Below are 144,179 nucleotides of genomic sequence, written 5' to 3' on the forward strand. Positions count from 1 at the left end.
TATAAGAAAATATGTTTATAAGCAGCATTGCATGAAATTACAGTGAGGTGGTAGCCAAATGCTGCTGAAAGGAATATTTGCTTGTTTATCAGTCAGTTCTTTAATGCCAGGGAACATTTTAAAAATACCTGGGTTAACATTTACGTGCATATGTAAATCAGCTTTTATAGGAATTAAGATTAAAAGTCAGGTGCTGTAAATAAAATGCAGCTGAGTAACTATTCAACAGCAAGTGTGACTACCTCTGGTGTTTCAGCAGTTCACTGCTTAACACAATACCAAAACGGAAAGACATCAGCAATTAGAGAAGCAGTTGTTGCTGCCTATCTATCTTTGAAGGGTTACAGGGCCATTTGCAAACTATTTGAGACTATCATCTAACACAGAGAACAAATATTCATGCATCAGGGTATTTGAACTCCTCCTTGAGGTAAAGGACGTCTATACCTGGAGATTCTTTCCAGATCTCCAAAAATAGGCTTGGTGACCAGGGGCAGCTTGGTGGAGCCTACATGGCACTGGGAAAATGTTTACTATTGTGCTGAGAATGCAGACACTTCTCACTTTGATCACACAAGAACCATGCGAACTCTTAATAGCATCCCTGGAACCCAGTATTCCTGCATTATATAGCCTTTAACCATGCATCACAATTGAAAATACAGTATTCCCCCTAAAACATACCTGTAATCTTCACAATACTTATTTTGGCCAACTCAATCCATTTTTAATTCATCCTTTATGGGCACACAATTCCCTGATGACAAATCTTAGCTTCAATGTTTGTCGCAAACTAAAAAAGTATTTCATATCTTTGTGAACAGCAAACACTTCCTGGAGGCCTGAGGGAACTCAGCAGAGCATCTGATTATGGCAACAAATTCTCATATGTAAAGTAAACACAGGACTCTGATGAAATGTACTCGTAATACTTTTTCTTGGATGATTTAAGTGAAAAAAAACATTTGTGTTTTATTTATAAGCCTTTAAAGTTTCTTATGAAGCTGTAAGCTACACTCACCGGCCACATTATCAGGTACACCTGTCCAACTGCTCGTTAATGCAAATTTCTAATCAGCCAATCACATGGCAGCAACTCAATGCATTTAGGCATGTAGACATGGCCAAGACAATCTGCTGCAGTTCAAACTGAGCATCAGAATGGGGAAGAAAGGTGATTTAAGTGACTATGAACGTGGCATGGTTGCTGGTGCCAGACGGGCTGGTTTGAGTATTTCAGAAACTGCTGATCTACTGGGATTTTCACGCACTACCATCTCTAGGGTTTACAGAGCATGGTCCGAAAAAGAGAAAATATCCAGTGAGCGGCAGTTCTGTGGGCGCAAATGCCTTGTTGATGCCAGAGGTCAGAGGAGAATGGCCAGACTGGTTTGAGCTGATAGAAAGGCAACAGTAGCTCAAATAACCACTCGTTACAACCAAGGCATGCAGAAGAGCATCTCTGAACGTGCAACACGTCGAACCTTGAGGCGGATGGGCTTCAGCAGCAGAAGACCACACCGGGTGCCACTCCTGTGAGCTAAGAACAGGAAACTGAGGCTACAATTCCCACAGGCTCACCAAAATTGGACAATAGAAGATTGGAAAAACGTTGCCTGGTCTGATGAGTCTCGATTTCTGCTGCGACATTCGGCTAGCAGGGTCAGAATTTGGCGTCAACAACATGAAAGCATGGATCCATCCTGCCTTGCATTAGCGGTTCTGGTTGGTGGTGGTGGTGTAATGGAGTGGGGGATATTTTCTTGGCACACTTTGGGCCCATTAGTACCAACTGAGCATCGTGTCAACGCCACAGCCTACCTGAGTATTGTTGCTGACCATGTCCATCCCTTTATGACCACAGAGTACCCATCTTCTGATGGTTACTTCCAGCAGGATAACGCGCCATGTCATAAAGCATGAATCATGAATCATCTCAGACTGAACCTCCACAGTCACCAGATCTCAATCCAATAGAACATCTTTGGGATGGGGTGGAATGGGAGATTCACATAATGGATGTGCAGCCGACAAATCTGCAGCATCTGGGTGATGCTATCATGTCAATATGGACCATACTCTGTGAGGAATGTTTCCAGTACCTTGTTGAATCTATGCCATGAAGGATTAAGGCAGTTCTGAAGGCAAAAGGGGTCCAACCCGGTACTAGCAAGGTGTACCTAATAAAGTGGCCGGTGAGTGTATAGACCCCAAAGATAGTAGTTATGTATTCATCTTTATTGTAATCACATAAATGAAACACATATAGAAGGTTGGAAATCCTCTAAAAACAGAATATTATTTTTATTTATTTATGCATTTCTTTTCCTTGCACTGGGAATGACTGCGAGTGATTTAGCTGCTGTAGACACCGACCCAGAGGGTTGTCTTTTCGCAGTTGTCAGCAGTAATGACTGATCCTTTTAACATTTCAGAGGTGATGCCGTTCTTAGTGTTCATCCCTGTTTAACTTGTTATTTATAGACCATGTCAGCCCTGTAATAAACAGAAAGCATAAAACTGAAGCTAATGTGCTGCTAATGAAATCTAGATATGGACGACTTTATGAATGAAATAATTTAGAGGACTCTGATGGTGTCGATGCAGGCCACTAGCTCAGGAAGGGTTGACTCTGATGTATTCTTCAAGGTGCACGTGTGAAGCAATGTGGTCAAGATAAAGTCAAAGGAACCTTAGAGCACATTTACTAACTGTTTCTCTGCATGTTGAAAAGTGATTGAATAAACAGCATTCAGTCACTTTTTCAGCCAAAGGTGGAACCTACAAACGCTTCTATGGTCTGAGAAATGCATTGGAAACAACTGATCTTGTATCCTTGGATTTTACTTTACAGCTTTTTATTCCAACATTGTTGTGAAAAAACAAGTAGCTTTCACATTGATGAAGTGCAATGTTCAAATATTGGATAAATGGTGTTTAAGTTGCAAGGAATATGCAATGCAAATGAAGAAGGTAGCTGGTTACAAAACAATTCAAAGTACCTTTTATACACTGCCCAAAAAAATAAAGGGAACACTTAAACAACACAATATAACTCCAAGTAAATCAAACTTCTGTGAAATCAAACTGTCCACTTAGGAAGCAACACTGATTGACAATCAATTTCACATCCTGTTGTGCAAATGGAATAGACAACAGGGGGAAATCTTTGGCGATTAGCAAGACACACTCAATAAAGGAGTGGTTCTGCAGGTGGGGACTACAGACCACTTCTCAGTACCTATGCTTTCTGGCTGATGCTTTGGTCACTTTTGAATGTTGGTGGTGCTTTCACACTTGTGGTAGCAAGAGACGGACTCTACAAGTGGCTCAGGTAGTGCAGCTCATCCAGGATGGCACACCAATGCGAGCTGTGGCAAGAAGGTTTGCTGTATCTGTCAGCGTAGTGTCCAGACCCTAGAGGCACTACCAGGAGACAGGCCAGTACACCAGGAGATGTGGAGGAGGCCGTAGGAGGGCAACAACCCAGCAGCAGGACCACTACCTCCGCCTTTGTGTAAGGAGGAACAGGAGGAGCACTGCCAGAGCCCTGCAAAATGACCTCCAGCAGGCCACAAATGTGCATGTGTCTGCACAAACGGTTAGAAACCGACTCCATGAGAATGGTATGAGGGCCCGACGTCCACAAATGGGGGTTGTGCTCACAGCCCAACACCGTGCAGGACGCTTGGCATTTGCCAGAGAACACCAGGACTGGCAAATTTGCCTGTGGCGCCCTGTGTTCTTCACAGATGAAAGCAGGTTCACACTGAGCACATGTGACAGACGTGACAGAGTCTGGAGACACCATGGAGAGCGATCTGCTGCCTGCAACATCCTTCAGCATGACCGGTTTGGCAGTGGGTCAGTAATGGTGTGGGGTGGCATTTCTTTCTGGGTCCATGTGCTCGCCAGAGGTAGTCTGACTCTCATTAGGTCCCGAGATGAGATCCTCAGACCCCTTGTGAGACCATATGCTGGTGCAGTTGGCCCTGGGTTCCTCCTAATGCAGGACAATGCTAGACCTCATGTGGCTGAAGTGTGTCAGCAGTTCCTTCAAGATGAAGACATTGAAGCTATGGACTGGCCCGCCCGTTCTCCAGACCTGAATCCGATTGAGCACATCTGGGACATCATGTCTCGCTCCATCCACCAACGTCACGTTGCACCACAGACTGTCCAGGAGTTGGCGGATGCTTTAGGTCTGGGAGGAGATCCCTCAGGAGACCATCCGCCGTCTCATCAGGAGCATGACCAGGCGTTGTAGGGAGGTCATATAGGCACGTGGAGGCCACACACAATACTGAGCCTCATTTTGACTTGTTTTAAGGACATTACATCAAAGTTGGATCAGCCTGTAGTGTGTTTTTCCACTTTATTTTTGTGTGTGACTTCAAATCCAGGCCTCCATTGGTTAATAAATTTGATTTCCATTGATGATTTTTGTGTGATGTTGTTGTCAGCACATTCAACTTAGTACAAAACAAAGTATTCAATGAGAATATTTCATTAATTCAGATCTAGGATGTGTTATTTGAGTGTTCCCTTTATTTTTTTGAGCAGTGTTTATACAGCACCCTCTATATTTATTGCTACCCCAGGTAAAGATGTGCAAAAAACTTTAGAATCGATTAATCTTTTGTTGATGTAACAAATTATACACTGAAGATGTTTGAAAAATCCAACCTTTAATTTAAGTACATTTATTCAGTTGGTATAAACACTGAAAAATAACAACAGCCCTGCAGGCCACACTTATTAAACCGCTGGCCAACAGGACAGTGTTTAGTTTTCATCGAAACCATGTCATGGAGAATACAGGGTTATGTTTGAGCATTTTTCTTTTCACAATCTCAAACCTTTCCACAGTCCTGGGTTCTCTCTTATGTTTACCCTACAGACTTTCTATGAGATTTAGGTCAGGGTACTGTGATGGCCAAAACTGAAGGTTGATTTTGCACCTGAATCAGTTTGGTGTTGATCTGGCTATATGTTTTGATAATTTTCCTACCACCATCCTACTTATCTATTTACTTGTTTGAAACAGTCCCAGTTTTGAACCTTTAAAATATCGCTGCGATTAGATTTAGGCCAGTAGCCATTTTTGACCTATAACATATATCAGCACATACCAGCTGAACTTAACTGGCAAGTTGTCTTGTCTTTCCAATTTTGAAGAGTGGCTAAAGGAATTTGGCATCCTAGACACACTGATTAACATAAAGTACAGTTTTCTGTATTTTCTGGGAACTGTTAGATGTGCCAATAAGTGTGGCATCGAGCTGCTTGTTGTAGTTGACTGCAATCTGCAACAGGTGCCACTAGATGTCGCTGAATCAGACAGACTAAGTTGAGCATCTTTGTGTCAAAGACAGCAATCATTAAAAAAAGGGATAGCGGGGAAATACAAAATTTAAAGCATTGGAAATTATGGTAAGAATTTTTGGGGTCTATGTTTTTCTTCAGTTTTCATTAATACAATAAAGATATAAACTTGTCTGTATGTAGTGTGTTCAGATGTTGGTAAGAGACATGTATTTTCCATCATATTCTGAAATAACCTACTTACGTATCTGAGCTGCTCTCCGTGAGGTGATGCTTTTCACTTGTGCGTATGCTTGTGCAGACATGCGTACAATTATGTGTCCACGCGTGTGTGAGATAGCACATGTAAATCTCCTGCTACCCCCATCTTATTGCTTTCTTCAGCTTCTCAGGGAGAAATCCCCTTGATTCAGCACAGTCCCCGAGGCTAGAGCCCATACACAACAGATGTTCCTCTGAAAAGGCCATGAATGTTTAATCATTTGTGTTATTGATGCTGCCTTTTTGTTTGTTAGAAAGTGTGAGTGACTAGTATGGTCTTATGTGTCTATTTTTACATGCTATACATCTATCTGTGCATGTGTAGCAAAGGAACAGACGTTTCTTTAATCTACTGTATTTTTCCCTTTCTTTTTTGAGGATGGGATGTCTTTTCCTTGTATCGCCTGTAATGTACAAAGAAGTATATTAAAAATGTTACTTCATATGACTATGGAAAGTTGTGAGTCAAACATCACCTCAGTACTCTCTCAGAAAACATTTCAACCTCTCTTTTTCTCTTTTGTCAAACTGAGAGTTAAATTCCACATTTGGACAAATAGACAGGACCACAGCTCTAAACTGTGATTTGTTAGACTTAAAGCTGCTGTTTTAGTGTTTGAGCTGACAGCCAGATTTGATCATAATTAGACAGCATGCCGAGGGCTTTGATTGGCACGGTAATTGGATTGTCATTGGGGCTGAAAAGCTATTATCTTTGGATCATGCCCCATGAAATTTGTTGGAAAAACTTCTGTGGCCATCATTAAGTCAGCCATCTTGGGGGCCTTCACAAATGAGCTTATTTTAATGGCAGAGAAAAAGGCAGAAGAAGAAAAGAAGAGAGGGGAAAAAAGAAAAGAAAAAAGTACCTGTGCACCACTGGGACCCTTAGATCCTCTGAATCGCAGCAAAGACAATCTGAGCTCCATTGATTAATGATATTAGCATAGCAGGTAGCGCTAAGTCAAAAAGTGGCGTGCTGGGTTATTGCCCATCTCTCTTGCCCACTCGCTAGTAACAGGATTAGGAGGGGGGTGGGGTTGAAGGAGGGCGACAAGTGAAGGAATGTAATAATGTAAGTGGCGTGAGCTTGGAAGAAGTGAGTGAGAGTGGTGCAATGAGAGGCAAACGAGAAACTGCAGGATAGCTTAAATTTGCAGTTGTTTATGTGAAGTATCAGCTACAATCCTGATTTCAGAGAAATAACCAATAACATGAGGTGATGAAAATCAGAATTAGGGATGTGAGATGATTTCAAAACTAGTGGGCATTAAAGTTAATGTAGCCATCTTCAACAAATAGCTCACTGAACTGCAGTACAAACAAACAGAAGTCCTGCATTGAAGTCAACTGAGTTATTGTTTCTCTTCTCAGTTTTTCTAATCTCTTAGGGCCAAATGCTTAGGAAATGTACACACAGAAAACAGCATACATACCCAAACTTATCTTTGTACAACAAGTTAAAAGGGGAAAATGCTTTAAATGGTCATATTTCTTTCAAATGTACATCAGCCAGACATAAAATATGCTGCAGAATCATGCTGTGGAAAAGTTATAATAACAGACTATAAAACCCTTTTTGTCTGAAGACAGCTTAAGCACTAACAAATTACTGCTTACTTGGTACAAAAGAAACTTGATGTTTTTGCAAAAATGACCATAAACCACAAAAATTGAGCAACACACAAAAATATACCAAATCTAAACCAGTAGAAGGGGAAGAAAAACAACATGGACCATTATTAAAGATTCCCTGGATCAACATGTAAATAATTCATTGCACTTAGGATGCACGACGTAAAAGTACTACACTGCATCCCTCCAAGTAAATCCCTCAGCTGATTTTGATCTTCTCCTCTAAGAGGTAAACATTTGTCAAACCAGTCAATTGTCCATCTATTGGGGTCTGGTTAAACCGTGTGGAAAAAATGACAGCATTTTTTATATTTATCATATCATATCATATCATATCATATCATATCGCAAACATCCAGTAGTGACCAGAGCAGTAGATAACTGCAGCCTAACTCTAGCTAATTAAGAAAAAATTACAGACACCTTTATCTTTGGCTTTCTTGCTAAAAAGTAGATACTGATCTAATTGAAGAACGTTTACCCAATAAAGACTTCTTTTTCATCTTCTCATGGTGATTTTCAGAGGTACAAAAAGCTTAAAAATGGCAGTTCTACAATGTTTTCCCAGAAACACTGACAATAAATGTATTTGAATGCAGCACTAGGTAATGCATTAGGATGCATATAATTTCTCCAAAGATTCGGGGCTTGTGTGTCTCCTTGTTTGTATTTTAGTAGCGTACTACCACTGGCCTATGATATGGATTCACACACACTTATCGGCTTGTTTTGCATATGTATGTGCTGGGTTTATGCAAGATAGTAAATATAGCTTTACATCATATCTGAAAGGTGTAATGCACCAAGGAAATGTTTTGTCTTCCTGATGGCAGATCTTTCCATTTTCTCTCTTTTTTATTGTGTCTGTGGGTAAAAGTTTTCATGCAGGCACTGTTGATCAGAGCCTATCAAGTAGCATCTGATTTGCATTCAGTGGACGCATCATTATTCACAACATTGGATGTCCACAAAAACACATTAGACCTCTGTTTTGATGCCGAGTGGCGTTGGTCACGACCGCCCAGACATCATTTGTGCGCCCAAATAGTCAGATGTAAATTGATATGTAAGAAAATGCCCCATTAACTTTTTCATTAATGGTTATAATGCATTCTGAGTGACATCCGCAGGGCGGTGCGCCTCTTTGAGCATGGCCATGCACACATGTGCCACGCACATAACAACACAGCCACAAACAGCAAAAATAAATAAATAAATAAAATAAAATAAGACATGCAACCAAACACATAAATGTAGAGACATAATTTGTATTGAAAACCTGGATTACACGAAGGGGGAATAAACAAGACATCCAGCTGTTAGCAAACTTTATGTACAAGTGCATCTAATACCAACTGAGTATCATTCAAAAGTGAATTTATTTCAGTTTCAAAAGTTAAACTGATATAGATTCATCACCCTCCGTGTGATATATTTTTAGTCTTGGTCTCTGTTTATTTTGATGATCATACATTACAGCTGATAAAAACCCAAAATTCAGTTTCTCAGAAAATTTTAATATTTTAAAAGACCAATTAAAAAGTATTTTTAATACAAAGAAGTTATGTTATGAAATGTACAATCACAGGAAGGACTTCTGACTTGACCGTCACTGATGCATTTTACAAGGAGGGTGGAAGCTGGCTGTCCACAAAATGTTGTATCCAAGCATATTAATGGGAATGTGAGTGGAAAGAAAAAGTGAGTTAAAAATATGACTTTGACTTTTTTAATTGAATTGCTGAAATAATTTAACATTTTAATAATATTTCAATTTATTTAGATGCATTTTTAAGTTCCAAAAAAGAAAAGAATCAGATCGATTAAGCCTCTTAGTTTTAAGATAAACTGAATTTTCCTCACTTCAATTCTGGAGATTTGGACACAGCTGGCTTGCTGAACACCTCAGACCTTGTGTTGGGTTTTTTGCTGCTATTTTACATTGGTGTTGGAGATGTATGACTTTAAGTGTTAAATGACTTACATTTACTGCACTTATCCTGTGTTGTAAAATATAGTTGGTTGGATATTTTACCTCTCAGTACAGTTTATTCTTTCTCACACTATGTACTTAACAAGCGCATAATAAATTGCATGTATTTACTGCTCTAGTCGATACTGAGTTTGTACTCTATCTCTCTCTCTCTTTCTCTCTCACACACACACACACAAGTCGCTACTTTTATCTTCAGAGATGTATATCTGTGCTCTATTTCCTTTGTCCTTCATGTGTACAATATTTGATTGGAAAGGCCAACTCAAAACTTTTAGTTATGAACTTCATAACATTGGCCTTTATGGAAGAGTGACAAAAAGAAAACCAATGCTGAAAGAAAGCCGTAAAAGGTCACGTTTAAAGTTTGACACCACCCATGTAGAGGACAAACCAAACTTGCATTAAGGTGCTCTGGTTGGATAAGACCAAAATTCAGCTCATGTTGCTGGACATTTTTCATCTTACCTGTGCACTATTGCATAATAATATTTTAACTGTGTAGGAAAGCCCAATATTGTAATAATAAGACAAATCTTAAGTTATATTTTAAAGAATCCATAATCAGGAAAACGTTAATGTTGTTCTTGGTAAAGACTGGATAAGAAAATGCATGAATGTAAGTTGCCATTTATCTTCTTTTCCATCTCTAATACCTGGGACCTAAATTTTATATTTATTTTACCATCTGCACAAGTGGTCACAATGCATCCATACAAACACACCGACACTCTTACCAGAGTTAATATGTCAATTTTTTGGTCAGTACTTCCGGCACTTATTCCTAAATGTTTGCAGGGTCTTGAAGGTAAAGAATTACCGGTGACTGTGCATTCAAATGATTTACATTCACGCAGACATACAAATGCAGGTTGCTAGGCTGCAAAACCATAGCAACATTTAGGATCAAGGCAAGTATGAGATTTCAGTTTTCTCTGCAGTGTGTGTTTCTGATCACATTGAAGCATGGAGGCTGTAGATAACTTCACACAATAGGTAAGTTGGCCACGGACCAGAAGACAGGAAAAAACGGTGCAGATACAGCAGAGGAGCTCGCTTCACAGTCGGATCCATGATCGCTTTATGTGTTAGATTTTCTGTTCTGGCAATTTTCATGAGAAAAATAGTTTAGCTGAATGGGGAGAGAGCTTTGATCTTTTTTGGCTTATATTTGGCTTATATTAACTTGATTGGTAAAAAAAAAAATCACCGGGGAAACAACAAAAAAGAATTACTAAAATTACTATTATTAAAAGAAAAATTGTTTGTTTAAGAGCTTAACACTATGTTCATTTAGTCACATGTATTCGCTTATGGCATTTTTACATATTTTTTTCTTTTTTAAATTCATATTTGTTTTTAATTGTGAGAGCAGCTTTAGATAAAAAAGCTACCATATGTATCTTACTTTTAGTAATATGGTGGCTTGATATTTTATTCAATTCACGTATTCCCCTATTTCCATTTCCTGTAAAAGTTACTGCTGAGGACCGAAGACATTAACAGAAAAGTGCAACATATAATGTGGACATTTAAAGCGTAAGCTGAGATATGAGAGATGTATTAATGGTGGGGAAATTATTGTGCTTTCAATTATGGCACAGTGCCTTCCAGAGATGTTTGTGCGATTTGGCTGCGGCTGTCACGGTGGGGGTTTCTCTTTCTGTGACTGATGAGCAGCCTAATCTGCTAATGCTAAACTCACCAAACGAGGTGGAGGTGGGTTCGAGCGGCTGGTTTATCTGACGAGCCGAACGGCTCGACTCGCCGCTCTCTAACGATGGCCAATAAAATTAAAGAGCCGGTGCGTGCCCGGGTGGCAGAGGAAGACGAGGGAGGAAATTAGAGACAGATAAACAAATAGAATCATAAAAAGGCAGGGTGCTGTAGAAGTGGTAATTCAGTGGGAGTTCATTAGGGGAGAGATGGGGGAATGAGGAGCGCGGGGCTAAACTGTGGATGACATTACCTCTAATGTGGCTCCCCTGCAGAGTTTCTGATAGGGTGGCCGTTCTTGGTGAAAATAGGCTTTTTAGCATGACGCTAGGCTCGCAAAAACAAACTCCGGCTAAATAGGATTTTTTTCCTAAGCATTGTACTATTTTAGTTCGGAAACCGTTTCCAAATGGGTTTTCAAATGTGTTCAGGCTCACAGCCAAGTCGAAGCACCACGGACAAATGAGTTTTGTAGTGCAGTAAATTTCTATAGTGCCACAATGTTTTGCTGCATGGTCCCTAAAGCTACCATTTTCAACTAAAAAACAGACCACCTATCAGTTACATTGCATCAGTTTTCAGTTATACTGTCCTATATGAGACATCAATTCTTCTGAATAGAGTACAGTTATTCCTTTTTATAGACAAATAAACATGACATCAATTACTAATAATGTTAGTAACGTGATTTACAGGATCTCTTAATTTTTTTTTTACTTTTTCTTACATTAAAACCCCAAACTTTAACATATTTTATTAGGAGTGCATAATGGTGAAGTGGAAAGAAAATGAGACATAGTTTTCTAAAATAAAAAAATCTGCTTCTCCTTTGTATTTCCTTTTACTCTGATACTCCTAAAGCTTAGACATATGAACACCTTGAACTGTACTGAAAGGGAAAACAGTTCATTATACATACCATTCCTAAATTGGCATATGGTGGTGGCAGCATCATGCTGTGAGCATCCTTTTCTTCACTAGGTACAGGGAACCTGGTCAGAGCTAATGGGCAGATGGAAGGAGCAGAATACAGATGAAGCTTGGAAGTAAACTTGAAAGAGGCAGCGAAAAACTTGAGACTAGGGTGAAGGTTCACCTTACAGCAGGACAACAGCTCCAGATACATCCAGAGCTACAAAGGTATTAGAACAGATCAAAGCATATTTAGATGTTAAAATGTTCCCAACTTAAATTTAAGCATATTTAGAGAAATACCCCAAAATACCTGCAGCTATATCTGAAGCAGTATTTACTCAGGGGGCAAATGCACACCACACTTTTCAGATTTTCATCTCTTGAAAATGTTAGTCATTTTTTTTCCATTTTTTATTGTGCTTCCAAGTTGTTAAGTCTGATTGTTAGGTGTCATGATTTGTAGCTTTTTGAGTTTTGTTTCAGATCTTGCTCATGATTGTTTTTATTTTCTAGGTGGTGCTTTATTAGTTCTTTCCATACATTTAGTGTATTATTTCTCATTCTTGTATATTGTTCATCAGAATCAGAATCGACTTTTTTGCCAAGTTTGTACAGACAGACAAGGAATTTGACTTTTGATACTTTGCTCTCAGGTTGTATTTCAAGTTTATGTTGTGTTACATTTGTAAGATCTCATTTGATTACATAGTTTCTTTGCATCTCTGTTCAGTTCATTTCTGTTTTAGTTACTACTCACCGCTGCAGTCAGCCCCTAAAAGGCTTCATTTGGTCTACTTGCTCCATGCCTATCAGTCTCCTTGTTTTCACCTGTGCCATGCTCTATTTTTAAGCTTATGTGCTGTTTATTTCTTGCTGGAGTATCCTGTTTGCACGTCAAGTCAAATATGGACCCAGCAGACAACCAGAAGAAGGATGTGTTCGACCACTGGATCCTGCAGGAGATGGAGGAGACACTAAGGAACTCGCCTGATGATTTGAAGGGGTTGCCTTCTCTACTGCTGCTAGAGAAGATGGAATGGGAGGTACCACAGCGCTGAGGATGCCAAGGGGGCTGCTCCTACCTTCAGCCTCAGCTCCAGCTTTCTACACCACCTGTGTTAGCATCTCCTGCTGCTCCCCCCGCTGTGTGCCACAGACACCAACCCCATAAAGCCACATTTGTTCCTGTCCCCAAGGGTCCGGTCTCCACTCTGTTTCCGGGGGATCTGGCCAATACCTCAGCTCCTCCTCCAAGCACCGGAGCCTGCACCATGTCTGCAGAGAATAGCTGAGCCTGTGACAGTGCAGTTGAGCTCCCTGTCGCAGCGAAGCCCACATCCTCGTTTTCTGCAGCTACGCTATCTATCCTGCCTCCTAGAACCTTGGCTCCTACGGACAAATTAGAGGAGCAATTCAGGACGTTTGTTTACAGGATAAAGCTGTTTAGAGAGCCTGTTCATCTCCATCTTTTTCTATGTGAAGTTGAACGAGATGGAGCATAACTATGAGGCAGCAGTAATGAGATGTTACTGTTGGCCATCATCTTCCTCACCATGTCTCCAGAGCGCTGCAGCTGAGCCCACTATAAGTCTCCAGAGCTCTGCAGCTGAGCCCGCTTCATGTCCCCAGGGCGCTGCTGATGGGCCTGTTCCTATGTTCTCAGCCCACGGAACTTAGGGTTAGCGCAACGCCTCGGTTCCTGCCTCTGAGGGTCCACCTGACACCTCAGCTGTAGTCATCGAGGGTCTGGCCAGCACCTTGGCTCAACTCATTGAGGGTCTAGCCAACACTTTGGTCCACGCAACTGAGGGTCCAGCCAAAGTCCCCACTCATGCCTCCACGGAGTCCTTGGAGGGAGTAGAGAACGACCTACCTTTTGTTTCTGCTCAAGAGTCCTGCAACGAGGGGTTTGAGGACAAACCACCTCGCGTTCCTGCTCAAGAGTCCTGTGACGAGGGGGTCCAGGTGACCTTATTCTCGTCCATGCCTACAGAGCCTCATCAAGGGTTCTCCAGCTGTCCAGCCTTCAGGGTCTCACTGTGGTTCTAAGCCCTCAAAAATCAGCAACCCTTTTATATCTGGGACATAAAGGAAAAGGAGGACTGATTTGGCTGAGCAAGAACATAGAACAGCAGTCCATAGAAGGTGCCCTACAGAAGATCCCACTATCTCTCTGATTGGGCCTATTGTCAATACATTCTAATCCTTCACAGTACAACATTTTTACATTGTCTACCCCACTTTACTTACATGAAAACATTGAAAGGGACACCAAAAATGCAATAACTATGCCAGGCCTTTATGTGGTGCTCCAGTGTACTGCAGAAATGCATTATAAACAAAAGAGAGAATGGAGTGTTTGCACATCAGGTTATGGCATTGGCGTTTTCATTGGAAGCTCATTGGTTATCTACACAGAAATACAAGGGTGGCTTTTTGAGATTTATTTTTTGCTCTGGAACTCATTTCTATAGCAGCTCAGGATATACTGTACAATACGATAACCCTACTAGATTAGCCAATTCATACTGATTCAAGGACATTTTTTCATTTGACGCTATTGCAACTGGGGGGAATTCTGACTGTTTTCAGAAAGCAAGATCTTATGAGTCTGTTCTCCTGATGGCTCCTCAGAATTAATTGTTTTGCTGAAATTAATTTATTACTCAAAATAATGTAAATTAGGTTTTAAAATCAGTTCCTGGTGTAAAAAAAACATACATTACATAGAATGTTTAATATCCATAGACTTTACCATTTGCACGGAATAGAATGCAACGAGTACAAAACTTCTAAAACTTCTAAAAAGGTTATTTGTAGAACCAGCTCAACAAAAAAGTTTACCTCTAGATACTCAACCCTCTGCCTTTGATTTATTTAACTGAAATGCATCCAAATCATACTGCATGGCTTGTGGTCCCTCATTCTCTCACCTGTCCAGCATATTGTCTCATAGCGACTGTCTCTCTTTCTCGCCTCTCCTTCCCTCTGGTTTCACTCTGTGTGTGTGTGGTGTGTGTGTGTGTGTGTGTGTGTGTGTGTGTGTGTGTGTGTGTGTGTGTGTGTAAACACAGAAACAGATCAAGTGTGGCCTTTAACAGAAAAATGGGTAAAAAAACTTGAACTTTCTTTCTTTTAGTTTCGTTCACGATTCTTTAGGAGGAGAACCATTACAAGTTAGCCAAAAAACATTTTAGGATCTCATCACTCTGCTCTTATTCCTAAACAAATGCCTTACGGTTGAGCAGGTGGGTAAACTACAGTGCTGGTCAGTGCACAGTTTTCTACTTAGATTTGCCTAGTTGTTCTCCAATATATTTGGTTTTTTTTGTTTCTTTATTTAGATTCTTTACTTCTATTAAGTTGTTTCATTGTTATAAGTGGTTTTATAAAAGTGTTAAAACTTTTTCTTTGAGCCCAGTTAATGCGCACAAGTTTACAATTTCTTGTTTATGGACAGTTAAGACCCATGTACCTTGATGGTTTGTTGTCATATTACTAACCTACTGCAGATAAAAATCTTCCAGATCATCTCTGAAGGTGATCTGAGTCAAGTTTAATGAGAGACTCTTCAAGCCATTAATAAAGTATTCACACCTGTACAGATCCAATCAGATTATCAAGGATGGATTTTTGAACCAGGTCTGAATTGCTACAAACTGAAACCAACACATTTGCCACCAATACAAAGCTCCCCTTCATAACAAAATGATCAAGTTTCCTTTTTAAAGTTTGTTGCATCTGCTAAGTAGCATAGCTATTTTGTCTGAACTCCTCACTACATTGAACTCCGCTGCAATTTTTTGGAACCACAATCATGGAAGACTGTGAATATACTCAGAAAAAAAGACCACCTCAAAATTAATACATAAAACATGAACCATTCTGTACATAAAGCAAAAAGAAACAGTGCCTGCTTGTATAATGAAAGATCTCAACATTCCATTTCCTACCTTATCAATAGTTGCCAAAGGGATTACGAGTGAAAGACGGGTTCTTAGCAGCCCAAGTATTATCTGTCGCTGTTATCAACTGTCTACCGCTGCATGTCTTTGTGAGACGTCAATTTGTCTGTAAACAAATTTGTTTTGCTCTTAGCATTCTGCTGGTTTTGTTGTCTGTTAGTGCGTATTTAGCAGATGAAACGTGTTGTTGTGACATCCATGATGGAATACATATGTCGCCGAGGGCCATTTTCCCTCCCCCTCTTGCCATAGCTACAGAAGCAACTGAATGTAATAGGCTTTTCCAGAGGTAGTGTGTTTCTTGTAGCTCTGTTTCTGTATACTTAATATTTTTTTAAATTGGCACCTCTTCTCTTCCTCTCTCCTTTCTTCCACTTCTTCTCCTCTTCCTGACTGTAATCCAGCCCTGTAAAGCAGATGTAATTGCTCAGACAGAGCCGGCATTTAGAACACTGCTGATGTAAATGCCGCTGCGTGGCAGAGGCTGGCTTAATGAACAGCAGGGCTCGCAGCCCTCTGGCAGCACTTAAACTTTAAAAACATCTATTACTGAATGGTGAGGGAGAAAAAAACAAAGTGGCCATTGCTGACCCTTCTCTCATCCCTTTTTCTTTGTTTATATCTCAAAAGATGAGTGTGAGGGGTTGGACGAGGAAGGTTTCGCCATGCTTTTTAAATTTCAGTGTTGGTCCATTATTCTGTGATACCTCAGATGAACTGTTGTCTAAACCCTAATCTTCTGATATACTGCAGCCACTACAATTATTGGCATACCTGTAAGGGTTAGGGGAAAAAAAAACTTTAAAATAAATTAATATTTTATTGCAGTGCCATGATGCAACACTGAACTTTGTAGAAAAACCCAGCCTTTAATTTGGGCATTTTTAGTAGGGAAAAAAATTCATATTAAGATATAATTATGTTACTTAAAGTCACTAGTGCCATATTTACCAGCACTACGGTTTGTAATCATATTCAGACTTTTTCAAGTCTTTACCAGATATACAGGTCCTTCTCAAAATATTAGCATATTGTGATAAAGTTCATTATTTTCCATAATGTCATGATAAAAATTTAACATTCATATATTTTAGATTCATTGCACACTAACTGAAATATTTCAGGTCTTTTATTGTCTTAATACGGATGATTTTGGCATACAGCTCATGAAAACCCAAAATTCCTATCTCACAAAATTAACATATTTCATCCGACCAATAAAAGAAAAGTGTTTTTAATACAAAAAACGTCAACCTTCAAATAATCATGTACAGTTATGCACTCAATACTTGGTCGGAAATCCTCTGGCAGAAATGACTGCTTCAATGCGGCGTGGCATGGAGGCAATCAGCCTGTGGCACTGCTGAGGTCTTAAGGAGGCCCAGGATGCTTCGATAGCGGCCTTTAGCTCATCCAGAGTGTTGGGTCTTGAGTCTCTCAACATTCTCTTCACAATATCCCACAGATTCTCTATGGGGTTCAGGTCAGGAGAGTTGGCAGGCCAATTGAGCACAGTGATACCATGGTCAGTAAACCATTTACCAGTGGTTTTGGCACTGTGAGCAGGTGCCAGGTCGTGCTGAAAAATGAAATCTTCATCTCCATAAAGCTTTTCAGCAGATGGAAGCATGAAGTGCTCCAAAATCTCCTGATATCTAGCTACATTGACCCTGCCCTTGATAAAACACAGTGGACCAACACCAGCAGCTGACACGGCACCCCAGACCATCACTGACTGTGGGTACTTGACACTGGACTTCTGGCATTTTGGCATTTCCTTCTCCCCAGTCTTCCTCCAGACTCTGGCACCTTGATTTCCGAATGACATGCAGAATTTGCTTTCATCCGAAAAAATTACTTTGGACCACTGAGCAACAGTCCAGTGCTGCTTCTCTGTAGCCCAGGTCAGGCACTTCTGCCGCTGTTTCTGGTTCAAAAGTGGCTTGACCTGGGGAATGCGGCACCTGTAGCCCATTTCCTGCACACGCCTGTGCACGGTGGCTCTGGATGTTTCTACTCCAGACTCAGTCCACTGCTTCCGCAGGTCCCCCAAGGTCTGGAATCGGCCCTTCTCCACAATCTTCCTCAGGGTCCGGTCACCTCTTCTCGTTGTGCAGCGTTTTCTGCCACACTTTTTCCTTCCCACAGACTTCCCACTGAGGTGCCTTGATACAGCACTCTGGGAACAGCCTATTCGTTCAGAAATTTCTTTCTGTGTCTTACCCTCTAGCTTGAGGGTTTCAATAGTGGCCTTCTCGACAGCAGTCAGGTTGGCAGTCTTACCCATGATTGGGGTTTTGAGTGATGAACCAGGCTGGGAGTTTTAAAGGCCTCAGGAATCTTTTGCAGGTGTTTAGAGTTAACTCGTTGATTCAGATGATTAGGTTCATAGCTCGTTTAGAGACCCTTTTAATGATATGCTAATTTTGTGAGATAGGAATTTTGGGTTTTCATAAGCTCTATGCCAAAATCATCCGTATTAAGACAATAAAAGACCTGAAATATTTCAGTTAGTGTGCAATGAATCTAAAATATATGAATGTTAAATTTTCATCATGACATTATGGAAAATAATGAACTTTATCACAATATGCTAATATTTTGAGAAGGACCTGTACCAATTGGTGGGAATAGTGCTGTATGAATATACACAATTTTGTAATTGATCAAATGTGCCTCAGTGACATCTTTAATATACCATGATTGTAAATTTCTACTCTATTAAATAGTTTTTAGGTTGTGTATAATCACACCCACTAAGGGAGAATTATGCTGAGCATTTTACGAAACATTCAGTCTAAACAAAAACCAGAGAGATCAGACACATGGTGTCCATTCATACTTCATCACATGTAAAGTCAGGAATGAATGAATGCGTACCAATGTTGTTTCTACATTTTTTGTCCTCCCATTAATTTCAAGTATGTAATTCTTTCATTAAACACAAAACCATTCACATTTTAAGTTTGATACCATCAAGATATATATTTAATCTAAGTATGTATCATTTGAATGCTTTCCTGATTTCTAAATTAATACAATAAGATCACTAACTTAATAAAACTCTTTGCTTAGTCTAGAAGAATCTTTAAACATGTGCTGTCAGGCATTCAGCCCCTGCAGACTCGTTTTTTTTTTTTTTTTTACCGTGTCCTGTCCAGCAGAGTAGCGCTCATAATTGTTGTCTGAGTGCCAAGAAATTGCCCAACAGATTTACTTTCACAAGCGGAGCATCACAGCTAATGCTTTAAAGCTCTGCTTGATATTTATAAAAGAAACTTTATTATAAACTTCTTTGGGAATATTTCAATTGTTACGGACACGGAGACTGAAATGAAAAGGAAAAAAGAAGCTCAAAAAGGAGATAGATGGGAAAAAAGGGAAAAAGGGGACAAAAGGAGGAAAGAGTGGAGGAGAGAAAGAAGGATGAAGAGAATACAAGATTACACACTGCTTGCTTATACTCCTGCAGCTGTTTTTTTTTTGTTTTTTTTTAACAAAATAGTACACAGTAATTCTGAATGTAAAATGTAATAAGTGAGAGGTGCAACCCAATATAGAAGATCTGTGTATCTGTCAACACCTGAAGCTTAACACCTTTGAGTATGAGTGTGGACGCGCTTTTGTATACAAGATTTCTCCACAAAAATATGCAATAGCGAGTGTGAGGATCCACAGACCTGCCCCATGGTCCCCAGATGGACACTGAGGAGATCCGAGCCACAGACATCCAAAGGCCCCCCAAAGCACAGGAACCCCAGGAGAACCACTGCCGGGACTACCGCAACCCCCCCAGAGATGAGCAGTGGAGAGTCCCAGGGGAACCACCCAGCAGCAACAGGACAGAAGCCCCAGGGAGTCGCAGCGACAAGCCCACAGGCCCTCCGGCAGCCGTCCACGCCCGAGCAGAGGCCCGACAGAACCCAGGGGGCCAGGCCCCGGCAAGCAGCCACCGGGAGCGAGCCAGCACACACCAAAGCACCCAGCCCCGGACATCGAGAACCCCAAGTACACCAGCGGGCAAAGACTCCAAAAACGATTTCCAAGGTGAATTTTCTTTGCTTTTAAGTTACTGGGGTCCAAATCTGCGGGTCCTAACCACCTCTAAGGAAGAAATGTAGAGGCAGAAAACTGGAATATAACAAAAGTTAGAAAGATGATAAGAATAAATTTTAGACCATACTAAAGACTGTTATATTTGCACATACGAGTCACATCTTTCTATTTGTGAACTTGCATCATGTTCCCTTTGAGCAGCATTGTGAATTAATTGCATCTGCAGAGATGAAGCAGAGCTTCCCCCTTTAGGGGCACCACAGTGGATAACCTGCCTCTGTCTCACCTTATTTCTGGAATCTTCCTCTGCTACACCATTGTCCTCCATGGTCTTTCTGGCAGCTACCTTGTCAACATCCTTTGTCAAATATGTTCACTGTTCTTCTTTTGCATATGTCAAAATTACTTTAACTTTCTTTCTAAACTGCTTAACCTGAGCTGTCCCTTTAATATATTTGTTTCAATTCCTGTCCCAATTAAAATCTGAACAATTTTAGCCTCTCCTGTATACTTGTTAGTCACTGTCTCCAATCCACAATAAGACTGTTTTGTAAACGTTCCCTTTCAGTCTTGCAGGTGTTCTTTTGTGATAGACAACACCTGACTTTCATCCTCACTCCACCTTGCCTCTCTGCTTCACCTCTCTGGTACACTGAAAGTTGCTTCAGATGGTTCTTTCAGTACCTCTAGTCCTTGCAGCTTCACTGTTGCAACAGTCAGTACTGAATGTTAGATTGTTCCAGGACAGGGTATAACTGACCAGATGAGTATTTCTGGACATCTGGCTGGATACGGGCCAAATGGCAATTCATATTCTTCCTCACAGTCTGGAAAAAGGGAAAAATCAGTGGTGTTAAAACACCAATCCATTGTTTAGCTTGGGCTGGATGTTAATGCAACCTATAAGTGCAGATGAAGTCAGAGGTGGCTTAATGCTAACCTCTGTCTCTTTTGCTCTGTATGTGTCTCTGTGGGAATACAGATTTAAAAGCCATTATACTCCATCACCTCCAGCACGCACAGTGCCACTGCAGTCACCGCTATGTCAAGTGTCTTATTTCTGTATTACAGCAAGAGAGATAAATGTGTGTATATAGATGTGAGTGAACAAACTTATGCGTACTGTGTGTGTATGTCTGTGTGTGTATGTGAATGTGTAAGAGAGAGTGAAAATATATCGTACAAGAGGTGAGCTGTGAGTGTGAGTGGGCCTTGCTCTGTTCTGGACGCACTTATCTCTCCTGCTGTGTAATGGATCCTGCCGGATATTTGCATAACGTATATGGGGGTGATGTCATTTGGTCCTCTGAGCTGCATTTCAATGATAGTTGACTTTTAGGAAAATGGACACATTCTGAAAAACATGTATCACTTAATGCCTCTGTGCAAACTTTAAGCTCCCACCTTCAGCTGGACTGGAACTGATTTTCGGTGTCTTCCAAATGTATTATATCATTTTTTGATTTTTAAAAACAAAATTGAAAAGCATTTGTTTTCCTTCTGCTTAAAGATGCATTACTTTGTATTAGTCTTTCACAAAATATCCCAATGCAATATATTGAAGTTTGTGGCTGTGACATGACAAAATGTGAAAACGTTTAAGGGAAAAACTTTTGCAAGGCACTGTAAATGCTAATTCTTGTTAGCTTGAGTTGCAAGAAAAAGAATAGCCTTTGAAAACACAGCAGAGGTTAGAAGTATCTTTTTATTACTTAAACAGTTTGTTTACATCTTCACTCACACACCAAGTACTTTAATTTTGACCCTGCATGGCTGCTGCAGTTGTGCCTGCAGCATTTTCATTTCAGTTCAAATACAGCACGTGCCAGAAGTATGCTTACTTTGATTTGTAATGCTAAATAAAGTTTAATTATAATATCTTTCTGACAATTATGAGGGCAAAGATATAGATATATGTGTATTAATTTCAAAATATTTCCAGGGAAAAGTCAAAAATACCTTTATGTTTCTGAATTTATCCACCATTCTTCATAATTTCTTTTGCTACAAAGATTGTCTTCCTGCAGAATATTTTTTTATTTTCATTGTATGTATAGATGTCACATCATTGGCAACTATCACTGGTACATGTACACAGCATATATATGTATTTTCTTGAGATTGTTTTCAGGAATAAATATAGGTCTCCATAAATTTGAGTTTCTAGAACAGGAGGAGGATAAGAGCGGTACTGAGTCAGAATGATGAGAGATGCTCTCGTGTGGAGTGTGTCAAGAGCAGTAATATGAATCTCAGATTAGGTTTATTAGTTTATGGATGGCAGTAGTGTACAATGCAGAACAAAAAACATTAAATTCACAGGTAAAACTTACATGTTAGGTTTATTTTTAGAAATAGAGTGATTCTTGAAGGTGTACACACCCATCCTAAAATTATCTTTTTCAGGTAAAAAATAGTCTATGATTTATAACTTTCAGCTATTCCAGCATTAAAAAACAACATATTATATCCTTTGCAATTCAACTAAAAAACAAATCTATTTAAGGGAAAAAATGCAATAAAGCATTAATATTCTGGTTTCTACACTGTGAACACTTTAAAGTTATACTTTCTCAAAGCAAAATTTGAATCAGTTTCAGCATTCAGATTTTTACAACATTATATATCTATATAGCATGCCACAGTGAAGATAAGCAAATGGAACAACTGTAACAAACTGAAAATGTCTCAGAAAAGACCAAAAAAGGCTGACAGCAACATGAAAAAAACCGTAGGAATTTCTGGTTAGTGGTTGTGTTCACCATTTGACAACAGTATCCTGTGGTCTCCATGTGATGACTAAAGAGCAGGGTTGTTAGACAGATGCCATTATTTTAACTAAAATATCAGGGCTGACAGAAATCCCCATATACCTTGTGAGAGAGTGTGTTATAGTCTGATGGAAGCAGGCTTTAGGAGATCAAATTCTTTGTTTGGCACAAAACCCCAATTTGCATCACCAAAATACCACACTGAAACACAGTGGTGAAAGTATCATGGCATGGTTACTCTGTTTTATATGAAAATTAGGTTTCTGTGGAGATAGACTTTTGCTAGGCAGTGTGCAAATATTGCAAAGTCTGGATGGAGTATCCAGATAAACGTCTGCCATAGAAGACTCAATACACGAGCTGAATATTGGTTATTTTGACAAAGTATTAGGTTAATGATGTGATCACTTAAAAAATCAGGTTTTTGCAGTGTTCGTAGTTTTGACATTTTTCTACCTAAGAGATAAGGTTGTTGTTCAGGATATACTGATATTTGTGATGTTTCTTTTTGTTTTACATTAGGAAAATCTGGCATTTTAACAAGGGTATGCATACTTGTGATGGGCTTCTCTATATTTATTTATCTTAAAAAAAAACAGATATTTCATGAACTTAAAATTAATGGAATATAAAAAACAAAGATGTTGTAACTTAGATAGAAAATTAACAATTAATCCCATATATTTAAATTCTCATTTAAATATATAATTGACATTCCTTTTACTTGGAGCCTATAATTCTATAATTCTATGTTTGGTTAATGGGCCTGTGTCACTATAAATCAGGAAGGAGAAGCTTGTTCTTTTATGTTAATTTATGCTGATTTTAAGATTGTCTCCTTCTGTGTTTTTAGACTCCAGTGACATCGGCATTGTTCAAATGTCAGCAAGGTGGAGAAACTTTCACGAACATGTTAAATAGTTCAGCCTGCACAAAGGTCACATCCAATCACATTCATGCTGCTTACAACACTTGTCTCTCTTCTCATTGACCGTCTCCCCTCAAGAGTGCTTGCTTCCTCCCTGAACTTCAGCAACCCTCGCTTCACTAATAGCCCTTGTCTTAAAGCCAAAGTTGGGTATTTTTCAGGTTAAATTTGGGGTGGCGTTGGTGGGTGGTGATATTAATCTTGATTGTGACGTTCCAGTGGTGGTTATGAAGAATGCTTAATGTTATTTGCATCCTCGCTTGTCGAGCGTTTTGTGAAAAGTAGGCGAGTTTTGCTTGCCTGGTAGATTTGTGTTCTCCCCTGGGAGCCGTGGCCCAGTAAGAGGCAGCAGTTGCTCGACATAATTAGACTGGGAAGGTCCTTGTAAACTCATTAATATCTCACCCGAGCTGAAATGGTTCACTCAATGGAGGATCTTTGGCAAGCAAATGGAGGAATTTTCTGGACAAAAGTGGATTGGAACTTAAAGTGGCAAGATTAATTGAGTTCTGGTGTTGGGGCTGCATATGCTCAGTGCAGAACATGCAATTTAAGTTGTGATGACTATAAGGAAGTACAGAACTAAGTAAAGGTTTGGGTTTCTGTTGGACTTGTAGTCCCTGACAATCAAGACAGGATTCCAAAGTCAGCAGTTTGTGAGCAAACTTCTTAACATTTTACTGTTTTAAGTGTTTAAAACAAAATGGTCAGGTTTGGTCAAAAGCATGATAAATGAATATGCCTATATAGCAGCTATTAGTGCATGTGCTAAGGTGCAGTGGCAAAGTTCGGTAGAGTAGCAGTTTTTTGTAATTTAAATAAGACTAAATCAATCACTGTTTTTTAAGCATACAATTTTAGAAGAATATTCTGAAAAGCTGCCATTGAAGTGCTTTTTGCTGTTGTTACAGCAGGGCATGCATTGATCAATTACTGTCTTTTCACTTCTGCACAGTTTCATCTTTTCCATTAGGTTTTTATGCACAGACAAATGCTTAGTTATATTTTGGTGGTAGCTGATTCTATCCATCTATCCATCTATTTTTCTGTTTATCTTATATCTATCCATTCATCCATCACTCCATTATACATCCATCCGTTTTTCCATCTTTCCATTCATCCATCTCTCCTTTCTTCCTTCCTTGCCTCCCTCCCTCCTTCCCTTCTTTTTCTTTCTTTCTTTCTTTCTTTCTTTCTTTCTTTCTTTCTTTCTTTCTTTCTTTCTTTCTTTCTTTCTTTCTTTCTTTCTCCCTGTCACCAGGCTTTTCCAGGTTCCATACTTGAAGCATGACCCCTGTTGAATAAGAGCTGAAAATGTGAGCCTAGATAAGAATGGAACATGTGTCCCATTACATTTAAGTTGTCCCATTTAACTGCCATAAGTAGCTCTTTAGGATTAATCTGCACACTGAAAATTGACAATGGCCTCCAAGCAATGGTATGTAATGAGCTGACGATCAGAACAGGTTAGAGACTGCCTTAAGAATTGCTTGTATGTGCAGGTACATGGAGTTGTTACCAAAGACCAAAAGATTGTTTATGTATGAAATGTTTCAATGTTAAAAACACATTTGTAAAACAGCAGCAAGCCCCCGCTTTGCTTGATGTAGTGATAATATCTGAAATTCTACAGCATGTTGTTAGCACCATAAGTTTGGGCTCAAGTTTCTCTAATGGCTTTTTTATTCATACAATTACTGTGCTTGCAGTGTTTGAATGAATGGGCCTTAATAAAACTCAAACAAGTTGACAGAACGCATCTTTGTAAAAAGAAGGTTCCATGGGTGTACCCAGAATGATTATTTCTGCCCTCCTCATTTTCTGACCTCTTCAGTGAGTGGACATCATCAGGCAGATTAAAATGATTTAATGCAATAGGAGCTGGTGGACTTCCTATCTCACGCTCCGTAATCAACCAGCCTTTGCTCACTCACTTTTTAAAATTAATACTCATTGTTTTTGCTAAGCTGAGGATGTTCCAGAGGCAGCCTCATGGCGTTGTCTCTCTCTCTCTCACTCTCACTCTCTCTGTGTGTGTGTGTGTGTGTGTGTGTGTGTGTGTGTGTGAATGGACTGGGCATTAGAGTCAGTAAAGAGAGGGTTTCAGTGGATTACCACGGCCCCAAAGTGCCCTTTCATTAACCTTGCCTCTTAGTTGTCTCATTTAATGCAAAACAAATTTCTAATCTGTGCTCTGCTAAATAGTTCTGCAACTTGTTCTGCTGCTGAGAGTGCTTCTGTGTGTCTGCTACTGTTACTCTTATTGCCTTAGGTTCCCCTCTGCCAAGCCCCCTAATTACTCCCTGAAACAGGCGGCCAGGCTCCTCATATGTGCTATCATCATTTCAAATTTATTTTGATTGATCTGTGTCAGCTTTAACTATGCTTTGGGCCGGGGTCGATAAATAAAGATCAATACTTTAATGTTTTCCTCTGAACCTTTATTAAAAAATAGATTGGCTATAAAGAGGGCTGAATTACAAGGAGGAGTGCCTACTTCCAATGAATGTCAACTGGAATCTAATTGAACAACATTGAGCGGGTGGAGATTAGTCCAGGGAACGTGAGCTGTAGGTGGGCCCTGGGTGTTACAGATGGAGAGGAGGCCTGGAATCAGGAACTGATGCTAGGAGGTGAAAGAAAGAGAAAACTTTGTTTGACAGAGAATCAACATTTAAAATCAATATCAAGCTTAGCCAGTACACCATTTTAACAAATACACCTTTGCATATGGTTCTGTTATGACTACCTAATTATGAAACTTAAACGTCAATCCTTATGGCTATCAAGAAAGTTTGATGAGTCTGAATGTTCCTCCTCATGCATGCATGAGTTTCTCCTGGTACAACGGTTTTCCTATACAGGCTAGCTGATCCATTCCAAACACAACGTAACTGTAACTGTGAGTTTGTCTATCCTGTGTGTCTCTGTGTTCATCCTATGATGGACCTGTCATCTGTCCAGGGTATACCCCGCCTCTCATCCACTGAGCTGGATATAAGCACCAACCTTGTCTGAACAAGCTTAACCAGGTACAGAAATGAATGGGTGGATGTTACTGTAAACCCAACTTAAATGCTTGGAAAAACTACAGGCGGATCCCAGAAGAAACTAAGTAACCATGATGCTCCTTGAATAATGGGACATTTGATGATCTGAGAGGGGAGGCCACAGGTTAAACCTTGCTCTAGGTCTAGGGTTACATTTTAGGAAAATAATATAATTGTACAACTGCTTTACAGGACTAAATAGGAATGGATTTTTTTTCCCACATTTTATTACCTATCCCATTGTCTAAAAGTTTAATTTACACATTTGTTTGTCCATCTAAGTCTTCATCCTTAAAGTCTGATTGTTGCAGATTCAAGTTTAAAATAATAAGAAGTTGACTAATTTCTAAGCAGTCGAACATAAAAATTTGCTCTTCACTTCCTGTTTTTCTTATAATGCTTAGAGTGGATCTTCTGGAGCTGTTAACTGTTCAAAATGAGCCAACCAGACTCAATGCTGTGTGTACATGTGTCTGATATAAGGAAGATTGGAAGATATATTTATTTTTTCCACCTGAAGTTGATGGTTGTTCATTAACTGGATCATTTTAACCTTCCCCCCTGAACTTGTGGCTTTCCAGAGTTCACTTAACTGTGTACCAATTCAGCACAAAAAAGTATATCTAGCCTGTAATCCATTTTAATCCGGTATAATGGGTTGGCACTACTTTGCAGAGTGGAAGGTTACGCACTATTATAAAAGAAAATAAAGGCGGAGCCTGCCTGCGTTCGACATTCAGTGTGTGTTCGAGCCAGAGCAGGGCGGTGTGGCTACCAGTTCAACAATAGAAAATGTCTCCTGTGTCTTATGTACTTGAGTAAGTTAGACACCTGAAAAGATGTCTACACAAGCTGCAGATAGTGAGGAAGAGTCTGTAGCCCCAAGAGTGAATAATGAGAGACCCACTGTGGGAGAGCCAACAGTAATTCCTTCGTGGTGGATTTTAAGTCTGATGGCAGGACACAGAAGTGATGTGAAGAGGAGGAATGGGATTAAAATGGCATTGTTATTTATGTCACTGTCAGTGTCAGAAAAAAGAGAGAACACTCTATCCTGCGGTGCATCAAATTTCTCTCCGTTTTAAAGTGTGATTAACCTTTTGTACAGGGCACAGATTATGGCCTAAGTGTGATCTGCTTACAGATGCACTTCTGGATGCAGCCAAGCTCACTGTACAGCTAGCATGATTATAGTATCCTTTTGCCAATATTATCATTGATTATGCTTTTTACCTAATAACATGGGTTTTATTCTTGCACTTTTAAAATTATTTTTATCCAGAATTGGCCAAAATCATATTGGATCCAGGGATTGGATCCAAAAGAGCTGTTTTATAATCATACCAGAAGTGGCAATAAAACTTCCAGGCTCTCATGAGCGAGGGATCAACCAAGACTTACGAATTGACTCTGGTTTGTCCATACCCTGTCATATTTGGTTCATAAAAAGTTGTCACAGATTCACACCTTTTTCACATTATCTCAAATAATTTTCATATTTGACATTTTAATTTAGACTTTTCAAGTTACATCAGCATATGAACAATATTTTTGGTGAGAAAAACAATTATTTCAAATAAGACTTTCTATAGGGGGGATTTGAAAAAGAGGCCAGATTCATTTTCCGGTGTAACTTAGCCAATGCAGCAGAATTTTTAAAGAGAAACTGATTTATTTGGCCTACTTTTTTCATGCACATCACTGCTTTCTGCAATAAAATGTATGGTGGCCGTACGTTTTATTGGGGTAAGGGTGCAAATGCACAGTACACTACCAAACGTGCTGCAAACACATGCATAATGCAAACTCCAAAACACACAAACCACAAAGACAAATTGATGTCACTGACTGATGTCTAAATGTATTGATGTTGAAATCAGGGCTGTTGCTCACATGGATTATTTTGTCTGATTTATTTTCCTCAAACTCTTCTTGTTTACATTCACACTGCTGTATTTTATTGAACTGTCTTGAAATTAGTTGTAAAGGCACCCTCCACAAATATCACATTCTTATTAAAAATATCCTGGTATTTAAAAATATATTTTAAAACATTCCCAATGACTTGTGGAACAGAAACAGGCCCCCAGCATCACAGGTCCTCCACCATATTTAACAGATACTATCCAAATATTTATCCTTTTATCTCCGACCAACTAAGCATGTTTACTGCAGAAAAGCTCAGTCCTATCTGACCAAAAGACATGAGTCCAGTTAAAGTCTCTGTAGAGATTTTATATTTAGCACCCTAACCTGTCTCCCAAACAACCAGTAGACATGTAGACAGCATCCAATGTTTTATGTAGACTTGGTGACCCCTAAGATGAAAGGTTTTGCTCCAGTTCTCTGACAGTGAGCTTTGAAGATTTTGTTTTATTAATACATTTCAGTGCCACGAAAAACCTGAGTTTTCCCTTGTCTTCCCTTGTTTGTCATAATTGCTTTAAATTTTAACTATTGTTTTGGCTGTAGATATACACAGGTTTAAATGAGCAGCTTTTTCTTGTTCCTGACTATGATGATCAATACACATCTGTCTTTGGTTAGGTGGTTCGGATGTTCGGTGTTCGATGTTTGGTGGTCCGGAAGCGTTTGCATTTAACCCCAATGAAACATGAATTTGTGGATTGCTAATTAAAGTCTAACAACATGGACTGATTGTGATTTTAGAAAAATAATAATTATGTCTTAATGTGGACTTCGTTCCAAACATTTTCATTATGGAATGATGCTTCTGCAGTAAAAGATTCAGTTATTTCAAAGCTTTTGGCAAATCTTTATCAGGGGTTACTAAAAAAGATGAAGGTACTATATTTATCTAAGCTAAATAGAAATTGATTCAATTTGATAATATTTTCTGAATTACCTCTAAATACCTAAATTGAATTTGTCTTATACAATAAAAATTTTATAATATGAACTTGAAATCAGCATCATTTTTACACACTTTTTTTTAACAAAAACGATGTCACTGGAAGCTGTTTATGAAAATGTTGTCTCTTCTATCTAACTGAGGATTTATGATTTTTAATCACAACATATTTATTTGTTCACTAATTTATAAACACATGCATGAGTTTGCAAAAAGCAAGCTGTCATACATTTGTTGTAATTTGGAACCTTTTAAGATGGATACCCTGCTGAGAAGAAATTATCTGTTGCTGACAGCACCTCACCTGTAACACAATAAAAACGTTCAAATCTTTGGCAATAATATATTTAAGAATGTTTTTAAAGTGCTTATGGAAAGGTCTGACATTTTAAAGTTTATCCAGTATTTTCTTCATTTAGTTTTTGTTGTTTTTCCTTTTTTACTAAAAGCAATCTGCAGCATGACAAATCTTGGATTTTAGACGAACAAAAGAAAAGCATCAATATAATAAAGTGACAGAATTGCAAACTGTTAAAGTAGTGGAAACATTCCTGGAGTTTCAGTTACACTTCAGTAAATTAAAATTTTAGACATTAGATAGGTAACAATGTGCTATTTTGTTTAACATTGTTGGGACCACAGCCAAGTATATAACATGAAAGATACGGTACAAGCTTTTCTGGAACTTTCAAAATAAATTGCATTTAACTTACTTCCAACATTTGGAAAAGGGGGGGGGTAGCAGTGGACTTCCCATGTTGCCACTGGCTGTATAAAAGCAACCCCTTTCCAATGGGTTCCAGAGCCCACGCTATGCGTGGAGGTGAACCCGGCTATTTCTAGTCAATATCTCTCGACCTCCCGCACAAGCTCAGGCTCCTCTCCCCCACAGCGAGGTGACATTCCAAGTCCCTAGAGCCAGCCTAAGCATCCAGAGATTGGGCCGCCGAGGTCTCCATCTTCGTCCGCTGCCCAATCCTCTTTGCAACGGTCCCTCATGGTTCCCCCTGCAAGTGGTGGGCACACTGGGGGATGGCCTCACGTCTCTCATACGGGCTTGGCCCTGCTAGGTCCTGCGAGGAGGAACCCAGCCACCAGGCACTCTCTGACTAGTCCCGACCACAGGCCTGGCCCCAGGGCGGGACCCTGGCTCCGCCGTACCAGGCAATGTCACGTGCCTCGATTTTTGGTCCTCATGAAGGTGTCTTGAGATATTGTCTTTTTACTGATATTTTCCACTAACTGGCTCTGTCTCAGGATAAAGGATGTTGATATGTTATATCAGATCTCTGTGTGGCTGCTGGTTCCGGATTTGGTTCTTTTTAGGTTATGTAATTTTTCTCAGTTTTTTTTTTATGTTCCACTGGTCAGTCTGTGAATATAGAAATCATTTTTGGGAGGACATTTAAGAGTGCAGACCTTGATTTGTAAATATTTGCAACATAAGTATAAACAGGCACTGTGGACAGTGATAGTTATGTGGTTGCAGCTGGTGAGTGTCAGAGGGTATGTTTGGCCAGCCATAGTGCATTTTGTTGTAATGATGTCCCAGTTGTCTGTCAGAAATCAATGAGAACCAGAAGTCTTGGCAAGCATGGGGAGGTCAATGCTTCGTCTGCCTAAATATTTAATTCTAGGAGCACGTCAAGAGATTTTAAAGATCACCGCAATGCCCTCTTTTCTTTTGCCATGACTGTGGTGTGCAGAAACAAAGCCACACATTCACTTATTTGGGGGGTTACAGGAAAAGCATTGCTTCATGTGCTTGTGAAAACACAAACCATGCAGGCACAAATGCATGGAAATACACACAGACGCACACACTCCAGACGTGTTTTCATGCATGGACAGCACTGCATGTCCATCCAGGTTCAGGTCAGGACTGGGTTAAAATCAATTCTAATCAATTATTAAGAGCGCGGGTATCTCAGCAGTCTCGGCCAATGTGTTTTTTCTGCCTTCCCTTGAGCAACTGGAGGACCTCTAAAAACATTAAATGGGGGAAACAAAAAACTGTTTTTCAAGCAAACTACACTGCTGTCAATTAATTAGGTATCCTAAATATAGAATGAAGACAAGATGGATGGAACAACAGATCTTGACAATAGATAAAAGTTACATTTTTAAAATGAGTAGAACTCCACAGAAGGAAAACGTTCATGTTTTTTTTAATACTCCAGTATAGTTTGGTGAAAAATTTGCTTACTGTGTCACAACCAATGAAAAACTTCTATTGGATGGAGATTTTTATTGGTTAGACAACATGTTGCCCCATCAACTGATTGTTTGCTCTTTCACTAAAATTAGATTTTCTAATTAAACAAAATACTCAGTAGGCCAGTCTCCCTGTATGTACTTATATAATCTTCATGCAACCTAAAGTTAAGTGTTTTAATTTCCCTTGTGTTAAATTGGGAATATGCTCTGACCTGAGAAAAAATCTTAACCTTTTAGCTACTCTCCAATGACACCTGGGACACTGTCTGTGTTTTAACACCCACACTTTTTCTTCTGAGACGGTTAGACACCCTCAGTTTTCCTACAGCGCTTCCAGTCTCTTTCCTCTGTATTACTTTATTTGCCTCCCATCTCGTTCCTCTCCCCCTCCCTCTCCAGTTGAAACCTGACACCGGCTACTGATTGGCTGTCCCGCCTGAAGTTCCACCTGTCTTGTATTTGTCTTACCTTCTGTTTGTGCTGAGGAAACACCAGTATGTATCGACACAGAAGTGTCTTATTGCTTACATATTGTTCCTCTGGGCGTGCTAGCGTATGTTAGCCGGAAAAAGCTGCCTCTATGTCATTTTCATCAGATTCATGACACTGTCAAGCTTTTAAAAGACTTTTTGTCACTTGGTATAATTAAGATGCAGAGAAGAAAAAGATAGGAGAAAATTGACAACTTTTTCAAGAGAAATCCTTTAAGTGAAGTTACTGTGAAAAGCTAAAAGCCTATTTAGATGAAAAAATAACAAATACATTTTTTGAATTAAGCTTTTTTGTGTAAACTGAGCAATAAAGTATTTCAATCATTTTAGGCCCAGTCTTTACCACTGCAGCCTTCTGGTTTTGGATATGTAGAAGGCATCGGTTTCAGAGAGAGCACATGAAGGTTCAGAGGTCAGTAATTCAATATGTGTAGGTTTAAACTAGACTATGTTTTAGTTACAGTTTGTGAAAGAGGTCAATTGAAGTAGTCACTGTGTGTGTGATGCTTATTTCCATCCCAGGTGCACGTGTGTAGGTGTTTATAAAGTTCCCAGCTTAGTTTTACATGTTTTAGGATGTACACTGCCTGGCCAAAAGAAAAGTCGCCACCAAAGAAAAATGGTCACCTTTAGCTTTGATTACGGCACACATTCGCCGTGGCATTGTTTCGATAAGCTTCTGCATATCACAAGATTTATTTCCACCCAGTGTTGCAATAATTTTTGACCAAGATCTTAAATTGATGATGGTAGAGTCTGACTGCTGCACAAAGCCTTCTCCAGCACATCCCAAAGATTCCATGTCTGAGAATATTGTCTCATGCTCCCTGAATGACTCTTTCACGATTTGAGCTTGATGAATCCTGGCATTGTCATCTTGGAATATGCCCGTGCCATCAGGGAAAAACAAAACATCCACTGATAGAATAATCTGGTCATTCAGTATATTCAGGTAGTCAGCTGACCTCATTCAACACATACTGTTGCTGAACCCAGACCTGACCAACTGCAGCAACCCCAGATCATAGAACTGCGCCCACAGGCTTGTACAGTAGGCGCTAGGCATGATGGGTGCATCACTTCACCTGCCTCTCTTCTTACCCATCACTCTGGAACAGGATAAATCTGGACTCATCAGACCTTATGACCTTCTTCCATTGCTCCAGAGTCCAATCTTTATGCTCCCTAGCAAATTGAAGCCTTTTTTCCAGTTAGCCTCACTTATTACTGGTTTTCTTAAGGCTACACAGCTGTTCAGTCCCAACCCCTTGAGTTCCCTTCGCACTGTGCGTGTGAAAATGCTCTTTGTTCTACTGTTGTTTTTCTTCTATTTGATTTCACCAAATGTTTAAGTGATCACCGAACACGATCATTCAGGATTTTTTTCCGGCCACATTTCTTCCTGGAAGATGATGAGTTCCCACTATCCTTCCAGTTTTTAATAATGCGTTGGACAGTTCTTTGGTAGTTTCTGCAATCTCCTTAGATGTTTTCTCTGCTTGATGCATGTCAAGGATTTGACCCTTCTGAAACAGACTGACATCTTTTCCACGACCACAGGATGTGTCTTTTGACATGGTTGTTTAAGAAATAAGTACCAACTCATCGCACCAGCTGGGGTCAAATAACTTGTTGCCAGCTGAAACATAATCGCCCATGCAGTAATTATCCAATGGGAGGCTCGTACCAATTTGCTTTGTTAAATCCAGGTGGCAACTTTTTTTTTGGCCAGGCCGTGTATTTTAAGATGTGGCCAGGAGTTATGATGACAAAGAGGCAGAAGAAGTTATGTTAAAATAAAAATTTAAAACACACGGTTGTTAAAAATCTCAATTCATAGTTGATGCCTCCCACTGACAAACAACATTCTCCACACCTTTGAACAGCTTCCAACACCACTGTTTATAAGGAGTGGTTAATTGAGCTACTGTGTATCCTCTCAAACCAGTCATTCTCCTTTGACCTCTGACATCAACAAGGCCTTTTCTTTCACACAACTGCTACTCACTGGTAAGATTTCTCTTTTTCAGACTGTTCTCTGTGAACCAGAGAAAAGGTTGTGCATGAAAATCCAAACAGATCAGAAGTTTCTTAAATACTCAGAGCAGCCTGTCTGGCACCAACAACCATGCCAGTTTCAAAGTCATGTAAATCTCATTTCTTCGCATTCTGGTGTTCTGTTTGAGTTGCAGCAAGTCATCTTCACCACATCTAGGTGGCCCAAGTTGCTGCGATGTACAGTAAATGGCTGATTTGATTTTTGTGTTTCTGTATATTAAAAAACATTGTGTCTCTTTGGCTGTAAAATGGTCCACTTTGTTTTCCAAGCTACTTGAGACCCTTGTAGACAAGATTGATAAAAAGAAAACATGCTAATAATAAAAGTTTTGGGAGAATAAATTCTAAAAGAGTATGCTGAAATGTGGCAAAAGATTGCAGATTTGGTAAATGACTATCTGGATTTAAACTTGTAAATAAACCAGACCACATTGGACATTGCCAGTTTACCTACTAAACATGAAATAAATTGTTTAGTCTGACAAGACTTAAATAATTCTTGCCAGACTCTAAATAAAGTATATTTTCAGTATGCTTTGTCAATTAAATTTCAGCATATTGCCTGATGTTCACCATGACTGGAACATGAAGTTCAGCGCCCACCACCAGACATGTCCTTACCCCCAACAGAGGACATGTCAGGGTGGGGCTAGGGTGACCCAGATGGGCCCTATCTCAAATCAATGTTTGCTTCTCCTAAGCGTGCACATAAAGACAGACAGACACACAAACATACTCAGATACGATGGCCTTGCATTGGTCGATGGGCCCCTGGGCTGGTCTGAAAAGGCGTCACATCTGAGAAGCATGTCGTTCCAGCCTGATGAGCAATCTGCCTCATCAAAAGACCTTTATCCCAATCAATAAGGCTTTTGGCAAGGGAGCTCTACACCGCCCGTTCGCAGTTCCCACCTCTGTGTCTCTGTCTGCGCAGCTCAGTGGGGGACATGTTGGTGTGTATACACTGTGCATGGCAGATTGGAGTCTGCCTTTCGAGCCTGTACACTAATAAGCCTGGATGCTATTTTTTTTTTTTGGACTTGATGTTTGTGCATATGTATGTCACAGGTGTCACTTTGAGTTTTCAGGTCTGCATAAATCTGACAGTGTTTCCTTTGTGTGTGCAGTGAAAGTATATATTGGATCAAAAGCATGTCAGTGTTTCTGTGTGTTTTCACTGACAGAGGCAAGCATGGAAAATAAGAAAAACACCTCTGGTGTAGAGTTGTGGCAACCCTGGTCAGCTCTCATTTGTCTCTAAACTCTATTTACTGTTCTTCTATAATATTTTTGTTTTGCTCTTAGTTCTAGTATAGAATAACATGTCTGTAGCAGTGCTTTCAGTTAAATAAATCAATAAGCTAACAATCTCTGTGATATTGACATGTTGATGTAAAGGAGTTGTGTTCACCATGTTTTCACCCTAGTGGAGGAATCTGAGACTTCAAGCTTTCAGAGAAAGCTGATTCACAAGAAATGCTATCAAACACTTTTTTATTTCAGTTCATAATAGAAAAATCACTATGTGTATTTAATTATAATAATCCAATACAGGCAAAGATTTTTCACTTAAAACCACTGTTGTACTCTTGACCACTGGCAGCATAATACAAGTAGTAGGCTCAATGTTCTTGGACACTCAAGTCTCTTTTTCTTGCCAAAAAGTGAAACTCTGACATTCCTCTCTTCAGCTTAGTCTGGGGTGATCAAAACCCAAAATGCCCAGAAAACTTCCAAAGGATTCAAATCAGCTCTTCTAAGTCTAATATCATTGTTGTCAATTAGCAATAAGAGGACTGCTGCCTAGTTCAAGTTTATCTTTATATCTTGTTGAACCAAGACATCAGGATGGGCTGAGACACAAATTAACGCATCAGGAATTCATTTCCAGAAATCTAGACATGGCTCATGTCACATAGGGTAACCTGAGTATTAGGCAAGGTCTATAACTTACTAGTCCATCTACAGTCCAATTTCATGAGATATAGATCAAGATCATCAAGTTCCATGTGTGATTCATGTGTGCCCACAGTCAAGTGTAGCGACTGAAAACAGTCATGATTTTTGAATTCCCTGCCCCTGTGTTAGTAGTTTTGGAGAGTTCGCCCAAAGAATTTGCAACCTAAACTAATGAAAGACAATAAAGAGACACCTTTCTTAGATTGTAAGGTGACAATGCCATAGCAGGAGATTATTGATACATTAAGAGACACAAACAAAAACTGAAACATAGTTTGTCACACATTGCTACATGTGTTTTGTATTATCTTGGTATCTGAAGTCACATTTTGGAGGTACTGAAGAAGGTCCTATCTTCACCTGACAGTTGTCAGGTCCATATAAGTTCATAAATCCACAGTTCATCAAGTAGAACAGAAACCAGTTACTAGTTGAAAATTCTTGCAGATTCTTGAATTTTTGCAATGTTACTCACGCTCCCCCCTTACTGATGACTGCATTAGGGTATATTAATATTGCCATTTAAGTTTTTGTACATTTCTCCTGAATGATAACGTTGTACAATGAGAGTATTTTGGATACTTTGTAACCTTTCTGAAGCCATGGCTTTAAAGGATCTTAATGTGAAAAACTAGGACTAGCTTAACTATATTTTGGATTGTTCAGATTCAATCAAAATATCCAGCCACAACTGACACAAACACATCTATTCATACTGTCTCATTGCTGCTATAGTAGCACTTTGACCAACCCTGCAACTTCTTAGCCTAGCATGATTAGACACTTGGCTTGTGAAGCATATTTGGCATGTTCATTCCCTGAATTAGATGTTGTTGAGGCATTTTCAGCAATATCTAAATATTATGTTTATGGAACTATAAGAAAACATCAAATTGTTGCAAGAACTCACAAGCCTGTTAATAACTGATTGCACATTCAGACCTATTAATAATGTTTGAAATTATTGCTCTTCCTCTTTCTCCCTCTGTCTACATGTCTACATAGCTTGTGTTTGTACTATTTATGGTGAGTGTCCATGCATAATTTCTCTGAAAGAAACTGCTATTCTGTGAGTGTATTTATCCTGATAGACATTACAGGAGAACTCTGCTTTCATCTCTTATCTTGCTCATCCCACAGCTCCCACAGGCTGCTGGCTAATTAGCCTAATAAAAACGCTAGCCATTTTCCTAAGGTAAATTGAATTGACTTGTCAATGGTGTACATCAATACACATAAGAAGCTGTACTTTGTGGGAAGAGTGCTAAAGCTGGCTGGCTGTGAGTACAAAGTGAGACATCTCAGAAAAACTGAGGCAATAGGAGTGGACAGCTTTATTGTCACAAAATGACATTGCCTTAAAAATTACTTGTCTCCTTAAAGATGTCTTTTGTTTTTTATCACAAAAAATATGCTATTAAATAATTAATCTAGTAGCGTATTTGAATAATTCTATTAGATAATGAATTAGCTGTGATTGACCACGTTCTTTTGAATAATTTCAATGCCCCATACCAAGGCCTGACTACTTCCAGGACTATAACATCAGGTACTCAAATAGAACCTGTTTGGCAATATAAAGCAGGCTAAAAAATTTTTAAGAGCAACCCATCAGATGAAAGAAATTCAACAGCAGATGAACAACAAATTCATTAACATCCATTAGTGATGCCATTTTAGTTCATTCCTTTGTATACTTATCAGTGGTGCCACCTAAATTTTCTTTCCAAGGGGGGCCACATGGGGCCATTAAAAATATTGGGGTGGCACAGCAAAATCAAAACCAGTGACTGACTTTGAAAAATACTGTGATGTTGTACTATTACTATGTAATAGGAACTACAAAAAAGATGTCATAGACTATTCGTCTTTTGTTTTTACAAAATATTTGCAATAGTTTTATTCTTTAAAATAACAGGATTTTTTATTTTTACAAAATAAAATCAGTAACAAAATGATTTAAAATGTATAAGCTAAAAATAAAATTCTTTATGTAAATCATTTACTAAACACTGGGTAAGAATAATAAATCTTAATCAAACTGTTTAATGAATTCAAAAGTCTATATTGTACACTTTTAAAAGTACATAAACAAACGTGTAATAACAGTTGGTTAAAGTAAAAGAGCAAGCAGTTTACTGCAAGGTAGGAATTGTGTGCTGGTAAATTCCTTGTAAAATTAAAAACAATTTTGTCAATTCGAAGTATACAGTACCCTTTCGGTTACAAGTCAAAGAAAAATTTTTAATTCATCCCAAAACTGAAAGGTTCTGTTATGAAAATATAAAATGTTTAGTCTAAATAATATCCCCTTCATAAAAAATAAAAGGCAGTGGAAAACTGCAGCTTGTATTTACAAATATAATATTTGTCCGAACAAAACATAATAAATCTGACTTGTAAGGAGGCAAATGCTCTTTTCACATCGCTGTAATACAACTGAATTTAGGAAACATGGTGCCAGCTCCAGAGGTATAATCGTTGCTGTGACAGGGAAATAGCTAAATGCTGCTTGGCCGTTTGATGTTTGCATTTGGTTGAGTGATCTCTATGAAACAGTCTCGTCTCCTTTATTGCAGCCTCCCTGCCTCACCCTGTTAATGTTAATGGTGCTGGCTGATGTTTTAATAAATTAAGCTTGATTATGAAGATTGTCGCCCCTTTGATTCTAATGGGGTCTTAAACAAGCTCTGCCGTGATAGAATAATAATAAAATTAAATCATGGAACATGCATACGTGGGATGTAAGTGGACCACTGCCTCTGATTGTCTGTTTGGATGTGGACTGAAAATAGCGTGGAAGGACACACTGATACTGTGTCTTCAGCGGAAGAGTGTCAGTCTCACCGTGTGGTTATGCAGGTGTGGGTGGGGGGTGCAGAGCGTCTCTCCCAGCCATTAAGCTCCTTCCTCTGGGCTCTCCCCGTTGTGGTTGTAATGACTTGCAATCAAGTCTGAGTGTATCTTCATTGAATTGCTGTTTCTTTTCAGCCTCACTAAGAACAGTGGGTTATTACTGATTTAGGGAGTCTCTTGACACCAACCCTACTAAGTAGTTAGTTCAGTTATTAAGTGTACTTAATTTATTGTCCTCTATTATTTCAGTTAGTGTGCTGCTTTAGAGAAAGAATTTGAGATATGACAGGGAATGCAATCCTTATCTTTATGGGAAATTATAATACATCAAACTTTTGAAGACTTCTGAGTTGTTTTTTTTAACAGATTACGGAGGTAATCAAAATGTATCAATTTAGTCTTTACTCTTCAGGTGTGCTTTTTATAAAAAATCAGGAGAAAATGAAAAACAGCTATTCATAATATTTTATATAAAAAAATAAATAAATAATACCTACATAAATTTGCACAGGAATTTAGTAAAACATAGTTACATGAAAAAGAAAAGCACGTTACCTAAATCAAATTCTAAAAACCAGCTGTAATAAATGTTCCCATGTTTTGACAGTTGCCTTGAGCTCAAGGTGATTGGCAGTCCTTTGGTCTCTCTCTGTTAACCTTGCGACCTCTTTTTCCACTGCGGTTTACAGTTGTACCAGAGGAGTTTCAAGCAATTTGTCAACAATACATTAAATATTCATTCCAAGGGCAGCTCCACACGTGCTGCTCAGGGAAAATGTAGAACTTGTTTGCAAATAAATGTTTTTCTTCTAAATATAAAGTGTCTATCTAAAATGAAGATACACAGGCATTAACCAGGAAGTAATGAGATCAATTTATAAGGAATTCTAGTTCGCAAATTAATGTGACATGGGCAGCAAGAAGTCTGATTAAATTATAATTATTATATTACTCCTATGGAGCCCATCTGAGGCTCAGAGAAAAATTATAGAACTTTTATATTTAGGTATTTTAAGTCTTCTCCCATTGAGTAGGCTGTGGACTTTGCCCATAAATTGTTTTGTTGTGCATGTAAAGTTAGTTTAATTAAAGTTAGTCTATCTTCATATCTGAGATACCTTACTGGCTGGTGAACTGACAGTCAAGTGCCGATATTAGCCACATGCATGCTGTTCGGCAGTACAGTGATTGAGTTTTGCAAATGAGACAGAGTCAAAAAAGGAAATTAATAAGGGATCGCAATATTTATTTTCTTTGATGTAACATTAAGATGCTGAGTAGTGGTAAGCTTTTACTGTTGGAGCTGTTGAAGTTATTAAAAAACGTTTTTCCAGTGTGTAGCCAATTCATACATTTGTTTTCTACAGCTTCCAACTCATTTAGGAATTAGATGATAGTTTCCACTTCTGGGGTTCCCTCTGTTGCCTCTCTGGAATCATTTGCAGCGCTCTTTTTGTTCACAATCTGCTCCTGCAGGCTTCAACGAGATTCTGCAAGGAAGGAGGACACCTCTCTGGTTAATTATATTATTACTATTATATTGAGAGAATTGAACCCTTATTTTTGCCATTGAAACTCTTGTTTGAATTTCAGAGTCTTGCTAAGGAGTGGAGAGACAAAGCTGTTTACCCTAAACTCTGTTTAAATAAAGTTCCTTTAGCTATCAGTCTCTGTTTGGTGTTCGAATCTGGTCCATACAAGTTCTGAGATTTCTGAGATTTCGTTGACCTCTCTGTTTCCCTGGTGGTATTAGTAGATCAGGATGTTTTATCAGAATCTAAAATCTGCTGCTGTCTTTGTTTGTTTTTTCTAATATTGCTACAACTTCTAATAAGTGAAATATAAAGAGTTATTTACAACTTGCAGAATCAAAGCAAGACCTTTGGCACAAAGTCAGTCATGTTCCCAGTGGTTCCGTTCCGTTTGTGGTGTTCATGAAAATAATCTCAAGATAGTCATGAGAGAATGGTGTCTGGTCTTGGAAGCTCAGGCACTCATCTTTACTTTGTGCACACTATGCGGTCTGTTAGCGTCATCCTGTTAGGGTATTCTGCTGGACAAGGTGTTTGTGTTGAACATTGTGGTACAACTCACTTAAAAATAGTATGGAAAGCATTTTCTTGCCCTTACAGCTTTGCTGAAACATTGATACGTGGGATGTAAGTGGACATTCCAACACATTTAAATTTTTCTCATCTGTACATCCCTTCATAGCACTCTGGTTCTGGTATTTGATGCACACTTAACAGAATTTAATGCTGTATACTGCATGAAGCAAGACATACAAATTTAGCAGGCAGTTTATACATCTAAACAAAATAAACTGATATGGACTAAAAACAAACAAACAAACAAACCAAAAAGCAAACAGCAACATCCAAATAAACTTCTGTTATAACTTGCAGAAATCTCAAGTTATGGAGTTTAAACGAAAATTCAACATGGAAGACTCACTATCACCTCCAGCTTCGTCTAATTACTCCTCCATGCGGCTCTGCTCCACCAATCAGCATCAAGTCTCCATTTCTCCCCGGCCAATCATTCTTCAAGGCTCCGCTTTAAAAGATCTTCATCCATGGAACCCTCCGTTCTGCAGCTGAACTTTGACCCTCCTACACCTCATCTCAACCATTTGGCTTCCAAACTCCTTCCAAATCTCGTCAGGCCTCCACTCCACCACCAGAATCAGATCCCAGGGGGGAAGACATCTCTAAATCTAACCCTAAATTGTTCATTCAAGCGCATGTCATTCTCAGCATTCACATCTTCCACTGGGGTCCGAGCGCCAAAGAAATAAACATTCACTAATAAACTTTTCTAATTGCATCTCTGTCTTCCCTTTGTGAGTCTTTCCAGGTTGAATTAAGATTTCCGCCAGAATAATAAATACAAAATAAACTGTACAATGGATTAAAACTGGGATTTCTTTTTTGTCCTCTGCTCAAAAGGAATGCTGTCAGGATCTTAATCTATAATTTTATATACAACTAAATTGACTGTAAATAAATGGCTTAATTTTAAAAAAAGTAAGAAAACAAATGGAAAAAAATATTGCTACTTATTGGCAAAGTTTCTTGCCTATTGGTAATAAAAAATGTGTTATATAAAAACAGAAGCGGAAGAGGAAACTAATATCAAGAAATAAAACATACAAGTAAAAAATCACTGAGGAAAGAAATGTAAAAATAACTTATTAACTAAAATAATTTGAAAAAAATAAAAAAATAGGCATAATATGAATAAGGTCAGTTGTTGCAAATTAAAAGTAAACTGTATCAATTTATGACATTTTATCTTTTGTTGAACCATATGTTTATTAAGTGAGTATTTAGATTAAATTTGATTAGGATTAGATTAAAGACATTAAAATGTCGAAAGATTGCAAAAGATTTCTTCACTAGTTGCCTCTTTATAATTTAATGTAGCTTTACATGAAAAACATGGTGTAGAAATAGACTGTTTCATCGGCATCCTGTCTGCATTTTCAGGCTGTTTCCCCCTCTCTCCATCAGTCAGCGTATGTGAGACTATAGAAGTGTTTGAGCGTCAGGATGTGTATTTCTGCACACTGCCATCTCCCTGCCTCTCCCCTACTCCCTCTCTCCCCTATTCCCTTTCTATCTCTCTCTGATATACATAGCAATGACCCCTGTCTCAGTCATGCTGGCACCATGCTGTGAATACCATCTAAGCAGAAAAACAAGTGGAGATTGTTATGCAAATGGCTATGTGGTGGGCCATGTGAGGGAGAGAGAAAAAATGGCTGTGTTTGTGTCCTTATATGTCTGCTGGGGAGGTGGCAGGGAGACAGGAATGAAGATACAGAAACAGAAAAAAAAGAGGAGAGAGGAGAAAAAGAAGAACATCATAAGACAAGACAAAAAGGCAGAAGGCAAGACTTATTAGAAATGCGGAAAGGATGGCACAATAAGATGATCCTTTGAGAATATTTAAAGAAATAAAATCTGCCATGGTCAGGTGCTCCGTACCTGCAGGATGTGTTTACCATGTGAGCATTAGTCACTGATCAGCCAAAATAAACCGACTATGTGCATCATGCTAATAAGTCCCCCTTTGTGCAGAGGTGGGATATTTTTTGATCATATAACTGATGTATGTCGGTCTTGGTGTGTTCTTGGAAATACTGCCTTGCTTTTTATTGTGAACATCTTATTTACATCCATACATCTAAACATGCAAACTTAGCACCATGCACAGCATGAAGAGACTGGAGTTAATGCATGGTAACGGCAGATCAGTTGCAGTTTAATTGTCATTGCACCTCACTCAGGTGTCCAACAAGCACATAAAAACTGTGTCTGAACCCCATATGAGGCAACATAGTGGTTAGATAAGTACTGAAATTTATATTAACAACAACAAATCTCAGAAGTTTTCTAAAAAATACATTTTATGTTACCGTGCCCTCTGTTAAGGTGGAAGTACTTTATGCCATGAAAGAATCGTACAGAACCAAATAAATTTGATGATAAAATTTCACAATGAAGGGACGCAGCCTTAGAGCGCGGAGCTCTACTGCTATGCCACGCATCACGTCCCTTCCCATATATGGAGGATTCAGTCCTCGACGCAGCCATCCTGGGTTTGAGTGACCTGTGCTGAATGTCTTCATGAAACATTACAGCTATCTTTGAAACAATGTGAAACTAAAAACATTTTAAGGGTATTTAGCACAGATTAGACTTTGCTTTTCATTATTGATGCAGTTACATATAGCATATGATTAAATAAATAAAAGTGTAAATACAGAAACGAAAATTTGATGTTCTGTGACAGATCCTTTTGCAACAATATCTGTCTACAAGCAATCCCCTGTAATTAAAGTACAGATATTGTGTAGTGTAAACTATATTGCCAAAAGTATTTGCTCACTAATCCAAATCACCAAATTCAGTTGTTCAAATCACTTTCATGGCCACAGGTGTGGCAAGGCTTTTCATGGTTGAGCAACTACAACTAGGACTTACATCACCAAGTGCAATGCAAAGGGTCGGTGCTGTGGTGTAAAGCACTAGACTCTAGAGCAGTGGTGATGAATAATGCCCTGTCTGGTAATTCAAAAGAGTCTCGGTTTGGCATTTGTCAGATGATCAGCACTTGACTGACTAGTGTAAATTTTAGTGAAGAGGGGTTTATCTGGGTCTGTTTTTCAGGAGAGGGGGTCCCCAGCTTAGTTCCAGTAAAATAATTCTACTAAATGCTCCAGTACACCAAGACATTTTGGACAATTTCATGCTCCCAACTTTGTGGGAACATTTTGTAGATGGTTCCTTCCTGTCCCAACATGACTGCACCAGCGCACAATGCAAGGTCCAGAAAGACATGGATGAGCAAGTTCGGTATACAACAACTTGACTGGCCTGCATAGAGTTCTGACCTCAACATATAAAACACCTATCAGAGGAATCAGAGCAGAGACTGCTAGCCAGACCCTCTCATCCAACATTAGTGTCTGACCTTTGTTTCATATGGGTCCATGTTTAACTCACACCCACTACAATTTAAGCTTCATTCAACTAAAGGTGTAGTCCAAATAGCAAAAGTAGCCGTGATTGTAAACATTCAAGCTTCACAGGAACATGTTAATATGCGTGTAGTTGGTAAAACAGAAAAAATAAGACATTTAGCTAAACGTCTAACTAGTTACTTAACTACACACAATTAGCCATCCAAACAAATGCTTTGCTGAAAGTTTTATCACCCACAATCAATTTTAACATAAAATCACCAGGAATATACATTATTTTCACTGAACAACAAGCAAGAGCATATAAAGTCCACCAATCCAAATGACCCACATACTTTTGGTCTTATGATACATTTGAAGGCACACCCCAGATTTTGTAAAGAAGAAGTTACTGGAAGTCGTTCTCTTACTTGTAGTAGATAATGCATCGGTTTCCTTCAGCATAAAGATGTCCAGGCTGTGTAGGTGGGCTAAAGCTAGCTAGATTAGTGCCCAAGATTTCGTGTTTTATCATCACATCTCTTTAATACTTGATTCTGCAGCATACAGGGAGTTTGTGGCCTGCTGCCAAGTTCTTTGGTTTACTCTGTTATCTGTAGACCTTTGACGATTCTGGTATTTGGTATCTTCTGGTAGTGTTTCATCTCGGCTGTTCGATACGTTAGTTTCTTAATTTTTAATTAACCTGAAGAAGTACTTATAAACTTCCTTTTTACCTTAAATTGATTTTATTGCAATGCATCTTCTGCCCATTATTGGTAGTCTGTAGCATTCCTCTTTCCTAAAATCTTTATCAGATAAATGTCCCTTCCACGTTAACAGTTTTTTTTATCTCGCACAACTTATAAATAATACACAAACTTCTCTCTTAGATTCTCTCTTTCTCCTTCTCATCCTCCTCAGTAACAGACGTGCTTGATCATTATCCAGCAACACTATCAATTATTAGGACTGGTTTATGAAACCCCAGTGCATTTTGCCACCAAACACTCCAGAAGTATCACTGTTCATAGTGGACACTTACCCAGCTGTTTTGTTTTTTCTTTTTGTTTTGGGGGGTTGCTTTGTCTTGGCTGAAGCTTGCATCAGTTTACATCAGCAGCAGACAGCAGCAGACTGGACCTACCCAAGCCAGTGCGCATCCCTCACCTCCACAGCTGTGAAAGCATGATCAATGTACACATCGTCACCCGCCATGAAGGCTTTGAACAATTCCTGAAACTAAATTGGAGAACTTATTTGGAAGTCATTGTTGCACAACCTAGATCTGCTCTGTACGATGGTTAGCCTGAGATGACCCAACAGCAGCACAAATATCAGTAGCAGGAAGTAATATGAATACTTTACAATAATAATAAAATATTAAAGTTTTTTTCCTAGAAATACTATAAAATGTCAGGACACAAATGTATTTCTTTGAGCACCATTTTTACAGAAACCACTAGTCAGTAATTAAAATATTTGGCAAATTTTCAACCCCAAAAATCCAAATTCAAACCTACTGAATTGTAAGCAGGTTTAACTAAGTATTTTCGTTGTAAAATTTAAGGACCGTAGGTGAAACAGGAAAAGAAGGGTCTAAATATGTTAGGCTCAGTGCAGCGTAGGACCCCGGAATGCAGACAAGCAGGCAGCATGACGGTAAGTGAAAAGGGATTTAATAAACAAAAAACTCACTCATAGGAAGAGGCAGGAACAAAACAATAAATGAGCAGACAAGGCTGGCATGGCATGATCCAAAAAAGAAGACATGATCGAGACAAAGTTTCCGCAAGTAATAAACAGAACGGAGGTGTATATATGGCGCGTGAACCAGGTGAAGCAAGGAGACAGATTAGCTTGAAGCAGATGAACCGAATAAAGTTACTTCACAGACAGAAGCGAACAAAACGTGACTGTAGCAAAACACAGACTCTTGAATACAAACTAACAGAAACTAGAAAAACATGAAACTAAAGCATAACCAGATCAAAAAACCAAACTTGACAAAACATGAACAAGACTAAAACATGACCAGAAAAATAATAAACAGAAACATGATTCAAAACTTCAACTGTGAAATAAGACCAACAAAGCCCAAAAGCACCCACAAATCATAACAAAATAACACATAGTGAAAACTATCTTAAAAGAAATTTAATTGAAAAGTTGATCTCAATTGGCCGGTTTTCAGCTTAATTAGCTCTGACCAGTGACTGGTCAGTTAAAAGCTCAAATAAAGTCGATCAGAAAAAACACCACATGTAAGCCTTACCAGGGTGCAATGAGAGCAACACTTTTTAACATGGATGTTGTTACTGAGAGATGACACAAAGTTGGCTGTATTTGGTATCAGTAGGATCTTTGCAAGTTAAGGAAGATGTAAAGAATGTATTTAAATTGAAAATTATATTTTCTATTACATGTTGAATGTTTCAGTGGATACTGAAAAGAACAAACGTATTACAGCCAAGTAATTGTGTTTTATTCTTTCCATCCGTCTGTCCATCATTCAGCTATTTGTCATATTGTATAAATGTCATTCTACACTGTAAAGGTTAGTCAAAACAGATTCTGCTGGCTTAATTCTTAAGCCTGTTTGGCTGTGTTCCATTGAAAACAGAACTCTGTGAAAACCAAATAAAAATTATAATGCTAAGTATGGACTCATGAATCCAAGTTTTGATTCTGAACATACAGTAAGTCCTTAGTAACACTAACTATCCTTGTGCTACACTACTGATAGTACTGTAAACAGCTAAAGCAAGCACAATATAATGAGACTGTATCAACTGCATATAATTCCATATTGCATTTTTAATTTTAAAAAGCACTATCATTTATAAAAATATAACAGAAAACTGTGAAATTGTGATTTTTAAGTGTGGAGACTTGTAGCAGAGAGTCAAGCTGGATAAATATTTCCATCCAACAGTGAAATGAACATTGTAACTGGTGTGGATCTAAGGGGAAAAATCCCTATTCAGTTTCAACCTTTTTCAAATTTTCATCATAACAATGTCAATATTGTTCCAAATGCAAACATGTCCAGTTTTGACAGAAATTAATATGTTGAAAGACCATTAAAAATAAGTCATTCCCGCCTCGTTCCTACTCTGTCCATGCCCATATGCACAGCAACCCCCAACCCCCCCAATCCAATACAACCCCCCCACCCCACCAAATCTTGTCCCAACCATCCACTCAATAAAACTTTTGGCATGCCTGAGGTGTTGTAATTGGCAGCAAGCTCGCCATACCAATAAACTCTACTCAGTCCTACGGGTCAAGAGTAATTTACTGAGCTGCTAAACGGCACCAGTTTTCACTCTTTCTCTCTTTCTTCCCAGGCCAATCCTCCCTCCCCTGCTTCCCCCAGCATCCATATTGGAATTCCCATCCAGGCTGTATTACAAGCTGAGATGATGGTTTAATCCCTTGTTAATTAGGGACAACATCTCTAGCAGCTGAGGCTAAAGCGAAAAGCAGCTAAGGCTCCAGAGATGTGAGGGCTCTGGCCGAGCTTGTGGCCTAGTCAGAGAGTATGGCTCATTCTCAAAGGGCTGGCTGTGGATGGGGCAGTGGCGAGGAGAGAATGGGGGCTTGGATCTCTCACTGGATGAGGATTAAAAGGGCCTACTGCCTAATCCCCTACTGACTGCCCTTCTCGGCTAATGGAACTTGGACAACTGGGCAACCGGATGCTGCTGTTGGCTCAGCTCTCACCTAAACTACTTCTTCTTCAGCTGGGTCAGGGTCTCACTGTTGTTGTGCTAGTTTATCAGAGATATTTTGTTGGCCTCAATTGTTCATTTAGACCAAACAAACTATGTAAAGTTTTTTTTTTTCTGGGATGTTTTGATTATAGTTGTACATCGAGGTCTTCCAGGTCACAATCTGTAAATTGATTTACAGTGCTCTTATTAAACACCCCTTATTGAGTTGTAGTAACACGTCACATTACATTGTAAACATCATAATGGCGATACAGAAATGAGAAAAGTAATTAGTTAGATTACTCCGTTACCAAAAAAGTAACGCAGTTACTAACGCTGTTATTTGATAATGCCGTTACTTCCAACACTGTTTATGAGGACAAATAAAAAATTATTTTAATACAGAGATGTTGGCCTACTAAAAGTAAAGTATCTCAAAAAAGTGTGTACACCCCTCACAATTTTGTAATATTGCATTATATCTATGGAACAACACTAAAGCTTGTAACAGTGTAAACCTGGTGTCCTCTCAAAATAATTCAACACACAGCCATTAATGTCTAAACTGCTGACAACAAACATGAGTACAGCCCTAAGTAAAAATGGCCAAATTGTGCCAAATTAGCAATTTCCCCTCCATGGTGTTTTGTGACTTCTTCGTGTTACAAGGTCTCAGGTGTGAATGGGGAGCAGGTGAGTTAAAGTTGGTGTTATTGCTCTCACAGTCTCTCATATTGGTCACTGGATGTTCAGCATGGCACCTTATGGCAAATAACTCTCTGGAAAAAGTAATTGTTGCACTACATAATGGTGGCCTAGGCTATTAGTAGGTTGCCAACACTCTGAAATTAAGCTGCAGCACAGGACAGGTTCCACTCAGAACAGGCCTTGCCATGTATGACCAAAGAATTTGACTGCACGGGCTCAGCGCCATATCCAGAGGTTATCTTTTGAAAATTGATGTATAAGTGCAGCTGGCATTGCCGCAGAGGTTGAAAGGGTGGGTGGGGGTCAGCCTGTCGGTGCTCAGACCATATGCAGCGCACTGCATCAAATTGGTCTGCATGGCTGTCGTCCTAGAAGGAGACCTCTTCTAAAGATGATGCACAAAAAGCCCGCAGTTTGCTAAAGACAAGCAGACTACTGGAATCATGTCGTATGGTCTGATGAGACCAAGATAAACTTATTGGGTTCTGATGGTGTCTAGTGCATTTGGCACCAATTATGAATCACTGTCTATTCACACCATACAAGGCTATCTGCCTTGTATGGTCCAGGGTCCAGGGTGAGCTCGCGTGTTGAGCTCGCAAGCTTACAGCTTGTAGCCTTGACCTGCAGGGGAGTTTTTCCTTGAGCATTGGCTTTATATCTTGTCCCTCCAGGCCCATTTTCCTTCATGTTTTATATGTGGCTCTGCGCCACATATCTGAGATCTCTGAGATATGTTTAACAGGATGGTTAGTCTTAACCATGCCATTATAATTTCTTGTTTTGTTTCATCTGACATCTATCTAGGCAACAGTGGTGACGTGGTAGGGGTTCATCCTGTAAACCAGTGGGATGTCGGTTCTAACCCCCTCTCTGTCGGTCGTCTCAGTTGTTGTGTCCTTAGGCAAGACACCTATCTTGCATGCTGATGATGGTTATAGGGCTTGGTGGCGCCGATTGTATGGCAGCCTCACTTCCGTCAGTCTGTTGGTTCTTGGACTAGATAAAGCACTATACAAGTGCAGGCCATTTACCATTTATCATCTATTCAGTAACATCAAAAGTAATTTGTTGTTATACTGTGTTTATATGAGTAAAAAGAAAAACAAAGAGATGTTTTGAAATGTGTGAATGGCACTTGGTGTCTTCATCTTCCTATATGGTCTTTTTTTGTACATTAGGTACATGAGAAGACGGTGAAGGGCCAAGGGGAATTAGTTAGACATATTACAAAGAAATTATTATAGCATGTGATTTTTAAATAATACCTTTTGCTTAAAATGCCCCTTCTTGCTCTTCAACAGGAAAACTATAATGTACATTGAGCAAATTTATAAAACAAGCCTTTGTATTGCAGGAGCACTCTAGCTTTGCCCAGCTGACCTGCAGATTTTATATGGATCAGTGAGGGTTCACTGAGAGAGCTGAGCGCAGAGAAACACGGTACAGAAATCACAATCAGATCACACAATTACACTCCAGATGACTGCACAGTGAGTGGCAGCTGAATGGTCTTAGCGAAGGTTGAAAATATGAGAGAGCTCAAGCAGGAAGTTCATGTCCTGTAATTTTCAAACATGTTAAAAGTGATATCTTAACAGTTTGAATGCTTTTTTTACCCTGTCAGACCACACTACGGAGGTGGAATGGTTGACACTTAACTCCAGTTAGCACTTAAAGAGAAAATCATCCTGTAACATTGGTGAGGATTCTGACCATTGGCCCTGTAATTTAACAAGTGTTGAACAAAAAATGAAAAGGAAAAGAAAATGTTATGTCAAGAGACATTATGCTTATGATCCTCCTTTCCTGTTTGTCCATTTATTCTTGATCGCATGTTTATTTTGAGCGTCACATGAAGCATATTAGATGTTTCAGGTACTGCATTATCAGATAACGTTTCAAGAAGCTTCTTAGAATATTGAATTTGCAAACAGTGATTGAAAATACTAAATTATGTCACTTTTAGTACTGTAACTCTTAGAAGCATTGCTGCTAATAAAAGGTTATTGCTAAGTCTGCAAGCTTAAGGCTATTGTCTGTGGAGAATCCCCCTCTTCGCCAACGATTAGCATGGCTATATTTGATAGACTTAACAAGCAAACACCAAGATGTACATGCTTGACATAACATTAGCATGTATTTAAACACTAACAGAAATATTCACACACTGCACTCTGAGGTTTTTCATAGTAGCCGTTAATTTATAGCTTTCGTAAAACAAAGTGTTAGCATTTCAACAACAGTTGGTCAAACTTTCTTTATAGCCATCACTGAAGTTGTACTTTGTTTGAACTTTCAATTAACTAATTTAGTGGAAGCAGTCTAAAGAAAGATTATCATTGCATCAAACCAAAAATCCAATGGCTACTTCTTGACTATTCTGTTACAGGGTAACATAAGGTAATGTCCAATCACCAAGAAATAAAGGTTATCAGGACTTTCAGGAATGTACAAATTCAGAAAGATTAACTTTATCATTCTGTCGTATCAATATTTGTCAGTTTAGTAGATCTTATGGTGTCCGTGTTCCATGTTTTTTGTATTTCAGTCTTCTACTTTTCTCCTCCTTCCTTTCTGTGTTCACTTTATCTTTATTTTTCTCTCCAGTAGCAGGATTTAATACTAATAGAGCTCAGTATGGGTTTGATTAAGTCCCTGCTCTGCAGAATCAGACAGCAGACATAAATATCTAGGGGCATCTTAGAGAGAGACGAGTCAGTTAAAGAGGACTGAGTGTAGATCAGGTTTCTACCCCTGATGAAAATCAATGCGACTTGACCGGTTGCAAAGTGACTTAACATGTCAGCTCTAAAGAGAGCAGCCATTATATCATTAGAGTTAATTTCATCTTGCTCTACTTGTGCCTTCACTGTTATTCAGTCATTTAGTAAGGATGTGCATGTAGATGATTTTCAGCTGTCCATTGTCATCATTTTCGCCAGGCTTTAAACACGAGTTTTGGATCCTTTAAATTGCTGTAGGGAGCCGTTTTGTTTTCCTTTTAACTGTTGGTATTTCCAATGTCCACATAAGTAATATACGTTAGACTCAAAGCCTGTCAGTTTGGTCATATTAAAGAGGACAACAGCTTATTTCCATTAACCATATACGGGATAGAAAAGTGAATGCAAGAAGCACAGTTTACTGCCTTTTTATCTTTTATTAACTTGATTTTAACCATCACAGCAAAGCACGAATAATTTGTCCAGGCAGTTTTAGCAGTAACCATGCTGGTCGCAATGAATGACTACAGACCACCAAATAGAGCTCAAGACCTGAGATTTTCTTTAAATTCTTGATTTCTGTAAAAGATGGCTGATAATTGCATAGTGTGTACCCTGCTTTGGGGATACTTATCTGTATTTTAAATGGCTCCAAAATGTCTTTGCTTTTGTAGAGTTAGTTAAAAATATCCCCAGTAGCTTGGTGCCAGTGCTGGCCAAGATCTGACCCAAAATGCTGATATCATGCTGCTGTTTTAGTTGACACGCTTATTCTGTGTAAGGTGGAGAACTGGGACAAGGCCTTCAAACTGGAGTGGTGGTCACAATCTTTAATAAAGGGGACCTGGGAGTGTGTTCTTGACAGATCCCATTTCTCAGCCTCCCTTACTCTATGATGTTGAAAAGGAGGCTCTGACCGACTGTGGTACTACCTTCTTTAAGTGACCTGGACAGGACAAAAGCAGCTTAGCTTTTGTCAAGCCTTGTAAAAGTGCAGCAGATCTTTACCCATGGGGGATTTGTTGTTGGTAGTCATGGGGGGTTGGCTGTCAAGCCCCATGTGTTTTGTGTATCTGGAAAAGGCTTACAAGTGTGTTCCAAAAAGGAACTTTGTGGGTGCCTTTCAGAATATTGGGTGCCAGTGAGGCTTTTGAGGACTAAAACTAAAAGTGCTGTCAGATTATGTGTGAGTTGAGTTCTACCTGGGTTGCCCCTTGTCTTGATCTCATGGTGTTAATGGATGGCATTCAGAGGCATAGTCGGGGGGAAAAGGGTGTAAGGTGTAGAAATCTCAAGGTCACATTGTTGCTTTTGTGGAGATTATGCAGTTCTGTTGGCATCTTTAGTGGTGACTTTCAGCAATTTAAATGGTTTGCAGCTAAGTGTGATGCCAGAGTAAGATTAAACTCTACGTCTGAGGCCATGGTCATCAACTGGAAAATTTGACAGCTTGCTCTGGATCCAGAGTTAGTCTCTGCCTCAATTGGAGTTGTTCTCCAAACACCAAGTATCTTGGTGTTTTCGAGGACAAGTCATGGTAGAAAGGAGCACTCTTGATGGGTAGATGATTTGGGGCCTCATTTTCAGTGATGGCCTTTCTCAGTCTGATAAGATGAAGAGTAACTAACATTACAAATTTGCATAGCTACCAACTGCCAAATGTTTTCATGACCCAAATACAACTGTGCTTATTAACATCAGCCAACATTAAACATTAAAAAAGGTAGACTGCTTGGGTGATGGTACAGGTGGCTTCTTTTTCTTATTTTACATTTTAAGTAGTTAACATTAGTGAGGGTCGGCATGCTTGTAGCGACACCTGTGGTTGCCAAATGACCAAGAATGAGCACATAGTTGAGATCTTTAAAGCCTTTGAGGCATAAGCCATGAAGTTTCTGAGTTTAGCTGGATGTCCTTACTAACCTCTCAGTTTTGTCTTCTGACACGTTGTCCATTGTAGCATGACTGCTTTCCAATATTCTTCTATGCTGACTTTTGCCCGACCCAACCTATGGTTGCTACATCTCAAGCAAAAAAAAAAGAACACCTAACATGGTCGGGTTGGGTCTGTTTTTCCTGTTAGGGCGACAGCGCATTATACCAAGTGACACATTAGTACTGGTTTCAAATTCGACGTACATTGAAATGCATGCATGAAATGCAAGTAGAGTACTTAAATCGTATTATTTATCTCTTAACAAATTCTTAATTAATTTATTCTGTTTTATGGCATTACCTTCTATTAATGAATACGCCTTTAAGCATGCAAACTTCCAGATTGGTTTATCATAATAAAACCATCACTGTTGTTTATCTTCTTTACACAGGGAAGACATTTTAATTTATGCATTAAACAAATGCTCAAGGACATTAACATTTCTAATCTTTAAAAAAACACCCCACATCCTAATGTAATTTAAAGTTACAAAAGACACCTGTTCGTAACTCAAACATCAAATTTAGAAGAACATTTGTTTCAAGTTGACAGTCATGGAATGTAACTGATTTATGTTACAATGACTATATCCATACATGTGTATCTAAGTTTTTCATTGCATACATCTAAATTCTAATGCTAATAAAATTTAACACACGTCTGAAATCTCAGGAAAATCATAAAGATTTGAGAATGATATCATTCCAGCCTCAGGAAATGCTTGTGGTAGGTTGAGAAAAACTGGTAGTTAGCTCTATGAGATCAAATCTACAAAGCCATGCACAAAAAACCCTCCAAAGAGCATTCAAAACTTGATTTTACTGTTAGGGTGAGCACCTATGTTGTAAAATGGGGGATCTACCTTCACACAGAGTACTTTACTTTGAACACTACCGGTCAATAGTTTTAAAATGCCTTTCTCATTTAATGGTTTTCTTTATTTTTATGACTATCTACATTGTACATAGATTCTCATTGAAGGCCTCAAAACAGTAAATGAACACATATGCAACTAAGAAGGAAACAAAAAATTAAAAAAGAACTTTAAATATGTTTTATATTTGAGATTTCTTAAAGTAGTCCCCCTTTACTGTGTTGACTGAAATATTAACCTTTGGCCGTCTCTCAATGAACCTCTGGGAAGTTCTTTCAACACTCTTTGGTGATTTCAGGTGACCCACCTCACGAAGCTCAGGGAGAGAATGCCAAGAGAGCAAAGTAGTAATCAAACCAAAGGCTGGCTATTTTGAAGAATCTAAAATGTAAAAATGTTTAGAGTTATTTCAAATGTTTTGTTTACTATATAATTGCATGTGTGTTCATTCACAGTTTTGGTGCCTTTGGTGAGAATCTACAATGTAAATAGTCATGAAAATAAAGAGACCCAGTAAGTGAGTAAGTGTATCTATAACGTTTGACCGGTAGTGTATATGTACAACTCATACGTGTAGGACACTCATCTTACAGCTGATAAAAGCATGTCTGTGGTTGGACTGAATCATTACAATAATAAAACCATGGAAGGCGGCTGTAACTGTGGGAGTAGTGGTGTCCAATGCTATCCTGTGAGATCCCAAGTTTAAATCTTGGTGATGTGTTTTTTATATTACTTTAAGTTATTTTGCTGTGTTTTTTGCTTATTAAAAGGCCATTTAAATATTTCACAACTAGATTTCCCAGGTATCATGTCCCAGGTCCCAGGTATCATGTGTATACAGCATTGTATTGTGTTGTGTGAGTGTTGAGGACACTTGATTGAGTTTCTATTCATTTTACTTTTCCTTGCCCTGGCTACTATAAGGATTATGATTACTGATGATTTCACTGGATGGTCAGCTGCCTCTAATGTTGGTGGAGGTTGGGTGCATGCCTGGCGCACTTCTTCTGTCAGAATCTTGCTGAAGTCATCCTCACATGATGGTCAGGTTGTCTGTTCGGCTGGCAGTGGTCCAGCAACTTGTATTTTGGTTGGTACTCCATACCACCCTGGTCCTGCAGACCAAACCTATGTTGTTTCCTAAACCTGTTCTTAACATGGGTTCTGATCTGTCTTCTTCTGTGTGCACCTGTAAAACTCTAGCCTCTCCTTCTGATCCCTTAGTAGGGCATGCACATGTTTCCCATGCCATCTAAGCATATTTGTGGATCTCTGGCATGGTAAGGGTTTTTGTTCTACAGTACATACTAGCATTGTATTGTATGCTTCCATGAAGGTTGTGAAGGACTAATGATTTAAAAGCATGGTCCTCCTCTATGCCGGGAGCATTACGTCCTTGGAAGTAAGGGGCTCTCAAGCGTTGATTATATTCCCTGGGTGCTTCGCTTTTCTTTTGCTGGATGGTGAAAGCACCAAGAGTTGCAGAGGCCTGGTCCATGTACACAGAATAGTCTTCCCTTAAAGCTTCACAGAAAACATGGACACTCCTGGTTGTCGTCTTCCAAATGAGCTTCAACCTTTCCCGTGTTGATGGGCAGTACAGGTTTTAAAGACAGCGTTCGACTACCCTAAGATAATCATCAATATTAATTCTGCATCATTATTATCAAAACACTCTATATCTTTGGCAAGAGACTCAAGTTGGCATGTGCGTAATCCACTCTCAGGAATTGGTGCTGGCCCATCTGAATCATCAACTGAAGGTTCACTCCTGCTACATCCATGGTGTGTCAGGGCATCACGCGTCACCCTTGGGGGCTGCTCATGTACAATGGTGGGCCCTGTGCTCCATGGACTCGGGTCCTGGGCAGCGCTTTAGGGCAGTATGAACCACCTGAGTCCCAGAGAGAGCGCTCCAGTTACCTTGGCGGAGGTGAGGGATCGTAGAGGAAGGTGCTGCGATTCAAGTGTAAAGGCTGCTCGCCCCTATTTACTTCTACTGGATCCGCACCCAGGTATTGTTCATGGCTGCCTACTACAGTGGGGTGGGACACCGCAGCACTGAATCTAATCTGACCACTCCCACCTGCTCTGGGTTCGGTGGATGTGTGGGGAACACCACGAGCCTGAGAAGGAAATCTTTGTAGAGCAGCATCTACTTTATTCAGCTCTGTGCAGAAGGTTCTCTCTCCGTGTTGAAGGTGTGTCTCACCTTCAAAGGTTTCAACCTGTGAGGTGGGATTTACCTCCGCCCCCCAGTCCTCTGGGGATGGGGGTGTGTTCTGGCTACTCGCTACTCTCAGCTACCTCCAATCTTCTGGCTCTCAACTAAACTGCTTCCAGCTTCTTTTTAACCTCTAACAGTTCACCCCTAGCAGCATCTGCTGTCTGCAAGGTATCACCAAGCTCAAGCTGCATTTTAACATGCTGGTAAACTTCCAACATTACCCTTTGCTGATATGAAAGAATGGGCTGTCCTAATACATCAGCCACCTGCCTGTCTTTTGGTGGATTCTTAATGACTTGGAGCAACTCCTGAATCCTTGCTTCACATTGTTCAATGCTATAATAATTAAGATCTTTACGCTCCTCTGATGACAATAAAATCAAAGCTCCAGCCGCTTCCTGTGCCTCCATTCCTGTGGAGTACCCTCCTGACTCACAGCTCCAGCAGCAGCCTGGGATGTTTGTCCATATCAGCTAAAATGCCCAATGACAAAACAAGACAACACAAAACAAACAAAGCTGTTCAGCTATGAACAACTGCTAAAAATACCAGTAGTCACAATTAGTGGTAACTCAAACAGACCAAACTGTTCAGTTATGAATGACCGCTAAAATTAATTAACAGTAATACAAAACCGATTAAGCTGTTCAGCTATGAACAACTTCTTTTTTTTGTTTAGATAACAGTGGGATAAGCGAATTAAAACATTCAAACGCTACTCTTAGCTTCAAATGAAAGTTAGTGATGCATACTATTTACTTATTTATTCATTTACTTTCTAGCAGGACCTACCAAGTTAGACAACTAAAGTTAGTTATACAGGTCTGGTCAAAACATGCTTCACACACAAGAAAACCCCAGCAAAAAGGCATAAATTTCAGAGCAGAAGTGGTAATGAATGATCAATAACATGATTTTAGCTCAAATTATGTCCTTTGATCATCAGTAATGGGATTATCTGCCTGTGTTAATGGAAACTAATCAAATTAGTTCATTTCTGTCGTTGCAACTGAAATTCTCAGTAGTGACCGCAAGATGGACTGAACGCCTGTCTGCGGCGGAGAAAAAAATCCTGTTGCAACTGCAATTCACTCAATAGCCACCAGACGGTGGTGGTGCTTCCTCCCTGACAGGGGGAGTGTTAGATATAGCTGTAGTTACAACAACAGACAACAGAGGCAGATAGGATGTTTCCTACTGTGGCAAGAATTTGGTTGCTATGGTAACAAGCTGATTGTGCTACAGCTCTAAGCACAGCAGGGCGTGCTTTCACAAGCTGGAAAATTTGGTTGAATTTCACACCATAAACTACACAAAACGTTCACCTTGCATCCACAAAAGCACCTTAGAAAGATTATTATTACTATTAGGAGTATATTATTACTCCTATGCAGTAGAAATGCGCAAATATAAGTCAAGATACATTCTCCAGCTTACAAGGACTTTTGCAAAATTTCACCAAATCTCACAACAGAGGTCAGGATATCACAATAGTGTTATTTCGTGCAATAGTGATGTCTGACGTTCTAAAGCTCGTCTTAGGGAATGCCAATAATGTAAGGATTCTGATTATTGATTAATTTATATTTATCTAAAATTATAATTAAAAATCATAATTCAGAAAAATAATTTCTTAACCAAAAATCATTACTTACAAATATAAATCAGAGATGTCCTCTGGTGTTGTGATTATGAGCTCAAAGTCCTTAATAATTACAAATCACACTAAATGTCACTGCTTAATCAACTGCTTCACCAAAGGTGGAGGAACTTTGACCTTATTTTGACAGATAAATCACTCTTGCACGAAATAAACACAAACACTTCTCTTTATGTATGTGAACATTTATCGGCCACATAGCCCTGATATAATTACTATTCTGGTCCAAAAACCTTCACCTAACTAACAAGCGCTATTTTACACAAAGGTGATAAAAATAACTACCTAACAATAATAATAAAATAAAATATATGCACATTTAGTGTCTATGAAGATCCAACAAGCAGTTTTATGGACAAAATGTACAATTTGGCGAACTTGGAAAGAGAAGCTCTGCTGGTGTGCTGATGTCTCGATTGCGGCGATCAGCTGGTTGACGGTGGGCAGCGCCCTTAGCCACTAGCAGCTGATTGCCCCAAATCTCGAGCAAAGGGTCATAAAACTCTGAGGCGGGAACTCGGTGGAAAAACTCCAGTAATAAAACTGGGACAAATGAGTAGTCAGGCCACGAGGCCCAGACCGCAGCTACTTTGAATGAAAAAACTTTAAAGCCCAACTTTTAACTCTTGGCTTATTTGGGATCACCCAGACAAAACACACGCACCTTGCTGATCGCATCCACGCTACTCGATTTAGCACACTTGCACAGCAAATCAAAACACCACTCAGCATAAAACACTTCAATCAGTATTGCATGCAACAAGTTGATACCTTGGATTAACTACCGGTGATTTTAAATCACCTTAACTATGCCTCATCCTGCCCAGACCTCTAAATACACCTATCCAATTTAATATAAAAAAAGAACGAAATTACTTTGACGTTGTTTCCTTCTCTCCTCCGGTTGAGGATGGGTAGGTTTGAAGAAGAAACATGGGGTGGGGGTGCAGAGTGACACGCGTCCGTGATCAACTCAAAAATAATAAACTTCTCATCTGTCCACGTTTCCAACATGGGAAAAATATGAAGAACCGTTGCAGTCGACTGAATCAACAAGGGGTCTCCTTGGAAATAAAACCTCTGTGGGTTTCCACCTGCGCTGGAGTGTCTTCGATCAGTATATGAATCTTCTGACCTTCTTGTATCAGACAGAATTCCAGCTTTCAAGCCATTCGGGGAATGGCCGTGTGGAGGAAAAAGACTGAACTCGCCTGTGAGCTTCTGTCATTCCAGATGTGCACCTCTGTTGCGTCGTCCCATGAGACATGCTGGAAATGGAAACCAAAGTTTATTTTCCCCAGGTTTTATAATCCCGGGTGACGTCAGAGCTGCAACGTCTGTTAAGCTGTGCATGTCGAACTGCTCAGCCCAGCCGGTCTTTCCCCCCAAAATGGATGACCCCAACTCTATAAACTGTGACTGATCGTGTTGGAACTAAAATTAATTTTATTACTTCTAACATATTTTGGTGGCTACTGTGAAAAAGCTGCAGTTAGTGATACAATTTCTTTTGCTTTGAAAATGTTGGAGCAAAAACGTTTGGTTTCCCCCATTTTTAAAAGTAGGGAATCAGCTGCTGCAGTTGCAACATTGTTTAGGCACCAATGAGTGTTACCTTTTAGCTCATTTGCCTGTACGTCATTTACTGCTTTTATTAGCTGTGGGCTCAAGAGAGGGAGGGTCTGTCGGGGCCTCCATTTCCTCTAACCCCCAATTAACTGGAAGACTAGACTACCTCAAATCAATAAATCTGTTTTCATACAAATTGTGGACTTGATTGCAGCATTTAAAGCGATTTGAAACAATAAAAGTTGTCCCATATTAATTTAAAACAGAAATTCCCAATTGTGCATTTGAACTACTGCGACTTGTTAGAGATGGATTCTCCTAACACACAACTAATACACGCAAAATTTGATATTCATTCTAATTGTTCATGAGAGTCTTTACCTGTTGAATATGGTAAATGGCCTGCACTTGTATAGCGCTTGATCAAGTCCGAGGACTCTAAAGTGCTTTACACAACAATCAGTCATTCACGCACTCATCCACATATTCACACACTGACAGTGGTGAGCTGCATTGTAGCCACGGCTGCCCTGGGGCAGACAGACAGAAGTGAGGCTGGCATACAATCAGCGCCATCAGGCCATCTGACCACCATCAGCAGGCAAGCGGGTGAAGTGTCTTGCCCAAGGACACAAGACTGAGATGGGTGGGGTGGGGGTTCGAATATGGTGTTTGCTGAGCCTCATGGTAATGAAATCATCTCCACCAGTCAAAATGATTAATTTCCAATTGTTGTGACTTGATAGGTGTCTTTTTTTAGCTCAGGAAAAAAATACAGGTTCACACCACTCAAGGTAAGATAGGTCTTTGTGAGCTCATGTGAAAGAACTTCATCAAACTGGGGATAGGAGGCTAAAAGAGACAGCCGAAAAGAAGGTCTTTAATGAAGTTACTGATGCCACATAGCATTTTAAGCTAAAGAGTAAGGGTCAGTTGTCAACTGCCGATGGGTTGAAAACTGGAGAATGATTACTTTCACCTGAAATGACTGGATGAAAGTCACCAAACTGAACTGTTTAGAAGTTTGGTTGTAATAACAATTTACTCTTTTTATTATTTGTTATGCATATACCAATATACCTCAAATAGGCACATGAAAACATTCATATTCTACATCAACCTGTTTTCTTAAAAACATGTTGAATATTCAGGCAGCAGGGGAGAACATTTTCACAGTTTAATGTTGCTGAGTAATTTTAGGACCTCATCTCTCTGGCACTGTGACTTACAATACCGTCCTATCTTCAAGCAATGCTCAAATATCTCCACTAGAGGCTCCCTGTTGAGTGAATCACACACATTCACTCATTCTAGAGTCACACATACACCCCCCACACACACACACACACACACACACATTCCTTCACGCTGTTCCCCTCAAATAGACCTGCAGAGCAGGGACCAGGGTGGATTTCTATTTGGCGTTGCAGGGCATTAGCCACTGATGTCTTAACACTTGTAAATGAACCTTCCTCTCCTCCTAATCTGTCACTTTAATGCACTATAGATTTTATTTCAGCCTCTGTAGTATCACACTCTCAATAATAATCATCAAGCCGATGCTGTTGTCCCCCTTCTGCAGAAATTAAATCTCGCCGCCGTGTGCACAACTAATAAAAGATGTTGCTGGAGGAAATAAAAAAATAAATATGATGAATCATAAGCAGCAGGGATTTGTATTCAGATGCGAAAGACAATTACATAAAGAGTTTGAATTTATCAGCCTCTTCTCCTCTCAAAGGCTCAATAATGGACCACCACCGCCGGGCGCTTGGTGTAGCATGCTAAGAAATACACGTGAACAAGCGTTTATGGACATCTGCACACACAAAGAACAAACACATTCAAGCATTATGAAAACTGCTGCATCACACACTCATAACTGCACTTGAAACTTGACATTCCTCTATTAGACTAAAAGGAATAAACAAAATTTGGAAATTTTTGTTGGCCTTCACAACATCTAAAGCATCTTAAAAAATCTGAAACTGTTGTTTTCACATTTCATCTAATAAAAGGAAATAACGTTATAGTAAAAAATAAAAATAAAAATTTCAGCCGCAGTTGCCTGTCCAGCACTACACATTAGTCCTATTCAGGACCACTGATAGGTTTGGCTATTTTACTTATACATTAGTTTCTATTTAGTCTGAAATGGTTGTGATACTTTTTACTCAGAGAAAAGGATGAGATTACACATTAGTAAGACATTAATCAGACACTCAAGACCTTAAATCTTCTCAATGGTTTCTTTTATTGAAATTCAGAAAAACTGCATTTCTGTGAAAAGTATTTTTAGATTTGTTCTGTTTTTGCTTTTTGATCACACTTAAATGTTTCAGATCATCAAACACATTTCACTGTCAGACAAGAAGAACCCCTATTAATTACAAAAAGCTGTTTTGGAATTCCGTCCGTCCATCCGTCTTCAGCTTAAATGACATCAGGTCAGGAGGGAAACCCAGACATCCCTCTCCCCAGCGACATCTTCCAGCTCATTCTAGGAGATATCAATGTGTTCCTAACCAAACAGGATAAATAGTCTCTCCAGCGAGTTCTGGGTCTTCCCTGGGGTCTGCTTCCAGTGGGGTGTGCTCAGAAAACCTCCGAAGCAAGGCACCCAGGGGGCATCCTGATCAGGGGCCGGAACCACTTCAACTGCCTCCTTTTCATGCGGAGCAGTGGCACTACTTTGAGCTCCTCACAGATGACCACAACAAACCAAAATTCAACAAACAAAGCTCAAATCCATCCAACCATCACTCGTGAACAAAACACCAAGATACTCTGCTTGAGGCAAAGACTGACTCCCAACCCGGAGGGGGCAGTCCACCTTTTTCTGGTGGAGAACCATGGGCTCAGACTTTCAGGAGCTGACTCAGTTTATTAAGTGAAAGTAGCTTTTCACCCATCCTGGTTCTATTTGAAAAAGTGATCGCTCCCTAAATCTTATGACTTTCTGGTTTCCTTGAATCATTTCCCTGCTGTATAACCCAAATGTGCATGCGCTTGAAGGATTTGTATGTAATTTTTGAAGTGAGATTTTGTGACATTATTATCTGTAATAGTTTCCATACCTGCTGTGGAAAGATGTCATATTAGTTTTATCTTGTTCAAAATGTTAGTTAATCATCTGGGTGGGGGAGCTAACAGTTAGTGAGATGTATGACATCTGTTTTTGCAGTTTAAAATTAAAAAGGTTCAAATCAATGACATAGAATGCTATGTTAACAGGTTTTTTAACAGTCTAAAATTTCAATACTGTTGCTACCCTTGGTTCTGTTTTGTTCAGCGGAACAACATCTGTGCTTTTGTGTAGAAACGCTTTTTGAGCCTTTGGGCTGTATTGTAAATTTATAATAAACAGCTAAAGAGCAACCGTTAGAGCAATGACCCTTTAGTCCAACAAGGCCTTTATTAGGTATGTAAAAAGATAACTGTGACATGAGACAACCTATGTTGTCCTGACTTGTAGCCCAATGTAAATGCTACACCCTTCATCCCCATACACATACAGTATACATTGTGACACATCATAAATGCTGTTCCACAAAATGCACTTTATTTTTTCACGCTTAGAACCACATAAAACTCTTTGTTTATTTTAGTGTGGACTGCTTTATATTTTTTTTGCCACGATCCTTAAAAAAGCAATAAAAACAAAGATCCACATCCTCAACTTGTTGATAGGGCTGAACACCTTAAACTACCAGACTTTTTTGTCTGATTGCATTTGCAACTTTGACATTTGTGATGTTAGGATTAGAGCAGAGCCACATGAGTTGAACAACCTGCACATTTAAAAAAATTATCAGTTACAATGTGAAAGTATTAAACTATACCTGATATCTTTATACGTTTTTTTAGAAATGCTTGAAATCTTGTAAGGTGGTGGTGATTATTTCTATCTGCACTTTGTGACAGTTTTTAATGTCTTTGTCTGTACTAATTTGTAACTGTAATTTGATAAATTTTTTCATGGTCATTTTACCTTAGATGCTGACACTAAATAGGAAATCTTCAGTAAAAGTTGAACTTTACTGCTTGATAAGTCCTTTAAATCAAAACTGAAGTTCTAAGATATGTTTTGATGGCTTATTGGTTGTCAAGATGTTTCAGAATCTTGTCAAATGTAAATAGCTGGTTGCACCGTCAAAAGGAATCATCATTGATTGAGACTTTACTAAAAAAATGTTGGATGCAGAAAAAAACTTTAATTTCCAGGATATTTTTTTGTGGAAAACAGAGTTTGTTCAAATTAGGTCTTATCCAGGAAATTCACTTCTGGTTGTAACCAAAAGTTTAAGTAAACTAGTTTTGCAAATTAAACTTTTCACCTTGAGACCAAAGTTTTGATTGAAAAACCTAACTTTTGAATTTTGCATATATTTGTATTGCTTTTCTCTTAAAGCTTTTATATTTGAATGCAAAATAAAGGAGCAAAACACCTCCACAGGCTGCTTGCAGCCCTGATGTCTGTAAGAACAACCCACTCTCACTTAGCAGAGTAAAGCTGCCGGACAACCTTCTCCCAGGATAGCTCCCACCTAACCTTTTGTCATACATCTCTTCTTCTCGCCTATTCCTTCTCCCCTCTCCTCTTGGCCTCTGTCACCCCTCTTTTCTTATGCGCTGACTGGCTAGTTGACAGTTAGAGCCGGTCAAGAATGCCCCTTCCACTCCCTAAAAACACCCAAACACACTTCCCAGGGGTTTAAAGGGTACAGGATGGAGCTGAAAGCCCCACGCCCCAGCGGCTCCCTGATTAGCCCCCCGTAAAAAGCCAGTGAAGTGTGCGTTCCTCTGATGCAAGAGTCTGCTGCAGGCCTGAAGGTTTGGCCCTGAACTGGCACTCATCCTGTGGTGAGACCAGGCCAGAAGCAGTCTGCCAGTGAGTTGACTTGACCTCCTCAAACTGATGTGGCACAGGCTGGCAGAGCGGTCACTGATGTTGCACAGTTTGGGAGCAAATAAATGATCTCTGCCCTTTTCTCAATAACCCCATCTTGGTTGTCATGACATGTTTTTTTGTTTTTTTTTTCTCTTTTTTCCAACGTTTACTGAGTGTCTAAAAAACTGTGAATACTAATCTGAAGAACTCTTCAATTGGTCCTCATGCTGAGAATAATTAATACGCATCATTACTATGTTGTAAAGACAATAAAAGTAAAAAAGTCTAAACCTTCTACTTGGAGATTTGGCAAAAATAAAGATGAGAAGGTCAGATGATTTTACTGTATTATTAGCTTGTTAGAAATCCACAATAAGTTTTCACCTTGGGCACCCAGTTCTGGTTTGTCAAAATTCATTGCAGTCATTTGCTGTATATTTATTCAGTGATTATTTAATGTGGTATATATAATGTAAAATTTGACTGAAAAACAAATAAATCCATTATTGACGAAATCATGAACAGTAGAAAAAGCTGAAATGACCTGGCTGCATAAGTGTGCACACCCCTGACCTACAGTGATGTTTTGCTGAAACACCTTTTGATAAAATTTCAGCATTCAGTGTTTTTGGTACAGAAGCATGCCACTCCTTGATTAGATAATATTTGCCTCCTGAACCTTTCCAAAGTGCTTCACATCTATCAGTGTAGGACAACTCTTGTCCACAGCCATCTGCAGGAGACACCAGAGCATTCTAGCAGAATATTTTGGATGAGAACTAATTGGCCATAATTTCATGCACGTTGACAAAAACTCTTGTTCCATCTGAAGAAAAGTAACATCATATCCTGAGGTTGTTACCACCATTTTGTGTTTGAACAAAAAAAAAAACTTTTTGAATCATGGCCCACATGTTACAGCTCAGTTTTATCAGGCAATAATACATTCTCTTAGAAGATTTAAGCAGACTTTAGCCAGCTTTGGCGTATTGTTTCTTGAAAGAAACTCTGCAACTACACTCCTCATGTCCAGACATATGGACATATGACCAAAGCAGGAAATTGTTGTCAGATGTGGAACACAACCACTATTCCTCCAGTCTCCCTGCCGGCTTTTGCCAGCCTTTTGATAATTTGTTATTTTTATATTTTTTAACCTGTCTTGTCTGGCAGAGTAGCACTCAGAGTTGTTGTCTGAGTGCCAAGAAGAAGCCCAACAGATTTACTTTCACAAGTGAAACATTACGGCTAATGCTATAATATATCATATATCTATACATACATTTATATATACAGGGGTTGGACAATGAAACTGAAACACCTGGTTTTAGACCACAATAATTTATTAGTATGGTGTAGGGCCTCCTTTTATGGCCAACGTGTGCGTCAATTCGTCTTGGGAATGACATATACAAGTCCTGCACAGTGGTCAGAGGGATTTTAAGCCATTCTTCTTGCAGGATAGTTGCCAGGTCACTACGTGATACTGGTGGAGGAAAACATTTCCTGACTCGCTCCTCCAAAACACCCCAAAGTGGCTCAATAATATTTAGATCTGGTGACTGTGCAGGCCATGGGAGATGTTCAACTTCACTTTCATGTTCATCAAACCAATCTTTCACCAGTCTTGCTGTGTGTATTGGTGCATTGTCATCCTGATACACGGCACCACCTTCAGGATACAATGTTTGAACCATTGGATGAACATGGTCCTCAAGAATGGTTTGGTAGTCCTTGGCAGGGACGTGCCCATCTAGCACAAGTATTTGGCCAAGGGAATGCCATGATATGGCAGCCCAAACCATCACTGATCCACCCACATGCTTCACTCTGAGCATGCAACAGTCTGGGTGGTACGCTTCTTTGGGGCTTCTCCACACCGTAACTCTCCCGGATTTGGGGAAAACAGTAAAGGTGGACTCATCAGAGAACAATACATGTTTCACATTGTCCACAGACCAAGATTTGCGCTCCTTGCACCATTGAAACCAACGTTTGGCATTGGCATGAGTGACCAAAGGTTAGGCTATAGCAGCCCGGCCGTGTATATTGACCCTGTGGAGCTCCCGACGGACAGTTCTGGTGGAAACAGGAGAGTTGAGGTGCACATTTAATTCTGCCATGATTTGGACAGTCGTGGTTTTATGTTTTTTGGATACAATCAGGGTTAGCACCCAAACATCCCTTTCAGACAGCTTCCTCTTGCTTCCACAGTTAATCCTGTTGAATGTGGTTTGTCCTTCTTGGTGGTATGCTGACATTACCCTGGATACCGTGGCTCTTGATACATCACAAAGACTTGCTGTCTTGGTCACAGATGCGCCAGCAAGACGTGCACCAACAATTTGTCCTCTTTTGAACTCTGGTATGTCACCCATAATATTTTGTGCATTTCAATATTTTGAGTAAAACTGTGCTCTTACCCTGCTAATTGAACCTTCACACTTTGCTCTTACTGGTGCAATGTGCAATCAATGAAGACTGGCTACCAGGCTGGTCCAATTTAGCCATGAAACCTCCCACACTAAAATGACAGGTGTTTCAGTTTCATTGTCCAACCCCTGTATATATATATATATATATACATAATAACTTTATTAGAAACTGCTTTAGGATTATTTCATTGCAATGAACACAGAGACAGAAACAAAAAGGAAAAGCTGATATAGGAGAGGGAGCAGCCCAAAACCCTCATGCATACAGATAAAACACTCATACCCACACACCCAACGTAAAGACAGACAACAATGGGTGTCATATACTCACTCACACTCCCCATAGATACTCTATACTCCCAAGTCCAGGTACTGATATCCCAGAAGGGCAACCAGCTCCCGGATCGAGGAGGTGGTCCTCTTCATTCCGGGGTGGAGACAGGAAGACCCCAGCACCAGTCCAGACTAGTGCCGGCACAGCCTAAACCCGAGCGACCCCAACCCCCCACTCCAACCCCAGTCCCCAACGAACCCCAGCCCCATATGGAGAGAGGGGCATGAACAAAAGGAGGGGTCCACCTGCTCCAAATGAGCCCTCCAACCAGAGCCGCCCCCTTTTAATAAATTTTGCATAAACCTTCAGTTTTCTGAAATCGCTGTTGTCTTGTATTTCTCCAGCTGATATCTGCCTTCATTGCATCATATTGATAAGCCATTTCTAAGACTTTGGGAGACCCACATTGAGAGCCATTACCCACAAATGTAGAAAACAAGGAATAGAGTCCATGTTTTCATCTGAAGTTATTTTTGCTGAGCCTGCCAGCTGATGAAAGTGCTGTCTTAAAGTTTCTGTTCACTCATGACTGAATACCTCTGAACAATAAGATTCTTTTTGCCCTCTTTGGAAACTGGCTTTAGCTAAAGGATGCTGATGGGAAAATGTCAAGAAAATCCTTCAAGGACAGCTGAACTTAACTTTCTGGGTTTGTCACATTAAGGGTGGGAAAGGTTTGGAAATGATTTATCACAGTTTCACTTTTTATATGACAAAAAGCGGCTGCTTTAATAGAAGTGTGGGTGCCATTTAGATCCACTGTAAGACCCAACATCTTTGTTTTTTTATTGTCATGGTGTGTTTTGTCAGCTCAGTGTCTCATATTTAGAGTATATGATACTACATTTCCTTCAGCCCATCCTAAATCAATTTTCTAAGTATCTCAAAGGTTAAAACACCATGCAACCCTGTCCGGGCTCATTTCCTACTACCCCAAAAAGAAAGTGGCATCCCACTGTTGGCCGCTGATGGTCATCGTATATTTTTTTTTAGGATGGTCTGTCAAAGACAGCATTAAAGGTCCGGGGGTCTAGTTAGAATGGGCTGCATCCTGGGAACACATTAGCGAGTGCTTCTGTTTGTGATCTTTCTCTTTTTCATCACTTGGAAAATTTCTACTTTCACTCCGGCGACCCCTCTGCCTCCCCCTCCTTCCATTCACTGGCCAATTTCAGGATGTGGAAGGGTGTGGCAGAACTGACATTAATATGTTTCGCTGCATCAGTTTGCTCACAGTTTTTCTTTTTTTATTGAATTAGGCATAAAAAAATCACAAATTTTCTTCCTGAGATTCAAAACATATCACTGAACATTTTTCTAGTTTATATCTAAAGACTGTCAAACAACTACAAACAAATGTAGACTTCAAAACAGCACACATCTGAAAAGCAAGGCCTTCAGGTCAGAGGAGTTACATGGAATTGTAAAGACTTTAAATTATCTTTAACCAGAGCATCGCTTTAATTTCCTTTGATTACAGTTGATGTATCTCAAAAACACATTTCAAGAGATTTTCAGAAAGCTCTTATTAATTCAGCCATCATTCAAATGACATCCTATACAGGTAACTCAAGGTAATTGAATCTTTGCTTTCCTCAAAGTGTCTCTCAAATCCTACCAAACTCCTTTTTATCTAATACAACCTTGTGACATAAATCATCTACAGCTTTGTTAGATGTGAAATCAAACTGACACATTTTCAGACTGATTAAAAGTGAACACAGCTAAAGAATAAAAAATGAACGAAACAACAAAGCAAAATATGGTCTGTCATTACATCTCTTTTGCATTCTGCTGCCTTTTTTCTGTCCATCTCGAGCTGCCTGTGACAGCTAACTTTCTGAGTGGCTTTAGCAGGCTAAATTGGCCTGGTTCAGGCAGGAAACTATGTGTTTGGTGTTAGATAATGTGCACTGAGGAGTCAGAGGAGAGTGTGATTAAAGCCAAGCCGCTGATAATTATGTCAGACTTCACAGTTGTCCTAAACCTCCTTGGCTAGTTGAAAGATTTCTCTCTGATGAGAAAAACATGAGGAGGAAGAAAGAGACAGGGATAGAAAAAATGTGAAGGGTCTTCCCATTACTGTTGTGGCCTCTTCTGCCCCTGCCAATTTGGAAAAAGTAACAGCGGACTTCCTACTGAACTGGATACATTCTGATGAGGTGGTGTGAGGTTAAAATGCTCAGCTAAGCTTTTTTGCTAGTGAGGGTTTGTTATAATGATGCATTATGTTTTGTGTACTATAAACTTCTTATTTGTTAACCATCAGGCAACTTAAATATCAAAAACATAATAATTTCTGTACTGGGTGGTACTGCAACTAGCTTTAAAAAGGGATTAGCAAAAACAAAAACAAAAAATCTAGCATTTAACACCCTTCTTTGTGTCACTAGTGGCCCCTATTTTACTGTTTTTTTTTTTTTTTTTTTTTCAGAAGACAGGAAACAGGGGCATAGAGAGATGGGAAGAAACGCAGGAAACGTTGCCGGGGACAGGACTCAAACCTGGGACTGCTACATTGAAGCCCGAAGCCTCAGCACATGGGCCGTGTGCTTAAACCTCTACACCGACAGCATCGCACCCTTTAACACCCGTTCACTGAAATTACATCTTTTAACATTTTTAGGTATGTTTGTATCAGCTTCCACATTTAAAGACAAAAGTTTTTGCACATTCTTCTTTACAAAATAGCACAAAGTCAGAAATATTGGATGGAGAGCATCTGTGAACAGCACTTTTCAAGTCTTGCCATAGATTCTAAATTGCATTTAAGTTTGAAGAACTTTCACTGGACCATTCTCACACATGGATGAGCTTTGATCCAAACTATTCCATTCTAGCTTTGTCTTGCTGGAAAGGGTGAAGTGCAGTATCAGTTATTTTGCTGCCCTTAGTGTTTTGCATGCAAGTCAAAACGTTAACTTTTGTTCTCATCTGATCAGAGCACCATCTCCCGCATCTTCGTTGTCCTCCCTACATGGTTAGTGATAAACTTTAAACTAAGATTTTAATAGGGCCTAATTTTGAAGTGCATCATAAAAATTGTTCTGTCAATAGTTTTCCCCATCTGAGCTTTGGATCTTGGCTGCTACTGTTATGTCTTTGATAAATGCACTCCTTACCCAGCCTGTCAGTTTAGGTGGATCGCCATGTCTTGGAAGGCTTGCAGCTGTGTCAAGCTCTTTCCATTTTCAGATAATGGATTAAAAAGTGCTCCAAGAGATGTTTAAAGCTTGGGAACACTAATTTATAACGTACCCCTGCTTTAAATCTCTGCGCAAATTTCTCCCTGACCTGCCTTTTGTGTTCTGTGGTCCTCATGATGGCGGCGTTTTTTCTCTAATGTTCAAAAACAATCCTCTGAAGCCTTCACAAAGTAACTGGATTTGTACTGAGATTATTTTACACAAAGTTTAACTCCTTACTAATTATGCGACTTTTCAGGCAATTGGCTGCACTGGATTTTATTTGGAGGCATAAGATTAAAGTTGGAGAAAACCTAAATGCATGCCACATTTCTCAGTTTCTTATTAGTAAAATGTTTTTAATTTGTATATTCTGGTTTTACCGTCACTTTGAGGTTCATGGTTATAATTTGACAGAATGTTAAAAAGGAGGAGTAAATATATTTTCAAAGTCCTTAGGGTTTGGTCTGAGTAAATTAAACAAAATTGTTTTGCCACATTATTACTCACTGTGCCATGGTTTACCCACCATACCCTTGAATGAATGCCATAAACTTTGAAAACTTGACACCTTTCTTGGTAAGGGAACAGCTGCATCTGAAACCAGTGTTAGTCAGTGACACCGATGACAAGACAGCTGAAAAAGTTTACAAGCTCAATACAATGCCCATCCGTACATTATGTATGTGTTTCTTTTGTCCAACACTGCTCCCCATCAGCAGCAGCACCAGTGAGCATAGCGGTCTTCAGATCGCAGCGTAGACTGTTGTTAAACACTGATTACAGTTGTTCAAGCCCCCCACTCGTACCCCCTCCAACCTCCTGGTTTTATTGCCTTCGTTGCGTTTGTCAAGATCTGTTGTGAGAGTGCCACTTAATGACGTCGTACCTGAATTTATTTGTGGGAGCCACCACATTGAGTAGGAGAGGAGGCACCAATTATTAGAACGTAAGAAGAGCCGGTGATTTATAATTAACAAGCATGCGGGTTATAGTAAACATAACACTCAGTGTAATAGCCCTGGAGAGGGGATAGGAAGAGGAGAAAGAAGAGAGGAGGAGGGAAAAATGAGCATTGATATGTCCCTTGGTGGATAAGCGGAGTCCTTGTGGCTGACGGGAGCTGTCTAAAGTCACTAAATTAATAATCATCTGTGAGTAAGGCTGGAAACAAATGCTTAACGAGGATGATGTGCACCTCACTGACATGGCAACTGAGAGAAGGTAACAGCAACCAAACACGCTTGCCTGTGAGTTGAATGGCATGCAACATTATAGTAGCAATGAAGCTGCTTTAGTCAACCGACCGTGGCGAGCCTCCTCTGTAAGGCTGACTGGTTGTTTGTCAGAATTTCTAAAAGGGCAATGAATCCCCACTCATTTCCAATGGCTTATTGCTGATGCATGACGGAAACAAAAAGGAAATTGTAGAAAACAAATGTAGCACTGACAGCGCTGACAGTTGAAGGGGAGTGTCTTTTTGTGAGAATTTATAAAACATCTTTACGCCAAACTTTTCACTGTTCGCCGGGCGTTCAGCTGACTCGATCATTTAAACTTTAACGGCAAAAAACAGTCTCCCAGCCCTCATCACATGTCACTTTACAGTGTATATTTAAACAGTAAGCCATGAGAGGCTTCACTACAGTGGGTTTTAGAACAGTGGAGAGGCAGATGAGAAGCTTTGCAGTACCTCTGTAAAGCTAAGCGTCAAGTGGCTGATTGCTTTTATGAAACATTGAGACAAAGAAGGCAAAGGTTCAACAAGTCCTACATTTTCTGGCAATAATATTTAAAAAAATGTAAAACTCGTACTTTGAGCCAAATACCATAACTTCAATGACAGTTTAACAGAGCTCCATTTTTTATTGTAATTTCCAAAGCATATGTTTCAGACATCGCAGCAGATAGTAGGTGTTATTTAATTTTTAAGAGGTGTGCTCACATAAAAAAAGTTGTGAGTTGTGTGTCTCAATGAATCTGTATGCATCCTCTAACTTTTAAAGCTTTTATTGTGCAGGTGCATCTCAATAGAGAAGAATACAACAAAAAGTTATTTTTATTCAGTAATTCTAGTAATAATAGAAGTGCAATTCACTTATTATAAGGGTTCATGTATTTTAAACATAAACTACTTTTAATTTGTATTATGGCTTAAAAGCTAATAAAAAATTATTTTCCTCAAACAATTTGAATATTACATGAGGTGGATAAAAATGTTTTTAAAACAGAAATGTCTGCCTACTATAAAGTGTGTCCATGTACTGTACGGTATATGCACTCAGTACTTGGTTGGGGCTCCTTTTGCATGAATTCCAGAATCATTCAGTGTGAGGCGATCAGCCTATGGCTATGCAAATGTCTAAAGCAAGCCCAGGTTGCTTGTCTCTCATTTTCCTCTTGACAATCTTTCATAGATTTGCTTTGGGGTTTAGATTAGACCAAATTTCTGACCAATCATGGTCAGTTATACCATGGTTTTGTCAGTGTGGGGAGGTGCCAAGTCTTGCTGGAAAAGGAAATCAACATCTTCACAAAGCTTGTCAGCAGAGGGAAGCATTGCATCCTCTAAAATTTTCTGGTAGATGGCAGTGGTGTTTTGGATTTGAGAAAACACAATGGACCAACACCAGCAGATTACATGGCTGCCAAAAATCACAACTAATTGCGGAAACTTCACAATAGGTTTCAAGTAACCTGGATTGTGTGCCTCTCTTCCTTCAGACTATAGCACCTTAATTTCCAGATGAAATGCAAAATTGATTTTCAACCGAAAAGAGGACTTTGGACCAGTGAACAACAGCCTATTCCATTTTCCTCTTTAACCCAAGTAAGATGTTTCTGGTTCTGGTTCTTGAGGGTCTTAACACAAAGAAAATGACAGTTTTACCCCATGTTCTGTATACATATATATATACTCTTGAATGGGTTTAGCTTTACAATCATCTCAAGAATGTGGTTATCCCTGTGGGTTGTGCACATGTTTTAATACACTTCTTCCTTGCTCTCAACTTCCCATTAATAGTCTTGGCTACAGCAAGCTTCTTTAGGATTGATTGTTTTGTGGCTAACCTCCTTATTGAGGGTGTTTGTTAAATGCCTACTGGACAGTTGTCATATCAGCAATCCTCCCCATGATCCTGTAGTCCATAAATTAAAATTCTCTATTAAAATCCTTTTTATTTGTATAATGTAATTGGATCCAGAGATGTGTCCACTATGATCATAATAAGAAAGGATGGCCAGAAACTCCAGAATACTCAAGGTGTGATGTTAAATTATGTTCAGTTTGTACTTAGTGGGTCAAAACATGCTAAGAAAATATACCACGCACCATTACACACCACCTGAAATTTACAAACCAGGATGCTTTCATGTCCATGCCAAAGTCTGACCCAGCCGTCTGCATTTCACATTGAATGGAGACATTTTGGAACAGTGTTATCGTCCAATTTGGCGAGCCTTTGATAATTCTAACCTGAGTTTCCTGTTCTTAGTTGACAGACGTAGCAGCTGGCTGCCTCTGTAGCCCATTTGTTTTAAGGTTCATCCTCTTCTGATGTTACCAAGGACTTTTTAATCCCACAACTGCTGCTCACTGGATAGTTTCGCTTTTTCAAACCACTCTCTGTGAATCCCAGAGGTGGTTGTCTGTAAAGATCCCAGCAGATCAGCATTTTGTAAAATACTCAGACCAGCCCGTCTGGGACCAATAACCATGCCATGTTCATAGACAATTTCCTGCCCATTCTGATCCATAACTTTAGCAAGTCTAGATGCTTAAATGTACAGAACTGGTGTAGGTAATAAAGTGGCCAGTGGGTATATGTAGTTTTTTCTTGAAAAGGGAAAAATAAACATTTTGATCTTTGTAAACTTGGTTTATTTTCTCAAAAAGATTTTGTACAGATGACTTTCATTAGTGCCATTAATGCAACCACAAAGTTGTCTCTTTTTATTCTATTTTTGTTGTTTTTACAATAATGTTTAAGGCATTAACAAAAAACCTTATTAACATTTAATTTGATTCATTTTTAACTGTAATGAAACTTTTGTTTCGCTGGCGTTGTGTGTGATAACATGACATATGCAATGGTGTATTTGTAGGAGTTGAAAGTGTAGACACACATGGTGTCGATGGGGTGTTATAAAGAGTGTAATTTTGCATACTTCTCAAGATGGCCACTCATGCAGTGCATTTAGGTACACTCTGTGCCAAGGGAATACTGAGATTCATCTGTCAGTATAATAATCACTGAAGTGATAATGGGTTCTGCAGCTACACCAAAAGAAGTGATTAAGGTGTCTGTGTTATTGTGACTTTTTCCGATTTCCATACTACACACACAAGTGAAGAGGATAAAACGTATTTTCCTTGGATGATTTTACAAATATAATGTAGTCCGCACACCCATCCAAACTGAGTGATGCTGTAGCTATTCAGGCCATTGCCAGATTGCAGAATATGACACCACCCACCCTCTCACCTACCCCCTTACCTGCTTGCCTCGCTTCCTTCTCGCTTTTCCTGCGGGGGCTCACATATTTACATTAGTGCAAAGCAGAAAGGCATCAGAGGAAGTCTTAAAGTTGAGCTACAATGATCGATTTAAGCAGCCACCCAAAAGCCTTTTTGTCCTTTTGGCTAAGAGGATTTGTGTCTGGTTATGTGTATCAGCCCACTCTCTCTCACTAAGACTTGCTCTCTGGGACAAAGTCACCCCTGACTCATTCAGAGTGAAAGTAGCGTTTTGCCAAAAAGCTGCTTGGCTAATAACAGATTTGGAAACACATATATACCTGAAAAAGGCAGACATAAATGGCTGACTGCATTTACAGCAATGGTTCAACATGCATACACGTGCACCCCCCCCTTCTCCCCTGCAACTTCTTATTGCTGAACTGGCCACCAGTCAAAATAAGCCTTATTCTCTGAGGTTTAGATTTTTTCTGACATGGCCTGGCTAAGCATGCTCACTTAAGATGGCAAGCAAATAATCTATCTTCCCTAAATTTTGCTATTTCTTTTTTTCTGATGGAAATTGCTGGATCGTTGCATTTGTGCCCAGGCCAAATTCTGATTAAGTTAAACACAAAATTTCATGTAATTTAGGTCAAAGGGTTTTTCAGATGGCAAGAAGTAGAGGTTAAAACTTTGCGTTTCTGACATAAATAACAATAGAGCTGAACTGGGCTCGCTTAAGAATTACAAGTAGTGATTTTTGACATGGGGCATATATGCAGTGTCCCAATGTTACACAAGCATGGCAAAATAAAATATAACTTATTTGTCAGTTGTGCCCTTAATTAATTTTCATTTATTTTTATGCATATGCAACCAAGGCTACGTTCACACTGCAGCTGGAAATGACCCAAATCCGATTTTTTTGGCCGTATGCGACCTGTATCCAAACTTTTCATGACAGTCTGAACGACACAGATCTGATTTTTTAAAATGCGACCCAGGCCACCTGGATATGTGGTCCTAAATCTGATACGTATCTGATCTTTTCAAATGCGACCTGTGTCTGTACAGCCATGTCGCATTCATCCGATCTGTACGTCATCGAAACTCCACAAATGTCACTATTCTGGGTCCTGCTTCATGGAAGCGGGAAGAAAAATATGCACATATGCACATAAAGGTTGCCTTTGTCATTCGAAAATTATGAATGAAGTCCGTATCATTAAAGCTGCTCACATCCCTATGCCACCACTGCTGGCTTCGACTCCGAACCCACACATTTCTCTGTACCGACGACGTTGCCACTGCCCCACAAAATGCCATTTCCAAAAACCTTGCTCTCTTTCTTTTCGATTTTCTTAAAAATATTGCGTTGTTAATATGCAGGTTCCGGTTGGAAAACAACTTAAAAATCACTAAATACAGGCCAACATTTCCATCCATGTTTACTTCCGCAAACACTAAGCACGCTTGCTACATGTGACATCATTGCATCGTCTACTGTGCAAGTGGGACACCTGAGTTGTATGAATATGTTCACACAGGAGATCACTACAAATTACATTTATTTGGAAATGTGATCGACCACGCAACAAAATCGGATTTCACCAAAAAATCTGAATTGAGCTTTAAGACCTGCAGTGTGAATGTAGTCCAAGAGAAGTTGGTACTCATGCTTATTGAGTAGGGGCAATGCACACCCATTGCCCCTACCGCAATACACACCCCCATGCTGCTGAGAATAAGTAGACTAGGATATAAGTTTTGTGTGCAGGACTAGATGGTATTTTATCCTGCCCCAAAATCTCAGTTGATCTTCTGCATTTTAATTGGTTGGGAGGTGGCAGAAATTGCTGCCGGCCCAGGGTGGCTGGCATCCCAGAACTACCAGGCTTAAATGGCTTGTATTATCATTTTTACAAATTTTCCTTTTTAGTTGTGTTCAGGCTTGTAGCTCAAGATGGATATGTTTATTTCCATCTCCAGAATCAAGAAATTTGTAAAATAAATGTGTAAAATAAATGTAAACATGTTAAAGAGTAAAAAAGAGCAAAAGGAAACTCAGAACACCTCTGAAAGTCACAAACGAGTGATGATGTTTAGAAAGCTGAACTTGGGCAACAGAGCTGTACTTTATATCAAATCACAATTGTTATCACAATATTAATAGATGCAATGACTGCAGGAATGCTATATTTGGATGCAATATGCCAGGATGCAATAATGAGTGGTTTAGGCATTGTGATTAAGGGAAATAAAAAATGACACTGTTGGTTAGTTGTAATCATTATCGTCATTGCAATATTTGGCTATAGCATTGGACTTACATGCTTTCTAAATTTTTGCAGTATTTGCATTTTTAGAGTACAGTGACATTTGCTGGAGTAACTCTCATGTCTCACAAACTCTGTTTACCAGAAACACTAGTTTAAGCAAAAGGGATACCGCACAGCAATAAAATGAGCTAGCCAAGCAAAAATGCACAGAGCAACCAATTCCAAAATAAAAAACGACTTTATTATCAGTGCTCTATATTAGGATTTGCACGCAGACAAATTTGAGAAGGACACAACTAATGTTACAAATATTTTTTATTGGTTTATTTAGACCTGTCACCATCCCTAAAAAAATTGGTAAATGTTTGAGAGGTGTTCCTCAATAAATTGTAATGATAATTATTTAATTTTTAAGAACCCTGAGTTAAAATTTAGCAGTTCTAAAACACTCCCGAAAATAGCCTTAAATTACCACTGGTGTTTTCTTTTGTACAGTATTTCTCATCTCTTGTCCGAGGACAACACAACAACATTCCCTGGGTACCACTGCAATGTTTTTCGAAAGAGTTTTGTAAAGAATTTGAGGTCAGTTGTTCACTGATGTCCTGTGCTTGTCTCTAAGACAAGCGCTTGCACACACACGCAAGCAGGGAGGTCAAGCATACAACGCTGGAGTTGGTTACATAAACCAGATGGCTATGGCCGGCATGAAGAATCTGACATCTAAGAGTTGTGTGTGGGTGTACCTACAGTATCCTTCAGTATAACCCACGAGGGACTTTGTTTGTTGTCTGTGCACCACAGGGGAAATGCTGTCAGCTTTACAAGTGTATTGATTCGCACCACACACACACAGAAACAAAAGGGCCAGTGAAACAAGGGATGTCCAAGTGCGTGATGGTGTGTGGAGTTGCCTTTTGTCTTTTTGAAAATAGTTTTTACAGAAACTTAAATGATGAGAGCTTTTAAAAGCTTAGCGTGCAATTCAGAGCCTGACAACGAGCGGCTTCAATCCTGGCTGACCTCACAGATCATACAGAGTTATAAGACAACTTCATGTTATTTCTTATTGCTTGTTGTTATCAAAGTGCAATGAAAGGTGTAGATGCTTGCTTCTTCCTTACAAATAAAATGCATGTAATATAAACCTTAGTGGCATTATAATGCATTAGCATTTACTGCATTATGTTTCATGGGCCCCATCATTATGTTCATGTAAGGAAATTTCCAAATTTTTAGCCTGATACGCAAGGCAGGTATCAGTATCCAACAGAAATAAAATAGCCCCAAAATTAAATATTTGGTTCTGTTGTGCCCTAGCTATGGGATGAAACATGGACTCAGCTGTACGCAACAAAGAGACTGGTAAAACTCTGAATCCTTGCATGTAATGCATTAACCTACTATAGTACAGTGCAGGAAGAAGGAGTAACAGTTGGAATCCCCGTGATGTCATGGAGCAACAAAACAACAAAGCAATTCTCCCAGCCATGCCCAGCTGATTGCATTGGGGAGATAACTGAAGAACCTGAATGTCTTTAAAACTTGCTGGCATATAAGACTCTACGATCTGAGGTTAATGTTATCAGTCGATTGAAGAACGGCCAAAAATGTATGATCTGCTGTTCATGTAGAGTCTTTTACTTAGCATTGTATAGTTGAATTGTTTCTATATTTTAGATCCCTTAAAGTAGCCGCCCTTTGCTGTGATGACGGAAATATTAACCTTTGGTCGTTCTTCAATCGACTTATTAGGATTTGCACGCAGACAAATTTGAGAAGGACACAACTAATATTACAGCAGCAATCGGAGCAAAGGGTGGCTATTTTGAAGAATTTTAAAATATAAAAATGTTTAGTTATTTCAGATTTTTTGTTTACTATATATTTGCATGTGTGTTCATTCACAGTTTTGTTGCCTTTGGTGAGAATCTACAATGTAAATAGTCATGAAAATAAAGAGAGCCATTAATTGAGAAAGTGTATCTAAAACTTTTGACCTGTAGTGTAATTACTACCTCATTCCCTCGACTTGCTTTGCTGACGTGCCCCTGTACAAGCCGTCTGTTGTGGACCTTTGACTCTCTTGCTTGCTGAGTCATCAGCAAAACAGAAGCAGACTGACTTCTAAGTCTCTCGCTGAATTGGTCCTTTCACAAAACAATGTCTATGTGTGGATTATTTCTTAAATTTGAATAATTTCAATTAAGACTTTTTAATCCATCTATCCATCCATCCAACTAGCCAATCCTTGTCATCTGCTTATCTTGTTTCACCAGTGTGTTCTTGTTCTACTACAGGGTCGCCTCCCAGTGAGATATGCCTGAAAAACCTCCAATGAGGGGATGCCCAGGATAAATTCTGATGTGATACCTGAACCATGTCAATGATTCCTTTTCATTTTAAGGAGCAGTTGCGGCGCTCTAAGCTTCCTCTAGACGATGGAGCTCCTCGTCCATTTCTCAAGCAGTCCAGATCATAGGTGACAGTTGAAACATAGGCATACTGGTAAATTGATTTATTTGCCTTTTGGTTCAGTGCTGCATCAATCTGTCCATCCATCTCCTGCTCCAATCTACCATCATTTGTGCAAAAAACATCAAGGCATTCCTTCATTTAATGCAAAAAGTGATTCCTGGCAGGAGGGGAACAATCCATCATTTTCCAGTTGAGGACCACGGCCTCATACATAGAGGAGCTGGCTCCCAGCTGTCAACCACTACAGTACTTGCCAATGTTATTTCTTAAAGAAACCAACAGAAATACATTATATACAAAAAGATAAGACCCTGAGATTCCCAAACCGAACTCCCTCCTCTCCTCTTCCACACTTCAGGGTCCTGTCCATGAACACCACAAAAAGGGTCAGTGAGAATGGGAAGTCCTGACAGAGTCCAAGCTACATAGAGAAGAAGTTTGACTTTGTGCCGAGAATCTGGACACAGATTTGTAGCATTTTTTTAACACTGTAAATCTAGAGCAGCTTTGTTTGGGAAAAAATCACAACATTAAACTAATGGAATGGAGATAGTTTCTACAATGTAAAATTATTTTACAGTTCAAATATAATGGACTACAAGGCAGTATATGCAGAAGTGAATATGGTGTTTGAACATGAATAAATCATAACCCAACCGCCTCCCAGGTTGATGGCAGCAACATGGTGTATATGTGTGTGTGCACATAGGTCTGAACTAAAGACCTGATGGGTGACGGAATTATTTGCCATTGCAGCATGGCTCCCAGGCAGGGGTGCGTGAGCACGTGCATCCATGAATGTCAAAGATCTTTTATCCAGACTCACTGCTCCCACTGTCACACACAATCCGTGCACACATACATATCCTGACTGATAAACACCGGCAAAAACGAATGTCAGGATGTCACAGTGAGTGACAGCAGCGAGCATGACAATCCCTTCTGACAGGCTTAGCTGGTATCATCACACAGCAAGTTGTGTATGAGCACATGTCCACACACAAACAGACCAATGCATGAATAAAGCTTAAAACTACAGCATGGAACATCAATCTTTGCAAAAACTGTTTTTTATTTTACACTAATTTTAGCACTTTAATTCAGTGCTAGTACACTTTGAAACCATGGGTGAAACAATACTTCAAGTGCAGTTTTTAAATAAAGTTTAAATAAATATTTTTATACATATCCTAAGTGTTTAAGTAGAAGGTACCTGGACTTCTCTTGTTTCTTGAAGACATTCACCTCCCATGCAAAAGGCTTTTTCAGTTCTTGACATGGTTGGAAGTAACACGCTTATAAATTGCAGTCGGAACAATGACACTAATAGGTCCATAAAGGTCACTAAATGGGGCAATAAGAACAAGTCACTGAACCTACCCTCTGTTCGGGTCAATGTTTCTCATACCCCAGCCGTGTATGGAATGACAATCTTAATGAATGCATTTTTATTCATATTATAATGTGAGTAGCTTCAATAACCTTTGCTTTTTAACATTCAAATAGACTACATTAGATAGTGAGTTAATTTTGAAGAATAAATAAACCCACCTGGCATGTCCAGTATGTAGCAATGATTTATGATGGCAGCACTCATATTCTGTGTTGAGAATCAAGGAAATATGGAGAAGTATGACTATACAGTGCACACAATGTGATGCATTAGTAAAAAAAAAAAAATAAACGATTTTTTACTGTTGGGCAGGAGAGGCCAATGTCAACAATAATAAAAATGTAATTTCTCACCACTTTTGAAATAATTATGGCATTTACCATTTTGTAGGTAACAAGCACCCATCAGATTCATATTGTTCAACAAAGGCATTATTTGATTTGCCTGTTTTGAATGTCTTTCAATCAGTCTGCTAATCCATATTGTTTTTAATCAACTTTTTACAAAATGAGTGTTTCTGTTCAGTTTTTTTTTTGAGATGGTATTTTAAGATGGTGCAATATTTTTTCTATGTTAACATGATTTTGTAGCACAACTTTTTTTATGTAATTAATATTTCCCAACAAAAACAACTCAGGATCTAGTGGAAACTCCTGTTTAATGTTTATTAAAGTGTTTAGTTTTGGCTTTTACTTTGATTGCATTTTTCAACGTGATTAATGCACAGATTTTAAGAATGAGTCATTACCTTCCTAGGCCTGGGTTTTAAGGCACTGGAGTCCTGGATGTTTTCTCATTACCTTGATCTTATGAAGCAAGACATTTTAAAAATCCTATCTAGCCAAGCCACCCAAAATTACCACCATAACTTAATATGAAAGATCATCATCATAGCCGAGGACTTCTACGCTCTGGGAGCGGGAAATATTGGGATTCAATGTATGATTCATTTGAGAGAAAACTCAATCAATGAACATTATAAAACATTTTTTTAAGTCTGTTCAGATGCCAGGGCTAAAAACAAGTACATGATGCCACAGGACAGTTTCATCTGCTCTGGAAATTGTTATACAATATCTCATGTTCTAATCAAAGGCAATGCTGTAGATGATTAATTTTAAGACACTCCATCTTAAGGAAGAACCAATATAAGAAACCTATAAAAAAAACCTATCTTTAAATGTAACTCTGATTTTGTTATAGTAGTATAAATACACATAAGACAAACACATTACTCTTATTCAACAATGTGTTTGAATGTGTCTGCATTATACTGTTACAAAGTGCATCACCAAGCCTTTCTTATAGCTGTTGGTTGTGCTCTTTAGAGAATCAGTCTAATTTGTTTCATAAATCATACAGCCCAGACATTTTCACTCTGTGTGAAAGTAGTTTTTGAGGCACAAATTCAATAAAAGGGTCGTGATTTTGCACATTTGCACTATTTGGACAGCTTCTGTGTTGTGAAACCTTGTATGCCCTTCAACAGTCTGTCCAGCTGTCCAGTATGTAGTGATTACCCAGCTGACTTGAGAATATAAAAACAGGTGGTTTAAAGCTTACGTTTTTAAAATTGGAAGCCTGTGAAGTCAGTTATTGCTCAGACTACATTCAAAGTTACTGATTTATTGTACTAATTACTTATTAAATATATTATGGTGTATAATATAAACAGTTTGCATGGATGAGTCTTGCATCTTGTTTTCATGGGACCTTGAAGAGATCTGAATAACAGGTAAGACTAAAATAACTGTTTTACCATTGCAGATGATTGATGCTGATTTCAGTAGCTTTACATTTACCAAATAGGTGTATTCTAAACTCAGAAAAGTAAAGATGATAGCTTATGAAATATGAATACAAAATAAGTTGAAGTTAAAGTTACCTCGCATTAAGTCCAGCTTTTGTCAAGTTTGGCCATAGAAAGTAGAGTAGCGAAGACGCAGGGACAGAAATCCTTCACAACGTGATCTTTTAAAACAAATGACATTAACTGTTAAAACATACTATTGCTACATGCCATGATCCTCTTGGGGGGATGGGCAGTCTGGTTGAATAGTGGTAGGAGAAATGCTGCAGTATTCGCTAAGGTATTCCCGCCGTTGGCCTTGCACATTGCATCACAAATATTGCAGCGAGCGTAATCTGCACCGCACTTTGAAAAGTGGAGCCATATTTTTGAGCGCTTTCTATCAGCCATTGCTGCTTTGTTGATGGTTCTAGCGGCTACTGACGTCATCACGCTCTTGCGCGTGCAATGCTATATTCATGTCCAGCATGTAAAATCTCCAACTCTTCCACTCCTTCAGTGACACAATGATGCGTTCAGGTACCGAAACATGGTACCGTTTGATTTTATGTGAATCGGTACCCGGTAGTTCCGACGGAATTCGGTCGGTACCTATAAAAGTACCGAATTCAGTAGCCATCCCTATCTATCTGTATGAAATAGCTTACAAAGCCCTTTCTAAGGCACTGGGAGTCTAGCGAACCACAGTGAGAGCAATTATCCACAGATGTAGAAAACATTGAACCATCAGAACAATGGCGGGGTAAACAAAATTACTCCACAGTTTCATTATTGACTCATCCAGGAGGTGCTCTGAAACATTTAAATTTGCCACAAAGCAACAAAAGAAGAAATCTGATATGGAGACAACCTTTAACTAGAATTTCCCTATTTGCATTATTATGTATCACCTCAGCTGGTGTCCTATTTTACTCAGTCTTTTTAATATTATGCTGCAGTGTGTTTTCTATATAAATATCTGTACAAAGCAAATGCATGACCATTCCTTCTGCCTACACAATGAAGCCTTTTATGATTAGAAGGAGCACAGCGATTATTTTTCCTACCCAAATTGCCTTGGTTCTCTGCAAATTCACCTCACCAACTCTCCATCCCCATCATTTAGGGAACACTAATGTGTTAAACGCGAAGAAAAAGAGAGGATGTCTTGCCATTTTCTGCTTCCCCACTGTTTCCCACGTTACTGTAGTGGCTAAATTAGATGAAGCCAAACACAGGGATTGTCTGTCTGAGGCCAGATGTGATATTTGTTTTTCACAGTGCTGGTTCAGGTAGAAGGGAAGAAAAAATAAATGGAAAATCCAAACAGCTCCCTCATTGGGTTGGGGACTGATTTTGATTTGCTGATGGAGGCCAGTTAATCATTTGATCCTGTTAGAACAAGTGAAGTGTTTGTGTGTTTGTGTGCGTTTCTGCCGGGAGAGTTAACAACCGCTGTAAACAGGCCAGGGCTTTGTGTCTTGATTTGTGTGCAGGCCATGCTGTGTGTGAGTATTTGTCCTCTCTCAGGCTTTTTTTCTTCCTATAAAAGCAATTTGCCCCATGCTCAGGCTAGGCAATGAGCAGATGCTACCATTGTAAATGATGATGCGAGGGGCCATAATAAAGAGTTGATAAACACAGAATTACTGCTGGGCTTTGGGCCATGCAGAGGGGAGGAGGGGAGGGAGGAAGACTTAGAAAGTATGAAGAAAGAAGTGGTGCATGCACAAACACATCTGTCAGGCTTCCTTTTAGCTTATGAACGTAAACTAGGCTCACTCTTAGATTATGATAACATAAAAAATGTCCTATTTCATGTGTTGCTTTGTGTATTTTTGTGAGACTGATGTGATAAAAAATAACCAGACTTTATGCTGTAAAATGCTTGAAGTTGGTTTAAATTAAATATGTAAAATCCCCCTGCTGTTAAATGTTTTATTTAGATTAAACAGCTCATTTTAAAACTGAGGTTACTTTAAACTTTAAATTGGAGTTCTAATAGCTAAATGTACTGTATGTTTAAGGTAAACAAAGTCCTTGATGGTTAATGCTTTCTAACTAGGGATGCCACGAGATCTAGTGACACAAGCTCTCAAGATGTCAAATAAGTCTTTCTCGTCAAAGAAAAGTCTGTCTCAGAGAAGTCTGTCTTATAAAGTGCAGTCTTCTTGCTGTCCAAGTGTTAGTTAATATTTAGGCTCCGGATATGAAGGTTAGTGTTTTAAGTCTGACACCCTGTATCGATGTTTGAGACTCTTATTTTGAATTAAGATAAGAAGTAGTTCTTAAAGTGTTATGTTGGATGGGCATTGAGTTGGCTTAAGCCTGTTGTTCAGATTGACCAACAAAATTAAAAGTTAAAAAGCCTTAACAATCTTTAAATAGCTTAACCTGCCTCATTATGGGGACTCAGTGGAAAAAAGTAATAGTGACAGAGTGACAGAGAAGATATGATTGATTTGTAAGTGCTGTGAGAATACCACAACTTATCATGCTAATGATGCTAAAGAGCTTTTTGATTGTTTGTAACGAATCTGCGCTTTTAGCTGAAAAACAAAAATATTTCGGGCTGTCAAACCTAAACCAGATAATTCTACAATGAACACAATTTAAGATTTTAAATTGTTTTTCTATTAATAAAAACAAAAAATACGAAGATTTTAATGATTTGTTTCGCATCAGAACACCATAAAATTAGACAAATGACAAACGACAAACTAAAGTACCCTGCATTATATGGTCCAGTCAAATCTGGACTGGATCATTCTTCCATGATCACAGGTTCTTTAAAACAATGTAATCTATAAAACCTTCCTTTTTTACTAAACAAAAAAACATTTGTATTTTTTCTTCTCCCTACGGTGAACGAAGTAGCACATTGTAGAGTCTGGTCAACTGCCTGGCATACGATTGCAATTTCAGGTCATTCATGGGCTAACCTTAGCTGGGTATTTGCATTTGAGATTAGGTTAGATCAAGCATAACCTGTTAGCTATCTCAATCTTGATATAAGATGTATTTTATTGTTCTACTTACCTGATTCTGACTGCAGTGTGGTGCTATGCTGTATCGGAATCAGAGGAAGAGGCAGCGGAGGAAGGCCGGCGCAGCTTGTCATAGTGTTTTACTTCTACACCATGAAGCCACAGGTGTTTAAATGTATTAGTCATGCACCCTCTTTTGCATGATATAGTCTTATTGCAAGTATTGAGCTGACTGGTCATTTCTTTTGTTCAAGTTAAGCCACACTTAACTAAGGCCTGTGGCACCAGATGGAGCTCTTGGGTTTTTTGTAGTTTCTTTGAGTATTCTGACCTGTGTAAGAATGGGAACTAATGCTTTCCACTTATAAGTAATATTTCTTACTGTATAATGATGGAATTCAGATTGTTTGGAAATTGACTTATGACCCTTCCAAGACTAATGGCCCACACAAATAGCTTTCATAAGGTCATTGCTAATGTCTTTGTTGGCATTGTGTTAACACACACTAGTATGTTCTAGGCCAAAAAACTGCTAAACCTCCTGCTTTCATAGAGGTTGTCACACTAATCATAATCATAGTCAAACACATTTGATTAACAGCACCTCTTCAGTTTTTCACACAAAGCTTTTCCATTGCTGTTTAGTCTTTGGTTAATTATAAAAAATATATATATTTTGATTTCAACCTGAATGCAAAGGAAATATTTGCTCATAATGCAATGCAACTTGTTGTCTACAAAGCTGTAGAGAAAAAGTTAGCCTGAACAACAATGTGTATTTTATAGTTGATTGTGTTTAATTTAGTCTGAGACCTTTTAGGCCATACTATACAGCTTGCTGCGTGACGATGAGATGGATGGAAAGGAAAGCAAAGGTAGGAGTGCAGATGGCATAAAACAAAAGCAAAGAGAAAAAGAAAACCAGGGTTCCAGCAATTTAGGAGGTTGGACAGGACAGCCGTGCACATCCCACTGCAAATAACAAAATAGATGCCTTTCATCAGCTTACAAATACAGGTTTAGGGTTAAAGCAGAACACATCTTTGAGTTGGGGACTGTCTACATGTGTGCTGCACCAAACTCTCCCACATTTCTCATTGCTGTTTAAGACTGAAGGAAAATGACCGTGAAACTATCCTATTTCTTTCATGTTTTGCACATGCTATCTTTTTAATTTCTGCACTGGATTAATATTGTGGATTGTGCCAAATATATACACATGTAAAGGTGCCAATCAAGTCTATGTCACTGTTGTTAGTTAAGAGATAAACTCAAACTGCTGATGTGATCAAAGAGAAACAGTCTTCATCACATAGCATGTCACTAAGGGTGTTTTCATACCAGCTTTTTGGTCCGCTATAAGTGGACTAGAGTTCGTTTTACCCCTTGATCCAGACCCCTTTGTGCAGGTGTGAATACACTTACGCAAACACTGATCTGGACCAAACAATTTTATGGTGGTCTTGGTCTGCTTCCAAACTGACTTGTGCTGTTCGCTTCTGGTGTTATTACAAACTGGCCTTGATCCGACTACAGGAAACATAGGCCATTTTAAACTTAACGAGCGAATGTTGTGAAACTGAATACATTGAAGTCATACCTGCTTCTGTCTTTTGCTTAGCAACGCTACTGCCAGCATGGTGTGGGTCAGGGCACCCAGAGCACATCATCTCCCTCAGCTTGCAGCATGCATCTGCATTGACACTCACAATGATTTTGCAGCTGTGGTAACTGCACAAATATGCAGAACAGAAATGCAGCAGGCTCTACTTCTATGATAGTTTTCCTCTATTTCCAGGTCTGGGCTCTGTCCCACCCTAGTCATTTCTGTCACACCTTCTTTTGCCGCTGTCATACGGCTGACACTCATGGCCAATCAGTTAACAATGGTCTGTTCATGTCACATTTTAGCCATGCTCAGCCCCGATGGAACCTGCTGACAAGCAAGTGCTAAGAAAGTCAGTATGGGCTGAGTGGAGTGCAGCTGGCTACAGTAGAGCCCATAAAAAAGGGACACCTTTGTGGCCATCAAAACAAAGTTCCACTCCGGCCTGCATGGCTGGATGGATTCAGAGAAGGAGTCAGAAGGGCCTTGCTCTGATAATAATGTGCATGAACTATAAAACAGTTACAAGTCACATCCAAAAAAATACGGAGTAAATAAAAACTGGCCACCAAATGCTTGGCCACTTCAAGGTCAGATTGTGCAATGCTCAAAGAAGTTTCAGACTCTGTGAGTCTTGCAAGGAGTTGTGGCAGAGATATTACCAAACAGTACAAAAGCAACAATTATTTGAAGTTAAGTTCCGTCAGTCTTCTGATACCACCACAAAGAGGCTGTGATCAGGACATTCCAACTCTCATACAAATGAAATTTAGAATCAGAATCAGAATCAGAAAAGCTTTATTGCCAAGTACGTTTTTGGACATACAAGGAATTTGTTTTGGCGTAGTCGGTGCAATACAGTACAAATTAAACAGTACAAACATATCTACAATATAATATAAATATAAGTGCACAGTTTTAAGTGAGTGAGAGTAAATATAGAGCAGTATAAGATGCAAGAGCAATACAACAGTGCAGGTGATCATTGTGCAAGTAAAGCAGGAGTCCAAGCTGAGCGTTAATGTAACGCATAGAGTTACAGGTTACAGGTGTCCTGTCAGCAAAAAAAGGGGGGGTGTGGGGGAAAGGGAGAGTGTCAGGGTGGTTTCCGGGCTTTGTTAACCAGGCTGGTGGCAGATGGGAAAAAACTGTTCTTGTGGCGTGAGGTTTTGGTCCGGATGGACCGCAGCCTCCTGCCAGAGGGGAGAGTTTCAAAGAGTCTATGACCGGGGTGGGAGGGATCAGCCAGAATCTTCCCTGCCCGCTTCAGGGTCCTGGAGGTGTACAGTTCCTGGAGCGACAGTAGACTGCAGCCAATCACCTTCTCAGCAGACCGAATGACACGCTGCAGCCTGCCCTTATCCTTGGCTGTAGCAGCGGCGTACCAGATGGTGATGGAGGAGGTGAGGATGGACTCAATGATGGCTGTGTAGAAGTGCACCATCATAGTCTTTGGCAGGTTGAATTTCTTCAGCTGCCGCAGGAAGAACATCCTCTGCTGGGCTTTCTTGATGAGGGAGCTGATGTTTGGCTCCCACTTGAGATCCTGGGAGATGATGGTTCCCAGGAAGCGGAAAGATTCCACAGTGTCAATTGTGGAGTCACAGAGGGTGATGGGGGCAGGTGGGGCTGGGTTCTGCCTGAAGTTCACAACCATCTCCACTGTCTTTAGAGCGTTGAGCTCAAGGTTGTTCTGGCTGCACCAGTCCAACAGATGGTCCACCTCCCATCTGTACGCAGACTCGTCACCATCAGAGATGAGTCCGATCAGGGTGGTGTCGTCCGCAAACTTCAGAAGCTTGACAGACTGGTGACTGGAGGTGCAGCTGTTGGTGTACAGGGAGAAGAGCAGAGGAGAGAGAACACAGCCTTGGGGGGAACCGGTGCTGATGGTCAGGGAGTCAGAGACGTGCTTCCCCAGCCTCACGCGCTGCTTCCTGTCAGACAGGAAGTCAGTGATCCACCTGCAGGTGGAGTCGGGCACACTCAGCTGGGAGAGCTTCTCCTGGAGCAGAGCTGGGACGATGGTGTTGAAGGCAGAGCTGAAATCCACAAACAGGATCCTGGCATAGGTTCCTGTGGAGTCCAGGTGCCGGAGGATGAAGTGAAGGGCTAGGTTGACTGCATCATCTACAGACCTGTTGGCTCTGTAGGCGAACTGCAGGGGGTCCAGGAGGGGGTCGGTGATGTCTTTTAGGTGTGAGAGCACAAGGCGCTCAAAGGACTTCATCACCACAGAGGTCAGGGCGACGGGTCTGAAGTCATTAAGCCCTGTGGTCCTTGGCTTCTTGGGAACGTGAAATAGGAAACCATGTCTACAGTCATAACCCAACCAAAGACAGTACCTGTGTTATGTGTTAAAACCTTACTCATATAGAAGAACAGCAACATTTTGTAAGAGTACACAAATGTATGAGGCTTTGTTAACCTCTTACCTAGGCCACCCCCATTATTGGCGATCTTTAAAACAAGTTGAACTCCACCAATTTTTTTTTCTTAAAGATATCGGAAGAGGAGGATTTACTTTTCACAAGCAACTTAAACACAGGCGACATTTTAATGTCCCTCAGACACTGCTGACTCTGTAAACAAAATTGTGCAAAAAGCCCCTTTCTCTTTGCAGCACCCACACATGTCTCATATAACAAACTAGAGAGACTCACCTTTCTAACAAGGCATAGCTTGTCTTTCTAGCACCTTCTCTAGTGATGTAATTTGCTTGCACATTAGAATCTGCTGGTTGCTGGCCACCGACCGCTAGCTTCCAGTTATGCTTGTAGCTGTACATTTTGATGATACACAGGGGAAACGTCATAACCAAAGGCTATGTCATATACAGAAGGACTCCTACAATGGAACTCAGCACTTTTATTTAACCAGATTCCCTTTTATTTCCTTTTTATGAGGTGAACAACACAAATTTTGGCTTTGCCTAACTGCCATTTCCGCATGGCACATTACCTTATAAAACCTTTGTGGAACATATGTGCTTCAACCTATTTAGTCCATTTGCTGCAGTTATAGTGAATATGTGGATGAATGCAACCTGGGGATTCTCCTCAGAATTCCAAAGGATTTCCTTAGTGTTTTGCAAGGTTCATTTAGAAAAAACATTTGGCGAGGTTAAACATTTTTTTTTTTTTCTTTGTTTAATCACAAATAAATCAGACATAGTAACAGTTACAATAGTGGTTCCACTGGAAAAATATTTTTTTATGTCTTACCTTCACACAGGTACCAAAAGTTTGTATGTAGACCATAGAACTGTGGTGCTATACTTGATTTATTTAAGGTAAGTAATTTCAGGCAGAAATTGCTCTAAAACCCCTTAGGGTTTAACAGGTTAATATAGGTAAGGTGCAGTCCAGTAGTTCATTGATCAATGCTAGTGTCTAGAGTTGTAGCGGTACATTCAATTCAATTCAATTCAGTTTTATTTATATAGCGCCAATTCACAACACATGTTGTCTCAAGGCACTTCACAACAGTCAGGTACATACATTCCAATTAATCCTAACAATTGAACAGTTCAGTCGGAGTTAACTTTTTATTCAAATTGGATAAAAAGTTTTTCTATCTAAGGAAACCCAGCAGATTGCATCCAGTCAGTGACTTGCAGCATTCCCTCCTCCCGGATGAGCATGTAGAGACAGTGGACAGTCACTGGCGTTGACTTTGCAGCAATCCCTCATACTGAGCATGCATGTAGCGACAGTGGAGAGGAAAAACTCCCTTTTAACAGGAAGAAACCTCCAGCAGAACCAGGCTCAGTATAAGCGGCCATCTGCCACGACCGACTGCATCTATATGACAGAAAAGCACACATATTAATTTTCAATTATCAGGTAACCCAGCAGTTAAATATGTCTTATTTTCATTTCATTCTGGAGCCAATCAACATAACTCATTTAATGCAGTGCTGTAACTGACCACAAAGGACAGCACAAATGCACTGAGAAGACTTTATCCATTTTAGTAATAGAGAAAGTCATTTTCACACTAACAAACAACAAGCACCAAGAAGTATAGACACACAACTATGCACAAGCTGGGATGGAAAGCTTTCATTTGACACTCTGTTCATTGGCTGCCTAGTGAAGAAACCATGCATATACACAATTTTGCTTCCTGCAATGATTCTGTACAACAGTGTGTGAGAATGCTGCAGATTTCTAAAAATGAGTTCTAAATGGGGACCTATCTGTTTGAGGGTCCCAAGAAAAGGTCGTGCAGTGAGCCTTTTAATGAAGGATCAGAGCAGACCATTCTGAGTGGGCAAACAAACACACCGGCATGGATGCATGTGCCATAAACTACCCCCTTCCAATAATCCCTCTCACTTCTAATGGTGGCCATTTGCCATTCATTAGGATCAAAACGCTGTTTTCTGCCAGGACAAATTGCAAAGCTATTCCATTCACAGCTTGAGGAAAGCCGGAGACTCCGCTGGGTTTCTTTGGCTTGTCTAAGTGCCCAAACAGGACTGGCTAATGTGGCTAACAAGCCCTGAACTGTGTAGTGTAGTAAAACGGCAGGGAGAAGAAAAACTGTAGGGAAGCAAGCAGGAGATTTGCTTTTTTAATGTTTCCTGTGCAAATATTTCAGTGAGGTAATTCAAGATCGTTTTTTAGTTGTTGTTAGGAAGTTCATATGCTTTTTTTTTGCCCTTTAAGGGCCATGATAAGGGTTCATCCAGAAACAGAGACACTCGTCACACAACAAAATGCGCAGAGAACAAACCTATTCTGTAAACAAAGGATAGTTTTGATGCTTGATGATTTCTTTTTGTCATGTGCTGTTTTCTAATTTTTGTAGTCATATTTATAATCTGGCCAATCTTTATTAATAAGATTTAGATGGACAATGGCTGCAAAGAGGTATGTTTTGTGAAACTCTCTGACCTAAAGAGAATCTGGAAATCATTAGCAATTATCCAGTCTGATCATATCAGTAGTTTACATTCATTCAGCATGGGTTTGAATGTAACATTTATTTTGAGCTTTTATTTTGACTTATCTGAAAAACTACCAACAAATAGTTGTAAAAAAAAGTGGTTGCACAATTAAAAACTTATTCAGAATTTTCTGTAAGCCATGCAGAACAAATTAAACATAAATGCTTAGACAATTCCATCCTTGTGAATATTTCTTTGAATTTTCTTTGACAACCTGGAACTTGTGCATGGGAAGACCATTGCAGATGTTTAATTCTAAGTTCCTTATAATTCCAGAACAGTTTTGATGTGTGTTTAGGATCATCCATCAACCATCTAGCTGATTTAAAGTAAAGCTGATAAGTCTGGAAGAAGTGTCATAATACTGAAGTGGTTGCTGTTGTTTTAAAGTATGTTCTCTCCCCTTCTCTTTCCCCTTTCCTTTTTGTGAAGCAGTTTTACACCGCGGGAGGGGTCGAACTTGGAATTACACTCTGCAATCAAGTCCTGATTATTCCAGATTGGTGCTTCTTTCCACCACTTGCAAAGTTGTCCATGATGGTTGCAGGAATAAAACTCTCTTGTTGTTATCCCCTCAGTAATACTCCAAAATACTAATACACATGTCTCTGAGTAACCTAAAATATCGTAGAGCTCCGATTAACTTGTCCTCTGTGCAAATACTTCCCTGTGGTTTTTTTCTAAATTTCCACCTAGCAACTGAACACACCGGAGTTAATAACCATTATAAGACAGCTGGAATACTTAATTGTATCTGCTGCACCACTCATCGATTCATCTGAAGGAGTTGTCTGCTTAGAAGAGAGAAAAACACAAATCATTACTTGGCTACCTCTACTTCTCAGTCCGTCCTCGGTCCCCCATGTCACACGATCATATGGTCACCTTCAAGTCATACCTAACTATCTAATATTGTCCTCTCTTTTTAGGATAGACTGTGGCGTGTACACATGTGAAAATTTATGATTCATTAATCAGTCTTGTTAAATTTAAATCATCTTTCTGGTCTGGACAGACTAATGGAGAGATAGTCAATTATTCCATTCAATATACCAGTACCACAGGCAGCAGGACATCTAAGGCAACAAGTGTAGTTTGTCTATGTGGGTGTGATATTACATTACCTTGTCTGTTTATACAGCATTTCTGTGGTTTGCATGTCATGCAGGTGGATGAGGAGAAGGTAATTAACATTGACATCTTCTGAGCCAGGTCTAATCAGTGCTCTCCTCTCCTCATATGCTATATTTATCGCCACTCTTTATCCCTTCTATTATAGTGATTATCACTTCATAACTGTCTTTATTTACCTCATCCTGCTTTTCCACGTATTCCCTGAAATATGATTAGAAAGAGATAATAGGAGAATGGAGGCTGATGATGTTTCAATTCAAAATGTCTTGCTTTGAAGTACAGTTATTCTCTGCACTATTCCTTTGAGAGTACATGAAGCAGTTTTCAAGAAGCCCACATAAATGGACAGGCAAAAAATTTGACGAGCAAAAAGTATAGATTTTTCTGCATGAAGCATTTATTTTTAATTACTGTAAAGAAGGGGTGCAACAGCACACGTATTTCAAACCATCACAGTACAGAAGCCACTTTTGGGTACATGCTGGTGGAATGAAAAATACGTCACTGTCATTTAGAAGAGGATGCACGCATGTTTTATTTAAGCTTGTATCTAAAACATTCCAAACGCACAAATCTCTGCTAGTGAAGACCTCCAAGGGGTTACGAACCTACATACTTTTTTTTTTTTTGTCAGTAGCATGCAGAGTACCTTCTTCTTCAAAATCTCAAAGCAGCAGCAGAGAGCAAGAGCTGGCTTTATAATAGCATGTCTATTGCAACCCTTTCATATATTTCTCTCATATAATTGATTCTGGCTTAAAAGTAGACACCCTGGCTAGGCTTAAAACTTTCCTTTTTGATAAAGCTTATAGTTAGAGTGGCTTAGGTTATCCTGAGATATCTCTGTAGTTATGCTGCTATAGGCTTAGGCTGCTGGAGGACATAATGACCACTTTCACTCTCTCCACTACATTCTCATACTACTACCAATTTTGCATTATTTACTGTTGTTTCAGCTTTTAACTCTATGTTCTCTCTCTTTTCTCTTCCTAGAAGCTACACCTGGCCTGACTCTGTGTCTACCTGTGACACCTTCCTGGAGGAGGGCATTGCCCAAGTTTCTGCTGCCAACAGCTTAATGCTGTTGCTTTGGCTGATGATACACTTGGCCCTGTCTTTCAGTGTTTAACCCTATTTTTCTCCTAGACATAGCTACTGACTGAACTTTTACCGTGACTAACTTTATGTGCTCTCTCTGATACTCTAAACTTGAAAACTGACTCAGAGTTTAGTGCTTCTGTTTTCTTTTTCTGTCTCTGCTCTGTTCTCTCAAACCCCCTGTCGGTCCTGGCAGATGGGCGCTCACACTGAGCCTGGTTCTGCTGGTGGTTTCTTCCCGTTAAAATTAAAATTAAAATTTTGAAATAACTTTTAGTTATTCACACTTTGTTCCTGTTACAACAGGCAATCTGGCATTACAGATGTAAACTTTGGACTCTTATGAATTGAAAGCTGTGCTTTGGTTTTAAGTGTAATGTGTCCACTTAGATGCTGTTGTGACTTACATATGAAAATTCCTTGACTAAGCCTTTGCAACCCCTAGAGATTATATTGCTGTTTTGGGTTGTACAGATACTTTGAAATATCTAACACTGTTTTATTAGGAGACCCAACAATATAACATAGTCCGCTTTGCATGAAAGGTATAAAATGTGTAACCATTACAAAAATAACAAACTTTCAAGTTAATAAATGTCTCCATTACTTTTTAAGGTAATTTAGAATGAATTCAAGTTTGCATGTTTTTTCTCTTTGCCAGGGTAACATGACCAGCCAAACAATAATGTCAGTCTTTTTTAACCATTTTGACTTATAAATGGTAACAGCATTTAAACTAAACGAAGTGTGCAGGACTTGCCCATTGACCAGCAGAAGAAAAGGTTGTAGCTTCTTTTGTTTCTTAAACCCCCGTTGCACCCTTAAACCCTTTCTACACCACACACACACACACACACACACACACACACACACACACACACACACACACACACACACACACACACAACTAGATGCAATCCAAATCACAAGGCTGCTAAATGTATACATGCAAGACAATGGCAAGGGATGATGAAAGTAAAACTAAACTAAGTGTGTGTGTTTGTGGGTTCATTTCTGGTAGTGATTGTGGAACAGTTGAACATGATAACTTTTTTTTAAGGTTGTCTAAAGGTTTGAGTGAAGCTTTCTCACAGGCGAAATTCTGCTTTTTAACAGACCTCAGGAACGCACCCACAGACACTTAATAAGGCCCCAGACACTGACAAGCTAGGTTCAAATGTGTGTGTTGGCATTGGGCCCACATTTGTGTATTCTTTGATGGAAAGCCAAGTGGAGATAGGCATAAAGGTTACAGAGGGAAGTAAATACAAAAAGGGTTTAAAGGCAGAACAGTACAAGAGATTATTTTTGATGCATTAGTTTACGCATTTTCAGGTGAAAAATCACCAGAATCAAAGAAATATTCAGTTGAGACTAAACTAAAGGGAGAAGGGAAGCAACAGAGTCAAATATATATGTTTGGTGGTGTAGCAGACAAGATGAACAGGAGAGAACAAAACAAATAAAAAGGGGTAAAAACTGAGATTACATCTAGCAATCAGGGATATATTTCAACATATAATATTAATAATAATACATATTTATTGAAATTGTTCTGCACTTTACATTTTTTAATCCCATAGTTCACAATACATTTTCTAAACTCCCTCATGTTTGGATCAGACAGTTCTCTGGACTCCACTATGTGTGTCTCTTAGGTATGTTGGCCAGCTAGCAAAAGACCATCATTCAACGTCATTGTATTTTGACCCTAAATTGTGGTTTATCTTGGATATTGAGACTGCTGAAGGGCCTGTGCAGTTTACATTTGCAAATCGGGTGATCTATATTTACCTGCATTCCTGGATTAAATTCAAACAAGTAGTTTTAGGTATTTATTTAAAGTGCATGTAACATTTTGCAATAAGTATTCCTATTCACATTCAGTTTTGCATCTGCTTGTAAAATTATTTTGCCTTCAGATTCTTACCATTTTGCTGTTTTTGCTAGTGCCACTTGCTCTGCGCTTGAAAATTTGGATACTGCCCCCTCCTAACAGTGCACATTTCTGTTGAGAGATGCCATTCAAGAGAACAGAAATGATGGGTACAAGGCGGTTCTGAAGGCAAAAGGGACTCCAGCCTAAACTGTTTCCTGCTAGGTCCCAGCGTGTCCAAGGTCCAAAGTTCCAGGCACCTAGAAGACAAAAGAGCTGAGTGGACTTAAAGGGCCTCTATAATCTCAAGCAAACTGGAGTACTGTGAGACCTAGAGGTAGTCTGCAAAATCAATTATAGCTATGGTAATTTGCTTATGTGGAATCCACAGTAATACAAAAAGGGGAAAAAAATGATTTGATTAAATAAAAGGCTTGTCTTTGCTGTTCTTCAAATGTTAACGCATTTTCAGACGTTCCAGTAGAAGCAAGACCTTCCTAGAAAGTGCTCAAAACATTTTTTTATAGCTGTGGAATCTTGAAATAGAATTGAATTGAATCAAAATGAAATGTTAGTGATAATATAAGGGGCATGGGTGCCTGATTATCTTGTAAAATGTGGGAGAAAAGTTGTGACAATTATGTAGCATCAACCCCCTGAAAGCCACACTTCCACCCTCCAAATCCTCTGACACCAACCATGAACCAATGTTTTTTTTATTTGACCAGCACTAATCTATTAATACTTCCCTGGATACCCCTGTACAGCATCTTATAAGTATTGTAGAGGTCTAAAACATTTTCATTTTATGCCAGACCTCCTGAGCTCAAGTTTTGGGTATTTGCTGATTACTAAGTCAGTTTAAATACTTTATTGCTATCTTTAGTTAAAAAACAATCCCTGGGATGCATTTTCTACAATAGGTGAGGAGCAACATTCACCTGCCTGTGCTGAGGGGCTTGCAGCCTCCACCTACAATGAAAATTTTCTATTGGATTTTATCTGATTTATGGTGAGTTTGGGATATACAGCACTGTTCTTTTTTCACTTAAAAGCTGAATTAAATTCACTTCAATTAACTTTCCTGTTTCTTGCTCTAAACGTTTTGATTGAAGAGATCACATTGAGACAAAGCAAGTTTTATGCAGTGAGTTGGTCACAGTTTGCAGGGAGCGATCAGATAACGCTAAGTAAAAAATGGGGAAGCAGAAACATTAGTTTCCTCCCTCATTTTGAAAACGGGAAGCAGTAGCAAATTAATTAGTAGTACTTTATAAACTGTTTAAAGTCAAATGGTGTATTTAGTTATATGATGATTTCATATTTTTGCAAGTAACTCATCCACCTTGACCAAGTAAGATTGCATTTGAAATACTCAAAGCCATCCAGAATTTATTTTCAATCTCTTTAAAGCCTTTTACTTCCCTCTGTTTGAAAGCCTCAGTCATTTGATCATAACACGAGACAGAGACCATCCTACCTTAATTTAAGGAACTCTTACAAGTGATTGAGTATTCAAAGCATAAAACAAAGTCATAAGAACAGATATATTTATTTGATATGGAAATGTTATAGATATGCATTGCGAGGTATGAATTATTCATTTTGTTTTTTTACTACAATATAAATTATGTATTCTGTTCTTCTGACAGACACGTCTTGAAATGTTAGGAGAAAAAGAGGTTAAAAAAAGATGGGTCAGTTGTTGCACATCGATTACAAAGGAATGAAAGACGAAAAAAACTTCATTAAGAGGACGAGTGACAGAAAGTGTGAGGAGCGACGACACACAAACACACACACACACACACACACAGACACACACACACACACACCTTTATTTTTTATGTTGCAGTTGTGGAAAAATGAGGAAGCAGTCTGCATCGACAACACACACACACCGTAACTGAAAAGACTGTGCCACTAACCATCAGTTGTCAGATTTATTCAATTTAACAGTCACCCTTTAATCACCTTGACAGAAAGTGCAACGCTACCATGTTGCCACAGAGCTGCAAGCACAGAAGTGTATCAATATTCATTGTCATGTGAAACTCATATATTAAATAGATTTATTACAGATAGTGATATATTTCAAGCGCCTATTTCTGTTACATTTGATAATTATGGTGTACAAGTAAGGAAAACCCAAAGAAAATTCTGATATTATATAGAAAAAAATAACACTCAAACGTTATGTTATGGCCCACTCAATAATAAGAAAAGTTGAATAGCAGTGCGGTATTAAAAACTACAGTATGAATGGAAAGTCGAGTGGAAGGAAAAAAACAGACAAAAGGGTGTACAAGCAGCCTGGATGATGACAGGTATCTGTTGTTTGATGTTAGCAGCCACAGCAGTATGGATTGCCAAATGGCTAAATATATGGATCAATACTGAAGTTATTCCTGAACTACTGCATCTGTACATTTTTTTCATTATTAATAAACTCAAACTCCATAGCATGAAAAGCCACTGCAATGATTTGATTTCAATTTATCAGCACTTATACACTATATTTCATGTTAGAACTACAATTTAGTGCTTTAGAGCCTCTGCGTCTTCATCTGCATCTGCAGTTTAAAGCAGACACTGCATTTACATACACTATATAAAGAGAGAAAACCTTTTGGGAGGAGGGAATGCTGCAAGTCACTGACTGGATGCAATCTGCTGGGTTTCCTTAGATAGAAAACCTTTTTATCCAATTTGAATAAATAACTGAATCCGACTGCACTGTTCAATTGTTAGGATTAATTGGAATGTATGTACCTGAATGTTGTGAAGTGCCTTGAGACAACATGTGTTGTGAATTGGCGCTATATAAATAAAACGGAATTGAATTGAATTTTATCTCTTACTTTCTAAAATTACCCAGTCTAAACTTTCCAAATCAGATGACAATGAAATTACCAAAAATATAGATATGAAATAAATGTCAGAATAAAAAATGAGAAAATTGTCAATATAATTGTGTTGTTATTTGCTTCAAAGTGAGAAGTATTTATACCATTTGGTAAAACCGAGGTGATGAAGTCATGGGTTTGTAAGCATCTGATTTGTTAATTCGCAAGTTTGAGTTAAATAGTGCCACACATGTGAATGTATTTTAGGCATACTTCCAAACACTCTCCTGTGTGACATCACGGAAAAATCAAAAGACATCAGGGAAGATATCAAGAGAAATGTGGACCTCCGCAAATCTGGGTCACCCTTGGATAAAATGTTCACATTTCTGATGGTGCTACATTCATCTATTTAAACTATATGCAAGTATAAACAGCATAGGAATGTCCAGCCATCACACTGTGCAGGAAAGAGACAGGTTATAGGTCCCAGAGATAAATGTGTTTTGGTGCAAAATATGGGTATCAATCCCAAAACAAAAGCAAAAGACCTTGTGAGGATGCTGGCTAAAGCTGGTAAGAAAGTGTCATGATCTATTGTGAAACCAATCCTGTATTAACATGGGCTGAAAGGCCGCTAAGACAGGTTGAAGCGTTACTCCAAAAGCACCAAAAAAGCCAGATAACAGTTTACAGATGCAATCAAAAACATGTACCTTACATATAGAAGCATGTCCTATGCTCTGATGAAAATAAAAAGTGTCTGGCTATAATGACCATAGTTATATTTGGAGGAAAAGGAACATGTTGCAAAGCCTGAAAGTACCATAGCCTCTTTGATGTGCATGGGTGGAAACATCATTTTGTGAGGTTGCTTTGCTGCAGAGGAACTGCTGCTTATTAGGCAAAATCTCAAGACAAAAGCCAGAAAGTAAAAAAAAATGGGTAGGTTAAGTAGACAATGGCCCTAAGCTAGGGGCCCATATGAGTTACGAAGTGCCTTAAGTTTTCAGTTTTGTAGTAGCCAATCAGAAGGTCCTGATCCTATAGGCAATTTGTTAGCAGAACTGAAAAGGTGTGTACGTCTAAGGCAAGGAAGCTAACAAACCTGACTGAGTTACACCAACTGATGTAGGAAAGAGCCAACATCCCAGCAAATTATTATTGGCAGCTTATGGAAGGATACCCAAGCCATTTCACTCAAAAAAAAAAAAAAAAATGAAAAGGCAATTTTACCAAATACTAGGCAAATGCATGTGTCTTATAAATTAGATTTATTTTGTTAGTACGGTACATATAAATACAACAGCAAATAGAGGAATTAGTGGCAGTACTGGCAGGTCCCAAAAAACCATTGCAAAGGTTTAGTGAAACCACAGGACTTGAACCTGGTTGCAGCTTTATTTACCAGAGCTTTCCTCTGTATCTCATCATATCTTTTTATTGTTTATTTGTCGGTATATATTAGTCAGTTTGCCTACACGTTGGCGTTCTCCATGTTTCTGTTGCATTGTAAATTGTCAGAAAAAGCAGCATTTTTTTGCATAAATGCATCATGTTGTATCGTGCTGTGGTTTACTAGCTGAGGTTAGAGTGGGCAACATGTGGGTGGGGTTTGTTTTGACTGGCCAACATCTTTTGTTCTTTCCTTTTTAAAATGTATTCACAGTATTTATTTATTGTTTGTGCTACACTTCAGATGCTCGGCTGCCTTGCTGGTGTTATCATGTCCCACTGGGAAAGGTTTTCACTATCAGTCACTGTGCGAGGTAAATCTCTCTGTGTGTGTACTTGTATCTAGGTACTTGTTTGTGTGCTTTTCTTTGTGTGTACCAGAATGTGTTTATGTGTACCAACAGCACAGTAATCTGTAGGCGGGTCATCATTCTTAGTGCAGCCTGTGTCATCAGTTCCCGTGACAACAAGGGGAATGATGTGGCCGATACATATGAAAGAGGGTTTCATGCATAAACATGCAGGCTGCAGGAAGAGGAGGGCGAGGGCAGCAGGAGAGCCAGGTTATAAAAAAGATGTGGGTGTGTATGTATGTATGCTTCCTTACCTGGACCTCTCTCTTCCTGTTTATTATTCATGAGCCCTCCCTCAGAGCATTGTCACCAGCCCCTCCCCCTTACACATAAGTTTGTATGTGTATGTGTGTGATGGATGGTGACAGCGACTTTGGCTGGTAGATCAAGATTAAGATCAAACACAGCTCAACGTCACACTCCGTCAAGTTTGGATTTATTTATCTTTGTTTTGCACATATTTTTTTATGCATATGCCTACACAAGCAAGTTTCTCCCATTTCAAAAATTGTACCAATATTCTTCTAAGTCATGATTTAAATAAATCACTCCACCATCAAAAAAAATAAAATAATAGGATATTTCTTTAGCAGCACAAACACCAAGATAAAATAATACCCCAGATCTGTTTTATGAATCTGTTTACCTGGATTTGAAAGTACAGAAAATCACTTTGGGACTAATACATTAAATGGTAATATCCCAAATTTGTAAAACAGATTATTAGAGATGTTGTGGGCATGTTTGAAAATTTATAAAAGTTATATTTTGTCCTGGAGGCTGTTGTAAAAATTTATACATTGTTTGACCTAAGTCCTGTGATGGACTAGCAACCTGCCCAGGGTGTTTCTCAATGACCAGTGAAAAACAACAGCGACCCTGCAAGGATTAGCAGATATAGACAAATGATGGATGGATATTTAATCTAAATGCTCTGTTTCTGGACAGAGTGTGGAAATGTATCAGAAAAAGAAAGAAAATCTTTGAGTTTCCAGACTTTATTTCTAGTTCCATATGCTAAAAGACAAAACAATCTACTTTTTAGATTTTGTGGAGTTACAGGGATTCTCACATTAATTTATATGTAAATAGCATCTTTTATCTTTGTCTGGTTCATCAAAACTTTGGTTTTATTTAACTCGTTAATGCTTTTGAGTTAATGACATAGAACTCAGATACATTGTCTTATAAAAACATTAATATACTTTAACCCTTTCCACATTTTGTCACATTACAATCAACTTCAGTGTATTTTACTGGGATGTTATCTGATAGACCTATATAAATGGTGCATAAATGTAAAATGTAATGAAGATGTCACAAGGTTTTTGAAATATATTACAAACAAAAATCTGCAAAGTGTAGTGCTGTGCATCATGGCATTGTAGGAAATAGGAAAACCACCCTAAACATTCAGCAAGAGGCATAATGCAGTGATTTAGACCAAAGCATAGCATAGTGTTAGAACGGTCCAGCGAACGTCCCGACCGCATTCCAACTGAGAATGTGTGACAAGACTTATGACTTACACTTTATAGATTTTTTCCCAAAATGAAAAAAAGAAACAAAAAGAACATTTGAGCGCTCCACGTATAATATAATGCCAGTTAAACAGTAATAACACATAGAGGGAAAAAAAAAGGGGGGTGGGGTATACATGCATATATATGTACATACATACATATACACATACATACACATATATATATACACACCTACAGGGGTTGGACAATGAAACTGCAACACCTGGTTTTAGACCACAATAATTTATTGGTATGTTGTAGGGCCTACTTTTGCGGCCAATACAGCGTCAATTCATCTTGGGAATGACATATACAAGTCCTGCACAGTGGTCAGAGGGATTTTAAGCCATTCGTCTTGCAGGATAGTGGCCAGGTCACTACGTGATACTGGTGGAGGAAAACGTTTCCTGACTCGCTCCTCCAAAACACCCCAAAGTGGCTCAATAATATTTAAATCTGGTGACTGTGCAGGCCATGGGAGATGTTCAACTTCACTTTCATGTTCATCAAACCAATCTTTCACCAGTCTTGCTGTGTGTATTGGTGCATTGTCATCCTGATACACGGCACCGCCTTCAGGATACAATGTTTGAACCATTGGATGCACATGGTCCTCAAGAATGGTTCGGTAGTCCTTGGCAGTGACGTGCCCATCTAGCACAAGTATTGGGCCAAGGGAATGCCATGATATGGCAGCCCAAACCATCACTGATCCACCCCCATGCTTCACTCTGGGCATGCAACAGTCTGTGTGGTACGCTTCTTTGGGGCTTCTCCACATCGTAACTCTGTGGGGAAAACAGTAAAGGTGGACTCATCAGAGAACAATACATGTTTCACATTGTCCACAGCCCAAGATTTGCACTCCTTGCACCATTGACACCAATGTTTGTCATTGGCATGAGTGACCAAAGGTTAGGCTATAGCAGCCCGGCCGTATGTATTGACCCTGTGGATCTCCCGACGGACAGTTCTGGTGGAAACAGGAGAGTTGAGGAGCACATTTAATTCTGCCGTGATTTGGGCAGCCGTGGTTTTATGTTTTTTGGATACAATCCGGGTTAGCACCCAAACATCCCTTTCAGACAGCTTCCTCTTGCGTCCACAGTTAATTCTGTTGGATGTGGTTCGTCCTTCTTGGTGGTATGCTGACATTACCCTGGATACCGTGGCTCTTGATACATCACAAAGACTTGCTGCGCCAGCAAGACGTGCACCAACAATTTGTCCTCTTTTGAACTCTGGTATGTCACCCATAATGTTTTGTGCATTTCAATATTTTGGGCAAAACTGTGCTCTTACCCTGCTAATTGAACCTTCACACTCTGCTCTTACTGGTGCAATGTGCAATCAATGAAGACTGGCTACCAGGCTGGTCCAATTTAGCCATGAAACCTCCCACACTAAAATGACAGGTATTTCAGTTTCATTGTCCAACCCCTGTATATACATACCTACACACCATATATACAGATGTGTAAACAAAGAATGCTTTCAAAAATGGAAGTGTTAATCATTTATTTTCATGAATCAACAAAATGCAGTGGATGAAAAGAAGAGACATCTAAATCAAATCAATATTTGGTGTGACCACCCTTTGCCTTCAAAAAAGCATCTATTCTTCTAGGTACACCTGCACACAGTTTTTGAAGGAACTCGGCTGGTAGGTTGTTCCAAACATTTTGAAGAACTAACCACAGATCTTCTGTGGATGTAGGCTTTCTCACATCATTCTGTCTCTTCGTGTAATCCCAGACACAATCAATGATGTTGAGATCAGGGCTCTGTGGGGGCCATATCAGCACTTCCAGTAATTCTTGTTCTTCTTTACGCTGAAGATAGTTCTTAATGACTTTGGCTGTATGTTTGGGTTTGCTCACTTAGCATTTTGTAAATTGATAAAAATAAACAATCATCATTTATATTTCTGAGAGCATTCTGTTTACAGCATTTTTTCACACCTGCCTAAAACGTTTGCACAGTACTGAATATGCACATATACACATATATACATACACACATATACATGCACACACCTTATTCCTTTTAATGTCAAATAACCAGGGCACGTTTAAATGATAACAGCATTACAGTAAGTACAATGAGCTGGAGATGCCATTGTATTTAAGTACGAAAAGTACTTAAATACCTGTAGATTGCTAAACAAGGTTGACCCAGAGAACTATACCAATGAGTTAGGGAAGGAACAGATGGGTCCCTCCACTCCTTTACTAACAACTTCCTCCTCATCATGATTTGTCTGCATTTATTGTGAAAGTGAGGAAGTCAAGCAGCTCAGTGTTGAGCGGTCACCAATGTTGTGACTATGAATCTGAATATATTATTTAATAATGAATATTAATACTTTAATATTTTATCAAATAATATTTTGGTCTGTTAAGGGTTGTCCTGTGAATACCAGCCCAATAAGGCGGTGGTATTAGGACAAAATCTAAAAGAGTGAGCCAAGCTCTGACATTATTGAACAGCAAAACTCTGCACACACATGGAATGAACTCACACAATTTCTTCACTATGCTAAAACAATCCAACTGAACTACCAAACAGAATTAAAGAATAACGAAGACTAATGGGCTATGTACAATATAAACAAGTTGATTAAAGATGGTTGAAAACCATGACCAAAAGAGTGATGCAACATTACCATGCAATTGTTTATGGTTTAAGGATTATCTTGAAGAATCTGGAAACGGAGTTAAGTCAGTGTTAACTAACTTAGGCAATAATCAACATACCTTTAGACAACCATTCACAATGCAAGATCAGATAAAATATTATTTTATTAAAATAATGTTTTAAAGAATGATCTGCTGAATAAAACCAACCTTCTGGATGACTAATTCTCAATGGTGTCTCATTAGCTGCCTTTATTTATTAAAATAATATTTAAAGAAATATTATTAAGGAAATAGTAAAATATTTCAGGGAACAGAGCCAAATCTTTCTGGAGAAATGGGCTTAATGATGTTTACTTAGTTATCAAGCTTAGCAAAAATAATGTTTAGGGAACTGTTATTTACTGGATTGAAAACTAACAACCTTTCGGGGTAAATATTCTTTAGCAGCCAAGCACGTGTTCTTAGCTTGTTAGGAGTTAAAGCTAACAAAAGAAGCTGATAGCTTAGCACCAGAATCAAACACACACCTTTAAAATACCGTTAATAAAAGGGTTAACATGCATAAGGTTAACCCCTTCAATCTTCTGTGTTTAACATCACCCTTTAAATAAAGTTTGTCTTAACTTTAAAAACACACAAACACAGAACACAACCTGAGCACGTGGTGCTGAGCAGATAGCCTGCTAGCACCAAGAAAGCTGAGTTCAACACAGACAAAACCAAACTTCATAAAATGAAAAACGTTTAGATCATTTCATCCTAAATATCTCTCTATCACTCTGCCCAAACCCTAACCTCGTATGAACTGTGCTGAGGACGTTTGAAGAAAGCTCTGTGAACAAAGGGTTAGCTTTCAGCTAACATCCGGAGCAGTGGCTGGGCGGCTCGCTCTGTCCGCTGACCACACTGCACGTTAACTGCCATAACCACAGTGATGCAGTGCCGTTGTCCTCCTTTCAGATCGGGAAACTGCTCCACTCAGAGTCGTAGAGACAGCGTCTCTGCCGGGAACTCTCTATAACACAGCTTGATTCTATAGGCCTCAGAGAGAAAATCAAGCCAGGCCTGTACCTGGCTTGACTTTCAGTTGTTTCACACTTTCTGTTCAGTATATAATTCCACATATGTTAATTCATAGTTTTGATGCCTTCAGTGTGAAGCTACAATATTCATAGTGATGAAAGTAAAGAAAAGTCTTTGAATGAGAAGGTGTGTCCAAACTTTTGGTCTTTACTGTATACTTGTTCTACATGTTACCATTATGCACTACTTTGTGTTGGTCTTTTACACATGAGGATGAAAAGTGACAAAGAAATAATAAGTCATGTGGTTTACTGTTGCAAGGCACAATAAACCACCACCATTTAAGTACTTCAATTAAAAGCTGGAACAGGGCTTGATCCTCTAAGAAAATTACAGGTAAAAGAAAAAAAAAGTTTTTATTTGTTCACAGAGAAAACACACAGACACACAATGACAGTCGAGAGAGCTTGGGTTGTGAGTTCAACTATTGCCTCCTTTCTTCACATGCAGCACTCCAAAGGGAGATGTTTTCAATTCAGTCATTATAGAAGGGTCGCTCTTGGTCAAGTTCAATGCAAGGGAAAAAAGAGAGGCTACACTGAGGGAAGTGCCACCCACTCATAGGCAGAAATACACATGCACACCCTTGACTGTGCAGCAAGCATTGCATGAACAGAATTGCAGTCGACATGACTTGGGATTTGGGTTGAATACAGCTAAATTAGCTATGCTGCGGATAAGGATAGATGGAAGCAATTAAAGACCCAAAGTTGGTGATCTCCTTAATATGTTTCACCATCTCTCCATTTTCAGCATAAATTGGTGCATTTTTCAGTTTTTTCTGTTTACCTTCATTCATGAGTGATTCTTTTTACCTGGTCTTGGTCCTCTCACTTTTTCAATGCTGTCACAGCTGGAAGGTTTCTACAACTGTTGTGTGAAAAAGAAAACCCTTAGAGTTTTTAGTGTTTTAGTTAAAATAACATACAATAATAATAATACTAACTATTATCATAATATTTATAATAATAATAATAATAATTTTCATTCCCTGGTTGGGCAATGGACATAAGCAATCAGGTCCACTCACAGGGAGGAACAAATGGGTCTGTTGTCCCGGGCACAGGATTGGGCACGTGGCCCAGGATCAGGGAGGGGGCCCAGTCTGCAGTGTAAAAGCCAAAGCAGAGTAGATGAAAGCTATGCCGGAGCGGCTGCCCGTTTTGGAGGGGAGGACACAGTCAGGCTTACACCTTCATTTAACTGCGTCGCCAATTTTAACGTCACCCTGACCAATTAGTGTTAGACTTTGCTTTAGACTGCAGCTACTCCAAAAACATCTGCCTTGAAGGAACTGCACAATCCATTGATTCACCATGCTGACTTTCTCCCTGACTTCTAACTTAAGAGCCACATTTTAGAATTTCTATGAAAATTGCATCCAGAGAAGCTCCAGATACAAATCATAGTCAGTTATTTTCTCAGTTTTACCACAAAGACTTGAAGTTCAATCGCACCTGCTGGAAATCTACAGTGTGGTTACGTTTCACCAGCTGGTACACTGTCTGGTCCAACAGCATTGTTGGGACCCCAGCCATGGGTTACAACACTAAACGCCAGTAAGAACTTTTCTGGAACTTTCAAAATAAATCACTGTAACTTACTTCCAACACAGCCAGGAACAAGAACAAGAGGGAGTAACAGCGGACTTCCCGTGACGTCACTGTTTGAATAAAAACCCCGCGCCAACAAACAGACCTCTTCCACGCAGGTCCCCAGCAGAAGTGGAAGGAGAGAAACAGCGCGCTAATATCTCTTTGCTGTCAAACAGACATAACTCTTCAAACTGGATCCAAGAGTGTCGTACGATTACGTGATCACATGCACTAAGTTAGGTAGGAATGAATTGCTGTCTGTGTATCCGGTATTCATTCATGAACAGGGTAATTAAGGTGCAGGCGTGGCTTCACTTTTCTTTCTGAGGTCTACAGAAACAAACTGTGTTCCAGGGAGTTCCCAGCAGAGACCCTGTCTCTACAACACCGAGAGGAGCGGTTTTCCCAGTTCTGAAGGAAGGACAGCAGGACCGCATCACTGTGGGTACAGGAGTAACGTGCAGTTCAGCCGGCCCGGCAGAACGAGCTGCCCCATCACACAGTTATGGAGGTTAGCTGCAGGTTAATCTTTTGTTCTTTGTGGATGCTTTCCTCAACTTCATCACCCCGGACAAATTCTTCTCAGTATGGTTCATGCAAGAGGTAGTGTTTGGGCAGAGAAGTTTAGTTTAGAATAAAATAATCTAAGCAAGGTTAGTTTTATGACGTTTGGTATTGTTTGCATTCAGAATTTAGCTATCTTAGTGCTAGCAGATTAGCTGCTCAACGCTTGTGCTCAGTTTATGTGTTCTGTGTTTATTTTTTAAAGTTAAGACAAACTTTATTTAAAGGATCATTTTAAACACAGAAGCTCGGCCATTACGCGCTGTCCACGGTTATGCATTTTAACCCTTTTATTAGTGGTATTTTAAAGGTACGTGTTTGATTCTGATGATAAGATACAAGTGTCTTTTGTTAGCCCCAACCGCTAACAGCTAAAAATACTTCTTAGAGTCAGCTAAAGATCATTTACCCAAAAAGGTTGTTAGTCTCAATCTATGAAATAATATTTTCCTAAATATTATTTTACTAAACTTGATAAGTTAAACACCATTAAGACCCATTTTTCCAGAAAGATTTGGTTCTAATTCAAAATAATATTTAGGAAAATATTATTTTAATATTTCCTTAATAATGGTTCTATAAATATGATTTCCTTGAATAAAGGCAGCTAATTAAACACCGTTAATAATTGGTCATCCAGAAGGTTGGTTTTATTCAGCAAATTTTTTTTAATGTTTTCTCAAAATGTTTCATCTGATCTTGCATTGCGAATGGTTGTTTAAAGGCATACCAATTATTGCCTAAGTTTGTTCCAAGATTAACTTAACTTCATTTCCAGATGCTTCAAGATAATCCTTGGTTCTCAAACATAAACATTGCATGGTAATTTTGCATCACTCTTTCCGTCATGGTTTTCAACCATCTTTGATAAACTTGTTTATATTGTGCATAGTCCATTAGTTTAGTTGGGATGTTTTAGCATAGTAAAGAGTTTGTTGATTGAAATATGTTTGACTTTGAGTTGACTTATTTTCGTTAATAAATTCTTTTATTTTAAGAAATTGTGTGAATTCATTCTGCGTGTGTGCAGAGTTTTGCTGTTCAATAATGTCAGAGCTTGGCTCATCCCTTTAAATTTTGTCCTAATACCACCGCCTTACTGGGCTAGTATTCACAGCACAACCCTTAACAGATGGAATTATTATTTAATAAAATATTAAAGTATTAATGTTAAATATTAAATAATATATTCATAATCATAATAACAACAACATGTTTCTTTTCTCAGTACATTCATAAGAAGGCATGGGCTATCTGCCCACTATTGGTCAGGTTGAGTTGATCTGACGGTGGTCAGCTGTACCAAAGTCTCCATTATGGTAACAACTTGAACCCCATGTTTGTGGGAAGATTTTGGATGTCTACCAGCATAAAGGAAGGCCTAACAGCTGAAGTTCTTCTGAAATACTGCTAACAGCTGACAACTGGGAATCTCTGTTGTGGAAATTGAAAATACAAACTAGTTTCTGATAAATGAGACAGGTACATAAAATTATTTCAGGATTCAAAATGAGAGCAGTAAATATGCAGAAGGTTAGAAACTCCAGGGCTGATCTGTGAGTCAAAATGTTCTTTACTTGTCCTCTGGTTTTGAGCATAGTTAATGCTTAATTTTTCGGCTAACGAGTGTACTATCTTAATCAGAGACTGTAAGAGGAAGAAAAAAACAGGAGTAATTAAAATGTCTTTAATTTTAGCTTAATTACAAGTCAACCAATGAATCTCTTTGTCAGTGACTTTCTCCCTGTTCGCCTCTTCTGTGTGAAACAATAAAACCTCAGTTAAAATTTAATTTTTACTTTTTTCAGATTAGATTCTGCTTTTCTTTTGTCTTGTCTGAGTTGAAAAGTTAAATCTAATGAAAGACGAACAACGCGCCTCTGCACCCCCCCTCAAAGCACTCCACTTCCAAGCACCCTCTGCTTTCAGAGATTCCCTCCTGTAGCCATGGAAATAGGACTTTGGGGATGAAAGTAAATCATAATTTTGTGGCGGGATTAATTTTGAGACATGAGTGATGCCAAATGAAATCCCTGTCAAAACCTCTGCTGATTCTTTTCATTGCTTCCAGATCCCGGAGAAATCTGTTCCCCGTGGTGTTTATGATTTGACAGTCCAGTAGTTTTGGACTTAGTTCCCCCTGATAGCTCTGACATGTTGACATTAAGTGGTTTTTGAGACAGGCAGCACCTATATTTCAATCACCATTAGGCGGAGGATATTTGGTGTTGGTTTGAATGGAAAGAAAGGCTGATGACAAACACATTCACAGATACACTAGGCGAATGGCTATAATTACATTAAAGGGTGAGCAGCACCCATTTTCTGGGAGTGCACAGACGTAACTATATTTCACAACTGACCCTTGGATTGTCAAAAATGTGGGATGGATTGTTTACTTGTGTCCTTGTCAAATGTCCTCTGCCCAGATTAGCCTTTCAATCAGAAAAACATTTTTATTTCCTCACGACTTTTTACTTTGACAAAGTTGGAAAACACCACTGCAAGAGCAGTTTCTTGTTGGCCCTTGTTTATCAAATATCTGTACAACAGAAAAGTGGCTATAGGAACTGTTTCAGGGAAATTTGGGATGTAGCAATTTCAGTGGCGAGCCATCATGCTCACAGTTGGGCTTTTGCTATCCAAACATCTTAATACCAAATATCAGGGAAACATGCTGATTTCCAATCATTGCACAGAAAACCACGTCAAAAAGGCATGGACTTTAAGACTAACATTAAGAACAAAATGAAGAAAAGCCTCACATTTAATGCAATAAAGTGTATGTGCATGTAGAACAAACTGGGCACCGGGTTCAACAAGAGAGGCTACACCTCTGAAGTAAATGGCTGCTGAAAAAAACAGCTGAAAATAATCTGTCTTACTTTTCATACATGATCAGCAGAAACCAAATCCATCTGTCCATTTGCATGAAGATATAAACAGTTCCTCCATGTGTTCTAAAACATTTCATTGTGACAGTTTTGTGAAGACAGTCTAATGAGTTTTAGTGTTTTTTGCTGTTTTAGCTGAACAGCTAAGAGTCTCAAAGCCATTAAATTCCATGCAGCACGGAATGACTTTCACATTTTAAATTATAATATATATATTATAATGTAATTTATAATTTAAGATGAAAGAATTCCCAACATTTTAGGCTACTTACTTGACAGGACACAGAAAAAGTCTTCAACAACCCTATAATATACATATGGACTATATTTTATTGACCGATGAGCATTTGCACAGAATATTGAATATCACAAGATCCCAGTAATTTGCATGCATGGATAAAAACAACAAAAATCTAAGCTATGGTAAAGTTAATCTCTCTGCGGTACGATGGGTCCAACACAAGTTGCCACAAGAACATAAAATCTCAACAATGGCAGATCTGTTTCTGTTAGGGGACCTTTATGGCCCACCAGAAAGAGAGTTAATTTGGAATTAACTAATTATTTTATTGGGAGTGGTGAGTGGATATTCATTCTATTTTCTTTAAAGCTTGTTTTTATGAGGTTACAATAAAATCTGGAATCTAAAGGATGAATCTGGAGTCACAAAGCCATATGCATCTAAACCCCGGGTACTAAATGAGAGATGGGTTTGCCCTGGATCAACTGTAGGAACTCAGTTTTTCATGACCGTAAAAGTGTCCAACATTATTTAGGCCATTGCCGGTTTGCAGAATATTTTGCTAGACGGCTGGGCCATGGAGATGGGACCTTATCCAATCCTATAACTATGTGAGAAAGAACACTTATATTTGGCAAGAAAGTTATTAAAATAACAAGACATTACCCAACATTTGCAGAGACTTTATTCCTTGAAATGAAGTACATTTCAGGTTTTTCTATATGAATTTCAGTGTGTCAGCATACACCTGCTGTGTGACTGATTTCTTGTTTTTTAACTGTATTTTGGCTTCCATGCCAAACAGTTTTGAGGGCAATGACCAAAGGCTTGGTATGTAAGTGGAATGGATTTATCAACACCCACCTGGTTATACACCAAGATTAGCCAACATGCACTCTTTAAAAAACTTGTAATCCGATAAAGATTGAAAACTGAAATGTCACCAGTGTTGATAAATGAGGCCCAGTATGAAGCTAATAAAATAGTTTTCCCATGTACCAGTTGCAAAGGCATTAACAAATAAATGTATGCTGTCAAAAATTCTTCTAATTGCTATTTTATTATTAAGTGGCATATCTTTTCACTGAAATCTTTGGATACACTCTTAAAGACAATAATGACTATTTTGCAATAAATGTATCATTGGATTTATGGCGTTGCATTATCTTTAAAATCAGTAATTTATTTCCAAGAAAGACACATTTCATTCCCTTACATTTTCTATGGTATTATTGTTTTATAAAGTTCCAATAAATGTCATTTTTTCCCATGATGCTGTAAAAACTGTTGAAGTTGAATTACACACACACATAAACACCATTACACACATATCAAAGCACAAAAAAGAGCCAAAAATCATACCTGCATCAGCTGGGACTTTATGAATCTCATATCTTCCGGATATACCTACACACTACATGGCTTACTGCCTATCCACCTGAAATCCATCCAAACAATGAAATATATTCCCCTAGCAGAACTCTCTCTTAGTAGGGGCTTTGCAGCCACCCGCTGAGATCAGTTTAAGCAAGCAATCAGTGTAGGTGCTTGCATTCAGTTTGAGGAAAGGGATCAAACAACTAGTTGAGAAAGTCATCTCTGTTAGAACATTGTGTGGTGTATTAGTGAAGCAACTGAATGCTGAATCCTTTCTGAGTTTTTTTTTTTACAATCTCTCTCATGGGTGTCTGTATCTTGTCCAGCTGTGCTTTGCTGCCCAAATACATTTTTAAGTAAGGGTATAAGTTGTTGGGTTTTTTTTGTTGAAGGAAAAGTTATATGTCTGTGGGGAGTTGGATAGGTTTAACTGTTAGGGAACAGTGAGAATGAAAAAGGACAAGTTCAACAAGATCTATAAGGTCATAGATCCATGTAAAATGTGAATTCTGTGCAAGGTGAAAACTTAATTCCTTTCCCAGATAATCCTGGTGACATGAAGTCTTAATTTATGGACTGTCTTCCAAAACAGTCCATAAGTTTCACCTGTCAGGGAGGTATAGCTACCACAATTCATGTTTGCAGTTTTTACCTAAAAACATTCAGAGTCTTGTAACATTTTCCTCGATAAATTATTCATATCCCTAATAATTTCACATTTAGTCATGTAGCAACCAGAAACTGTTATAGACCAACAATAAATAGTCTCTGTGAAGTTCAAGGACAATGATGAAGATTAGTTACAGCTGTAGGTATTTCTAGGTATGTTCCTATCAGCTATGCACAACTAGGGATTGAATTTGTTGCACATTCATCTTTGCAATGTAGCTCAACCCCAGTCAGACTGGACATAGCATGTATGTGAACATCAACTTTTCTACAGTTCCAATAAATGCCATCCTTATTAGAATTTACAGGTCTGGTCTTTGACCAGGCTATTCCAACTCACAAATATTCTATGGTGGTATGCTCAGGGTTGTTCTGCTGGCTTAGGGGGGACCTCCATGCCAGTCTCAAGTCATTTGTAGCCAGGGGCATATCCAAGTGTTGCAGGGGAAAGCTGAAAACAAATCCACTAAACCAATGCTCCCTAACAAATTTTCTTCCAGGATTGCTCTGTATTTAGATCTATCCATCGCCTAATTGCTAAAGTCATATTTGACAAAATATGACTTAGGCAATTATGCTATGAGGCTAACTATATGAGTCAATTTACTAATGAGATGACTTATGAATTATTTGCACTGGACTTTATTTAGGGATATCAGAGTAAAGCTGGGTGAAAACAAATTTTGCTATCATGTAAAATTTTAATAACATTTATTGAACTTTCTGTTTGCAATGTGAGAAACTGAGAAAAGTTCAAGAAGTATGAATGATTTGCAAGCCACTGTAGTCTACCTCCTCTTATGCTTTTAAACTTTCAGGTCAAGACAAGAGCATCAGCAGGAAAGCCACTGCCCTCTAGATTCCATCCATCATTCTGACACCAACATTGCATACAGATGACATATACTCCATGTTTTCTGCAATACCCAGGTTTCCAGCTGGACTTTTTTGTTGTGTGAGTACGCCCTGTCCATTGGTATACAGTTGGTAGGGTGAAAGGGGGCTGTCCCTTTGAAATGATAAGTAGTCTTCCTCCATGAAGGGACTGTCATTGAAGTCTTTGTTTGCCCGTCAGTGGCTCTGAACTTGAGGGTCGGCGCAGAATAGAAATGACCATGTAACCTCGTTCTAGGTCACCTAATAAAGGAAGATGTATTCATATATGTCCTGGTTGGATTAGTTCAGCATCATGCTTGCCTTTGAAGCCCAAGGTTGCAGAATCATATTTGAAGTAGGTTTTCAATCATGCCTTGGCACTGAAGTTCCTTTTGTGCTTAAAATCAGGGCTCCGTGGGGCTACAGGTTGTGCTCGTTTTCTGGAATTCTGCATGTAGTCAACAGTCTCTTGGACTTTAGATTTGAAGTTATCTCAACAAAAAACTTTCAGAGGAATGTGCATATTAGTTAATGGTTGAGATCAGGTATAATAAACTTCCAAAAAAGTTCCAAAAAGTGAAATCTAAAACAGAACACCTCCCAGTAAATATTTCAGTGCTTTGCTGTCCATCCCTTGGGCTATTGAGGTTTGCCCAAACCTGTTGTGGCAAAGGTACCTTACGCAACCCCCTCAGCACTCTCCACTCTCCATCATCACCTATATTAAACACTCTCACACAGCCCATCCCTGCTCACTTACCACCCCCTGCTACCTCACCACATTCTGGACCCATTTCCCTATATTTCTGAGACTCATCTCAGCTGGACCTCCTGGTCAGATTCACAGCAAGGACCCCTTGAGCCCATCAGAGAAATAATTCACACTCTGCCTCATTTGAGTTATTTACTCTATTACCACCCTGGTCGGCCTATTCCCCACAGCTACCCACTGAGACCCAGAACTCAGGCTGGGTACCTGGGCTCCAGCAGGACACTCAATGCCCTCCATCGGCCCCCCTCTACCACATTATGACGGGCGCTGCCACCTCAATCTGCAGCTGGCGCAGTATGTGGTCTGTTAGGAACAAGATGAGTGTGGAGATTGCTCAGCTAGGTTGAAGTAGAGAGGTGTGGAAAAGTACACTCGTCTGTGTTAATGTGTATGTATGTGTGTGTGTGTTTTTCAGGCACATCCTCTCCCCGTTGGTAGCCCTCTGTAAGTCATTATCACACCCAAAGCCTGTGCTTCTCTCAGATGACTTGATAGATTTACATGACTCCGTCTGGGGACCTGTGAAAGAGACAGAAACATAAGAGAGAGGACCACACCATAATCCCCTCCAAAATAAGAAGAGGGACAGCACAGTCACACCTAAATAAAAGATGTCCTTTTTGGAAGGGGGGGGGGGATAGCAGACTTCATACTTCACACAATAGGCGCAAGTCTCCATTTTTCCATTGTAGAATTGAAATAGCCTTTCCCATCAAAAATCCCCTGGAGCTCATTTACTAGGGACTGAAATGAATGATTCTAGCCATCTTCCTCATTTCATTTTAATTTCAAACTATGCCACTTTCCTTTCACTTATTTGCTATCTTGTAATATTCTGGTTATCACAAATTTACCTGCCTATAATGCATTGTCGTCAGTGACTAACGGAAACCTGGAGAACCAAGTACCCCATTGCAGAGGTTATTTGTAATGCTAATATAGTCCTGTTGCATATAGCCTAGGAGTTCAGAGAAGCACTCTTTTTACACCACCGGGACAGTAAATAATTTGCAGCCTGTGATTTTACATAACATACCATATGTTCATTTACCAGAACACAGGACACAATTGTTTTTAGTCTATTACAGTCCAAGGAAAAAGGTATTTGCCCCAATACTAATAGGCTGTTTTGACTTTTTTTGTTATTGTATCTGTTTAGTAATGACAATTTTAACTAAAAGCAAAAACACAATAAATCTCTGATGGAGCAAATACATTTTTACAGCACTGTATGTACACAGCTCGAAAGAGAGTTTAGCAGAGGAGTTCAAGTATTGTTGTCTGTTGTTAATGAGCAATGGTAGGCTGCAAAGCTCTAAACTGATCACCTGATGTTCCAAGCCTCATTTGTAGTCATGATATTTAGATCATGACCAAAAAAATGAAATCTCAGATTATAAGAGACTCAAGTCATCCTTAGAGATAAGGTGAGAAACTCCTTCATCAGAGGGAGGTCAGTGTACAGTCACTGCTCCTCACAACGAAAGGAGGCCTCCTAGATGCCTCTCCTTGGAGGTTTTCCTGGCACCTCGAAATTGGAGGAGACCCAAGGGCAGTCCCAGAACATACTGAATAAGCTATATTTCCCTTCTGGCCATGGAACACCTCAGGATCCCCCAGAATGAGCTTGAGAGTTTCACTAAGGAGGCAGTGTCTGTGTTTTCCTTGTAGTTTTCCTCATGATCTGATCTCCAAAAAGCACAAAACAATGGATGAATGTACAGTGCTGAAGCTGGTGAGTTGTTTTCTGAGGGGGGGTGGGGGGACACAATTTTGAGAATGGTCAATCAACCTTATGTATACTTTTGGTTTAAACACCTACCGTAACTAAAACCCAGGCTTGTCAAAATGAGTTGTGCAACAAATAAATGCAGGAAAGAGGCAGATAGGGCCGAGCATAAAACTGAGATGCTCAAAGGAATTGAGTAAGTAACATAACAAATAAAACACGAAACTGATTAAATAACATGTTTAAGAATATTATGTGTTCTGTTTATTTAACAGAACACACCAGCAACAGAAAGACAAAGACACACAGAAACAGGAAATACAAAATAATGATCAAGTCAGGCAATTATCCAAACACAAAACTCCATAATTCATAATTGGACAAGCACAGGGAGAACTTCCGAACTCCACAAAGTAATGCCTAGGTTCCTAGAGTACAGAGTGTTACAGTAGTTGGACAGTTTTAGGTCAAGCTACCACAATGAAGTCATTTCAGAATGTATTTATTTGTTTTTTGTTTTTTTTTGCCGGCAGCGGTAGGGGGGGTGGATATAGTATCTTTAGGATTTATAATGTTGGTTACATTTAAAATAGCAACAACTTAATAAATAGTAGAAAAATGCTAATGTGTAATGGGCTTCACAGAAGCAATTGCTTCCCTGCAAGAAGTTCTGGGCTCAAATCCAGACCTCCTAAGAACCTTTCTGCATAGAGTTTACCTGTTCTCTCTCTCTTCCTGGCCTTTTCAAATTGCCCGTTGTGCAGAGTGTGTGTGTCTACAAGGGTGTTTTGTCCTGTGTGTCTTTGTATTGCCCTGTGGTAGACTGGTTACCTGTTTGGAGTTTACCCTGCCTCTCAGCCAGCAACTGTGGAATAGAGGACCTAGTCCCTTCCACAACCCTGCACAAACCAAGACACTGTTTATTAAATTAATATGTATGGTTTGGCCCGATTCCTTGTTAAGTTATGTTTTTCCTTCTGTTTTGGATGAGCTACAACAAAGTATTCTGTTACTCCATTTACACATCTTTGTGTGTGTGTTTTCATATCTAGGGTTGTGTCAGAACAGCTTCAAAGTGTTATATTTGGTGTTTGGCCTCTTATCTCGCCAACTCTCCTTGGTGGCATTGCCGTAGCAGGTGTTGATGCTGCCTCGATTCAAAGTGCCGCTCACACCATTTAAAAAGTGAGGACACACTTGGCTGTTTTACATATGTTGGGGTTTTGGGGGCATTTGTGCGCTCAAGTCCAACTGGGCAGGATTTTACTGTCAACAAATTGACTATTACTACTTTTATTTGCTCTTTTTGTTTGTCACAGGAATTGTTTCTGACCTCAATATCCACACTATTATAATGTAATGTTTTTTGGCTCATTGGAAACTAGAATGTTAAGATTGACATATGAATCCTAACTTGAACTTTAATGACCCTAAATGTGTAAAGTTATTTGACTGCATCTTAAAATGTGTCTGCCTGCAAAACACTGACACAAACAGCTTCCAAAATACTACAAACCACAATCACTTCCTTACACTAGTGGGCCAATATGTTCATTGTTTTTTCATCCAAATTAACCTTTGCTTATATAAAGGCAGAGGCTAGTTTTCAACATGTACAACTTATTCTGCACCCTAGTTATCTCAAGAAATTCAACAACAGATGAGATACAGTCATTGACATGTATCAGTAAGGATACAGTTACAAATACATTTCTAAGGCTTTGAAACTCAGCAAACCACAGTCAGAGGCATAATCTTTGAATGGAGAAAACATGGAACAGTAGGGAACTTTCCTGAGAGTGACATTACTCTAACTAAGGTTAACGTTATGATTTAACAATAAGAAAGAGACTTATTGTTACACGTTACTTATTGTAAACATGACATCCATGGGAGAGTCTCAGGGCTAAAACCACTGCTGAACAAAAATAACAGAAACACTTATCACACATTATCCTAAAAAACATTTTGATGATCCCGTTGACTTTTGAGAAAATATTCTGTTGACTGGTGAGAAAAAAGTGGAACTTTTTAGAAGGTGTGCATCCTCTTAGATCTGGTATGGGAGAATGTAACATAGCATAGTGGTGGTGATAGTGTGATGATCTGGGGCTATTTTACTGCTTCCAGACCTGGAAGACTTGTCATAATAATGCAGGAGAATATTCAGTCATCAGTTTGTGACCTAAGGTCTGGCACCTTTGAGTTATTCAGTAGATACAAAGCACACATGCAAATGCACCTCTGATTGGTCAAAAATAGTAAAAAAAAAAAAAAAAAAAAGCTTAGTGGCCTAATCAAAGTTTGGATTTAAATTTGATTGAGATGCTGTGGCATGACCTCAAAACAGGCCACTCATTCACAAATAGTCCTTCAATTTAGCTTAGTTAAAAGAATTGAGCAAAGACGGTGTGGCTAATGTTCATCCATAGAGATTCAAAAGACTCATTACCAGTTGTTGCAAGCGCTTGATTTCAGTTGTTTCAGTCAAGGATGCAACAACCAGTTATTAGGTTTAATGGCCTATTACGTTTTTCACTATAGACTTCACTATAAACTATAGGTTGGTTTTGGGGCTTTTTCACCATAATAAATAAAATCATCATCATATCTTGTTTAAGCATTTAAAACATTTACACGTTAAAGAAAAACAAAATAAATCTGCAAGGGGTATTTTCTTACAGCACTGTAAGCAACTGAAAACATGAGACTGAAAACTGTTAATTTTGTCAGGTGCAACATTTTGGACTCTGTTGTGGTTTTGTTTGTTTACTTTTTGTCTAGTTTGGGTTTTGTAGTCATGTTTGTTTGTTTATTTCCTTTTGCCCCTGATAGCTTTGTTCCTTCTACTCCCTCTTATTGTTTGTTTTTTTCTCTCCTCTCGTTCTTAGTTTCTTAGTGGTTGCTTTCTTATTACTTGTATGGTTTTATTATTATTATCATTATTATTATAGTTTATTGTCTTCCTTGGATTCTAATTAAATTAAATTCAGTTTATTTGTATAGCGCCAATTCACAACACATGTTGTCTCAAGGCACTTCACAAATGTCAGGTACATACATTTCAATTAATCCTAACCATTGAACAGTGCAGTCAGATTCAGACTTTGCAGCAATCCCTCATACTAAGCATGCATGTAGCGACATTGGAGAGGAAAAATTCAATTTTAACAGGAATAAACCTCCAGCAGAACCAGGCTCAGTGTAAGCAGCCATCTGCCACGACTGAATGGGCGTTTGAGAGAACAGAGCACAGACACACAAATAATACAGAAGCACTGATCCAGGAGTACTTTCTATGGGAAGGAAAAGTAAATGTTAATGGATGTAGCTCCTTTAGTCGTTTCATCTAGAAAGAAATAACAGATAAACTTTGAGCCAGTTTTCAAGGATAGAGTCTGAAAGAGAGCACATACAGTTAGTTACAGCAAAGGCTCAGTCAATTGCTATATCAAGGAGAGAGAAAGGGTTAAGTGGATCATCTGTAGAAGGTGAGCATTAAGTTGTTGCCAGCAGAAGCTTGGACGATGCCCTTCTCCAGAAAGGTGTCACAGGTAGACACGGAGTCAGGCCAGGTGTAGCTTCTAGGAAGAGAAAAGAGAGAGAACATAAAGTTAAAAACTGAAATAACAGCAAATAATGCAAGATTGGAGAGTAGTGTGAGAATGTAGTGAAGAGGGTGAAAGTGGTCATTATGTCCTCCAGCAGCCTAGGCCTATAGCAGCATAATAGTTAGAGATAGTTTCACTTTCAGTTTATTTATTTATATAGCGCTTATTTACAACAATGTCGTCTCAAGGCACCCCACAAAGGGTCCGGAACGGCGCGGGGCCGCCGGGGAGGCCAGACCAAACCACCGAGTGCCAGAGCCCAGCCACCCCAGAACAGGCCACGTGTAGGGGCACTAAGTAAAATAATAAATTGATAAAGTTTAGTTTCTCATTTAGTATCTCTGTGTTTATTTATGGTTAGGTATTTGGTCTCTTTCCACTTTTCTTGTTTATTAATTTATTTTTTCCTGTTCCTCCTCTTGTCTTTTGGTTCCCCTTCTGTGGTGTAGTTCTTTCTTAGTTTAGTTCCTTGGTTTAGTTTCTATAGTTCCTGCTCTTCCTTATAGGTTAACTTTAGTTATTGTTTACTTTTGGTTTGTACATATTTTAGTTCTCACGTTCTTTGTTTCCTTTCCAGTTACTTCAGTCAGTGTTGTTTTAGATTTGTTTATTTTTGTGGTCAGGGTTTCTTTTTGGGTTCTTTGTTAATTATTAGGTTGTGGAATTTCTTCTATTTCCTTTAGTTCTCATTTTACTTTAGTTAATGATTATTCTAGGTTCTTATGTTTCTTAGTTATTTATCTCTGTCCATAGTTTGTTTAGCTCTGTTTCCCTGAGTTTTGTTATTCAGTCCTTACTCATAGTTTTGTTTTATAGTCAGTTTCCTGTTAGTTATGTTATAGTCTAGCTCCTCTTGTGTTCCCTTGTTTTCTAGTCTGGTCACCATAGAAACTATTTATATTCCCTCAGTTCTCTGCAGCCTGGTCCACACCTGATTCTTATCTCCTCTGATTTCCTGCCTCTCAGTCTCATTGGTCCATACTCCACTTCCCTCTGTTTATAAGCTCTCTGGTTTTCATTGTTCTTTGCTGGTTCCTTCCGTTCACTACCCCGTTCCCTACCAAGACTATGTTTAGTTGGTGCTTCGCTCCTGCTCAGAGCTTCATGTAAATTTTTCAGCTCAACTCATGTCTAGTGCTGCTATGATTTATGATACATTTTTGCTACGTTTTTAGAAGAACCTTTGAATAAAGAAGAAGCGTTCTTTTAACATGCTGCTGCCCAGCTCTTGTCTGCACTTTGGTCCCCCTCAAACCCCGAATGTGACTCTTTTAGTGTTGAAGATCTAAAAAATTTCCCTAAGTTTAACTCAAAGCAGCCCTTACTTCAATAAAATGCAATTATTTCAATCTATTGCAGTTATGTCTTTCAAGTCAAATATTCTTCCCTGTAAATTGTCACAATCCCTTATGAGACTGAAAGCATATAATTGTCATGATCTGCACCTGTTTGTGTTTTGTTAATTGCACCCACCTGTTTTCCATGAAGTTCTTTTCTTGTCACTTGTATTTAGTTTCCTGGCTTCTGTTCCTTGTTTGTGGGATTCTCTGTTACCTTTGTTCATGATCTTCGTTCTGTCATCTGTCTACACGTTCTTCATCGGTTTCAAAAAATCTGTTAATGACCATGCATCTGCCGATGTCCTGCTGCCACTTTGGTCCTTTAGAAACTCAAATTATGACAATAGTAATATGGAATTTAAAGACATAGTCATAATTTTTACATATTTTATCTGGGTATATGCACCTGTGATAAGGAGCCTTTAACCAGAGTGTCTTATTTTCATTCTAAAACATGAAAGGCTGGAACAAAAACATGGCTCCATCATCACTTTAAAAAAATGTCCCATTCCATTCCTTCCAAACAGGTTAATGTTCTGCAGATATACTGTATTTTGCATATCCACTTTGTGCATTCTAGAGACTGCAACAAACAGGTCTCTGTGGAGTAGAACAAAACCTGCATGTGTGTGTGTATCTCTTTGATAGGTTTTACACTATAATCCTTTGTACTATAGAAGTGTTGTGTATTGGTTGGAAATGGAGGTAAAAGCTTTGAATGCAGTTAGCCTTGCATCTCTGGAGTGAAAAAAGTCTTCTGGGTGCTCTCCACCAATAACAGCACTTAAGAGCTTTTGATTTGTGGTTTAAAAATGATGCAAAAAACTACAAACAACACACCTCTGGCAAGAGCTGTAAAAACAGATACATTTTATTTCCAGAGTCACAGCGGTAACTGTTGGCTTTGTTGCACTCTGCTGAGAAACCATTATTACTGCTTACTTAATGTATCTTTAGATGATGACAGTAATACAATGTTGTCATCTAAAATTACATTAACAACTAACCAGAAATATGAAACCTTTCCAAAATTGTAATATCCCTGTTTCACAAGGAAAGAAGATGCTATTTGCAAAGCTGCGCTTAAATTATAAGTTGGATAAATATTAAATAAAATATGAATTACAAAAGACAATAATTTGTGGAGGTAAGTACTCTATTTTTAATAGCAGTATAAATTCATTACATATTGCAGAAGGAATATAGAACAGGATAAAACATCTGTCCATCCCTTTGATGTCTTCTGAATAGCAATTATTGGGTGGTAAAGCAAAGGTAAGGGTTTAGGAGTTGAACCCCCACATGCCTCTCCAGCTCATTTTAGGAATCCCGAGGAGTTCTTAGACAAAAGGGATGTTTGGCTTCCACTAACAAGTTCTAGGTCTGTCCTAAACTCTCCTCCCATTAGAAAATGCGTGGAAATTGTTTTTAAGGGAGGTGTCCATGAGGCTGATCAGATCCCAAAACCATCCCAGGTGGCACCTTTCGGTGCAGAGAAGCAGGCGCTCTACTATGAGGAGACAAAGCTTCTCAACTTATCTCTAAGGCTGAGGCCAGCCACCCTGCAGAGGAGGCTAATTTCAGACACTTGTATCTATGACCTCCTGAGGTATGAACCATGAAGGTAAAGGTTCAAATGTAGAAGGGCCAGAAAATGGAGCTTTGTTTTTTGGCCCTGCTAACTGTTAAGAATTAAGCTCTGTTTTTTATTTTTGCTAATTTCATCAAGATGAAGCCAAGCCATCATTTGGCACAAACATCTAAACTGCTTTGCTGTTTTCACTGACTGATGCATAATTTTTTTGACAAATGTCTGCAATGATTCCTGTAAGTCCTAACATTTTAAGAACTACTGTTATTGTAGATTGATCTTTTTCATGTCTTAGTTTAACAACACATTCCTGCTCTTAAAACTCTAGTTGCTCTTTTCTGTATATTTTGAACACACTCAAGACCAAATTGTATATATGTGTGAATGTTTGAGTAGAATTTTGGTTCCCACTGTGCCTCCATTTCACCTCCCAGAGGTGTAACGCACCCTTTCATTCCTGCCATCCTGCTTACTTCTTTTTTTTTCTTTAAAGAACACATTGAATACATTAAACATCTCCCAACCAAAACTCATATGGGACCACCTCTCATCATTGTCTTTATTATCCATTCTTTCCACAGCTTCCTTTTTATTTATTTTTTTTATGTTCATCTGTCGGCTCTGTCTGGCACCTCAAGCGCCACTAAGCTTTCAACCAGTGTCAAAATGTACGGAGATGGAACAGTGACTCTGCTGTGTTCAGGTGCTGGCATTCTCTCCACACACACTCCACACACACACACACACACACACACACACACACACACACACACACTACTGCGGAAACAAATTTGCTCAAATACATCCAAATATAAAGACACATTTCTTTAGGCACCGATTTGTGCTTGCATGTGTATAACAAACCATAAAGCAGAAAAACATGAGTCACATGTGTTTACATCATAGAATGAAGACAGATTTGACAAAGATCAATTAGGTATCAGCAACAGATTTAGACATGCACGCATGTAAATGATGATCCAAAGAGTTATTGAGTTAGACAAGTAAAAACCATCCAAAGTTAGAATGTGTATGTATGTGTGCATGTGTGTTTGCAATAATCCATTGGTTCTGTTCTGTGCTGATTCCGGGCTCTAAGCCCTGCCACAATTATTCAAATCCAGGCTTTTAGTTGCAGCACACCTCTCTCCACGGGCCTATGAGCCGGTAATCTTGCCTTTGGCCCTGCATTTCAAATGGCCTTAACTCCCATAAGGAATGCATATGAAGAGGAGCCACTAGTGGCTTAATCCGCCCTGTTTAAGTTGCTGAAACGTACACCTGTCACGCCGTCTCGCGCCGGAGCTTGTGGCTACTGATAGGGAGGCTGTAATTCCAAAGGCATGTCGCTTTTCAGGTCTTTAAAAATGCATTTTATGAGGCTGTTCTGCAGGTTGGTGGCAGGTGAATAAGTACAGACTATCTCCATTCTCAGGTCCTCCTTTACCACTCCCCCCTCAAGTAGATTCTTTTCTCCATTTATAACTATCTCTCTTCTGTCCTTAAATTCCTTCAAATTTTTCTGTCTTTTTATGTTGTTCTTTTATAGTTCTTTCATAGTTGTGCATTTACTTAAAATGCGCGAAGTTACAGTTGTACATAGTTTATGTTCAATGTTTAATAATTGTAATTATTTATTGCATAAATATTTTAGAATAGTAAACACGCAATTTAAATTATATTCATTTTGGGTTTCATTTTCTTTTTGGGATGTAGATTTCTTTCAGTTTAGATGTTTTGTTTCTTTCCCATTATGGCTGTTTGTCTCAGCCTTAGAAGACAATAGAAATGGTAGCTTCAGTGAAGCCCAAATTTATTCATATCCATGGAAAGTTTAGATTTAAGAAAATCTTAGAATGTTACGTTTCCTCTGACAGAAGGTAAAATGAACATTTTGGAGTGGCCCAGCCAGGTTCCTGATTTGAATCTGATGGAGAATCTGTGGAGGGAGCTAAAGATTAGGGTGATGGCAGGGAGGCCTTTCAGTCTCAAAGACTCATCACCGAAGTTAAATCATCAAAACACCAGTAGAAACATTCCGAGAAGTTTGATTGCTGTAATATTGGTAAAGATTATTCCATTGACTTGTGAAAAAGTAATTATCTGCATGCCATTTTTCAAATAAAGTGTAAATAAAAACAGATAGATTATTCTTTTTTACATTGATAACCTCTTATGCGTTGATTTATTATCTTTGGACAGGTCTTATTTTTATTGAGAAACTACCTTTTGGTTCAATGAAAATAATTTAAAACTTCGCAGGGGTTTAAATACATTTGGGCTTAACTGTGGATGCACAAACAGGATTTTAATTCAGAAGCTGTTTGTTAATAAAAAGAACCAGTTGGTTCAATTGCATACATTATGTTATGATTCTCAGCATTTTCTTAATGTAGTAACAGTACCTTCTACAATTACTGTCATCACTAGCTCTAGTGATTGATATAATCCGAATGAAATGGGTTTTTTTTCTTTCAGTGACATTGAACCAGTTCAGTTATTCCAGTGAAAAAAGGGTAGATATTCTGAATATCTCCACATTTAGCTGTTTATTTATTTTAAATTAGCTGACAGCTGAGCCAGATCTTAACAAAAAGGTGATCCTTGAGTGTGGCTCAATATAATTTGTGTACAGATAAATCTCTGGGGATATATCTAAATGTTTGGAATCGTACTAACTGTGCTCTCCAACGCCAACAATAGTCCTCCTATTCAAAGGGGGGTGACAAACACACAGCAGTTAACGAAACCCACAATTCGGATCATGAGCAGACGAAGAAAAACATTTAAAATGCTTGTTTTTAGGTAAAAAGTGTGGAAAGATCAGATTTTTTTTTACCCATTGTGAAGAATTTATTTCTCAGGAACAAGTACATAAAAACTGCATTCATTCCATGTTGACAAATCCCTTCAGTCTTTCTTTCCGGTTCTTTTTTTTCTTCTACACAGCGTTCAAGGTAGAACAAAGCTGCCCCCGAACGGGACGTATTGAATATTGTATATATTTGATGGGAAAATTGTATGAATAAAGGTACAACCTTGTTGTTCAGGTCCAAACGGCTCAAGTTCAGGGACATGGAGTGGCATTTGGAGATCTAAAAGCATCTCATCCACCACCTCTAAAGGTTATCTTTAGTCCATCAATCTGATCAAAGTGTGATAAAGATATTAGCTCCAGGAAGGATGATAGTGCCTGGTCTGAAGGTTGCCAAAATGAGGAAAAAACACTGCTGGTGTGACCCTCACAAATCTTATGCAATATAAAAATATACTTTGAATAATGTAAAAAATATTATTCATGTTCAGAACAAACTGCTATATATTATAGAACCAATTAGGGAAATTTGTGAGATTCGAGTTAGCTGGTAACAATGTATTCTTTCACTCTGACACTGAAGAGTTTCACTAAAGATTTTACCCACAATATTTCTTCTTAAGTAAAAAAAAAAATAAATCTGCTGAGTGTTGTTTTCCACATTTAAGGTATTTAAAAAAATCTAACAATTCCACTGGATAAAAGAAGTCCTACATTAAGAATTTTATTCAAACTATCGTTTCATTTTAAACCTTTTAATAACTTCTAAAATAGTCAGTCAGTCAGTCAGTCATTTTCTACCGCTTATTCCAAAGTGGGTCTCGGGGGAGCTGGTGCCCATCTCCAGCAGTCTATGGGCGAGAGGCGGGGTCCACCCTGGACAGGTCGCCACTCCATCGCAGGGCAACACACAAACAACCATGCACACACTCATTCATACACCTAACTTATAATATATTATATAACAGCCTGAAAGAAAACAGTTTTCTTCCTTTTATAAAAAAAAAAAAAAAAATTGCAATAGCAAAAAAACTAAAAGGCTAATCATTCAGTTTGACTAAACCCCCAAATCCTACTGGTCAGCTGAAGCAAAGTGCCATGGAAAATAAAAGGTCTAAATTCAAGGTTGGTTCATGCTACAAGGTAACTAAAGCAAGATTTATGTTACACACTTGATTAATTATTTCCTTTCATCTGACTGTGACTGATATTCATTTGCTGTCTTCAATGAATGTTTAGATGTAACCAGAGAGAACAATATAACCATAGAATATGATCCTCATGTCATAAACTATGCAAATATGACAAAAGTTGCATCATAGTTTATTCTTTTAAAATGAAGGTAACAACATCTCTAGATAGATCCTGTGACTTATCGTTGAACAGAGTCCCCACAGTTTCTTTGACAACCTCTACCTCTCTCACGCACACACACACACACACACACATGAACACATGAACACACCCACTATGAGTGTCTGTTTTAGGGACAGCGATCAGCACAGGACAGCTGCACAGCAGCCTCAGGTAAGACAGAAACTCCCAGCTCCTCACACAAGGGACCAACATGTACTCGACATCTGTCGACACAACTCACCAAACACGGCGCACATACACTCTTTGAACTTGTCTTTTCTTGGCTTAACAACAAGCTTTTGTTCGAGCTGGTCACAGTATGCTTCAAATAGACAACTTTTCAACTTGGTACAAATCTCCCAAACTCTCACAAGCTCTGATCAGAGCATGTGGTGCCCAGAGGAAGGGGGAGTTCTCATACAAGCTGAGGGCAAGCACACAAACTGACACACATACACATTTAGCCTTCCAGCAGACTTCAGCTGCCATGTGTGAGGCCCAGCAGCTGCAGGCTGCCGGAATGTCTGCGTCTGGACTATTACCCAGAAGAGGGACACTGCCAGCGGGCTTCTGCGCTACCCATGGCCCAGGCCTGAAAGACGGCCTCCTGAGGTGCAGTCCCACTGGCCTGAGTGTCTATGTATTTATGTTTAAAATGCTGTATGTGTTGGCAGAAACATGTTCGCCATCTGGTTATCTGGACCCTCTAGGATCTCACATAGCACTACAGTACCATTACAGCTGCCATAGCTATTTACAGGCCCACACACACATGCTATGACCACAGCAGTTACCCATACAGGGAGAATTCATTCACACAAAGCTTGTAGAGTGCCTTGCTAATGTATTATACCTCTTGAACTTCCGTTTTTTCCACATTACAATTGTCATAAAATGGGTGTTTGATGGACCAAAATGCAGGGAAGAACTCCTGAAGCTCGAGGTTTCAGGTAAGATGAGTCTTTATTATCCATGGCAGGACACAGACAGGGTAGCCAAGACACGAGATCGCACATACACATAACATAAGAAACCAGCGGGGAACAACGGAAACAAACGGGCTTACATACAAAACTGAACAGCAGGGGGAACCAATGACAAACGTGACAAGACAATCAGGGGAAAATGCAGAACAGGTGTGGGCTTGGGTTGTAGGGAGACAGAAAACAAAGGACCAGACCATGTAATATTACAAAAACACAAGCAGGTATGACAACAATAGCCACATATTTTAATAGGATTTATGTGACAGATCAACACAAAATACCACATAACTATGAAGTAGAAGGAAAAAATATACATGGCTTCAGTAATAAATTAAGTAATATCTTTCACAAATAATAATCAGAAAAATGTGTAGTCCCAGATTACTCATATATTCCAAACAAAATTCCGTCCAATAATTTTCCTTTTGAAGTCACCTAATTAAGAAGAAGAGTGTCCTTGTGTGTAATTTAATCTCAATATAAATCCAGCTGTTCTGGGAAGGCCCCAGAGATGTGTATAGAACATCAGTGAACAAACAGCATCATGAAGACCAAGGAACACAGCAGACAGTGGGGAAGGGTGAAGCATTGTTAGGTTATAAAACAATGTCCCAAGTGTTGAACTTCTCACAAAGAACTGTTCAATCCATCTTCTGAAAACAGAAGGGCTGTGTTTCAGCTTAACCCACCATGATATAGTGGTTCACCAAAATTGAAAGGTTCAGCAAGGTCAGCATTAACCAGATAATAAACCAAGATGCCAATGGTTACTTTGGAGGAGCCACAGAGATCCACAGCTCAGGTAGGATAATCTGTTAACAGGAAAACTTTTTGTTGTGCACTCCACAAATTTGGCCTTTTAAAGTAGAGTGACAAGAAAAAGCCAACACAAAATCCAGTTCAAGATTTGCTGCCAGCCTGTAGGGAACACAAACATGTTGAAGATGCTGCTCCGGTCAGATGAGACCTAAATGTAACTTTTTGGGTTACATACATAGGGGAAAACTGCAATCGAATTTCCCAATGAATAAACCATTACCCTAAAACATGGGCATCGTGGTTTGGAGATGTAGGTGTTAGTATTTTACATTGATTCGGGGGGCAGAATACAAATGCATGCCACACTGTTCAGATTTTTATTTGTAGAAAAAAAAACACGTATCCTTTTTCTTCCACCTCAAAATGATGTGCTACTTTGTGATGACCTATAACATGAAATTCCAGTAAAACTGATTGAAATGTGTGAGTGAAATGTGACAGAATGTAGAAATGTTCAAGGGGCATGAATACTTTGGCAAGGCCATGTAGAGACTAAGCAATGCCCTCTCAGAAAGACAATGTCGATTATTAATCACTTTGAACCCAAAATTCATTATAAACAATTGCAAAAGTTTCTCATTTTCTACATTATCATAAAACAAACACTTTGATATACAAACACCCAGATGGAGACAGATACACTCACAACCTTTGTCTCCACAGTGCTGTATTCTGTTTCTTCATTATACGTAATCTTATGTCATTTATAAAAAACAAAGTGCAGTTTGTGCTGGTATGCAATTGATGGCCTCTCACTGTTCTCTGCCACCTGCTTGGAGTTTAGAGGCAAGGCCTTAATGTGGTGATGTGGGTTGCATCGGACATGTCGAGAGGAGTGCAGCCAGTGACTCATCAGACATTGAAAAAAAAAGAAACAAACGCTGAAAAAATTATTCCAAGCAAGAGGCCTTGATATGGGTAGTCAACAGTGATTTCTTAAGTTGGGATCTGCAATCCTTCCTCTGTTTCACTTCCTGTGGCTTTCCTTTTCTTTGTCACCTCATGCACTGCTTTGGAGTTTGCTTTTAAGAAGTTGTTTGCTAATACAGCATTATGTGTACTATAATAGTTGGCTTAGCACTAGACACCAACTTAACCTAAATGCTTATTCTAAATATTGGCTGACGAGTTCTTACAGTGCATTCAAAAATATTCATACCTCTTAAATATTAGGGGCAAGCACAGACGTCACTGTATTTTATTGGAATTTTATGTGACAGACCAACAAAAAGCAGTGCAGAATTCTGATGTAAAAGAATATGAAGCATGGTTTATTGACCAAAAATCTGAAACGTGTGGCATGTACTGTATGCATTTAGTCTCCTTGAGTCAATACATTGCATAACCCCTTTTTGCTTCAAATACAAGTGCAAGTCTATTACAGCTTTTCATGCCTACAAACCTTTTTGCTCTTTCAGTTTTGCAAAATATCTCCAGCTCAGTCAGATTGGATGCAGAGGGTCTGTGAACATTGTTTTTTCTGTCTTGCCACAGATTCTTAATTAGATTTAGTTGTGTTTTGACTGAATGTTTGTGTTTTTTTTCCTGCTGGAAGGTGAACATCTGCTGCAGTCTCAAGACTTGTATTGCCCTCTGGTAGGTTTATTTCCATGGCTGCCTGTTAAGTTTTGTCCATGTAGAAGAAGTTAATCCACACAGCATAATGTGGTCCCAAACGTTGAGACCATGCCAAGTCTCATGTTTTTTTTGGTTGAATTGGAAACAACTCTCAAGTATTTGTTTGAGTGACTTATTTATAATGCATGTCCAAGTTTCAGATTAAAGTCTGATCCCTGGTTTAAAACTGGTTTGAAATTTGAAAGGAAAACACACCTTCACCAGGGCTCCATGCCAGACTAGTTGACAACACTACCACTCAATAGCAAGAGCATCTTAAGTCTTGACTGAGGTTTTTATTTAGAGTTTGAATGCGCTTAAAAATATGCATGTTGGAAAAAGTAATTTTTCAAAATTGACTTCAGAAGCACATTGCTTGCTTATGTCCTATGTATCTGTATTTGCATTGGAATGTGTTGTCAGGGAGTACCATGCTCTTGCCTGTTGGCAATTGATTAGGTTCTACAACCCTGACCCAGAACAAAGAGAGTTTAGACAAATGACCTCCAGGAGAGCCAAACAAGATAATCCTGCCAGGGATACCTGCTTTAGGAGAGAACTGAGGAACAGCAAAGAAAGTGAATTACAGCATTAACAGGATAATTGCACATGTCCATGAGTTAAGACAAAAGAGTAAGAGGGTTTGACAGGAACATTAGGGATAATCAGCATCAGCTTAAATAAACGAGAGCATGACTAAAGTCCTGGCTTTGGGTTATTCTAACCAACCCTTACTGTAAAAAGTTAAGAGCAATGATATTTTTCTGTATACTAATAGTGTCTAACTAACAAATACAACCATAATAATTTGCCCTATTCGTGGTAGGTATTCTGGGAATATTCCCCTCGTTTGTAGAATAAAGTAAACGGTTTTGCTTGGCATAGAGCAGGCACTAACTTAAAGCACAGAAAAAAGACACTTCCACAAACAGATAATATGCGGGATCATTTTCTTTTGTTAATTTAGGTGAGAGTGATCTGTCTTCTATAACACTCCCGTAACATTAAGAGTGTAATCAAGCTATCACATAATGACTGAACATTCAAGTAACTGGATATCTTCCTTCCCAGGGATGTATGCCCATTTGACTGGAGGAGACACTGTATGTGGGCCTTTTGGAGGAATATTAATCTGAGCAAAGAAATCTGTGCACAAATTTAGGCATCCAACACTTCTCTGACCTACTCTAGGAGTAAATGGTAGGATGCTAAGGGTAAATAAATATTATATACTTATTTTAATGTTTTTGTCTTGCTCTCTAAGTGTGAAATAACTTATGACTCTGTATACTCAAAATCCTGGATATGTGCCAGATTGAGAAAACTAGAAATAAATGGGTGACTTTGTCAAAACTGATGAATTGCTAAAGTTAAAGGTAAATGGTATCAGGGTAGTCTTTTGCTTGACAAATTCCTCATATTGCATATCATAAATAGTTTGAGTTAAGAAAAAGTATAGGGCTTAAAGTAAACAAAGTTTCCATAAAGGCTACAAGGGTCCCAGACACAACAAAGTTTTGTTTCTTTAAGGCCATGGTTCTCAAACTGTGGTTACAAGTTCCTCTGGTTTTACTTGGGCTGCCTACTCAGAAGAAAGTTCGAAATAAATTATTTGCAAAACAAATACAGACGGCTTAATTAAAAGGCTACTTGTGTCCTGTTTACCTCTAAGATCAGAAGTTGGATCTGAGAACGACATAAAGCATAATTTAACCATGTCATGGTTCCAGGTCCAAAAATAAAGTTTTTGTTTGTTTTTACTTTGGATTTCATTTTATATGCAATACATCATATTAAATTGTGAGGTAGCTGCTGGTGAGAAACCTCAGATTTGCCAACTCAGAATTCCGTTCTCTCGTTATAGTGTGTGTGGTGGCCCTGGAGCCACAGAACACATATGGGTTTTCCTTCATAATCCTTTTAAGGCTTTGGTTAACTGATTTGTTTGAATAGCTAGCTTCTTAAGCAATGACCTTATGTGATTTACCCTCAATGTCTGTCTGCTGGACAGCTCTCTTTCCCATTATGGTAAAGTCCACAAATAACAATTATGTATTAAAAATATTTTGGTGATTTTATTTTGACATTCTGAGCAACTAAATTTGGGGTTTTAAATAGTTATAAGCCATAATAATCAGAATTAACAGAAATAAATGGTTCTGTATGTAACTGATTTATCAATTTTACTTTTGAATTCAATGGATGCACGGTGGTGCAGTTGGTAGCACTGTTGCCTTGCAGTATGAAGGTCCTAGGTTCAATTCCAGGGGTCTTTCTGCATGGAGTTTGCATGTTCTCCCTGTGCATGTGTGGGTTCTCACCGGGTACTCCAGCTTCCTCCCACAGTCCAAAGACATGCCTGTTAGGTTAATTGGTCACTCTAAATTGTCCTTAGGTTTATGAATGAGTGTGTGCTTGGTTGTGTGTGTGTTGCCCTGCAATGGACTGGCGACCTGTCCAGGGTGTACGCTGCCTGTTGCCTGTAGATTGCTGGAGATAGGCACCAGCTTCCCTGTGACCCACTATGGAATAAGTGGTAGAAACTGACTTTTGAATTCAATCTTTCAAAAAAAATGTATATACTGAGTTGCACCTATCCACTTGCTTCTTACATCTACCTTTTTCATCATTGTAGTTCTGACTCAATATCTGCAGACAAAAAAGACTCTGATGAATGTACAAAACTAAAATCAAATTAGCAGACACTTTGGTTACATGATTGTTGTGGTTTGAAAAAATTACCACCACCTTCTGTTTGTCACAATTGGAAAGCCAATGGGATTTGTGAATTTTAGTTCTCCCCCACAGCCGCCACACATACAAACACACACACACACACACACACACACACACACGCACACACACACACACACACACACAGAGCCCCACATTTCTATGTCCATACTATTATCCATTTTTCACGTCCAATTGCTCTGTTATGGTAATCGTTGAAGGCTCGCCATGGGCTGATTACTCACAGCTGACTTCAGAAGATTCTTGCTCCAGTCTCCTGCCGTTCTCCTGCTGGCTCTTAATGCACTATTAACCCATTCCTGCTTATTAATTCCTTCCCAGTCATTGTGAGGCGTCCACTCCATGATATCTGTCATCATTCCATGCCTATTAACTCCTCGGCCAATAGTTATTCCCAGTGTGCAGCCTCATTTCTTTGCTGTTGCAATACAACCCCTCCCAAACCCCACCCCACAGTCTGTTTAACAGGACTCCTGACGAAGAAGGTATTTAAGCAGAAATTTAAGATTCCTATTTCATTCCTACTTCATTGGGGCTTAAGTCGAAGGACAAGTTGCAGAACTTGACAGAAGCACTGTTGTAGTTTTTAATATTCTGTTCAGATTAGAGTGGCCTTTAACTAGATTTTCAAAAAGAACTATATTGCTGCCATATTTATTCTTACAAAGTAGTGATATATTACTTGATTGGTCCAGTATAGATGCTTTTGAAATGCCCAAAATGTTGTTTTAGGTCTTATTATTTTGGTAAATTCATCATCTGTAACCTAAGTTTCTAGAAGTTATGGTTATGGTCAGGTTCTGTGCTTTTCTTTCCTTAGTTTCCTACAGCTGTCATAAGTCTGTCTAAGGACTTTTTTCTGGACAGAGATTTTCTCTCAGTACTTTATGTTCCCCACTATAAATCCTTAAGGAAGGTTCTTGGATAAAAAGCAGGAATATTCCTCACAGTGGATCTTGGCAGCTGACTCTGGAACCACTGCTTGTGTCAGGGGTTGTGGTTTTGGACTGTCTGGAGATATATGTAGGAATGCTGGAATCACTCAAAGCCCTTCAGCTCTCAAGGCTCAACCACACACAGTCTCAGGTTTCCTTCAGACCACATAAAGTGGAGCGGTAGCACTAAGTGTGGTCTTTTTGATGGAACTTTTGCTGGTTTTCATACAAGGCGATCACCCGGGACTCCCCAGCCGTCAATCAGTTGGAAGCGGTGTTTGCTCAACTTTTTTTCCACACAGTTGTTGGTCCCAAAGCAAACTTGACCACGAATGTCCTCAAAGTGCCAAAGCAATGAAAAGTGGAATTATAAAGACAGCTGTTACTGCAAATGATCTAAGACAAAAACTGCACACTGGGTAGCAACCAAGGCGTAATGGTTGTGTTGATATAATAAGATGGTATAGTCTACACAATCCAATTCCATCTTAAACCAAAAAATCCTAAAAATTCCTACAAAGCTTTCCTTAAAACGGTTACAACCAGATTAGAAACAAAATTGTGATTGTAAATTTAATCTTGTGACAATAGGTTTAAAATGGTGTGGTGATGTCTGTCAAGCAACCTGTTTAAGCTTAAAACGCAATTAATTTTCACCTTCTGTGCATAAAGCAGGCACATACACTTTTAATTTCCAGTTTCATTGTTTGCTATTTAGATTAAGTGGTATGCTGCAATAATCTTTTTTCCTCAAAATTTGTAATGAGCTGCTAATGCCTCCAGTTCAACCAAGTCCTTAATGAAGCAATAAAGACCTCTGATGGTACCTGGCTCCAGCATTCTGAAACTTGGAGCAAGAGTGGCTTGCAAAACTATTCATACGCTTTAAGGTTTTTCACTAGAGAGAGTGGAAAACATTAATATGTACCATTTCCTTGTACAGTACATTACAAAAACGTGTGAAACAACTGAAAATATGTCTTATATTCTAGGTTCTTCAAAGCAGCCACCTTTTGCTTTGATTACTGCTCCGCACACACTCTTGGCATTTTCAGTTGTTTCACACTTTTTTGTTCAGTATATAATTCCACATGTGTTAATTCATAGTTTTGATGCCTTCAGTGTGAAGCTACAATATTCATAGTCATGAAAATAAAGAAAACTCTTTGAATGAGAAGGTGTGTCCAAACTTTTGGTCTGTACTGTATGTCAGAAAAAAATTACATTTCTTAAATTTTGCTCCAACATATTTTTTGTAAATATTAATTTTGAGGGCTGCTGCACTTGATTCGAATATAGAAATCTAGATGTAAGAAAAAATGAACTTGGCCCCTCAAATTTCCCAACTCTAACCTTCGTACTCGTATTCGTTGTCGTCCACTTCATCCGGGACTGGATTACGGGGGCAGCAGACTCAGCAGAGACACCCAGACGTCCCTCTCCCCAGACACCTCCTCTAGCTCCTCCGGGGGGAGCCCAAGGTGTTCACAGGCCATAGTCCTTCCAGCATGTCCTGGGCCGTGTCCTGGGCCTCCTCCCGGTGGGACGTGCCTGGAGCACCTCCCAAGGAAGGCGTCCAGGAGGCATAGATGCCCGAGCCACCTCAACTGGCTCCTCTCGATGTGATGGAGCAGCGGATCTACTCCGAGCCCCTTCTGGATGGCCGTGCTCCTCACCCTATCTCTAAGCGAGTACCCGAACAGCCTACGGAGGAAGTCCACAAAACACATGTGGACCGGTTGGGCAAACTCCTCTGAAACCTCGAGTACCCCTGCAGCGGGTATAGAGCTGGTCCAGTGTTCCACAGCCAGGGCGAAAACCACACTGCTCCTCATGAAGCCAAGGTTCGACTATCGGCTGGTCTCTCATCTCCAATACCCTGGCGTAGGTCTTACCAGGGAGGTTGAGGAGTCTGATCCCCCTATAGTTGGAACACACCCTCCGGTCACCCTTCATATGAAGGGAGACCACCACCCCAGTCTGCCAGTCCGGAAGCACTGTCCCCGACCACCACGCAATGTTGAAGAGGCGTGTCAACCATGACAGCCCAACGACATCTGAAGACTTGAGGTGCTCAGGGCGGATCTCATCCACCTCCGAAGCCCTGCCACTGTGGAGCTTTTTAACAACCTCGGTGACTTCAGAGAGTCTAAACCAGAGTCCCCAGCCTCTGCTTCAACCAGGGAATGCAGGATTGAGGAAATCCTCGAAGTACTCCTTCCACCGCCCGATAATCTCCCCAATCTCCCCTCCTGAGGCTCCGGACGGTTGGCCAGAATCGCTTCAAGGCCAACCGGTAGTCTCCATGTCCTCTTTCCAGGCCTGAGTTTTTGCCTCTGCCACAGCCCAGGCTGCGGCACGCTTGGCCTCACGGTACCCGTCAGCCACCTCAGGACTCCCTCAAGCCAACCACAGGCGATAGTACTCCTTCTTCAGCTTCTTCAGCTTGACAGCGTCCCTTACTGCCGGTTTCCACCACCGGGTTCGAGGATTGCTGCTGTGACAGGCATTGCAGACCTTACGGCTGCAGCTACAAGCAGCAGCATCGACAATGGATGTGGAGAACATGGTCCACTTGGACTCTATGTCTCCAACATCCCCTGGAATCTGGTCAAAGCTCTCCCGGACGTGGGAGTTGAATACATCCCAGGCCAAGGGCTCTGCCAGACGTTCCCAGCAGACCCTCACTATGCGCTTGGGCCTGCCAAGGCTGTCGGGCTTTCTCCTCTTCCAGCGGATGCAACTCACTACCAGGTGGTGATCAATGGACAGCTCAGCTCCTCTCTTCACCCGAGTGTCCAAAACATGCGGCCGAAGGTCTGACGACACAACAACAAAGTCGATCATCGACCTCCTGCCTAGGGTGTCCAGGTGCCAAGTGCGCTGAACCTTATGCTTGAACATGGTGTTCATTATGGACAATCTGTAAATAGCACAGAAGTCCAATAACGAAACACCACTCGAATTCAGATCGGGGAGGCCATTCCTCCTGATCACGCCTCTCAAGGTGTCACTGCCGTTTCCCATGTGGGTGTTGAAGTCCCCCAGCAGAATAACGGAGTCCCCGGGAGGGGCACTACCTAGCAACACAGACAGGGATGCCAAGAAGGCCGGGTACGCTGCACTACTGCTCGACCCATAGGCCGAAACAACAGTCAGAGACCTGTCCCCAACCCGAAGGCGCAGGGATGCAACCCTCTCATCCACTGGGGTAAACCCCAACACGAGAAAGCTGAGCTGGGGGGGGGGGGCAACATGCCAACCCACCCAAGCCCGCCGCCTCTCCCCATGGGCCACTCCAGAGTAGAAGAGAGTCCAGCCCCTCTTGAGGAGATGGGTTCCAAAGCCCACGCCGTGCATGGAGGCGAGCCCAACTATTCCTAGTCGATATCTCTCAACCTCCCGCACAAGCTCAGGCTCCTTCCCCCCAGCGAGGTGACATTCCACGTCCCTAGAGCCAGCCTAAACATCCGGAGATCGGGCCGCCGAGGTCTCCACCTTCATCCGCTGCTCATTCTCTTTGCACTGGGCCCTCGTGGTTCCCCCTGCAGGTGGTGGGCCCACTAGGGGATGGCTTCACATATCTCATTCGGGCTTGACCCGGCCGGGTCCCGCGAGGAGCAACCCAGCCACCAGGCGCACTTCAACAAGTCCCAACCCTAGGCCTGGGTCCAGGGTGGGACCCCGGTTCCGCTGTACTGGGCGACGTCATGTGCCTCGAGTTTATGGTCCTCATGAAGGTGTCTTGAACTCTACCCTTAAAATCCAATAATGTTACTTTAAAAGATAGTGATAGCTACAATAATGAACTGTATTTGCACTGCTCATGGATCACATATAGTAAGCATCTACAGGGGCTGGACAATGAAACTGAAACACCTGTCATTTTAGTGTGGGAGGTTTCATGGCTAAATTGGACCAGCCTGGTAGCCAGTCTTCATTGATTGCACATTGCACCAGTAAGAGCAGAGTATGAAGTACTCTGGATAGCAGGGTAAGACCACAGTTTTGCTCAAAATATTGAAATGCACACAACATTATAGGTAACATAGCAGAGTTCAAATGAGGACAAATTGTTGGTGCACGTCTTGCTGGCGCATCTGTGACCAAGACAGCAAGTCTTTGTGATGTATCAAGAGCCACGGTATGCAGGGTAATGTCAGCATACCACCAAGAAGGACGAACCACATCCAACAGGATTAACTGTGGACGCAAGAGGAAGCTGTCTGAAAGGGATGTTCGGGTGCTAACCCGGATTGTATCCAAAAAACATAAAACCACAACCGCCCAAATCATGGCAGAATTAAATGTGCACCTCAACTCTCTTGTTTCCACCAGAACTGTCCGTCGGGAGATCCACAAGGTCAATATACATGGCTGGGCTGCTATAGCCAAATATTTGGTCACTCATGCCAATGCCAAACGTCGGTTTCAATGGTGCAAGGAGCGCAAATCTTGGGCTGTGGACAATGTGAAACATGTATTGTTCTCTGATGAGTCCACCTTTACTGTTTTCCCCACATCTGGGAGAGTTACGGTGTGGAGAAGCCCCAAAGAAGAAGCCCCAAAGAAGCGTACAACCCAGACTGTTGCATGCCCAGAGTGAAGCATTGGGGTGGATCAGTGATGGTTTGGGCTGCCATATCAGGGCATTCCCTTGGCCCAATACTTGTGCTAGATGGGCGCGTCACTGCCAAGGACTACCGAACCATTCTTGAGGACCATGTGCATCCAATGGTTCAAACATTGTATCATGAAGGCGGTGCCATGTATCAGGATGACAATGCACCAATACACACAGCAAAACTGGTGAAAAATTGGTTTGATGAACATGAAAGTGAAGTTGAACATCTCCCATGGCCTGCACAGTCACCAGATCTAAATATTTTTGAGCCACTTTGGGGTGTTTTGGAGGAGAGAGTCAAGAAACGTTTTCCTCCACCAGTATCACGTAGTGACCTGGCCACTATCCTGCAAGAAGAATGGCTTAAAATCCCTCTGACCACTGTGCAGGACTTGTATATGTCATTCCCAAGAAGAATTGACGCAGTATTGGCCGCAAAAGGAGGCCCTACACCACACTAATAAATTATTGTGGTCTAAAACCAGATGTTTCAGTTTCATTGTCCAATCCCTGTACATAAAGTATTTTTATATAGCACATTTTAGTCAGTTACTGCCTTGTTTTAAAATATGATCAAACAATAAGAGAAAATCATTTATATAAACATAAAAACAAACTGAAAGCTTGTTGGAATAAAGAAAGTGTTCAGCTACTTTTTCAAAGAAAACAACATTGTGATTACAACATTAAGGTAAGGGAAGTGTATGACCACAAAGAACTATGGAAGCACTTAAGAGGATTTCGACCACTTTCCTTTAAGCTCCTCAAGGCTGCAAGTGTTATGATGCTTCCATTGATCTTACCTATGATCTCAAAGCAAACAAGTTTGCCTATGAAAGCTGAGAAGTTAGCAGAGGAAATTCTGCAGCTGCTGATAGAAGGTAAGAACCATTACAATAAAGCCAGGCGTGTTCTCTATGCTATCCACTCTCTTATCCCTGTCCCTTCCTTTTCTATTTGTTATCTTCCCATCTCATTCAGCTCTTACCCCAGTGATTTGGCATTCACACCAATTTGCTATTCACAATTCTGCTAATAACTCCAGCCTTTTATTGCAGCAGCAAATCACAGCTCTGCTCTGACAGTCGTAGCCTAGCTGTTCTCTCGTTACCGTGCTAGCCCCCTTTGATTTCCAGTTGCATATATCAACCCTCAATTACAGACCTGGTCTGGAAATAGTCAAGCATGACTGCAGAGGCATTGGAGTTATTGCAATTACACTCAGGTAATTGAGCTGCCGTGGGTGAAGATGTTAAGCACTATGTCTATAGTGGAGTCCGTGTTGCCACTAGCTCATTCCATTTCACTCCTTCTCTCTCTACATAACTGTTTGAAATGTTTTACCCCCTTTAATAAACCAGTTAGAGATAATAGCAGAAGCTGTCATTTTTCCAGGACTGACTGAATCACTGAAGTGTTCAGAGAAGTTATTTTGGCTCTTAATTAGCTATGATAATATACAAAAAAGTTTGCTCAGCTCTAAAATATCCACTAACTTTCTTCTGTGAAGCAAATTAATAATAAAATGTGTTTCTGATGATTTGGTCAATATTTTTCAGTTAACTTATAACTGATCTGAAATTATTTCAAAGTACTTTTCTTAAAATCAAATAAAATGTAATGTCATGGAAACCTTTTCAAATTTGCATGCTACATTTATTTTATATAACTGTGCAGTTTCAGTTTCCTGTCTTTAGCCTACTGTTTTAGAGTTTACTTCCTGATACTTTCCTTGAAAATACTTTATTCTGAGGTTCATTTGAAAGTTACAGAACATGAGAGAAAGCAAACAGAATGGGTTACTTTTTACAGTTACAATGGGAAAACAATATATTTGTGTTTATTTTTACGTAATTAAAATGAGAATAAATTCCATATTTAAGGTAGTTTTGCTACCTTGACAGAGATTAGATGGAGTGCTTTGGGAAAAGGTACTTGCATTTCATTACAGGGGGTCATTTTAAGTTCACGCCCAAGTATTTTAAAGCCAGACTTTGACTAGGCCACTCCACCAAAGCCTTCTTTTTATTAGATTGTTTTTTAGGCATTTAAAGATGGACTTTCTCATCTACTCTACTTTGCTTGAGTGCAAGATCAAAAACTGATTCTGCTTCAAGATTTTCTGTTAGAGACCAAAATTCTTGCACTCAGCAAGGCATCCAGGTCCTGAGGCAGCTAGGCAGCTGCAGACTAACAGATCCACAATGTTTGATTTCTGGTATGACAATCTTTTTTCTTTTTTTTTGTTGTGTTGATTTTACAGCAGATTTAATGGGATACACACCTTCAAAGAAGTTCCAGTTTTGTCTCGTCAGCCTATAAAATAGTTTCCAGAGGGAACATCATGATGTTTTTTGGGGAAATATGACACAGGCCTTTGTGATCTTTTTGGTAAGCAGTGGTTTTCACTTTGGAACTCTCCTACATATGCAATTTTTGCACATTTTCTTTTTCATTGCTGAATCATGAATGCTGACCTCAACAGAGGCAAGGGAGGCCTGCAGTGATTTTTTGTTTGTGACCTCCTGGAAGAGTCATCAACAGTGGATGTTTCTATTGTTTGAAAGCATGTCCAGTCAGTTAAAGAGGAGTAGGTACCCTCCTGTGAGCCCAGCAAACACCTGTGAGAAATTATGGCTGTACATCGCAGCTGTAAGAATATGTCTAATGATACTTTAATTTGGATAACTGTGAAAAGATTCTTTCAGACAGAGATTTCTGAAATCTTTATTGCTTTTTGTAAAAATTCCTAAGAGTAATCATCAGGTTTTTTGCCATTAAGATTAGTTTTGATCAATAGGTGTTTGGGTTTTTTGGGTTTCTTTTTTGTCTCTGTTTTAATTCTATTGACATAAGTTTGGCCCAGATATTTAACATACATTTCTCTGGATCTAACAGGGGCTTGGTTTTTATTCCCAACCACACTAGATAGGCCTACTAGCCAATCAGAAATAAGGTGAGGTGGGCCTTGGTCTTGGCAAAACTTTGATTCAGATCCAGCAGTTGTTCCATGTGTCATTTTATGTCACTGTTTCGTTTACTGGGAATGTGCAACGGGCATGTACTGCAGGTTTATGAAGCCAGGGGAAGACACTAAAGGGTAGAACATAGTCGGCCGTCCTGAGAGCAGCGCGGACTTCGCGCATACTGTCCGTGGTCGTTGGAGGCTTCATAGTCGAGTGTACTAATTTCCATTTGAGTGTACATTTTCCACACTTTCTTCCATGGCATCATCAGATGGAGAGGCAGAGCTAGTTCGCAGTGTAGCTTTGGAAAAAGAAAAGAAGGTGGTGTTAAAGGCTATTAAACCACACTAGGGACAAAGAGGGGAAATACACCTGTCAGTGCGACGCAGAGTGGCAGTGACGCTGTGTGTACTCGCGACCGGCTGCTCGGAGAAGCCAGTTACAAATACTGTCTAAACAGTTTGATGTGGACACTTTTTCCCACCAAGCAGTTTATTGTGTGACACCATGTACACGGTTGTAAAATTTGAGCTTTGCAGGCGAGACATTGATAAAGACATACAGAATAAATTTGGGTAGCGATGGAAAACCCTAATCAACTGATGATAAAAGCTCCAGCAACCTGGTGCATTTTTTTGCAAGTTGAGCGCTAGGAGGATGTTGTATGGCACTAGTGAAGAAAAGGTTCTGCCACGCCATAAATCAGACCCTAATCATAAAGCAGCTGTCCTAGCCACTGAACATACCTTGAGTTTGCCGGAGACAACAGCCACAGCAGACATCCACCCCTCACTTGAACGATTGTGTGACTGATTTAAAAATCTGCCTCTCCTCCTCTTATTGCTGAGCTAGATCTGTCATTTACCATCGCTCCACTCATCAGTCTATACATCAAGTTAGCGTAGGATGGAACCACCCTTACACACCTGTCTGTTTTGAGGCACATATCTGTAATCACATACAATATCTCACCAGAGTTAAAAAAAAAAATCTATCCAAAAAACTAAACAGTGGCGTGTTTTCTGTCAACATCGATGAAACTACTAACAATCAAATTTAATGATGACGATGCAGGCAGAGTTCATGACACCCTTATGTCATCTCCTTCAAATAAAGTGTCCTTTAGTCAGTCAGACAGTTGGAGCCTGTCTGATGTGTAGGGCAGCTTATTCCACAGTTTAGGAGCTACAACCCTAAATGCTCCATCAGCACTATTTTAGTTGTTTTTGTAGCTCTTGTCAATAGAAAGTGTATTACTTCTGGTGATTTACAAGCTTCAGTAGTTGTTTTCTTT

General features: G+C 39.4%; 1 long non-coding RNA gene across 7 annotated transcripts; it reads left to right on the forward strand.

Moving 5' to 3' along the window:
• The first annotated feature begins 10,089 nt into the window (after nt 1–10,089).
• Nucleotides 10,090–81,010, forward strand: LOC124859241. 7 transcript variants are annotated; one of them, XR_007036035.1, is made up of 7 exons: nt 10,090–10,210; nt 11,912–12,070; nt 32,526–32,607; nt 50,317–50,402; nt 70,049–70,240; nt 79,948–80,048; nt 80,183–81,010. It is a non-coding gene; the product is annotated as an uncharacterized LOC124859241 (long non-coding RNA). The 7 variants fall into 7 exon arrangements; XR_007036038.1 differs by having other exon boundaries at nt 70,052–70,240; XR_007036037.1 differs by lacking the exon at nt 32,526–32,607 and having other exon boundaries at nt 80,183–80,264; nt 80,377–81,010.
• The last annotated feature ends 63,169 nt before the right edge of the window (nt 81,011–144,179 follow it).

This window comes from Girardinichthys multiradiatus, chromosome 22, assembly GCF_021462225.1.
Source record: "Girardinichthys multiradiatus isolate DD_20200921_A chromosome 22, DD_fGirMul_XY1, whole genome shotgun sequence".
Taxonomy (NCBI): Eukaryota; Metazoa; Chordata; class Actinopteri; order Cyprinodontiformes; family Goodeidae; genus Girardinichthys; species Girardinichthys multiradiatus.